The sequence below is a fragment of the Agelaius tricolor genome, unplaced genomic scaffold, assembly GCF_023055355.1.
Source record: "Agelaius tricolor isolate 1412-34295 unplaced genomic scaffold, bAgeTri1.0.p SCAF_15, whole genome shotgun sequence".
NCBI lineage: Eukaryota > Metazoa > Chordata > Aves > Passeriformes > Icteridae > Agelaius > Agelaius tricolor.
The window spans coordinates 1,149,306-1,293,484 of record NW_027269275.1 but is presented as its reverse complement, the minus strand read 5'-3'; the positions used below and the strand labels follow the sequence as shown (position 1 = coordinate 1,293,484).

The 144,179-nt window shown below is 42.7% G+C and overlaps 1 protein-coding gene across 2 annotated transcripts; it reads left to right on the top strand.

The window, feature by feature from the left end:
* Positions 1-31,594: 31,594 nt before the first annotated feature.
* CDH11 (cadherin 11) lies at positions 31,595-115,423 on the top strand. Of its 2 annotated transcripts, XM_071440184.1 has the most exons (14): positions 31,595-32,028; positions 32,332-32,474; positions 73,054-73,175; positions 94,447-94,842; positions 96,683-96,977; positions 97,732-97,851; positions 98,236-98,403; positions 100,616-100,803; positions 102,267-102,520; positions 103,719-103,855; positions 104,053-104,174; positions 105,120-105,237; positions 110,923-111,174; positions 112,443-115,423. In XM_071440184.1, exons 4-14 carry the CDS (start codon positions 94,615-94,617, stop codon positions 112,937-112,939), a joined length of 2,379 nt encoding a protein of 792 aa, XP_071296285.1. In that variant the 5' UTR covers positions 31,595-32,028; positions 32,332-32,474; positions 73,054-73,175; positions 94,447-94,614; the 3' UTR covers positions 112,940-115,423. The 2 variants fall into 2 exon arrangements, with proteins under 2 accessions (XP_071296285.1, XP_071296286.1); XM_071440185.1 differs by lacking the exons at positions 31,595-32,028; positions 32,332-32,474 and adding an exon at positions 45,194-45,819.
* The last annotated feature ends 28,756 nt before the right edge of the window (positions 115,424-144,179 follow it).

The window sequence follows — 144,179 nt, the reverse complement described above, 5'->3', positions numbered from 1 at the left end:
TAAAATGACAGATCCATTCAAAGACATGATCCTGAGAGTTTTACTTACCCATTAGCTAAAATAAATACACATTTCCTTCTCATTTCCATGGCCAGCAAAGTAAAGACCCACAATTGCATATTGCTAAAATGCTACGTTTTTCAGCTTTTTGGAGGGGAAACTCTTTCTAATATACAGATTCCTCAGAATGTGTGTGATATTTAAAGAGAAAATGTTAACTAAATTCTTGCAAGAGCTTTCAACAGGATTTCTATGAGGAAAAAGAAGCCAAAACCCCAATAATTTGAAAGGGTATTTCAGTAAAGATGGGGGTAATAAATTTTTTTTAAGTAGAGTCATTCTAGTTATTTTCTCCCAAGCCATCACCAAAATCCCACCAAAGCAGAGGAGTTAAAATTATATTAATCTCCATGAAGACACAGGGACTGCATGCACATTTAGATGGCTGTGGTCTGTTTATTCAGGTCTTAAGAACCACAGAAAATTGAGTTTGCAATGGGGCAGGCAGCGTGTGTGGGTGGAGAGTGGATGGGAGTGAAAGGCGAAGTGGGAGAGCGCTGGTTGCATTATAAATGTTTCAGCAGGAGGTATTTGGAATGGCTCCCTCACTCCCATGTTGTGAAGTCAGGAGGGAGTTCTGCTGCATCCCAAATGAGTGCTAATGAAACCTTTATTCTCAGCACCATCGTGGATTCTGCATATGCTACATATGAGGTGGGAAAAACTCGAATTAAAATTGAGGGAGAGGGGGAACATGCGAGAGAGAGGCAGAAAGGGTTTATCAGCATGAGGTTGGGAGGGGGTGCCTTAGTCACAAAAGCAAAGCTGAATTTACTAGTTCACATTTTTTTCTCTCTCTCTGAGCCCTCAGTCTTGGCACTCACTGGAGAACAGGGGCTTATGGGCACAGGCTGCAAAAATAGTCTCAAAAATCTATTTTAAAACTCCTTTTCATCTTTCAATAAATACTTTTTTTGACAATATATGAGATGGCTCAGGGTACAAAAGTCTTACCAGCACTTGTTTGGAGTTTTCTGCATTTCTCACCCCTAATTTTACAGTCTTTTGAGACTTTTGAACTTTCATATCTGAGCCTTGGCCTTTAATCAAGCCAATGGAAATAAAAACCTCCTTCTAAGAAGGAATTCTTCCTTCTCCACCTTCCCTTCTCCACCACTAAACACTTTTTCCCTCTCCCTGGATGTACCATTTGCTCCTCCCTCCCCAAGGCCCAGCACCTGGACACTGTGCAGTTCTGGGATGGTGAGTTTGGGGTTGTATTCCTGGGGTGATCCAAGGCTGCAGGGGCTCTCCCAGGTTCATGGAATGCTCCTGGAGCTATTGCAGCTCATTTGGTAAAAAACACAAAGATTTCTGCCTTTCCAAGGTCAGCACAATTTCCAGTCATGCTGCCTTACAAATCAATAAGTATTTAAATACTTTCAAAAACAGCCTAAATCCATCGTTGTGAATCATTTGCCTGGTTTAATGATAGAGCCACATGCACGGTACCATCCTGATGTACCTGCCTGTCTTCACCTTTGCTTTGGGAGATATTAGTGCACCCCTCTCCCTCTGTCTGTGTCATTCTGTTTGACCTGTCTGTGGCTGTAGGAGCAGAACAAACAGCAGCACTGGGAGCTTTTAATGCAGTGGCTGAATTCTGATTTTCCTACTAGAAATAGGCAGAAACAGTCTTTAATAAAGGTGACCTTAGTTACACTTCAAGATAGGCAGTTCCAGAGGGAGGGAGAGGACACCGAAGTATGAAGGGTTTGTGGTATTAGTAACAGGAAAAGCAGTGCAAGTGTTTTATTCCTCATTAAGGTCATCTGGTCATTATGTTCTTGCATCTATTGACTTGGAGCCTTGGAAGGAGAAAATCTTTCAGATTCCACAGGGAGGGGTCAGGTGGCATGGAGGAGGATTTTTCCTCCCATGCCTTCTCCCTTTCCTGACCTGATGCTTTCTCTCAGCAGGAGCAATTCCTCACCTGGCTTTCTCCTGTGTGCCCTATGAAATGTGGGCTCTAATTACACACCCTGCACCCCTCCCAAACCATTTTTTACCTACAACGGAAAAATAAAAAGCAGATAGTAGGTCCAGAAGATTTGTGCCTATACCCAAAAAAGCTTCACCTTTTTTTTTTTTCCATTACGGCTGTTTTTCTTGAATATATTTTCTCTGATACATGGATAACAGGGAGAAAAAAAAGTTCAAATAATGGAAAAAGAAATGGAAACTATTCTTGCCATAAATCTTCCTTTTTCTCTATTTACTGGAACAAAAAATTGGCTGGGATTTGAAATGTAGTGTGTATATGTGTATTTGTGTGCCTCTGAACCTCCCTTTCCAATGTAAGTAGTGACATTTTCCTAATTTCAGTTTATATAAAAAAGGCTTTGCATGACTTTGATTTTCATAACATGAAGGTCAAACAATTCAGAATAGAAACAATAATATTCTTTAGAAATTGACCCATGAAAATGTATTTAAGTTGGGTCTGGAAAACTGCCCTTCAAAGCTCCTTCCCAAGTAAACTTGCAATGACATTTCAAAAACAGAACGTGGGCACCAGTAGCTGTTTTTGGATTGTTTCTACTAATTTGGACACCACACACAAAATACCTGTTACACAAATCAAAGTCCAGTAATTTACTATCCAGGTACCTGATCTTGTAACAGCCAACATGCTGAGAAACATTTGAGGATATTCAGCTCAGCCTTATGTACGTTCTCTATTGCTTTTTCTATTACTTTGATTGCTGATCTTACTTCCCAAGGCCTTTAACAATGAGAGAGATAAAGCTGCTGCCCTGTTAAGGCACAAGGCATTGAAATATCAGAGTAATTTGATGTCAAAGGGGTCATTCAGTTAAGAATTAATGTTTCATCATGGTTTTATATCATTTTTTTATTATTGTTTGTCATAAAGAAGCAAAGCGTGGTATTACCTAGCTGGACTCAAGTGTTTGGGAATGTCCTGCCTGTGTGGATGCAACACCTGTGTCTGCTGCAGTGACCTGGACAGGAAGGATGGTGGCACTGGAAAATCATGGGGCTGCAGTGTGGGGGCTCAGCTTTGGCTTTATCTCTGCCAGGCCCCAGGAATGAGGGTGAGCACAGCTCATCCTCGTGTTGCAGAGCAGCTCAGGGTGCTCAGGAGCCACAGCACAGCTGGGGAGCTGCCCCCAAAGCTCTCCTGAGGTCTGGCAAGGGCCTCAGGACAAGTGGGGCAAGTTCACCCTCAGCTTTCTTTGAATGTTTAAAATCATTGGTATTATATTATAGGCGTGGGTGAGAGGGGAATGGGGCTGGATAGAAAATGGGAAAGAAATGTCTTTAATTAACCTTCTTTGGATGTTCTTTTGCCTTTGTCTTGAGCTATCTTCTCTGTTGTAGAGTATTACCTGAGTATATAAATATAAAGAATACTTTCTGAATATGTTAAATAAAGTGTTGGGAGCATGCAAATGCCCACAGTGATGGAGATCTGGTGAGGGATAAAAATCCCCATTTTTGACAGGCTGTGCAAGGGTGTGGAAGGGCTCACATGCAGAGAAAGCTCTGTGCTGACAGCACAGGGAACCCAGAACACCCAATTCCTGGGGGAATTTTGCTTCATGGCAAAGTGGTTTTGCCTAGTACTGGCCTAGTGATTCTGTGTGTGCAGTGCCTGAATCCTGGGGAGGAATTACCTGGCATCAGCTCTCATTAGTGATTATCTTCCTGCTGCATGCTAGATAAAAATTCAAAAGCTCTGTCGAATATCTGGTGGATTGTTATTTAATATATATGTATGTATGTATTTAAAAGCAAAATGTAGCTGTGGGTGAATCCATGAGTCCACTGGTCCTACAAAGACATATCCATGTCCATACCACCCCACAGCTGTCAACGTTTCATTTTAACATTTTGGGAGTCATTTCACCATGAATCTCTTCTATTTGTTGCCCTTTGGATTGGGTTCTTTAAATACAGATCTGACTAAATTTCCTTTTTATTTTTTCCCCCTCTGCATTTCTAAATGTTTTCAGGCTGAAAACATTATGCCATGATTTCTAGAGGAAATACCATGTATTGATCCGGAGTCATGTGGTCTGTTGTAGCTGACATTGTTTTATTGCCTGGGTTTAATGGTTTTTATTGGTTAAAGCTTTTAGTCTCAAGGCCCAGCAGTTACAAGGGAGCAGTGAGTGTCTTGTGGCTGTAGGAAGGGTATTAACCTGTCTGCTTTAACTGCCAGCTCATTCCTCTGGAGGCATCATGTTTGTCAGATCATTTTTCAGCTGTGCCACACAGGCCTGAGAGTGATATTCATTCTCTCTGTAACAAGTTCTTTAATTAATTTATAGATGGGACACTGAGGAGTTCCATGTTGCTGCTTACTATTGTTATTACTTTTAAAATAAATTTTGGTTAAATCTTCATTTTGCCAATGTTTAGTTTTTTTCATGGGAGGGTTTGTTCTGCATTGGATAAAATCTTGTTATGAAGAAGCTCTGAGGGTTACAGGGCTCTGCTCTGGTTTAGGTGTGAGCACAGCAGGACCGGAGGGATGGTAGGAGCCAGTGGAATTTCTGTTGTTGTTACTACCAGCTCAGCTTCCAGTTGCTTTCAAGACTCCTTGGGACCAAGGCAATCCCACTGTTATCCCATGGTTTGTGTGAAGGTGGATTGTGAGGAGACCTCAAACTTTCCAAGGTTCCAGTTTCCCAAATTTGGGACTGCTCAGCCTGGAGAAGAGACGGTTGCATGGAGACCTCACACCACCTTCCAGAAGGAAATTGGAGAGGGACTTCTCATCAGGAATTGGAGTGACAGAACAAGGGGGAATGGTTTCACACTGAGGGCAAGGCTAGATGAGATTTTGGGAAGGAATTGTTCCTGACAGGGTGGGCAGGCCCTGGCACAGGGTGCCCAGAGCAGCTGGGGCTGCCCCTGCATCCCTGGCAGTGCCCAAGGCCAGGTTGGACACTGGGGCTGGGAGCAGCCTGGGACAGTGGAAGGTGTCCCTGTCATGGCAGGAGAGGAATGGGATGAGCTTTAAGGTCCCTCCCAACCCAAACCACTCTGTGATCCTATCCTCAGGTAATTTTTCCTCTCCTCCAGAGCTGAAGCTCCTCATTCCTGGCTCTGTCCCTCAGAGCTGGGTCCCCATTGCACAGAAGGAAACCCCTGGAGCCCCAGCTGTGATGGAACCCCTGAAGATCCAGCCCTAGGAGGAGCCAAGGGCAGCTCCTGTGCCTGGAAAACATTGCAGAGGTGAAAAGCAGGGAAGGATTTTTTCATCTTTAGTTTTCTGCCTCCTTGTAGCTCCTGTCAGTCACCTTTATCAGCCCAGGGTATTTATAAGGCACATATCACCTCAGGATCTAAACCACATAGGCCTCCCGTGGAAGACTGCCTAGATAAAACAACTTTGTGCAATAATGAACTGACAACTGCAGGGTGTCCTCCAACGGGAATTCACTTGGGACAACGAATACATCCCACAGCATTTAACTGCTAATATATAAACCCAATTGTAAATATTTATACTCTACACTATAACAGAGACTTTTGGCACATTGTCCATAAAATCTTGATATTTTCAGACAAACAGAATTTAATTTTCATGTATTTCATGCAACTATATTTTTAATCAGTTTTCTACTGAATTTTGTGCTGAACTGCAGCAGGAGTAAAGTAAATATTAATGAAAATACATTTGAAATAGTATTTTAATTATTAAGATGTGCTGAAACATTATATGTACAGAAATATTCACGGCTAAATCCTAAACTAATACTGCAAGATAAATTTCCAGAGCCTCAATTAGCAGATGACCAGTGGAAGAATGATAGGTTTGGGAGAGTAAATGTTTTCCTGTAGGTATGAGGTGTGATGGGTAGAAGCATTTTTGAGAATGTTGCTGGGGTATCTCTGAAATGTTGCTTTCTGCAGCACTGAAATTCATCACCAGAATTCTATTGCTCTTTTACTTAACTTGAATTACAGGGAGAAGTATTTCAATTTATCTCTAGTAAAATACCTGGCAATCATTATAGTGGAAACTGGAATTATTCAGAAGATGGAGGTTGCTTTAAGAGGAATATGGTTTGCGTAAATTAAAGAATTCTTATCACATTCTAGTGAAAATGCTTAAAAACCCCTTAAATGTGCATGCTTTAACCAGAGGGTTCTGGCTCATAGCCCTTAATTGTGCTCAAAGCTTTTCCTAGAAGTGCTGAACTCTGGATTGATGTATCTGTAGTGAATATACAAATAAGAAATAATTGCAATTTATTTAGCTAGAATCTAGAATATAAGAGAATTGAAAACAAGTTAGAGATTTCCTGGGTTTGCTGTTACTAGAAAAGCAAAAACTGTGGGGCTTGGAGGAGGTTTTTAGTTGCTTACATTGAGTCCATTTCAGATATTTGGGTGTTCTGAAGGTAAAAATACTGCCAGTCTCCTGAGAGAACTTCAATTTATCCTATCTCATGAGCTCTAAATCTGAAAAGGTGACAAAAATGGCTGTTTCAATGAGTTCTTTCATAGTGTCATGCCAGCCCTAAAATCGAGAGCATATATTACACATGCACCATGCTCTGAGCAAGTAGGAAACATGTTCTGATCCCAGAAAAAAGTTCAATATTTTTCATCTGGAGTTGGTTCACTGTCAGCAAAAAAAAACCAAAACAAAAACAAAAACCCAACCATGGATGCAGTTGTGTATTTATGAGCAAGTTTTATCTCTAAACAGATTTGTAACTAAAAACAGAAATATCTTTTTATGGGAGACAGCTGGTTGGGAGATTAAAGAAACCCAACAAGGGAGGGGAGTTCAAATTAACAAACATTCCTAGACAAGGAATGCCTGTAAGCATTAGCAAGCTTTTAGCTTGCGACTTAAAACATATCTAATCTCATCCATGGGCCTGCACTGATGGCTTCCACTTGGTCATTTGCTGATAAAGAAACCTTTGAAAAGCCTGGGTGGAGCCATAACTCTTGGATGTCTTTAAGTATCAGACAGACCTCGAAAATCTGTGTCACCCTAAAAATTTCCAATTATGCCATGAGTGTCAAGGAGTTAAACCTCAGAGAGCTTTGCTGGTAGTTTTTGTTGGGACACACTTCTCTGAGTCTTCAGCAGCCTCCCTGAAAACTTCCAGATCCTGGTGCGGAGCATTGTCACCAGAGATGGTTTTTTTCCAAGGGAAAATAGAATGGTCTCCCTGAAGAGCCAAATACCTGAAGATGGGCAGGCAGGAAGCAGCTTGTCCACAGTGTGTAAATCAGAATGTCACGTCAGTAACTGAACCCTCTTTTTGTCACAGGAAACTGTGCAGGACAATGTGTGTGATGCTCCTGTTGGTACCAAGGTGCCTCCTGGGACTGGAGCTCCTCAGCACATTTTTGATGGGATGCAGAAAGGCAGCTCTGCAAAATAAGGCCATTGTTCTGTGCAGAGAGGTTTGAATAGCCAGACCTTGAGTGATTTGACAAATCTCGTTGAACTTTTCTCAGAAAGTATACAGTAATGTGTCAGTTATAAATAGTTGGAGTATGCCTGTGCATATTGTATTCTGTCTTTGCTTGTTTAAATATTATTATTGGGAATGCTGCCAGTTTCTAACAGAACTATTGCTTGTTTTTAAATCAGTATTGTTACATTTGGAATTGTGTTCTTCCTTCAGTCTGGTTGGTTTTTATATGATTTTTCAAGTTCGTCTTATAAGGGCACATCTTCTGCTGGAGGAATCCAGCTCAGATTTACTGTCTTCCAATTGCACCAGAACAGTCTTATCTATGCTCAGAAAATTCCCAGAAATATTTAGGCCAAGGAGAGAACCAAAGTACCAGCTTACTTAATACCAACTGCTTTGAAGCCTTTTTTTTTTAATATTATTTTTTAAGCTTTACCCAATGCATGACTGTGTTTTTGTGCTCTATCTCATAAATATCCCCTAAAAATTGAAGGGTGGAAAATCCTGTTCTCAGTGCAGTTAGTTAAGTCCAAGTTTCCCAGTACCCATATTTTCACCTCTTCTGCTTGACTTGTTTACAAACCCCAAGTTTGCTCTGAAAGATTGAAGAGAAAAAGGGAGATTATAATTAACTATGATAATTAATAAGTGTATAAAAGGAGCAAGGATGGGACTTTTTATGTCACAGGGAAGAACTTGGAGAAAAATTTGAAGGAAATTTGTATTTGTGCTTGACCCCAGCTCCCTCAAAGAGCTCCTGGGTACTGATATTTGGCCACATAATGTGGCTCAGTGCAGGGGACGCAGGTGGAGATGAAGAGAAATGAGTTGAGCTACTCAGTTCCCTGATTTCTTGTCTGTGTTTCTCTTCTCTGATGTTATTTCACCTGCTCCACTCAGATTCCAGGTGCTACATAGAGGATAATTTATGTCTGACATCCATATTTCTCAGCAGAGATCTCTTTGAAGACTTGCAAATCAAATCTTTCTAAAAAATATTCAAACTAATTTGGGTGTTGTCCTCACCACAAATAGGCTCTGGGCCATTTCTGGTTATTGCCTTTTGGATAGAACAATAAACTCGATGAATGATGAAAAACAGATGAATTAAAATTTAAAGGGGAAGGATTGTAAAATCCTTAAAATGTGTTTTAGAGAATCAGAGATCCAGTGGAGAGTTTTTGTTTGTTTCCATTGGGGTATTTTAAGTGAGCAATTAAGAAATGTTTAGCTACTTAGATATATTTTAAAGATATTTTGTTCCCTACAGGATTGGGACTTAAACATTTTAGGGGTTAAATATGGAATTTTAGAGCTTTTCTATTTGCTTTTTAAAGTGGATTGAGTGCAGGTGCCTGTAGCAATTTATGCTTTCACCTTCCTAGTTGCAATTATGTACATACATTACCAAATCAGAATCCTGCCTCTGAAAATCTGTTTCTTTCAGTGCTTTGGGAGAGTATCATCAGTTTAGATCTTTCTCACACATGTTCCTGATTATATCCTAAAGAGGAAACACTTTTCAAATTCATAAGTTAAAAAAAAAGGAAACTGTATCTGATTCTTGAACCCAATAAAGTAACATGAGAATCATTCTATTTTGACTGGAATTCTTCCTTCATTATGTGCAATTCTAATCTAGAACACATTTTTATTACCCTCAAAGTGACATTCTTTCAGCATGTGCTCGGGTGGAGAGCTACAAAAAGATTTAAATACATCCTGACGGCACAAACTTTTTTTACATAAAAATAGTATTGGTGATTATCTATTCCATATATTTATGCTGGGAATTTTGCCCAGTTTTCCAGCCATAAAAATTGGGGTGGAAGGGATCCATGCATTGTTTGATGCATTTTTCTTCTGTACAAAGATATTCACTGGATGTTTAGAAATTCAATTTGTTGGTATGGTGGTTTTTTCTGGGTTTTGTTTTGTTGATTTGATTTCTTTCATTTGTATTTATGCCACATTAAGTAATTTTGGCGAGTCACATCTTAGAGATTTCTGTAGACAGCACATAAATCCTGGTTTTATTAATTCTAAGAGCTCACCTTGAATGCATTCTGGTGCATTCTTTTGTCCAGAAATAAAGTGATTTTGGATTGGAAAAAAGTCAAAATGGGTTATTTTTCATAAAAATACATAAACTATACCTTTCCTTTGAGCAGCATTCACTTTTGCAGTGTGAATGGCCTCTGACTGACTACTCCAGACCATTCACCCCCTTTGTTAGTATATTCATATTGAAAATATCAGCCATAATATCATAAGGGAGCATATGTATTTAAACATATTGTATATATGTTTAAATACATATTACAAAAATATATGTATTTATATTGTATATATAATATAAAAATATATGTGTTTATTTAAAAAAAAATCAATAGATCTCTTTTGCCCTCCATTTTCTTCTCCATTAAAAAAAAAGAAAAAAGAAAATCCATTGAAAAACAATAAAAAAGGTGAGCAATGGACCACATGAAGGAAATTCCTCCTGCAATACAGGCCTTTATGAAGATGTGCATGTATATAGAGCTCAGAGAGCAAGTAAATAAAAGTGTTTTTAATTTCAGGATTGGCTGGAACCATTAGATTATCTGTTTGACCTTTTCTGTGCAATAACTCTTGCCCTTTTCCTTTTCTGTGCTGGGCCCATGATATGAGGGAGGCAACAGCGCTTGAACAAGAGCAGCACCTCGATGGGAGAAGATGAAGGTTCCTTTGCTTAATTACTGCTGTGTTCAATTAGCCAGCACAAACCCATGCCTGGTTGGGATTTGTCTGATTTCAGCATGGTTTGTGCCAGGTGTGTTTAGGATTTCCCCAGGAAAGTTTTCTGTCTGTGAGTTCACCGTGTTTGCCAGAGAATTTACACTGTAAAAACCAGCATTGTCCCGTCCCAGCCTCCAGTTCTCACTGGAAGTCCCCGTTGTCACTGTGGCATGAAGAACAGTTGGTTGGTGCAGCTCTAGTTACAAACCAGCCCTTAAATTCCAGTGTTTCCCTGTCTTTGTGCAGGGGCTGGTCAGGATAAAGCTTCCCAAGTCACCTCTTTGTGCTGTCTCATCTTCTGGGGCTCACACCATTTTCAGCAAGCACAATCAGTTTAATTTAATTTAATTTCCTAATAGCATTCCTGTGAGTGAAATTCATGGATTTCCTTAAAATGAAGAGCCAGCAGAAAGATTTGTATTTAATTTCAGTTTGATTTCTCTGCAGCTTGTTTTAAATGGTAATGTTAATATCTTTAATGCTTTCCAGCGTTTTTGCTGGTACTTTCTTAGTAGCCATAATACTTAGAGTTATTAATTCTGTTAAGGTGATGTTTATGCTCTGCAGAACTGAAATCATAAAAGTCCCTGGTAATAGGTAATATAATAGGATATCCGGAATTACAACAAACCTGAGTAGTAGGAGTGTTATTTTTTAATTTAAGCTTGTACTTGTTCCCCTCTTTGGCAGGGCCACATCAGCACCAGTGTTCTGGTACATTTGTGTCACCCATCAGTGAGAAGCCCAAGGACTTTTATGAAATTCTTATTTATTTGTTGAAGGATACAGTGGACTGAAGGGTTGCTGTTATGCAACCAGGTCTAGAGTTCTGCACAAATCCAAAATAAGTCTTTGCCAGGAAGATGGAATTAAGCTGGGGATCTCACTGCCTGGCACTTAAGTGTTTTTCAGATTTTGGGAAATAATTAGCACCAATAGAAAGCAACTCAAATAGCAGAGAATATAGCTTTATCATGCTGGAAATATTAAGAAGAAAACCACCTGAGATTAATACCAAAAGCAAGAAGATTATAGAGTACACTATAAAATTATTGCTGCTGCTCAATGGTTACTTTAATGATGAGCTGAAGGTTAAATAAGAGTAGTAGTAAAGTGGAAAGAAGGAAAAGAAGCTGAGACAAGGATGAAAAAATAAAGTGGAATTATTTTATTGATAGTCTGGATCAGTTTTATTCCCCAGGAGACTTTATGAGATATCCTGTCATTGTCCATGATTATCTCTTGCCACAGGAACAGCTTTTTCTCTCCTCTCACAGCCAGCTCTGCACCTACAACATGCAATCCAACTTATTTCTCTGTCATATTCTTCATTTGAGGCATAACAACATGGAAACATTTCCTTTTTTCACAGCATTTCCATTGCTGTCGTTCCCAGTGAATTTTCCCTGATAGAAGCACTGTCCTGTCCAGCAGAAGTCCCAGGTGTGTAACCTGTGGATGGTTTGGGGTTGGGTTGGTCCATGCTCTGTATTGTGGTGAACAAGCCAACACAGCACGTCACAGATGGAGTCAGGCTGACAGGAGATTTTAATCAGAATGTCTAAACCAAACATTCTTTCACTGGATGTTTGAGTGTGTTCTGGTGGATATTTTAGTCTTTATAAATCCCTTAGTGCTGTTCAAGTTTGAGAGGTTTTTGGCTTCCTCTGGGGAGTCTGTGCTAAGACTTTAATGAGTACAAACCCTCAAGATGCTGTAGAAGGTTTGAATCATGACTTGTGGGGCTGTTTATTCTCATAACAAGTCCTTTTATACAAGAGAATTCAGAGGAGGAAAGTGGCCATGGCACAGCTTTTCCAGCTCCACAGGCTGTGTGTAATTCAGGTCCCAGCATGGCCTGGCCAGAATGATGGAGGAAAAATGGAATTCTCTAACCCTGGATAAATGACTTAAGCTTATCTGGTTTGGAATAAGTATTTCAGCTGAAATGGGATTGACATTTTAAGGTGAAGATCAGTTCCTTCTGTATTCTTGAAGCGGGAAGATCAGGTGGAAAAGCCAAAACAGAGCCCAGTATCCCCACCTTTTGTGCTATGGAGAGATCAGTAAAGGTTAGAACAAAAGGAGTAATGGCTGTGTAAGAATTTATCCCAAAATCCTGTGAAACACTGACAGAAAAAAAAAAAAAAAAAGCTAGAAGGATCTGGTGTTTCTGCATTCCACACCCCATTACCTTTATTGTCCACAGAGGGAAAACCAGCACCGACATGATTGTGTGATTTACTAATGTAGATCATTAATTCTGCTGGCCTTAACCTATTGAAATATTTGACTTCAAACATTAGCCAAACATACTGTTCAAAGCATCTGTGGGGGAAAGCCCAGCCAGTTCTCCTGCCAGAAGAGGTTGGAGTGTGAGACCGCTGGGTAGAGACTGACGGGATGGAGTTACTCCTGCTCCACAGGCCCCCAAAACCTTCTCCAATGAGCCACCAAGAGTGAACTCTAGCCAGTGTTTTCTGAGACAAAGGAGCAATTTCAGCCACTCAGTTAGGGCTCTAAAGGTAGAGGAAGAGCTCCAAATCTTCCACGTGCTGCATATTTCCATGGCTGCAATGTGTACAGCTGGGAATAGATCTTCCTGCAAACTTCTGTTGGCTGAGTGAGGATGATACCTAATAATCAAGCAGAAAGTGCATTCTGATGTGTTTAATTTAACAGTAAATAAAAACCCTAGTTTAAAAGCAAACTTTTCTGTTTCAAAGTGATAGTGTCAGGTGAACCAGAACAGAACAGGCCCTGGGAGTCCTTAAACAATATTTTCTGTATCTCCAGATGGTTGTGCTAAATGATACAAATAAGCACGTTAACCTGCTCACTAAGTCATTACTGACAGGATGCTGCAATGATTAAACACTGAACTGGGCTCTCGTGTTTTGCTTTTGCAAATCCAGTGAGTTTTGGTGCAATTTACGCAGAATATTCTGGGGGAATTTTTTTCTTACTTGAGGTTTGAGTTGGGTGATTTTGCTTTGTATTTGAAGTGTTCTACCTGAAATATTATTCTTTCATCTAACAGGAAGACGAGGCCTAGTTACAGTGCCTTGGAAAATTGCCTACTTTTAAGATGAATGGCAATTAGCACCTTTTTGTTTCAGGATTTTTGTAATATCTGTCTTCTTTCACCTTTGTATATTGCCTTGTAGCTATTATTCTCTGCTGTTTTTTACGGTATTTGATGTCTTACCTAAGTTTCTTCTCTTTTGTGAATCAAACATCAAGTGTTTATGGTTTCTGTAGGTCACTTCAATGTTATATTCACACTGGATTCTTTCAGGCAGTCTGGGCTTTGAACAGAAGCAGCAATATGCAGCTTCCCCCTCTACCTTTCCTTTCACTTTATATTGTTTTCTTGGGCTTCCTGGACAATGTTTCAGATGAAGTTTTATTGGAAGATCAACACTTATTTACTGAATACACTGATTTTTTATAATCACATTGTGAACTGGAGACAGAAAAGGATCAACATAGAAAGGACCAGAACATTTCTCTTTGCCAGGGGGAAAAATGCAAATTAGTTCAGTGGTGACTTGAAGAACAGCAGCACATAAGAGAAATTGTTTTCTGAACCAGGAGAATGATCCAAATGAATAGTCAGGGAGAGCAAATGGTGCTCTAAATCACATTATTTTCCCTGTGAACCCTGTGGCCCTTCCATAGAGAGCTGGTTGTCTGCAAGCCAAGAACCCACTGCTGGTTCTTATTCCCAGGTATGAGGATGGGAATTAGAAGCAGTTGGCACCTCTGGAAGAACTTCCCAACAGTGGTGGTGTGGTCTGCTCTGATCCTGAGCCACTGAGTGTGTCCCAGGTGTTGTGCCCTGGTCTCGTGGGAGGGGAGCAGAGTTTGCACTGCAGGGCTGGAGATGGATCTGTTCCCTTTTTTGCCCTCATTCGAGGGAGGCAGGGAGGCATCGATAGATTTGAGGCATGTTTAAATTCTGCATTGTCTTTGGGAATCATGTTTAGAAAGCTTCAGCCCTGTGCTTTCCTGTAGCAGACCCTTCAGCAGAGGCAGACTGTGGCAGAGAGGTGCACGTCTGCGGTGTGGAGCTGTGGAACTGAATGACCCCAGGAGCACAATCCTTGATTTCCTCTGTCTGAGGGCTTTAGCACTGTGATCACCACTTAGCAGACAGGATTAGCACCGTGCTGATCATCCCTCAGCACGATGAGCAGCTGAGTTTGTTCTGAGTTTGCTCTGCTGGCCGGGTGGGGTCAGGAGGAAGAGCAGCCCCCCACCCTTTGTTCACGCTCATGTGTCCTTTGATGTCCTGAAACCATCCTCTGCTGAGACATGAGAATGCTGATCATTATTTCCCAAGCCATCAGAAAAAAGCAAAGGGAAAGGAACTGCTCCCAAACTACTCTGCTAGTCTATTAAATGAACAAACATGTTGGTTTCCAGTGTGCTCTTATGGAAAGCTCCTCTGTATAACTGATATGTTGTTTCCACAAAGAATTACTGACACCTTGAACGTTATCAAGGCAAAATGAACCCATCATTCCTTAGAGGAATTTACATCAAAATTAAGCTCTTCCACCCCCCTATTGTAAGTAATACAGTGATCTACTCTTTCTACTCCCTTGGTTTTTTAAGCCCTTTTTAAAGAGTTGTATAATACAATACACTTGATTTAAATAAACTGTTTCTTGATAAAAACAAGGAGCCTGGCAGAGCTGTTCTGTAATTGAGGGGTGTCAGAAATAATGGGCAGAATATTCTGCACATGAAAACTGGCACAACTCCATTAACTTCAAAACTGCTCTGTGAGTTAACAGCAGAATTGACAGCCAGAGGTGTAGTTTGGGCCAGACCCCGTATGTGACTGGTCAGCTGCAGAAGTTTGCAGACTGGTTTGGGTTTAACTGGAGAAAGACAAGGATAGCTTGATCCTCTCCAAGCAGGAACAAATTCCTTCAGCAGCAATCAATAAAAGTTACTTTTTTTCCAGGAAATTTCCAAAATCTTTAATAGACGTATTTTCTCTCTGCCCCAAAACTGTAACAAACAAATGCAAAGCAATTCAAGAGAGAAACAAAACAGAAAGGAGAAATTAATTATAATTTATAAATGTATTCACTTGTTGAATATTCTAATGAACAAAAGCAGGAATTTAATTTCAGGGCAATTCCGCTAAGGTGTGTTGCCAAACAGCACCTATGGAAAGAAAGTAACATCCTTCAGATCGTGGTTTAAGATCAGTAAAAAATGTAACCTTTTAACCACTGATGTCATTTGCTTACTTACAGCTAAGTGGGTAAAAGTGACAGATTACAGCACGGCATAGCTGAACCTTGCAAAGAATCATTAATATTTCATCATCAGAAACAGCAGTGGCAAAAAGCAGAGCCTGGGCTCATGGGGGCTCCTGCAAAGCTTCCCACAGATTCCTCTGCCTGGGCAGATGCTGGCTGTGGAAATCCTGCTGCTGTGTCACAGGGGATGAGTTGGTGTTGATGTATGGAGCCACAATCTCTCCTTCAATAGCAGCACAGCCCTGTTATTTTAATGATACAGATGTCAAAGTGAGCCTGTGTTGCTGCCTAGATTGGCAAAAAAAAAAAAAAATCCCTAATCCTCAGCTAATACTGAAGAAATTTTGAAGGTATTCAGTGTAGCTGTGAAGTTAAACTATTACTGTATTCAGGGGGATGTTAAAATAAAAAAAGATAATATAATAATAAATTAAAAAGAAATTAACTTTCGCTTTTGCATATTATGCATTTGTATTTTTTTTTTTTGCACTCTCTGTGTAGTATTCTTTAGAACAGCATTTGCATGAACTCAGAAGAGGCAGATGATTTGCCCACTGTCCTGGATGAGAGGAGCTCTGGAATTGTCTGCCAGTGTCCTGCAGGAGAGGAGCTCCAGAGCTGGAGCTGCTGCCCACAGAGCCGGATGCTGAATTGATGCTGCACCCTGCTAAGCTCTAATTCAGATCCAGCTCTCTGGGTAGCAGTCTTGGGGCTGGGAGTGAAGGGTTTATTCCTGACAGTTTCCCTCCATGGAGACAGGTTTGGATCTGATGGCAGCAGCAGTTTCCCCCAGGACTAAGTGAGGATTAAAATCCCAAATGAATTGCTGTGGAAAGTGCCCATTCCTGAGCCACCATGTCCCATGGCAATGATGACATCCCTCTGGATCCTCGTGGTGGTGCTTTGGCACCTTTCATCTCAGGCTTTCAAAGCGTTTTACAAAGGTGATGAATCACACCTCGTGTGAAGGGGATGAATGACAAGTCTCATTAGAACTGCCTTGTTTTTGAGGCAAATTTTTAGCATTTTTGTTTCATGGAGTTATGGCATTTTGTTTGTTAATGTGGCAGTGCATAAGTTCTTAATCCATTGGCAAGCCTGTAGATTCATTAGATGTAATTTAATTTAAATTAGTCATTCTTCCCTTTCCTTGATGTGGATCATCATTCTGGAGATTAAAATGGCTGGGAATCTGATTAGACTTGCAAGTTTTCTTTCCTCTTGCCACTGCTAATATTCTAAAATATTTCAAAAAATACTTTGGAAACATTTACTTCTCTGGACAAAAAGTCTTCATCTTTAGAAAAAAGATGTGTGACTCTTAGAGTTACAGAACTACAGAATGGTTTGGGTTTGAAAGGGAACTTAAAGCTCATCCCATTCCACCCCTGCCATGGCAGGGACACCTTCCACTGTCCCAGGCTGCTCCCAGCCCCAGTGTCCAACCTGGCCTTGGGCACTGCCAGGGATCCAGGGGCCGCCCCAGCTGCTCTGGGCACCCTGTGCCAGGGCCTGCCCACCCTCCCAGGGAACAATTCCTTCCAAATATTCCATATAAACTTCCCCTCTTTCAGTCGCTCTTCCATGCACTGAGATGTCTCTTCCCAGATCTCAGCCACCATCAGCACACCCAGGTCAGCCCCGGATTTAATGGCTGTCCTAGGTTTTGCCCAGGAAATTTCTAATTCTGTCATTGGGGAAAGCTCTATTTTTAACAAATGAATCAATTCTTTTTTTTCTGAGTGCAGCTCATGGATACTACAAACCAATGCAGTGGTTTTGTTTTCTGTGGAAGAACCATACTGGGTAGTTGGGAACAACACTCAAATTTTCCTCTTATTTTTACACATTTCTCTACTTTGCTTATTAGATAGCATTTTATAAACACGGATTACCTAACGCCCTCTCTTTGCCATCTGGATGCACAGGTTCTCAAAGAGAACCTGCACTTTCAAAGACTTGGGTTGCAATACAGGATTTTGACCTTCAATGAGTTTTTCTGTTAATTCCATCCCAAAAATGCACAATGGAGTGATGACCTCGTTATCTTGAACATGGAACTGCTTTTGATAGACCCTCACGTTGCCATCTTCATCAGTCCTCAGATGCCTTGTAATCTGCACCATGAATAGGGTGACATTGGTGCTCAGTCTTGATAGATCTTTATAAATGTTTGGTTTTACACATTTTAGCTGCTGCCTTTCCACATATCATTGCCTTTTACTTGCTTAATATGTATAGAGATAGGTAAAAATAGGCCGTTCTTTTTTTATTCTGGGAGTATGTCAATTATAAAAATATATTTATATACTGGGTACATTAACATGAGAACCTATCCATAAGATCCTGGGGAACAAAGGTCATGGAAATACATTTTTATCAAACCAGTGAATTTCATAATTTACAAGTTCAGTGGAATATTTCTGTGCATGTCATTATCATATTACTTGTTACCAACATTTATACATGTTCCCATAAACCTTATTTAAACTGAGAACTGTTTTTTCCACTTTGGTCACTCGATGAAACAATTTAAACATTTTTTTCTGTTTGAAATGAAACTCCCAAAATGTATTTACAGTTGAACTAGATGTTTTAATGTGCTCAAAGACAGTTTGAAACATTTAGGTTTGAGAAATTTAGTTACATTTTGTTTTGATTTACATTTATAAATAACATTTTCACACATTTTGTTTAAAATATATTAAAACAATGCTTTGACTTGTCTAAAATGTTTCCCTTCTCCATTTGTCTCAATTCCATTTGCACACTGGATTTAATGTCAATTTATCAATAATTTGTTGCCAAAATTTCAGTTTAATATTTTGACTAGCAACAAAGAAAACAAGTAAATCCATTATGGAATTGAAAAATTTAAACAGAGGCTGAGAAAAGCACATGCAAATTCAGGCCCAAATTGCACAAGGCACTGAATACTTTGTGCTGAAAAGAAACATCCCTGTGTTAATTGGGGTTTTAATTGGAAAAGCTGAAGAGGAATGCTTTGAGAGGTGAGACACTGGGTGCCACGAGGGCTGTTGGATTTGGGACAGGGAGGTGAAATGCATGGAGGCCGTGGACACCCCTGGAAGTAATGCAGAAATAATGACATTTAATGGATTACTCAGGAATGTCATGTGGGACAGGCTCCAGTACCTGCCATACTCTGGTTAGGATTTTTATTATAACAAATGAAAAATTCCTTTTTCTATTTCCTAGTGGCAGATTTGTTTCTAGAGAATTAAGCTATATTGGCATCTGAATACTTTCTTTGATCTTTTACAGCAGGCTCTGCCCCTTTTTTGTCTGATTTCATGCTGTAATTGCTCTGGGCAATAAAATTAAACTATTTTATTTGTATGTGTATTTCAGTTCCATTTTATTCCAGAAAAAGCCCTACATAATTGAATAAAATTTGAACTAGGTCACTGTTGCATCATAAAACACAAACAGTAAAAAAATCACTTGTAAATTAGAGAAGATGCTTTCTTTAAGGATTTTCCTCAGACAAATTTAAGGCCAGTAGGATTCAGGGACTTCTTCAAATTAGCCCATTATATAATGTTTCATGTTTAATGTATCATGTCTGTAATGTAGTTTAGATTATTTAAAATTATTCTCTTGGTATCTTTAAAATCTGCATACTTTAGTTACTACAGCACATCTCTGAAGAGGATGATTTACAGTGCTTGATTTTCAGGGTTAAAGCTACAAAAAATTTTGTATGTCTGCTTTGTGTGTGTTTTATTCAATTCTTTGGTGTTCAGAACCATTACAGCTGGGCTCAGAAAGCCTCTGTAGATCTTTTTAACTTGATTTCTGGGCAGTTTGTACATGGGTGCATAAGGAAATTTAAAGGGCACGCGATGCTCAGAACTGCACATATAGTTTGAGAGTGAAGCATTAATTTCTTCTTATATCTCTTTCCCAAAGATCAGCACCAAACCAGGCTTCATTCTTTGTTTATCAGTTCTTTGAGGTTCTCATTTATTCAGGAAAATTTATCAACTGAGCATATGACTTTTAAAGTATGAGAAGATGGATATGGTGTCCTCTTATGGCAGATGAGAAATTAATTTGAGTGAAATGAAACTCATCCTCTGTTTCAAGAATTACAGATTGGATTGTTGCACTCTTGCTGATGCTCTGAGAGCTCCCTGCAAATTGCACCTGGAGAGACCCAAGAGCACAGGTTCCAGACAAAAATTAGTTTTTCCATTAAATTCTGTAGAAATCCTGTTTAATGAATGAAGGAAAAGCTAGATAAGGCATCAAGGTTGAAATCAACACTCAGACATGGAAATGCTGAATATTAGTCTTGTGCCTGGGAAAAAGCAAAACAACCCAGACCAAAGTATTTTAAAGTTTTCTGAGTTCTTTCAGCACAAGTCTGTCTTGAACAGAAGACAGGCAGCTGAATGATATCAAAATCTGATATCTATGCCTTAAACCTAGACTCAAATTTTTACTGAATAAGTGACCAGAGCATAAATCCATCCAATATCTGAATAGAATTAATCCAGGAATGCCCCTGTGCAGCCAGAAATGCTCTCAGATCTCCCTTCCCTCACAGCCTCCCTTGTTCTGTTACACTCTTCCAGGATGTTCAGCTCCTCTGCCAACTTCCAGATCCTTAAAACAGGTTCATTTGGCAGCTGCAAATGCTCTTATCAACAACTGCATTTGAAATTTATCCAACTCTCAGACAGTTGTAAAATCTTGCAAATTGAAAATCCTCAGATCTCCTGGGAAATCGCTGTTTAAGATCATGTTTAATCTCCTTTTAATATCCTCTCAGCAGTTTGATCCTGATCCTACAGTGATGTAAATTCAAAGTAACTGTCCTGAAGTCAATGTAAAATCAAAGTAAGCCAATAGTGTTATTTTGGATTTATGGCATGAGAATAGAATCTGGCATGGCCTCCTTATGTTTTAGTTCCTTGAGGGAGCAAGTGGGAAAGTTTCTGAATCGTGTGCTCTTGTTTCTTCATCTTTACCTGCCAAAAGGTTTGTTTTCTTTTTTTGAGCTTGACCTGAAGACTTGTGACATCAATAAGTAATGAATCATGTTCTCTAATGTGGTGGTTTCAGTTCGAAACCGGGCAGAAACACCAATTTCACGTAGTTGGCTTCAGACCCTCCGTAGCTCCATCTCCAGAATCCCAGTGGTCAGCCTCAAGTACTCCCAGGCACCTTCTGCCAAAGGCTCCAGGACGAGCCATGGTTCCCAGCTGCAGAGTAGAGCACGTTCTTTACCTCTGGTCCCGTCCTGACTGGGCCAAAGGCAACTGCATGAGCCATCTCCTGCTTGACCTGGGCAAAGGCTTGTTGCTGCTCAGGGCCCCAGTGGAAAGTGTTCTTCTTGCGGGTGACCAGGTAAAGAGGGCTCACCATCTGACTGTACTCAGGAATGTGCATCCTCCAAAAGCCTATGGCACCTAGGAAAGCTTGTGTCTCCTTCTTGCTGGAATGAACACAACGTCTTCGGTGGAGACATTGCTGTGATTTTATTGATGACCTCAGTGGGAATCTGACGCCGTCCATCTTGCCACTTCACTCTCAGGAACTGGATCTCTTGAGCAGGTCTCTTGACTTTGCTCTTCTTGATGGTGAAGCCAGCTTCTAGCAGAATCCTGATGATCCTCTCTCCTTTCTCAAACACTTCCATTGCCATGTTCCCCCACACAATGATGTCATCGATATACTGTAGGTGTTCTGAAGCCTCATCCTTTTCCAGTGCAGCCTGGATCAGTCCATGGCAGATGGTGGGGCTGTGCTTCCACCCCTGGGGCAGTCGGTTCCAGGTATACTGAACGCCTCTCCAGGTGAAAGCAAACTGAGGCCTGCATTCTACTGCCAGAGGAAAGGAGAAAAATGCATTGGCAATGTCTATCGTGGCGTACCACCTCGCTGCCTTGGACTCCAGCTCATACTGGAGTTCCAGCATGTCCAGCACAGCAGCGCTCAGTGGTGGAGTCACTTCATTCAATGCATGATAGTCCACTGTCAATCTCCATTCTCCATCAGACTTATGCACAGGCCAGATGGGGCTGTTGAAGGGTGAGTGGGTCTTGCTGACCACCCCTTGGCTCTCCAGCTCACGGATCATTTTGTGGATGGGGATCACAGCATCTCAATTCGTTCAGTACTGCCAGCGGTGCACTGTCGAGGTGGCAATCGGCACTTGTTACTCTGCCACCTTCAGAAGTCCTACTGCAGATGGGTTCTCTGATAATCCAGGCAAGGTGTTCAACTGCTTAATGCCCTCTGTCTCCACAGCAGCTATTCCAAATGCCCATGTGAGTCCCTTTGGGTATTTGAAATACCCACTTCAGAGGAAGTCTATGCCCAGACTGCACGGGGCCTCTGGGCCAGTCACAATAGGATATTTCTTCCACTCATTTCCAGTCAGGCTCACCTCAGCTTCCAACAGTGTCAACTGCTGTGATCCTCCTGTCACACCAGCAATAGAAACAGGTTCTGCCCCCACATGTCTCGATGGGGTTGCCGTGCACTGTGCACCAGTGTCGACAAAGGCCTTATATTTTTGTGGATGTGCCAGGCCAACAAATCCACACGGTCCAGAAAACACGATTTTCCCTAGCCTCTACCTGGCTAGAGGCAGGGCCCCTCTAAGCCTGGTTATCCTTCTTTCCCTTGAATATATATCTTGGATGTTCCTTCAAGGGGATCGGACATATCATCATTATCATCATCATCATCATCATACCCGGCAGTTTGGCTACGGGCAACTGGAGCTGCTTTCCTTTTGGTGGAACTTCCTCTCCAAGCTCTATCTTCCTTCAATTCACACACCCATTGTGCCAGAGCAGCAGCAGGTTTTCCATCCCATCTCCTCATGTTTTCTCCATAATCATACAGGAAGAACCACAGCTCAGCTCATGGGGTGTACCTTCTCTCACCCTACTTTGCTCTCAGAACCAGTCTTAAAGGTGCAAAACTTATTTCTGGGCTAAACAGACAAATGGGGATACAAGCATCACAAGTCACCCCAGGACATCTAACTTCTTTGCCTCATTTCTTTTGCCTCTTTATTTTGCAATTCTCATATAGAGTCTTTTTCAATTACCTTTTAAACAGAACAGATGCTGAAATGGTACGGGGACAGTATTAATTTAATTGCATGAATAACGGCAATGAAAGAAAATTAATCTCTCTTTTCACTGCATGATCAGGAGGTTCAAACATTCAGGCATATTTTTCTAACCTTAGTTTTGTTGGACAATTGTAACCATCATTATTACTAATTTTAATATTACAATTAAAAGTCAAAAATGTCACAAGATCCAGGTTTAAATGTATAAACATGTGTTCCTGGGAACACAGGGGTGTTATTTATCAATATTGTATTTAAATTCTGTTTCTGGTATTCTTGAGTCAAACTTTCCAATGCTATGTTCTACCACAAGTAGTGCAGTCCAATTAGATCTTCAAAATAATGCCAAGGTGCATTATCAAACTAAAAAGGAAAACATGTAGGCCTATAATATAGTTCTGTGTACTTTATCATGACACCATAAAAATCATAGAGTGGTAAAGTGGTTTGGGCTTGAGGGACCATAAATCCCACCCAGTGCCACCCCTGCCATGGCAGGGACACCTTCCACTGTGCCAGGCTGCTCCCAGCCCCAGTGTCCAACCTGGCCTTGGGCACTGCCAGGGATCCAGGGGCAGCCCCAGCTGCTCTGGGCACCCTGTGCCAGGCCCTGCCCACCCTGCCAGGGAACAATTCCTCATTGCCAAGATCCCACCCAGCCCTGCCCTCTGGCACTGGCAGCCATTCCCTGGCTCCTGTCCCTCCAGCCCTTGGCAATTGTCTCTCTCCATCTCTCCTGCAGCTCCTTCAGGCCCTGCAAGGCCACCCTGAGCTCAGCCCAAAGCTTCTCCTGTGCAGGTGAACAATGCCAGCTGTGCCAGCCTTTCCTCCCAGCAGAGCTGCTCCATCCCTCTGCTCATCCTGGTGCCTCCTCTGGGCTCTCTGCAGCAGCTCCAGGTCCTGGCTGTGCTGGTCCCAGGGCTGGGGCAGCTCTGCAGGTGGGGTCTCACCTGAGGGAGCAGAGAGGCAGAATCCCCTCCCTGCTGCCCACACCAGGCTCAGCCCAGGGCATGCTGCCAGTCCATGACTTCATTGCACAAGTCCAGATGGGACTACGCTGATATAACTGACTTTTAAAAGCTTAGGAAAGTAGGCACTGGCTCATTTTAACATCTTGTGGGTATGGACTTGAAATTGGGCCAGTATCTGGGTCCCTTCAGGACAGGTCTCAGTGCCTGGTGTGGAGCACTGAGCAGGCAGCAATGGCAGAGAGCATCCACTGGATCCTGAAAAGCTGCAGGAGGCCACCCCTCTCCAAGATGCTTGGGAAAGCTACGAAGAGTCACAGAAATCAATACATCCCTAAAGCTGAAGCAACTACAGAGAACCTCTCAGAGGTTTCTGCATGGGAGAGCATTGCAGGTGCTGCTTTCCATGGAAATGAGTTCATCTAGATGCTAAACAGTTTAGTGAGGGCTCCTTGCACATTCCTACACAGCAACGGTGGAAAATGGAGAAAGATGAGGCTTTCTCTGAGTAGGTCTTATGGAAATGAAAGCATTTTCCATGGATTAAGGGCTCTGCAGATCCAGAACATGTGTAATTTTTTCCAATTTCTCTTTCCTAGGAAAGAGCCATTCAGCTGTGTTAAATTGTATGAAATGCTTCTGTGAAGCATTGCTTTGTGTTGTATAACCTGAACAGAGGCAGAAGAGGCCTAGTCCATGTGCAAATTCCCATTTGTTTCTTTTTTAAATACATAGGTTTGCTTCCTTTGTTGATTAAATTAGGAGGAAGGGCGCATTGGATTCTCAGATGGAATGTGTTTGTCTCCTGGTTGCATTTGACAATGTGGCAGTACTTTGGGCATGTTTTTCACGATTTCTTAGCACCCATAATATTTCGCTTGGAAAAAACCCTGACATTGTTTGATGCATTAAGCATCTGTGTTAATCTACCTCCTGATTTTGAAAAATGGAAAGCAAACAGCAACACATCTCCACTGTGGAATTGACAGAAGATTTGTAGGTTGGTTTTTTTGGTTTTTTTTCTTAAAACCTAAAAAACATCACCACCTATAAGGAAAAAATAACCAAAATCAGCAAAGGACAAGCAACAGAAAGGCATTCTCATGATTTCTTATAGATGCCCAAAGGACACCATGTTTTTCCACAGAAGCTTGTTGGATATCTATCTGGGTGAGAATTAAAGGCAAATAGATGGCTGAGCTTCCTGTCTGTTATTTTCAGGCTCAATCATCTCTTCTCTGAGTGGGATTTATGACCCCTGACTTGCTTGTACATGAAACTAAAAATGGTATTCAATATTTCATTTATATTATTGGAAAATAGAAAAAAAACCCAGCAGACTCTTCAAATAATTATCTGGGCTCAAGCAAAATGATACCATATTATACACAGGATTTTAAAAAGATTGCACTGTGTGATCAATGAGATTTTAAACCCTGTGGCAGATTTATAGTAAAGAGGTGCCATTTCATTTTTTTTTTAACAAGTTTAATAACCGAGATTGTTTTCTTGTTTTATGATTGATTATTGTGTGAATCATCTGATGTTTTCAGTTGTGACTCATCTGACAAACTCCAAAGTCTGTTATATTTTTATCTCCTGATAAAATCAATAATAAAGAATTATAATCTTGGGGACTTTAAATAGTGAAGTGAACATATTTCTTTTTATAACTTTTTTACTCCATTAAAGCGACCATGTTTTTTCCAATAGCAGATAGATGTGAAAGCAGTGACAGCACGTGATTTATGGATAAAACTTTATAATTTTGCCATTATTTTGCTAGTCTATGCACAATTTATAGCTGTTTACTGAACTCAAGAGTGGTTGGTCTCTTGGATCATGGCTGTTCATATACAGATGTGAAAATGCCTTTGATTATGGCCTTGTGTGGAGAGATAAGTAGCTCCCAGCTCCTGGTGCCTGGAATAGTGAGGGGACATGGACAGAAATCACCAGGAACAATCTGAAATACTCGATGCCTCGCTGGGCGAGATTGACTATCTCAAGCTGTGGGCATTCAATGAAGAAAGATCTTTGTGCTAGATAAGCATGACTGCCTGGTGTCCCTCAGCACAGGGGGCTGAGCAGGGAGATTACAGGGACAGCACTCTCCTTTAAATCTTTCTGAGCACAGCCAGGGCTGTTCACAAACTGATGGTTGGTGTGCCCAATACACACAGAAACAATATTCCCAGCAGAAGTACATGCTAACAAATCGAACGTGATTTCTCCAGACAAAACAAGAAAATGGACCAAAAAAACCCAAAAAACATTGTGAAGATTATCTATTTTTTCTTAGATTTTGGAAGAAATAGTCAATCATTAATTGTACAGCACATCCTGCACCAAATAACTGACATTCAGACCTGGAATGAAAAGACATGATTATTAGCAGCTATTTAGCTGTGCTATGTCTTACTGTCAGATGTGTGTACAAGCTGTGCATGCTCTCTAGGAAGATGCAGTGATTTTTTTTAGACTTGTTTCCTAACAAGATAAATTAATAAGCTATCAGTTGACTACATTAGAGGAATATATTCAGAGGTGTTATCCTGCTTGGCAGCCTGTGCAGGCAGTGCCTTACACATGGTTGGAATCACAGAACCATGGAATTTTGGAATATCCTGGGTTGGAAGGGACTCACAAGGATCATTTGTCCCTCCATTGCTGACTCAGATCCACCTGGCCATCCACCAGGACCCCCAGGTCCCTTCTCATGGCTTCTCCCCAGCCTCTCTTTCCCAGCCTGTCCCATATTGTGTGTTCATACACATTAAAAAATGCATTTCTTTCTTTTAATGCACAGCGTCAGAAATAAATGAGCCTCAAGTTCCTCACTAAATAATGCCTTCTCTAAATGAGAAATTTAATTTTAGTATCTGTGTTTCTAAAGAACTTATTAGCAGAAGACATTTATAGGTTAAAAAGTTTATGAGGTCGGTCTGACTCACCCATGCAAGCCTTTTTTCCCCTTGGATTCTTTGTGCTGTAATTTTTGGATACTGGGTTGAAGCTATAAATAGTTCACAGTTGTGAATCTACACTGGTCAGCAGACCCTTTAGTATAGAGCATTTTTGAATTACTGCCCTTACAAATAATGTTCTCTGTGATAATCTACTTCAGTGTGGTCAAAATCACCCAGCTGGGGCTTGATCCCTTCGTGGGCCAAGTGTGTAACTCAAGGCAACCAAAAGTGTCCCAGTGCTTCTGAAACCTCCAGGCTTGAGAGATCCTCAGGACAAAAAAGCTGACCAGCCCAGTCCTGCCTGGCCTTCACTGCCTCTCAGCAGAGCTGAGGAAATGGGATGATGGCCAGAATGCTGCTGCATTCACAACAGTCACATACCACATCATAAAACTGCATAAAATAGGGTCAAAAGATTCAGAGGATTTTATGAGGGTAAGATGATCTCAAAGCTCAGTGACAGCAATGTTTCAGTGTCCATGCATTGCCAAACATCCTCAGATTTTATAAAACAAAGGCATGAGGGGAACTCTCCCACTAAAGCCTTAACACAAACAGACCCAGCTTTATAAGGTCTCTGAACACTGGAGAAAAATGAGCTGTTTTCTACTGCAGCCTAAATGAAACTGGACTCCATTCTGCTGTCTTCTGTGGGCAGGAAGGTGCTGGTCCTGTGGCCTGAGCCTGGATGCCTGGGTTTGGCTGACAGGAGGGGTTTCCATCTCCATGAAGAGCTGTTCCACTTGGGATAGGTGTTTCCAGCTGACGGTTTATCAGTGTAGCCTGCGGCCTTGCAAAATGCTCCATGTGCACGTCTGAAATTTAAAACCGCCCCCAAATCCTCTCTCTATGATTGTACTATTTCCATCGTTCAGTTTGTTTTTACTGTGATCCTCTTCCCACTTCAAAATTTCCTTTTCCCTACAGGTTTCAGTGCTTCAAGTTTAACCCCCGAAAAATGTTTGCATTGCTAACTTTGTGGAGATTCTGTATCAGTTGTTTTGTGTACATTTGTTTTAACCTCAATGGTTTTGCCTTTGTTTTAACCTTTTTCAAGTAAACAAGGAAGACATTTGTTATTGGAAGAAATGGCTTTAGGTAGCAGCTGCTTTGAGCAGTTTATTATTTATGGTGTAAAAGCCTTGCTTCCTCACCACAAGGAAAACACTTTTGTTAGTTATACTCTTTTTACACACTTGTCTTCTCACTGGGCTGGCTTTGTGACTTTAATTAGTTTTCCCTTTTTTGGCATTATTAAGAACAAGGTTTTTTTCTCTCCTTCAATCCTGGTCACCTTTCATGTTTCCACATAGGATTTAAATTGTGCTTTGATTCATTAGCAAAATGACACTGAAATTGAAGGACACTTTGAACAAAAACTTTGTTCTGGTTTTGTGGAATATCCTTTCCTATAGACCTCTGCTTTTCCTGCTCCTTCCTGTGCTCCCAGCTCCTGCAGATAGCAATATGCTACTCATGTGCCTCTTAAATCTCTAATATTTTCCAGGTGAGAAGAAAAGTGAAGGAAATTACAGGTCTGTTAAAGGGAGCTGAGAGAGAAGAACGTGTGTTGGCAAAGCCAAACAGGCCTAGGGGGGCTGCAGAAAACAGGGTCAAAGAGATGGAAAACGTTTCTCCTTTCCTATTCCCTGTGTAAATGTGCTCATGCTGCTGAGTAAATGGGGTACTGATAAATTCTTTTGAGTTGCTAAAGGCTTTTTGCAGTTCAGTTCCTGAAGTTCACAGTTCAAGCTTTTCCATGCACCCCAAAGCAAATGTCCAACTTAAACTTGCAGCTTTCTTACCCTTATTTATAAACTTACAGTTTCCTCGAACAAAAATTCTATTAGCAGAAGTGCATGTATCCCTTTAAATGCTTAGAAAACAAAGCAGCCAGCTTATCTTCAAACAAAAAATGGGTTAATTTACCCAGCAATAAGCATAATTTTAAAAAAACCCTTCAGATTCTGTAAACCCACAGTAGAAAAGAAACCTTTTTTTTTTTTTTTGGTTTCACAGATTTGTTATCACAGATGTTCTTAACCTAAATATATGGATATGCAAAAACAATACTGTTTAAAATATGTATAAACTTCCTTTATTTATGTCTGACACTGATTTTATTCTGACTCCAGGTTTCAAGCAGCTGGAAATGCTAACTGCAGGGCTCAGTGTGCTCCCCTGCTGCTCCCCATGCCTTCCTTGGCAGCAGGAGAGCTCAGCCTGGTTTTTGGGGGTGCATCTAACATTTTGTGAAGACAGCTGACAATTATATTTAGAAAGATTTCCCAGCAGTGAATGTGACACTGAGTTTAGCTTGGTTCAATGTGCCATTCATAGAGGAACCACCGGCCCAGGGCTATGAAGGTGGGGAGTCACAAAAGGCAGAAATGGGGAGTGGCAAATCCACTTTTCCCTGTCTCCATGTGTGCTGGGAATATCAAGGTGTGGCCTGGGCAGGCTGTGAACTCACAAACACTGGCAGAAATCCGTAGGAAAGCTCTGCAGCCACTCCAGGCTGCCGTTCCTCCCTGCCCACGCCTCCTTTGTGTGAGCTGCTGTCATTCCCTGTGCAATGCTCTCCTGGAAAGATGGCATGGCATGGTGGTTTGGAGCTGCTGGAATGGGAACTGCAGTGGCTGAAGGGAATATTCCAAATGTCGCCATTTATCAGCATCATGGGATGATTTCGGTTTGTGCACTTCTTCTTTTTTGTGCCCAACAGAAAAAACAGGTCCTGCCTCTTCTCCTCCAGCTGGCAGATGGCTGTAGGTAGGATTTTAGTGAGGAGGTTGTCTTTGGGATACAGAGAGGCATATCCAGCTAAAGGCCTGTCCCAGTCCGAGGGACTGTTTATTGACATTGACTGGACTTTTTCTACAGACAGCCTCTTAGAGATTCAATTTTAAAATGGTTTAAGATAGGTGAAATTAATTCCACAGTGGTTATTCAGGTAATCAGCCTTGGGACTTAGCCAGAGGTACAAATACAGATTCCAGCAGGAGTTTTCCTTCAATTTTGTTTGCAGATAAGGACCATCCATCCATAGATCCTATGGGAAGATGAACAAATGAGAAAAATAATAGTAGAATCTGATTAGTTTATGCTGAGACTTCAATGCAGAAGGAAGGGAAGATACGAGGCTCTCTCCAGATCAGATGTTACTGCACTCATTTGTTAACGTGCGTCCTTGAATGGAATTAATGAAACCTTTCATTATAGATCAATATGCTCTTTGACTAGAGAATATTATGGGTACCTATTGTATATGCTTAATTAGATTGAAATTGCTTTCACATTTCCTTTATATTCAAAAAATCTGATCTCAGCAGTTTAAAAAAGGGAATTACAGAAGTCATCCCCTCTGCCATGTGCTGGAATCAGCAAGAGAAGGGGAAAAGGGAAAAGCTCCTCCGCCAGCTCTCAGGTCTCAGCTTGGTGTCAGTTATGGAAGAGCTCACTTGGACTGCCCTGTGCCCATGACAAAACCAAATGGTAATTCTTTACCATCACCAGGAGATTGACTGGTGTCCATTGAAGGCAACATGTTTGGACTGGGTCTATAAAATCAATTTGGGGACATACTTGTATTTTCTGTCCAAAACCAATTTCTTGACAAGACTGTTGTCAAATTAATGCGCACCACCCTCCTTCCTCATCCACATCTCCCTAAAGACATTCTCAAACAATCCTTTGCATGTTTCATTTCTTGATGGCCTTTTATTGCTCCTTGAATTCTCTCTCAAAACCCAGTCTTAGAATGTGTTATCTTAGTCCCATAGCCCTATTCCTACAAAAATAAAGCCCTTAGACCTTCAGTACTATTCACTCTGCTGTGCTGTTACCTCGTGCTTTCAGCTCAATCCCTGGGGTGTTTCTGTGTTTGCTCAGGGCTGTCCCAACCGGGGCCCTTGTTTCTCACCCTCATGGCCCCTGGGGCTGTGTCCGTGCTCCAGCCTCATCCTCCATGCTCATGCACACCCAGGCCTGTCCCTGGGCCTTTCTGAGCTCAAATGGCAACTCTCAACCATGCTCTGAAGCACTTTGTGTCCTTAATTCTCCAATCCCTGCTCTGCAGCCAGAAGGCTCTTGCTGCTTGCCCCAGGCTTCCATGGGCTGGGTTGGGGTTATTTACCCTGGAGAAAAGGAGGCTTCCTCTCCTTAGAGCTCTCTACAATTCCCTGACAGGAGGCCGTGGCCTTTCAAGTAACAAGAAATGGGACAAGGGAAAATGGCCTCAGGCTGCACCAAGGGAGGTTTAGATCGGCTATTAGAGAAAATTTCTTCACTGAAAGGTTTGTCCAGGGAAGTGGTGACTCAAAGACTTGCAGATGTGGCACTTGGGGACAGGGTTTAGTGGTAGATTTGGCAGTGGTGGGAGAGCAGTTGGACTTGATGATCTTACAGGGCTTTTCCAACCTAAACAATTTTATGACTTAGTGTTCCACTGTGCTACGTTCAGTGTCCCTCAGCCTCCTAAGGATGCATTGTTTATCAGCTTTCCTCCTTTCAAATTCTTTGTTTGTACAGTGGCAGCTTTTCTGCCAATTTTTTTTCCCCCTTTTGCCTGGAGTTATTGGCAGAGCTAATTAACCACAGAATATAAAAGCCTTGTTCTCCATGGCCGGGTGGTGCTGTGCCAGAGCAGAACCACTGCTGCCTTGGGGAACGAAGAGAGGGATGGGCTGCCTGAGGATGGGCAGAATGTCTTCACAAAGAGGTACCAGGTTTATTCCAGCAGTGAATGCAGCTCTCATCCTGGAGGAGCCACGTGTTGCATCCTTCCTTGCCCTGCTCCACAGCCGCATGGGTGGCACGGGCTGTGCTCACAGGCTGGCACGGGTGGGGCACGCTGGATGCTCGTGGATCAGAGGGGATTTGCAAGCTCACCTGTGCCAGTGTGGGCGTGGGGGGAGGGCTGTGAGCTGCCTGTGGGTGTGGATGGGTGCACGGGCTCGGGGTGCTGCTCCCTGCGAGCTCAGCCACACCCGGGAATCACTGCAGGTGAGGAGAACGGGGAGTGGGAGAGGGGCAGCCATGGGGCAGGCCTGGTTGAGAAGGGTCCCCCCTCCAGATCCAGGCTTGGCCTCAGCCTCTGGCTGTGAGCTGTAGGAGACCAAGATTTTTCCACATGCAGAAATGCTTGAGGAACTTTTTTTTTGTCTTTTTTTTTTTTTTTGGTCTTTTTTTTATTCCTGGACAAATGTCTTCTCCTGACAGGAAACATGACTGGATTGAGTATAAAATGCTGGCGCTGTCCCTGCCCACCCGAGCCCCGTGTCCGCGTCCCCACACGCGGAGCTCCGGCGGCCGGGGGTGGCCCTGGGCAGCGCGCAGAGAGGCGACAGCGAGGGGACACAGGGACAGGGCAGCAGCCGCGGCATGGGCGGGGGTCCCCGGCCCCCCGCAGCCCTGCCCGTGGGTGCCCGCGTGACCGAGAGGGTGCGGAACGGCCCGTGGGGAGGGGACACCCTCGGGGGCAGGGACGGGCTGCCCTGGGCTCCTTCCCCGCTGCTCGGCGCCTCCAGCCCCCGCCGGTCCCCGCGGGCAGCAGCGGAGCGGGGCCCTGCGGGAGGGCAGGGCCGGGGGCTGCGCTCCCCCTGGGCTGGGGGAAGGGACAGGAAAATCGAGACGAAGCAACAGCCTCCAGCTTTTCCCTTCCTCTAATCTTGCTTCACTCCCCTTGCTCCCTCTCCCTCCCTCTCCCCTTTCCCCTCCCTCCCTCTTTCTAATTCCTGCCACTAGCTCGGAGCCTCATTCAGCAGCCGCTGCCGCTGGAGTGTAATAGGCTGAAGATGCTGCCGAGCTCGCTCCGCGGCCACTTGTGAATGGGACTTGCCCGGTGTCCCCGCTCCGCAGGCGGCCGAGGGACGCGGCCAGCCCCGCAGGTGAGCGGGGGAGCGGCGGGGGCAGAGCGGGGAGCGGGGCAGCCCCGCCGGGGAAGGCACCGCGCGGGGAAGGGCAGGGAAGCGGCGGGGCTGAGCGTGTGGGCAGCTCGGAAAGGAACGGAACGGAACGGAACGGGGGGATGGATGCTCCGGGCCCCCGAAGTTGGCGGCGCCGGGCAGGTGTGCGGAGCCGAGCGGGGCCGGGCGCGGTGCGGGCGCTGCGGCGGCCGCGGGGCCCCGGGGCGCGCTCGGCTCTCCGGAGGGAGAAGGAAAACGCTCTGGCAGACGCTGCTTTATTTCTTTTTTTTTTTCCTCCCTTCAGTTCTTGCTCGGGGGCGGGGAGGGGGAGGGAGAGCGTTTGGACGTTTTAAAATGTTCCTCCGGAGAAGCAGATGCCGAAAGCCCCGAACTGAAATTTTTTTACTTGCGCCGTAGCTCCCAGGCACGAAATGGATATGCAGGAATTAGGAGTGCATAAAATGAAGGATATTCTAGCCAGAATGAAAAAGGCAAAGACTTTGATTTATACCCTTTCTCTCCTCCCCCCCCCCCCTTTATTTATTTATTGAATTATTTTGCTGGCTTTCAAATGCATTACTATTCACAAGGTACCAAAATGGTATCTGTCTCTAACACGGGCTAGTCCAAAAAGCATTAGACTCCTGGGTGATGCATGCATAAGCACATCCCCAAGGAAGGTAAAATAGATCAGGCTGCGGGTCCCCATAAATACCATTAAGTTCAGAATAAAAGTGCTTCCTGTGCAGCCCTTCGGGAGCACATATAGCAGTCTGACATCATGATACAAGTGCCTTCACCTCCTATAGAAGTCCCCCTTTATTGTCTACTTTTTAAATATTCATTTGGTGAGGAGAGAACCAGTATATGCTGGGAGAGCTTCTTTGTACCGCTGCTACAGAGTGGCTGTGTAACACAGTATTTACCTACCCAGATATCTGTGACAAAGGAACCTCTTTAGCAAATGAGGTCACTAATTCAGAAATTGGCCCTTTATGAGGAGAATGCTCACTTCTTTTTCACGTTCCAATTACTAGCAAGTCTCTAGGAAAGACTTTCTTCCTGTTGATTTGTGATGGTGATACGATAAGGTTTTCACAGACTCCGTGCCTCTCTATGAAGAAATTCAATGTTTTGAATTATTTAATAATGGAACTGTTGAATAAGAGAGGCAGTGCGGGCTCAGGGGCAGGGAAGCACGCATTCAGGCGCTGCTGCATGTCCGTCTCCTTCCCCCCCTTGCTCTTCCGTCTGCCTCGGTGTTTCCAAAGTCTGTGTGGTTCTCTAGGTAAATACTTTGTTCTCCTTTTCCACGCTGGCTAAGGAATCCCAATGAATAAATTGCCTTTCAGTGCAGGAGTCCTGCAATAATTAACGTGACATCAGCCTCAGCCAGGTCTGTCCGCCGAGGTTTGGAACACAAATCGATGCTTGTGCTCGGTCCTTGGGCTGGCTTTATAGACAGAGATGTGTGAGTCCATGGCAGGGGAACTGCAGATGTTTGCTCGGGAGCAGCAGATCCCTGGCAGGGCTGCACGGTTCCCGTGGCCAGGAGAGGGGCAGGGAGAGCAGGGGAAATGGGGAGCAGGAGGTCTGGTCTGAGCTTCGTGCCTCAACACACCAGGCGTTCTTGGAGCAGGTTTCTGAGTCTAGAAAAGTCTGCGCTCTAGAAAACAGAAGTTCCTGGCTGCAATTCAAAAGCAGTTCTCCTGCCTCTTGCAGACGAACAAAATAAAGTTACAGGACTAAGAACAAGATATTCAGTAAAGGAATTGGAAATCCTTTAGGAAAATTTTACCTAAAGGACATCTTTCTTTGGCATGCTCTTGTTCTTAGGCCCTGAAATAGGATTTTTTTTTTCACCTCAGCCTTGCACATCAGAGAATGAGCATGGACAGACAATGCTATTTATAGGTTTCTCCACATCAGCTTTAACTTTACTACAATTGTAAGTGTTGCCTGTCCAAAGAAATCAGTAGGAACTAGATTACTTCATTAGCAGAAATGCTGCTACGATAGGGCATGCCAGGGGATAAGTCATTGCAATTTATCAGCAGCAGTTTCAGAGGAAAATATGTATAGAAATGGTTGATTGAGAGATAGGGCAGCTAAATTAATCTTTCTTCTGCATAAAAATATGGAGAAAATGCAAAGATTGGAGTGATTTCTGTGATTTATCTGATAAAATGATTTAAAGTGTATAATGTGATTTCAGCTTCAATTAATATGCAATTCTGACAACATCTGACATATTTAATTTAGTGTAAGAAACATATGTGAAGTTCAGAGTTACAGTAGACTGAGACTAGCATTCTTATTTTCTGCAACTGCCCTAACATAACAGCATAACTTGACAAACAAATCTTTGAGTGATGAGAATTCCATAATAGAAGCTATTTGTATCTCAGACATCAAAGAAATTTCAGATAATCTCACACCTAAAATTGGCATATCTTCTTTTTGGTGAACCCCCTAACTGAATTTTGAAGCCATTTTGTGAGCTGGATGTTTAGCAAAATATCTTCAGTGTGTGAGAAGCAGACGTCTCATCTGGAATCAATTAATTTGAAACAGTTTAGCAACATACTTCCTGGACTTTGTGTGTGCGTCTGAGTTTTTCTACCAGCATTTTAAGCTAAAATCTCTGTACAATTTCCTATGCTATAACCATTTTAATGTTTTTAATAGCACTTCAGCTTTCATTGTTTCTTTGTTGGGACCAATCCAAGGCCAGGGGACAGAAATGACATGGTGGCCATTGATTTAAATGGAGATTGGGTCGGGGGCTTTGTCTGGGTGAACTAAGAGGACTTTATGGTCATTTTATGCCATCTGTATCTCTGTACATCTCTGTACGTTATCTCTTACCCGTCGAGGAGCACTGTACCCCTCTGCTTTGATACATGCTGGACATCGAGTAAAACCCTTTTATAGTATTTTAGGAGCAAATGTGGCGGCCCCTACGTGTCGGGTTTTGACGCTGAGGACTCCGACCGTGAGGGGTCCGCGATCCCCGCGCAGGGAGGGCTCGGATCGCTCCGGCCGCTCCGCGGGCGGGCGCCAGGGGGCAGTGCTGCGCCTTCCGAGCCGCTCCGAGCCGGGATGGACCCTCCGCGTGTGCCCGGGGCTGCTCCCGCACCGGGAATGTCCCGCGGGATGCGGGGCCGGACCCTCCGCGTGTGCCCGGGGCTGCTCCCGCACCGGGAATGTCCCGCGGGATGCGGGGATGGACCCTCCGTGTGTGCCCGGGGCTGTGCCTGCTTCTGCTCCCGCACCGGGAATGTCCCGCGGGATGCGGGGCCGGACCCTCCGTGTGTTCCCGGTTCTGTTCCCGGTTCTGTTCCCGGGGCTGTTCCCGGTTCTGTTCCCGGTTCTGCTCCCGCACCGGGAATATCCCGCGGGATGCGGGGCCGGACCCTCCGCGTGTTCCCGGTTCTGTTCCCGGTTCTGTTCCCGCACCAGGAATGTCCCGCGGGATGCGGGGATGGACCCTCCGCGTGTGCCCGGGGCTGCTCCCGCACCGGGGATGTCCCGCGGGATGCGGGGCCGGACTCTCCGCGTGTTCCCGGTTCTGTTCCCGCACCGGGAATGTCCCGCGAGATGCGGGGCCGGACTCTCCGCGTGTTCCCGGTTCTGTTCCCGCACCGGGAATGTCCCGCGAGATGCGGGGCCGGACCCTCCGCGTGTTCCCGGTTCTGTTCCCGGTTCTGTTCCCGGTTCTGTTCCCGCACCGGGAATGTCCTGCGGGATGCGGGGCCGGACCCTCCGTGTGTTCCCGGTTCTGTTCCCGCACCGGGAATGTCCTGCGGGATGCGGGGCCGGACCCTCCGTGTGTTCCCGGTTCTGTTCCCGCACCGGGAGCGTCCCGCGGGATGCGGGGATGGACCCTCTGCGTGTGCCCGGGGCTGTTCCCGGTTCTGTTCCCGCACCGGGAGCGTCCCGCGGGGTCATGGCCGCGCTCCCCGGGCTTTCACAGCTCTCCAGCCGCTGACCGCCTCAGCTGCGGCCGCGCGGCCCCGTCTTGGCTCTGGCGGAGGAGTTTTGGGATGCTGGAAGTGCCGCTTGTCGGCAGACAAGCTGACTCTACAGCTGGAGGCGGGACGTGGAATACGAGCGCGGGCCCCTCTCGGGAGGGTTTTTGCTGCTCTCTCGTCCCTTTTCAAAGGCAGGGTCGGTTCATACCATGTCAAGAGTTCAAAAGTGGAAAAAATGGTACAGCAAAACAAGATGTATTTCTTTTAGAGATGTTATCAGGTTTGAGAGATCTTATAAAGAAATCCTTGATAGGAGAAAAAATAATAATAAAAAAAAAGACATATTAAGCCAAATTGGACTAGTTTTATCATTCACATCCAGGTCAGTGGAGCTTACAGCTGAAGGCCTGAGAAAAGCAAATTGGTCCAAATCATTTCCATATATCCTCCAGCACCCAGATGTTACTACCCACAGAATCACAGAATGGTTTGGGTTGAAAGGGTCATTAAAGCTCATTTCCTTCTACCCCCTGCCATAGGGAGGGACACCTTACACTGTCCCAGGCTGCTCCAAAACCCATCCATGCTGGATGTTAACCAGCAGGGACATACATTATCATATAGATTTGGAATGGTTGCAGGCATGGAAAGAGGCTTATTCCAGCTGCCTTCTTCTGATGCTCTTCTAAACGTCCCCTTTGGGTTGTTCCTACAAACTGGACCTTTGATTTGACTCAGACCAACTACATTGCTTTGTGGAAGAAGGATATACCATAAATACCCGTACAGAACTCTACAAAATCGCAGGACATCCACTAGATGCAGCCAGAGAAGTTCATTAATGCACCTAATCCAAATTCTTGCCTACAACAAAGCCAGGCAGTGCCATGATAGCTGTACAGCTTTCTGTCAGTGGCCTGAGAGAGACTATTAATTAAGAATTATCTTGGAGAAACAACCCTTGGTGAGAGCATCAGTGGCTCCTGCACAGGAGGGCACATTTCCTGTCAGGAGCCCTCTCAGTGCCCGTCCTCTGTGCTGCAGGGCCGGGAACAGCCCTTCAGCTGCTCCTTGTGCTCAGGCTGGCAGGGAAACTTCAGCTGCCAGTGCTGCTCAAGGCCCTCCCGGGAACATCCCGCACGGCAGGGACAGCAGCAGCGGGGACAGGGACAGGAGCAGGGACAGCAGAGGGGACAGGGACAGCAGCAGGCACAGCAACGGGGATAGGGACAGGAGCAGGGACAGGGACAGCAGCAGCGGGGACAGTAACAGGGACAGCAGCCGGGACAGCAGCAGCAGCAGTGGGGACAGCAGCAGGGACAGGGACAGCAGCAGCGGGGACAGTAACAGGGACAGCAGCAGGGACAGCAGTGGGGACAGGGACAGCAGCAGCAGGGACAGCAGCAAGGACAGGGACAGCAGCAGGGACAGGGACAGCAGCAGGGACAGCAGCAGCAGCAGTGGGGACAGCAGCAGGGACAGCAGCAGCAGCAGGGACAGGGACAGCAGCAGCAGGGACAGCAGCAGGGACAGCAGCAGCAGCAGTGGGGACAGCAGCAGCAGCAGGGACAGGGACAGCAGCAGGGACAGGGACAGCAGCAGCAGGGACAGGGACAGCAGCAGCAGGGACAGCAGCAGCAGGGACAGAAACAGCAGCAGCAGGGACAGGGACAGCAGCAGGGACAGGAACAGCAGCAGCAGGGACAGCAGCAGGGACAGCAGCAGCAGGGACAGCAGCAGCAGGGACAGGGACAGCAGCAGGGACAGGGACAGCAGCGGTGCCTCCCTGGCCAGCAGGAATTCAGGCGGGCGTGTGGAGCTCAGCCGTGCCGCTGAGCAGAGCCCGGGCCACGGTGACATTCGGGCTCTTCCCTCACGGCTGGGGTGCGGCGGTGCCTCCCAGGCATCCCCGTCCCACCGAGCTCTGCTGGCTCCACCAGCCATAACTGAGCTCCTCGGTTTTGAAGTGCTGGCTTAAGCGAATTCTAAGGAGGTTTTGTGTGTGTGGTTGGTTGTTTTTTCCCTCCAAAGTTTGGCAATGAGTGAGAGCCCTCTCCCTTCTGAATCAGCAAGAGTTCATCAGAATTCTTAATTGGAATGCAATGGCAGGCAGAGTTGGAGTAGTAGAAATCAATGTAAATGGATTAAAAGAAAAGGACCAAGTTACCGAATGTAAAACAGGAGCCATGATTTTCCAGAGTGATTGGTGAGCAGTGCAGCAAGAGGTTTCCAAATACAATTCATTATTATAATGATGTGTAATTGTTCATCAACAGGTAGACTATAGCCACATTATAGATACACTAACAGAAATTATGGAGCATGATAATGCAGACAAAATGGACAGGACTTTGATATATGAATATCAGCTGTAGGAAATGCCTGTCTTAGACAGTAATTGGTAATTGCAATTAAGGTTTGATTCAATGGTGTTGGTGCAGCCTGACACTGTCGCCCTGAGCCCTGGGTGATACTGTGAGGACACCAGCCCATGCTGGGAAATATTGAAGAGATGAGCAGGAGGAATTTTATTCAAAAACCCTTGAAAACAGAGTTTTTGTGTTTGGGAGCTGCAGAGCACTGAGCGTTTAACTCCCCTGTCTTTGTATGGTGCACCTGGTGCAGGTTTTTGTGCCCTATGAGCAAGCTCAGCTTGGCTCAGCCTGGCTGGGTCAGGTTTGTCCCTGGATCCTGTCCTCCAAACCCAGAGGAGCAGTAAATCAGTGCTGTGCCCTCTCACAGCCTGCTCCCTCCCACGTGAGCCCCTAATCACAGTCTGTGCTAGCCTGGGAAGCCAAATCCCATTGAAGGGCTGCTGCTTCTGCCCCACATCTTAGTGCTCCTCCTTTTACAAGAGATATTCCAAGGGAGAGAGTCACGCTTAAGGTTAAACTGCTGCCATATAAACTCTGGTTCAACATAATTTTGATCCCAGTGAGGTTGCTGATATATACTTTTAAATAAAATCAAACTTCAGAAACACATTAATTGGTCTCAGTGGTTAAGTTAAATAGTTAAATACATGCATACATATCATTCTGCCAAGGCTAAGTCATTAGTTCAGTGGAAAGCAGAAATGATGGCTCTATTGGAATCAGGAGACTAAACCCTATTTCCATTAATGCTAACTGTTTTATTAATACATGCATGTGTCAGCATTAAGTAATAAATTTAAATGGTCTGCCCCTTCTTGATTTAAAGTAATTATCTCACTGATCTTGGCTGCTGAGTGAATAACTCTTGTTACTCCTTTCATCTTTTATAAACTAAGGTTTATTGGTTTTTGGTTTTGGTGGGTTTTTTTGTTTGGTTTGGTAGGAAAACAAAAGAAATAGAGTGTGTGCAAAGTTGGCTGGCATTTGAACCATTTATAGAGGAAAACTTTGATGGAAGCAACAGGTAAAAATTGCAACCTTCATATTGCTCAAGGAAAATGCTATTCAAAAAGTTTATCCCTAATTTTTTGACACAGTTTAATTTGATAAAGAGAGTCCTGAGGCAAATACAGGACTTTGAATGGCATTTGGAAATTAAGAAATGTCTCATTAGAATAGAAAACAGTTTTAATGTTGGATTCAATCTCACCCTCCTCAGAGCAGTGCTCCCTTCAGAGACCTGACCACACACTGGTGCAGTTAAGGATTTCTCAGCATCACTCAGCTCATGGCAGATCATTCAAGACAAGGTTTTAGTGCATTTCTTGCTTTCAGGGCTCTTCCTGTTCAGGCAGGAATGGCTGTGAGCTGTTTTCCAGGAAGGAGCAATATTTGAGCAGCTGAATGCTGCCAGGTTAATTCAGCACTGATCAAACCCCTCCGTTCCATATTGCATGAGCCACAGGGATCAGCAGCTTGGTGGAACTGAGAATCACTCCAACATTTATCCAGTGCACACAGAGAACAGACTTTTTTATGATAATTGCTCCTTCCTATTCCCTTTCAGGATATTTTTCTTGCAATTGAAATTCCAGAGATCTTCGATATTTCACATTAGTGAAAAGTCACTGTTCATTCACAGTTTCAAACCCAATTTCTCCAGACGTAAGAGGTTCCAAAATTTTGAAAAGCAGCTGAATAATTTTACTTGGGGCTCTGATTCAAATAGAAAATTTTGTCCAGTGCTGATTGTTGCCTTTTTATTTGTTACTGTTCCAATTATAGCTGGTATAGCTGGGAGAATATGGCTGATTAGTATGCATTTCAGTTCTTTTTAGCACGGTGGCAATTTCCATAGCATTTCTCTTTCTACAGCAAGAAGAAAACAGAGCAGGCAGTGGCATTTGCATGCAAACAATTTGTCATTTACATACAAAAGGGCTGATTAGGTAGCAATACAAGTGGCTGTAGGTCAGACAGCCTGTAGGTCATAATTGCTTTTTCTGTCCTTAAAATTATGAATTTTGTAATATTTATATGAAAAAATTATAGTAATAAATTCATTATGTTCATGTTTCAAGTACTGAGTTACAAATCCTCTTGGAGATCTCTAGTTTTCCGTGGTGCTTTGGCTACAGCCCTGTAAGTGACACTGGTTTTAGCTGATCCCTTACTCGGTGCTTCCCAACCCAGTGCTGCAGGTCACAGCCACTGGCCGGGACACACAAAGCTGATTTGGAGCATTCACAGCTAATTGGGGCACCTGCATGCCCTGGCTCACAAGGACCCACTCACAGCAGCTGAGGCTGATGTCTCTGTGCCCTTGGAGTCCTGCCTGTGCTCCTGGCCTTGGCTTGGGGTCTCTCAGGCTCCTGCACCTTCAGCTGGAGTTCACTCACCTTGCTGAGGTGTGGATGAGATTCCTTGCCCCTCTGTTTGTCAGATTCTGCTCTCCCCGTGCAGCTCCAAATCTAATATTCAGTGAACATTTCACCCCCAGACTTTCCCACTTTGCAATGCAAACTTTGCCCTGCTGTAACCTCACCTTTAGCAGGTACAGCAGCCTCTTCTGACCTTTCTTTTTTAATTTTCATATTTCTCCTTGACTCAGCCAGCTCCATTTGTGTTCAAAAGTGGAGACATTCTTCTCAGCTTCCTTGGGTCAGGCTTATCCAACATTTGCCCTCTCCTCTGACTCTTCCTACTCCCTGAATTGAGCAAGGTTTCCACATCCAGCCTGCAGGGCAATCACACTCCTCACTACGAGCTTGGAGCTGATGTCCAGTGACCTTCTGCTGACATTATTTCACTTTTTGGATCCAACAGCAAAAGCTCATTTGTCTGTGTATTTTTATCAGTAGATATCAAAGTGCTGGGAGCAGCTAAAATTTAGTCTTGGTGCATTCAATTACTTCAATAATTATTTACTTCATGACTAAGAAAACCCCACATTGAAAAGAGGCAAGAGTGTGATCTGAGAAATACCTGAGCACTCTCCTGAGAGAGGAAGTGGGAACCAGCCCTGCTGCCTCACCAAAGAAGTGCAATATGCAGCTGTCACATGGAACTAGGACATGATGAACTCCTTGGAAAAGGTAGCACGAGGATTCACTCCAGGCTGCAGTGATGTGCTGTCATTGTGGAGCATCACAAATTACCAAGTGGCTGCTGGCTTGGGCTTTAAAGAAGCAGTCAAAACACATGAGGAAAATCAAAAGTCAAAAGTAAAATTGCTGATTTTTTTTCCTCATGGCATGGACTTGACATTGAGTTCCACCTTATTGTGCCCTTCAGTATGGATTTGTACTTTTGGAAGGCACTGGGAATATCCACCTTGGTTAATACATGCTCAGAATTTTGTTATAGTGGTTAGCAGCCTTTTAACAATATTTTTATGAGTGGGCGAGTTTAAGCTGTTTATCTGATGTCTGCACCTCCTGGTTAAATTCAGACTGGTGAACCTGATCTAAAGCAGAGAAGTGCTGCTGGAGTCCGTGGGGTTATTCAGTGACCCTGGGATTACTGAGCAGCACCCTTGATGTGGCATTTCAGGGAGTTTTGGTGGTTACGCTGAGTTTGTTTGAGTTTAGATGGAGTTGTGCATCCCGGGGCTCAGCCAGGTCTTGGAATGTGTTAGGAATGCACTCAATGCTCCATCAAATGGATGAAATTGCACTAATACATGTTTAATTATCCAATCAAGTTGAAATTAGTTGGGCTGAAATAACCAATTCTGCAGAGGAAGTGCCAGCTCTCAGATCTACCAAGATTTGCAGTTGCTCGTTGTCCTGACCTTGGCGTTTTCAGGATGAGCTGCAAGTCAGGGAGGGTGCATTTCTGCCTTCCAGGCATCCTGAGGGCTCCTACCAGACTGTGCAGTGTCCCCCATCACTGAGGGACTGGGTGCAATTCTGTATTTTGATCACAGAGCTGTGAAATCCTGCTTGTAACTATCCCCACAAGCAGTCTGGGGAACAGCTCAGCCTTTAAGGTATTTCCCTTCAGAAATGAGCAACCAGCAAGTCATTTCTTGGAAGTTGTACATTATAGGAGAGCTACCAAAACTCAGGACTTTTAATTTCTATTTGCTTTTTTCTGCCCAAAATTTACAGAAGGTCATTGATACTTTATTAAGAAAATAATGTAAATTAAATTAGTCGTGTCTACAAAAGACTTTTCCATTGGTATTTAGTCATTTTGCCTACTGGAGGAGAGAAGGAGAATGTTTTTGCCTAGAGGCATCTCCCATCTGGAAATCACATCCATTTTTACTAGAAATGAAATAATTAAAAATAAACCGGAGTAAAGCTTATGTTTTAACTGTTTCCACGTTCTTTAAAACATACTGTATTTAACCCGTAATTGCCTTGGGCATTTTATTACTCTGAGCTAATGAATGCTAATTGCTTGTTGAATTGGAGATCAGCAGCTCCTCCTTTAATGCTTTTCACTGGTGTTACCAGGAGTGTTGGCTCAAACAGGAAGGTTTCCCATTTCTCATGTTAGTTCTATGTACAGCTCCTTTGGCTTTATGGAAAATGCATAAAATTGTGCGTACATTGACTCCTTTTCTCATTCTTATTAGTTCATTATACACATTTCCCCTCCAGGCTTTACAGGAGGCCCCAAGTTTTATTTTCCAATAAATCAAAAACATCCCAACTTTTTAAGAACTTATCAAGCATCCTAAAGTAAATACATGAATTTCCATCTACATCCTCATGCCCCAAAATAATTTGCCTCTTATCTGGGGAAAGGCAGGCATGCTCGTTATGCTTTTTGCAGGCTGTATCCTGTGAATTGAGATGTCACTCTGCATGACAGGGATCCTTTCCCCAGCTGTGCTGTGAAGGACAGATGCCTTTCTGCCGTGAAAGACCAGAAAAGTCCTGTTGCAGAACTGTTTTTGTCACATCTCAGTAGTCTGGTGAGGTCATTTCCATCATCCATGCAACTGCTGCTAAAATTAGGGATGTATCCATGGCTGTTTTGTTGGAGCTGTGTAGGAAACTGAGAGATTTCTATATATTAATTATGCCTTCTAATTATGTCCTTTTAGTAACCTCCTCATGTCCCAAAAGAATCTTAGAATGAATGAAGGGGAGCCTAACTCCTCATTTATGTGGAGGAATTCTCTCAGTAATCATATTCAGAATGGCAATCAGCTGAGAACACAGTGTCTGCATTGACTAGTTTCTGCTTTTCTGCAGGCAGTACCACCAGGGCTGTGACTTGGTCATGGCACAGATGAATTCATCCAGGTGCCTGTATTTGAGGAGAGGGAAGGCTTAGATCTACTTGATTTTCCTGTTTGAGGAGTGTTCTTTCACCTGACTAGAGGAGTCTGTGCCCACTCCCATTTCTTTTGGGGGGAATTGTTGAGAAGCATGGATGTGATGAAATCTCTTGTATAACCAAGGCAAGCCCCTTTGCTTCTCAGCAGCATTTTTATGTCTCAGCGCCATTCCATCCAAAGAGCAGCTCCCAAAAAATGCTTTTAACACAGGTTGACTTGACTGGGAAATAATTTCAGCTTGTTTAAAGATGAGCATCCCATCCAGTCTGGTACAGGGATCCTCCTGGACCTGCCATGCCTCCTGTGCTCCTTCTGGAGCAGCAGTGCCAAATGATGCTGTGGGGCTCACTTGGCAGTGCCAGAACACCGCTGCAGTCAGCTGCTGGTGCCAAAGGGGTTAAACCCCGTGCGGGCCAGTTATCCGTGTGGAGCTGCAAACAGCCTCCATCGACATCAAAAAGGGACTGAGCGACTCCTTGATCAAAGCTCAGGTAATTGAATTATTTGCCTTCATGAATCAAGGGGTCCTTGAACAAGCTCGGGATGCTGGATATTAGAATATGGGAAATTTATTGTTGCACTCCTTCTAATGTTCCAACATCAAAGAGAGCCTGTTCCTATAAACAAAGCAGTGGGAAGTCAAAGAATTCAAGTAAAAGCTAATGTGGAGAGACTCAGTTTTCTAACGTCTTTGTAAGCTGGAAATTAAGATGATTCCTGTGGGGTGAGATATTTACCGCTGTGATTCTTTGTGTCTGTTTTATGTAAGGAAACATCTGTCCCGCGCAGAAATGCTCAGCTCCCGCTCCCGCACAGCCGCTTGGTTGCTGTTGTTGTCCCCGTTCCTCAGTTTTGGGCGATGTTTCGCAGTTTGGGTTGCGAGTCTCTGTGTGCCGATCTCTGAGTGGCTCTCTGACCGCGTCACGCTTTGAGATTCTAATTAGCACATCGCAATTAGCGCGGACAGCCGCGTGCGGGGGCGGCGGCTCCCGCGGCGTGCCGGCCAAGAGCAGGATAAATGCCGGGATAAATTCTGGGATAAATTCAGGGATAAATTCCGGGAGGGAGCGGAGCTGGCCCGGGGCTCCCGGAGCCGCTCCCGGCGGTAGCGATCGCTCCCAGTCGATGAGGCGGGAATGGGCCGGCATTTCTGAACCCCAGATCGCTCCCAGTCGGTGAGGCCGGAATGGGCCGGCATTTCTGAACCCCAGATCGCTCCCAGTCGGTGAGGCCGGAATGGGCCGGCATTTCTGAACCCCAGACCGTTCCCAGTCGATGAGGCCGGAATGGGCCGGCATTTCTGAACCCCAGATCGCTCCCAGTCGATGAGGCCGGAATGGGCCGGCATTTCTGAACCCCAGATCGCTCCCAGTCGGTGAGGCCGGAATGGGCCGGCATTTCTGAACCCCAGAACGCTCCCAGTCGGTGAGGCCGGAATGGGCCGGCATTTCTGAACCCCCGCCGAGCAGAGGAGCGTGTGCTGCCCCCACAATGGATCCTCCGCCCGCAAAACTAAATGTCGCTTTATTTCTGGGAGAGATGAACTCCTTTGTATCTTTCCCTTCTCTTTTCATTTTAACGCTCTCTTTTCTCGCTCTGCCGCGTTTTCTTTCGCAGCTGGGGCCTGACCCCTGTTGTTTCCTTGTTCATGGAGCACACATAAAATACTAGAATTTCCTCTGGTAAGTGCCAGCCTCGGTGTGTGTGTTGTGTGTTTATGTGCTACGTCATTTCTGCATAAAGGCTCTCTCCTTGCCTGTGCTGCCCTGGTTTTGGATGCGCTTTTGGATGCGTTTTATTCACAACCTGCACCAGTCCTGTGTGTGAAGCTGCTGCTGAAGGCAGCGAGATGTCTCTGTGCTTCCTCATGGCTCAGCAGGAGCCAAAATAAATTAGTGGGAGACAAATCAGCAGAGAGAGGAAAATTGCAGTCACTACGTGCAGTGACAAATGTTTCTGAGAATGATAAAAAAGTAGTCTAAATAGAAAATAAAACAGTGGTTCATTCCACCTGCTCGTATTTACCTGTGTGATAAGAGCCGCAAATTTCTAATGATGCAGATCCTTTTGCAAATGAAATTTTTTTCTTTAAAAATGCGATGGAAATATTTTAGAGGAAGGGCTGCAAAATGCAAAGTATGATTAATAAGCTGTTTAATTATTTCATTCAACACAGTAAATAATTAAGATAGCAATGCAGTATTCTGCAGCTTGCTGGTGAGGAGCTCTGCAGAGAATTTTGTATAAAATGGTGAGAGGATGCTTGGAGAGATGTTCCTCTGCTTGGTGTAAAGGTGCAACCTTCACCTATTGATTAACTGTAGAACAGCTCTATCTAACAGCTCTGTGCATATCAGTTCCCTGCAGATCACAGAATTTAATCAACTGAGCTCCATTCTAGTGACATTCCAAATTCCTACAACAGAACACAGGCAACTGTTATTGGAAGAATGTTTCGTTGGAAACTTTTAAAACCATTGGGTCCCATTTTTCGGTTTCTTTAATTTGGACAGGGAACTTTTAAGCCTGAAAGACTTAATTTAATTTCCATGAACTAAACATGGTCAGTTTATTACCAGGTGAAAATCCTATTCCTTATTTTCTGAGAAGTCAGCCATAGAAAGACGGTTGTTTTACTCAAGGGGAAGTTGTTTGGTTAGGATTTCCAGTAGCATCCAAGACAGCCAGGCAGGATTGCCATAAAGTTTTCCAGGCCAGGTTGGATGGGATTTGGAGCAACCGGATCTTGTGGAAGGTGTCCCTGCTTGTGGCAGGGGGTGATTTTTAGGATCCTTTCCATCCCAAACCATTCCATGATCCTGTTTGAGAACACTCACCCTCCTGGGTGTCTGTCACAGAGTTCCTGGTGCCAGCAGGGGTTTCTGGCAGCCCTAGTGTGTGTCCCAGGGCTCAGAGGCTCCGTGGGCAGTGGATGATGCAGTGGCAGAGCTCATGGTCATGGCACTACCAGAGGAGGAGGAATTGATTAGCAATAACACACTTCATTAACACTGCACTTTCTCAATCATTGTAATTGTGGCTCTTCCCCTAAAACATCAAGTGGATCAGGTTTTGTTTCAACCAAATCAATCTAATGTGTTAGAATTTACATAATTTCCTCTCATTTCGTTTATGGAGCAGCAGGAATTTTAATTTGCATTGTCTGTATAGTCTATAATCAAAGTGTTAAGAGCACAAGGTTTATTCATTATGTATGGCATGTGGTGACAAATTTGCATAATGGGCCACATCTTGCTGAAATGTTCCTTCTTTCCCCACGCCCACCTTGGCAATTTTGCTTATAAGTGATTTTCTATAAACCTGGTAATTCAATTACACAAGACTTTGAGTCCCTTGGAATATTTAGTGGGGATAAGTATCCCTATAAAAATTAAAAAGTGGATAAAATATCATACTGAAAGATGAGAAGGGCTAAGGGAAATCCTTGAAAACTGGGCTGTGTTTCCTGATTTAGGGAGAAAGCTGATATAAGCCCATTGTTGCTGTAGAGTGAAGGTGAATATTCAGAGGATGAATAGAAAGGTGCCTTTATGTTTGTTTCATGGCAACTCCTACACAGACTCCTTCCCATGAAAATTTCAGGTCTAAGTTAGGGACTAAAAAGCTATTAAGGTGCTGCAAATGAAAACCTCCATCATAGACTTTTGTCTGCCAAGGCCAACATTTGCTTTATGAAAATGAAGTGCTTAGCACAATTTAATTTTTTTAATAGAAGATTATTATATTTTAGTACATAGAGAAAAAAATGTAGGAGCTAAAAATATTATATAAATGAGGAATGTAATGCATCCTTTGGTTTGGATACCCAGGCCCTTCATGGAGCATCTCAGAGCATAAGAATTCTCATTTAGATCTTCAGTTGGTGAGTTTTGGATGTGGAACAGTTTCATTCTCCCTTTTGCTGCCTGAGGATAGTCAGACTAAAATGTAGGAATTTCTGTTTATTTCTATTTTATCCAGCTATCTCACAATCCAACAGTATAAACAGTATCTTCTATGTGCTAACATGAACAGAAATTCAGGTAGTACAAGATTTATCTACCTTTGATCAAAGCAGAGCTCCTGACAGAAATGCAGAACATCTTTAGATGTTGACAGCCATGCTCTTTCTAAGAGTACATGGACAGGTGTTTCAGTTCTTTTAGGAAACATTCATACAGATAATTTTGTTAAACGCATCCTTAAATCCCTCATCTGAGGTGAAGAGTTTAAAACTCCCAAAGTGCATTGTATTATTTTAGCTAAGAAAAGGGGCTGTGGGTGTCGTTCATGCATGGTGACTTGTGTTTGCAAGTTATGTAAGGAGAGGAGCAGACACAAATCTGACATTTGAATCATGAATCTTTCAATCTCTGCTTGAAACTGCAGTGAAACTTTGACAAGGCTGTTGGCACCCAAAGTCTGCCAAAAGGCTTTTAAACAGAGTTCTGTCGCTGTGGATGCAACAACTGCAGACAGGAAAAGGAGAGGGAGCACTCTGAGTTCACACTACCAAAGTTTTAAGAATAATGCCTAGAGAGAGGTTGCTCAGTTGGTTAAGAGAGGTGCAAAAGACGAATGTAAAGCCACTTCGCTTTGAGAGGAAGAAAATCCCAGCAAAGGGAAGGCTCATTTTGCACTGGGTTCACCACTAAAAGGTCCTATTAAGGTGATTAAGCTGTAACGCTCTCAAGCCCTAACAGTGGTCACTTTTTTCTCCAGCTTCTCACAGAAGTTGCTGTATGTGCTGTACAGTCTTTGAAAATGCCATCTCTTCTCTCCAGCTCCTCTGGCAAGACCTCTCTTGCCTACTTTCCATCTTTTTACTTGCTTACTTATTTTCCTACCATTTCTCCATGTCCATTAAATGCTGTTGAAAAAAATCTGAGAGGATCTCCCAAGGTTTACAGAGAGAGACGCATAGAAGGGGCAAGTCAGTCTTGGGTGTCTCTTTGCCCAGCCTGTTCTCAGAGATAACCCATGGGTGCTCAGGATTCACTTCCTTAGAGTGCTCCTGGATGAGCTTCAGAGGTGGGGGTGAGGGAATGTGTACAGTTTTTTTTTAATTGTGTCCCCCACCCCCCTCATACCCATTGTGGGCAGCTGCAGGCACCCCAGGCTGATCCTGGGAGCCTTGCAGAATATTCTTGTCAGATTGAAATCTCTCTTGGACCACACCAGGTTCTGGAATCTGCTCAAGCATCAGCACATCTTGCTGGTGATTAAGCACCAGCTGAAAAAACACCCAAAAATGAGAATATCCCCAGAGCTCCTGCTGGCCACCAGCAGGGAGCCAGCCGGTCCAGCTGAGAATTGCTGTTCCCAAAAGGCCAAGGAAAACGCTGAAATATAGGAAGGGGCATATATTAGGGGCAATACCAGTTCATCCCATCCAAGGATATGCCCTCTCTGCATGGCTGCATGGAGCTGCAGCTGGAGGCTGGGGGAACCAGGAGCAGCTCTGCATTTGGATTAAGACAGGGAATTAAACCTGGGGGAACCAGGAGCAGCCCTGTATTTGTACTAAGACAGGGAATTAAACCAGTCAGGTCAGCTTGGGTAATCTCAGTCTGCAGCAGCACCTCTGAACTGGCTCTGTCCTCTTTCTAGGGGAATCAGAGCTGCTGAAATCTGAACAGTGCACTCAGCCTGCTACTGCCATGAGAATAAAATGCAATAGTCAGGGCAATATATCTTAACCCAGCTCAGCAGCTCCTGGCTGCTGCAGGTGCTATCGCTCCCAGCCTGCTCCCTGCAATTTCAGATACAGTTTTTCTTGTCCGTGGCTTCAGCAGCTGTCATGTAGATCAGGCTCCAGCCCAAATCTCTGTCTGTGGCACTCTTAGTGAATAAGAAAAATGTGTTTTACAACTCAGTGTGAGAGATGAAAGCCAAATCAGATAAAGTTAAAATGCTTTACAAGTTTAGCAAGTTGTCTCTTGAAATGGCTACAGAACTTGGGCAGCCACTAAAACAAAATGTACATGAATCATTTGAAATAGCAGCTATTTATTGTAAATGCTGTTATGTACAATTAAACAGACCACTTTTATTTTTGTAGAAGGCTATAGCTAATCCAATCAGAGAAGTGCCTAGATTAGGGTAATTAAAACACCAACTGTGCCTCCTTTCTAACCCGGGGCATAGTTTGGCACCCAGGCAGGAGAACGAGGGGATGCCTCACCTTTGACTCTGATGTTGTGCTTTGGACAAGACCTAGGCAGGCTTGGGTCACTCAATGGGGTTGTTTTTCAATTTGTACTCTTCTTCTTTTGGAACATGGAATGGGATTTTTTTTAATGGTATCATCCAGGGCTTTTACATTACAAATATGTTCCTCTTCCAGAATCTGTCCTTGATTTCTCAAGCTCTATTTTTATGGCACTTCAGGTTTTCCATCTTCTAGTGCACATCTGGAGCTTCCTATACTCAAACCTGTCTGCTGCTTACCTGTGATGGTGTTTCAGGAGCTGCACCTTTTCCATGTCCTTCTTTGTCTGCCTGAGTCGAAGTCTAGAAATTCCTGGTGTTCCTTTTTTATTCAGTAGTGCATAGAGGCAATTTTTTTGATAATTTACATGATAACATAGAAGTGAAAGTAGAACCCCCTTGTCTTAAGTGCCATTATTTATAGGGTACTTTGAAACTCTTAAAAATATTGGAATTGATAGCTTCCAAAGGAAATAGATCTGGTGCAAATAGAAAAATATTCCACTAATGGTTCTTTCTCTCCTTGATCCTGTTTCAATCCAGGGACTATACCAAAAAAAAAAACAAAAAAAAAAAAAAACCACCAAAAAAAAACCACCAAAAAAAAAAAAAACCCAGTGGGCTTAGACCTATTAAAACCTATTTAATAGGTTTTTGGAAACTTAGTTTTAAATCAGTGAAAGATCAGCAATATGACACTACCAGCTCGAGAGGAAAAATGAGATGTCTTGTACCTGAAATAAGTGCTACAAGTCTTTGTGAGGCAATGGCTGTATTTTTCCCCTGCCTGATTAGATTTTATAAATATCCTGCCTTGTTCAGGTGTGTTCTCATCTGCCCATCAGCAGTGCAGGGCTGTGCTCCCCTCGCAGCTGACAGGCAGCCAGCAGCTGTTAATGACAGCTCTGGGATTTTTGGCACCTTTTTTACACCGCTCTGACTCCGTGCTCACAGGGTAATTATCTCTCGGCTCAGCCCTGTGGCACTGAGCACAGCGTGTGCATCACTGCTCCTTCCAGAAATTTCCCAAGAATTTCTTGTGATTTGAGGGGAAAAGGACCCTTCACTTCATATATGATTCATGCAGGGGCATTACCAATACCAGTTCCTTGTTTCTCTTTTCTGAAATACTTTCAGTGAATTTTGGGCAGGTTACAGCATTGGGATGGGGATGATAAGCAACTTTGTATATTCTCAGATATCAAAGGAATCCCAGCACATACTTGTTTGGAAGGCATCAGAACTTTTGAGGATGGTTAGTAGGGTTAAATGCAGGTAAAGACAGAGATCATGGAGGTGTTGCACCTAGAGCCTTTGTTTCATGTAAGGTTTGACCCTGCAGGAAGCTCTTTATGGGCTCCATCCTAAGAGCTGAAATGTAAAATAGACTGAGCAGTGCCAGAGGCAAGAAGAACATGGATCCTCTTTGCTCCATATGCCCTTTCTCAGATGAAAGACAGATACAAAATTCATTCTTATTTATAAATTTTCACCCCAATGTTGCTTCATCTCCCACCTTTTCAGTGCCTGGATCTTTTATCCTATGTCTCTACTGCCCATTTTTCAATATCCTCACACCATGGATTCCCTTTTCACATTCTTGATTTCCTTCAGCTCCATGAGATTCTTCCTGCTGACCTGGCTCAGGTCTGAGGGTTCACAGTGCCACATACAGTGGATTCCCAACCTCAGTTCAGGGTTTCCAGGACACTTAATACAGGGATCCACAGGGATCCTCCTTTTGTGGTTGGGTTTGTATCCTTCCTTTCTTCCTTCCTCCCTCCCTCCCTCCCTTCCTTCCTCCCTCCCTTCCCTCCCTTTTCTTCTTCCCTTCCTTTTCCTTCCTTCCTTTCTTTTTTCCTTGCTCTCTCTCTCCCTCCCATAATTCTAATTATTTCAAGCATGATTACATACTTAAACATTTTGAGAGTAGTAAATGTTGTGCAAAACACTAAACCAGCCAGTTTAAATCCTCAGAACCAAACAGTGTCAGCGGCTTTTGAAGAGGCCGTGGTTTGCCCAAGGCAGTGAGTGAGGAGTGTTGGATTTCTCCTGCCACAGCCCTCAGGTGGCACCAGCCCAAGAGCTCCTCAGAGGAGTTTCTCTGAGGAATGATCAAAATGAAGCTGTCACAGCCCCCCAGCTCAGCTGCACAAGATTTCATTGCCTGAACCTGCACTGACCCCTCCAAACCAGGTTATTCCTCAGCCCCACCCCAAACAACATCCTGAGTCAGTTGCTCCTTGTAAAGTCACTTGGAGGAAACACCACTGGAATGGGGGCCTTTGAGTGAAGGAACACCAAAACTTTTCTTAAAAGATTCTGGTAAATGAAAATAGTGGAATTCGTTTTTTATAATCATCCTGTTCAGATTTATTTGCCATCTTTTGGATCAGAGAAGGCAAATTCTATTTACAATGTTTTTTCTGTATAAAATATCCGTTGTGCCCTTTCAAATTAAATATTGCATGTTTGTTCAATTCCCACAGAGGCTGGGAAAACCAAGGCATGTATATTGGACCTCTAGTGAAATCCATAGTCTTGTCTTTACAGTTTAAGAATAAATTTTGTAAAAATTCCTCAAAGTGTATCAGTTCACAAGATGTTCCCTTTATTTCATTTGTTCTTTTCCTACTACTTCAATATGACTATTTCAGTTCTGATTACTTGTTTCTTCATTTTAAACAGAGGAAATGGAACAATTTTATTCCTGTAGTAAAATGTTCCTTGAGGAGGTGTGAGAGTACCACAGAATGAGACAAAATTCAGATAAAACTCTGCAATAATATCTCAAGGAACCATTAAGGTTTTCAAAAGAAAGAACATTAAATTAATACAGGATAGTTATTTCTTTCAAGTATTTTCTTCAGATACTACAGTATAGAATTGCAATATTTATTTTTCTTATTCTTGAACTGTTATTATTTTCTCCAGGTTCTTTTAGGATAATGTTGTCAGGTATCTATTTTGCTCATAAATCCAATAGTTGCATCCTTTATGCAGAAAAGAAAGGACATTTACTACCTTGAAGTGATGGTTTCTCAGATGCTAAAACAGGCAAAAATCATAAAGCGACAGACTTGCTGTAATTTTAGCTACTTATTTCCTGGAAGAAAAAAAACTTGAATTTTTAATTCAGAAGAAAATTAATTCCATCCCTTAGTATTCTTAGTAAATGACTCATGTAACAGTTTTCAGGCACCAGCAAATCTGTCTTCGGGTAAGACACAAGATTGAACTTCAGAGGAACTGCTGACACCCACATGGTGTCAGTTGGACTCAGTTGACACTACTTGCCAAATTTATTTCTTTGTCTGCCTCTTGTTTCTCTGTAGGAGAATATGTGGATATCTTGGAAGGCGCACGGAGCATGGAAATGTGCGTGCAGTTGGTGGGAGAGCCTTTGCTTTGTGTAACAGCAGTAGTAGCTCTGTTCAGAGGGATGGGAACAGAGAAAATCCACTAGCACAGACCCATGGAGCTGTGGAATAGAGGTGGACTTCACAGGTCAGAGGTCTGAGATGATTCCTGTTTTTAACATTACTATTTGTAATTAGTTTTAGGTCAGGACAGTGGCAGGAAACAGAATTTTCTTCAAATGGAGACATTATCTCCTAAAGAAATGTACTCTCACCACACTGTCTGCTCCAAGTGTGGAGTATTTTGTGGTTCAAACTTTAAAAAGAAAAAAAAAATTCTCATGAAGAAGATATGTTTTGGGTCCTGTTCTGCAGCAGAAAGTGTTTGCTGATAGAGTTCTGCCAGGATAGCTGTATCAACAACACTCCTTATTTTAAGCACAGCATGTGCTGGCAAAGAAATGCTTTTATCGGCTCATGGATAAAACTCATACGGCAGAAAGGACTTGGGTTCTGCCAGATGAAAAACTTCTCAGGTTTTTGTCTTACACTGTCAGGAGGGGCTGAGGCAGCTCTGATGTAGGCTGAACCCAAATTTTCAGGGAGCCAGAGAAAGTGAGACATTGCTAATTTAGACATCTCTAAAGTTTCTGCTATTTTTTAGACATTATTTCTAGAGTCGCAATTTTAAAGAAACACTGTTATCACCAACACAGAGAGGTGTCAGTGCAAGGGATTTAAGGTCTTGTAAAATCTGACAGAAAAGATTGATAGACTATATGGTTAATGTCACATTTGCTAATCTAGAGACATCTGAGTAAAAACTGTAGGTTTTCTTCCTACCACTGTGGATTCCTTTAGTGACTTGTTTTATGGCCTTTATCCAGGCCATTCATCTCTTTACACCATCCCAGGTGGCTGTGCCCATCTCTTGGAATAGGTTTGCACATGGTTTTAGAAATCTAGAGGCTTTAGGGAGATAGGTCCTTCTGTCAAGGCAGGAAGAGTTTCCAGTCTAAGTAATCTAAAATGGATAAAGACTTTTCTTACATAAAAGCTGTGTGCTAACCTAAAAGCTTGTGGATGTTACAGTGACCAGCAGTGTCCTTCAGTTCAGAACCTTCAGGAGCTGTATCTCACTAGCTCCATCATTTTAAATTAGCAAAATTAAGCACTTCATAGCTTGAAAACTCCGCTAATTGCTGGTGAACAATGTGTCATTCATGCACCGTGTGCGACAATCCTCAGGGCAAAGCACCATTTCCATTTTCCTCTGTATAAGCTCCTACGTGCAGAACATACTTACTCCAGGCCTGTGGTGTTTTTCTGAAAACAGGACTGTTTATGGAGAGGTAGGACAAAAATAACTACAGAAAGTTCTCAAACCTCTCTCCCAGGTGTGTGTCTGGGTCTGCCCATAGCAGTTACATGAGGATACTGCTGCACCCTCTGGCTTCTCACCCACCAAGAAATTTCCCAGCAGTGGCTCTAGAGCCTCTCTCAGCTGTGCAGAAAGCTCTTCATTATTGCTGATAGCTGAGGGATCTGCCAGGCTTCTTTCAGACTCAGCTGCCTGGCTTTTCTTTAGGTCAGAGCTCTGGCTGGTGCTGTGGGTTGAGACAGGCTCGAGCTGCTGAGCAAGGATGAGACACCAAGGCAGATGTTCTAGGGGAAAAAAGATGCAAGGGATGGGAGATACAAATGTAAGGAGCATTCCTTTCCATTGGAGCCTTTGAGGGGCTATTTCCCTTTCAGCATTTTTGGTTTAATAACAATGAAACTGTGAGTTTATACTGGGGGGATGGAGTACAAATACAGGGTAAGGATCAGCTGACACCAATCATTTCTTTGCTGGTAGGTTGAGAAAAGTGCTAGATAAACATATAAATAACATCCTCGTATATTGTATATATTACTGTATAGTATATATAGTAATACATACTCTTATGGCAATATTGTCTTTACCATGATTTTCTGTTCTGTTTGTTCTTTCTCCAAAAGTTACATTTAATGAAAATGCACTGCAGTTTTGGTTTCTACTCTCTGTATATAGGAGAGAGTTCTGACGCAATGTTTTATATTCCATTTCCTTTCCTGCTCTGTATTTCATAGACTGCTTTGGATTTTATTAGTTGTTGTCACCTTCTCTACATACAAAAGGCACGTGAATTAAGCAAAATGTGTTCTTTGGTTTTGGGATTTAGGACTTAGGAAGTGAGTTAGGTCAACACAAAAGAGTTACCAGTGCAGATGCACAGAAGATACTTAAGGCTGTGAAAAATAAAAGAACATGAAAATTTTAAGGCATTTAAAACTTGCTGAGTTAGGGATGAAAGGCCTAGGCACAGCAGCTGTACTGAGGAGATCCTGGAAATGGCATTTTGGCCATCCAGAAAAAGCTGTGCTCTTCCTAAAGACCTGTGAGCCCCATCCTGCCTTCCCTCCAGCTGGAGCTGGTTCATCCTGAGCCCTGCTTAAACTGGGAGCAGTTACAGGGTGTTTCACCTCCAGCTAAAAATCTGACCTAAAACTGGTACTGAAAACGTATTTAATGCAAGGCAAGAAAAAAGTTAACATCATTTTATTGAATTGCCGTTCTTCCTTCCCAAGAACAGGAAGAATTTACTCTTTAACTGTGTGTTGTTCATTTGGAGAGGTGCTAAATGGTGATGAAGGAGGATGGAGTGCTTGCTAAATACTGCAGAGATACTCCAATAGCAGCCTGAGCTTCTGCTCACATCTTACCAGGAGTGCAGAATAATATACCAGCATGGCTTCAGCTCTTAATAATTCTTCTGATGAGCTGAACTTGTGCTCAGATTGTCTCCTCTTCCCTAATTTTGTGGATCTAAAATCTGAGTATAAATCAGAAGTCACCTGGTTGCCTCTCATGATGTTTGTTATTTCAGTGCAGCAAAGCCATTTATATTGTTGAATAATAAAAGTAATGCTAGAGATAATATATCTTATTAGGCTTCATATCAATGGACGTAATCTTGACCAAACCTGTATTTCAGCCCAAGTGGGGAGAGTTACAAAACCTCACAGTGTTGTTTGTCATTGAGACAGCCATCATGTTTGCTAATTGGAGCTAATGATTGCTGTAAATTGGGATACAATTAGTTTGGATTTGACAGCAGAACTGTTGGGTGTTCAACTGGATGGAGCTAATGAGAAATTCTAACTGTGATTATTATGGTTTATCCAAACAGATGCTCCTACCTTGCCATAAAATCATGGTCATGCATTCTCCTTTCCTCAGAATTCATGTGTTAAAATTAAACATGTGGATGTGACAGGGAATGGCTCCCAGTGCCAGAGGGCAGGGCTGGATGGGATCTTGGCAATGAGGAATTGTTCCCTGGCAGGGTGGGCAGGCCCTGGCAGCTGTGGCTGCCCCTGGATCCCTGGCAGTGCCCAAGGCCAGGTTGGACACTGGGGCTGGGAGCAGCCTGGGACAGTGGAAGATGTCCCTGTCATGGCAGGGGTCGCACTGGGTGGGCTTTAACCTACCCTCCAGCCCAAACCATTCAGTGATTCTATGACTCTAAGAAAAATATGCTGATTTGGTGTAATTAAGAACATACAGTAATTTTTTTTAGATTATTTTAATAGCATTACTTAATTTATTACAAGAATTCATCTAGTAAAGGTCATCCCGCTTTTCCATTTGCGGTATTTTCATGCAATAATTACATGCTGACATAGTAATTGAAAATTAGTTAATCTCAGTGAGGATTTGTGTATGTGATCAACTTTTCTCACCTCACTTGACTATTTGCACAAGGTCACTGACATACATTGTTAGTGAAATTGTGTTTATTTGGGGTTTTTCTGTGAGCTCTTTGGTGCATTTTGAGCTGGGTTGATGTGATGTACAAGTGATGTGTGACAACCTTCAGTTTCCTAAATAGATGTGTAGTTCTTGGAGTTTGGATCCTGACAGGAATATTAGCAATGACAACTTGAAAGGCTGCTGTGAGTAGTTACACAAAATATGCTGTTTCAGCAAATGCACTTGATAATATGGATTCAGGGAAGCATTTGCTTCCTGGAGGACCTGAAAGTATGTGAATTTGATCAAAATGTTTTAATCTGAAATGAATATTTATAGTGTTTTGAGAATATTTGCACGGCTTTTAAAATGGCTCATGAGTGCATCAGACTACTTTCATTTTCTTACCATGGAAAAAGAATTAATTACGTGGGGCAAGCAGTTAAATAGAGACAAACTTTGCTCTCAGGGGGTCGGAGTGAGGTTCTCATCACAGCTGATGGCTGAAATGGTATCCAGGAGTCCAAGGCACAGCTGCTCATCTCTGTAAGGCAGAGCAGTGAAATCCATGGTTCTGCTTTTAGTCATAAAATCACAGAATCATTAAGTTTGGAAAAGTCCTTTAAGATCATCAAGCTCAACCAGGACCACCACCATGTTCACCACTCTGAGAAAACCCTCAGCATCCCAGCAGAAACTGCCACTCCTGTAAGGTCCCCCACTCAGCCTTGCTGTTCCATGCTCACAGTTATTTTTACATTTGTTTGTGTTGTCTCCAGATCCAGAAATGAATCCATCTCTTTTTTTCCTACTTAAAAATGTCAATGGACTCAAGAATCTAACAAGCCTTTTTTCCATAACAATAGGGAACTTAAAATGCTTACATTGTTTCCCTCACCCAGAGACGAAAATGAACTTGTGGGTCTTGCCTTCTGTCATGAAGTTGAGAAAATGTGGTTTTAACACCAAGTGCTTGTAGAAAAAATTCATTATAAACATTTCCTAACAATTCCCAGCTTTTGATTAAAGCTGTCCACCCTTGCCATTAAGGATCAGAAAGTTTGCAGCTAAGCCTTCCTGATGGGTTTTTAATGCACAAAACTTATTTTTAACCTTTTATTTATTTGTTGCAAGCTGATGCTTTCAGCTCTCTGATGCCATTTTCTCCCTGATATCTGAATGAGTCATAAGGTGCCTTTTGTTCATTGTTTTGTTGTTTTTCCTGTGTTGCTGATACATCTTTTGATCTACCTGGCTCACAAATTCTTAAGCTTGGAATTCAACTGCAAGATAAGCACTGCAGCCTTAGACTGTTTTCACCTTTTAATTTTTATTTACTTAATCATATAGCATTTAATTAATTAATAATTAATACTTTCCAGTTATTTCCATCAAGGTCGCCAGATTCTTCATACCCTTCAATATCTTCCGTAGTCAGGGCCTTCCATCATTGTCCAATTCAGCTTTTAATTTCAAATCTCTCCCAAGTTTTAATATTTGTTATGTGGTGACCAAAAATCAGTGGGTTTTTGATTTTGTTTCCTCTGGAGTTACTGGAACTTTCTTAGAGTAACTTTCATTTTCCTGGTTGTGATCACTACTGATAAATGGATTCTGAAATTCAGCTTTTACCTTCCCTTAATGCCTCATGCATTTTATTATTGAAGAGTTTAGAATAAAAGGTAATTTTGGATAAAGGTTAAATGTAAGCAGGTAACTTTCAGGAAATGTCAACTTAATTTTAGCAAGATTATATAAACTTTTTTTTGCAAAGTTTTAGAAGATGGGATGTGCTCTGTTTCTTAAGGGCTGCACAATCTCCAGCGTTTTGGACAGTGACCCCTCTAACCAAATTTGGGTGATAGTTTGGTTGAGACTGTGAAAGTTGGATAAAGGTAACTTCCCTTGAAGTTTTATTCACATCATTTTTATGTCCACACAAAATTGTAATGACAGACATTTCTCCTCTGACTTATTTTAAATTTCAGAATGTTTGATGGTTTTCCAGCCTATAATTGAGTTAAAATAAGACCTATAAGGAACTTCCCTTCATCTGACTGACAGCACAGGTGATGCACCTAGACCCTGCCTGCCGCCAGCTGATGAACCCCCAAGGAAATTCTGCCTCTCTTTTTTGAACTTTCTCATCCAGAGGTTTTATTTACTTGTACAATTTACTTGTTAAAATTAGACATTTTTGCTGTTCTCTCATAATTCCTATAAAATTTCTGCATCCATCTCAGTCATTCATACATTATTTTCTTATAAATTTTTCCAGCAAAGTAATCTTGGGTTCCTTCTGAGGCTCCAACATGTTGTTCAAAACCAGAGGCCTTTGTCTCCTCCTGGTTCATGTTAGTTCATGTGCTCGAGTAGATGTTAATTAACAGAACATTTTATAAGAGCATAATTTCTGGATCCACCCTTTATTTTACAAACCATGTCTGCTCTACAGCTTGGGAAAAAAAATAAACAGAGAGTGGCTCTTGCATCCTTGTTTCCTGTGCAAGATCTTCCTCTCCAGCTGCTTAAAGTGCTCATTTTAAATATTGTGCTATACAATTTACAGACAAGATTGTGGAAGGGAAAAGAGTGGCAGGAGCTCTTTTGGCTGTGAGCTGTAACCACAGAATCCCAGAATGGGTTGGGATAATAAATCCCACCCAGTGCCACCCCTGCCATGGCAGGGACACCTTCCACTGTCCCAGGCTGCTCCCAGCCCCAGTGTCCAACCTGGCCTTGGGCACTGCCAGGGATCCAGGGGCAGCCCCAGCTGCTCTGGGCACCCTGTGCCAGGGCCTGCCCACCCTGCCAGGGAGGAAGGGAAGAATTTCTCTCCCATATCTGCTCTAACCCTGCTCTCCTTGAGCTTTGTGTTGCAGGAAACCAGCAGTGAAGGAAAAAGAGGCTCTACCTTGCCTTTGGTCCTTCCCTGCCCTGCAGCTGGGTCAGGTGTGCTCCCAGTGTGGTTTTGAGGAAGTTTAATATTGTGCTGCCCTTTTTACATTATTTGAGACAAACCTCAGCTCAGCTCCTGATGTGCAATGTATTTCTTTTACCAGCCAGACCTAACGAGTGTCAGCCAGGGAGCTGCTGTGCCTTTGCTCGCAGCTGACTGACAGCAATGGCAGCTGAAGAACAAGACAAAGCCTTGCAAATCTCATTTTTCTGCCTTGCAAATGCATATGTACGGCCACTGAAACATGCTGAAAACCCAGCTAATTTCATCATGTGGTTCAAAATACAAAGGTTCCATGTCCTTTAAGTGTGGGCAATAAGCTTCATTTTAGTGCTCAAATTATCTCTTCTTTTCTCCCCCTCCTTATATCTAAATACATATCAAATCTGTTTGATCAGATCAAGGTATTATTTGTGTGGAAGGCAGTAGAAAACATTGTGAAGTATCACAGTATTTCTCAATACCAGCTCAGTGGCTAAGCTGCTATTGCTTTAAAAATATAATGTGAAAACTATAATGAGAAAAAGTTTGGATTTGGGCCAAAAAATTTAAAACCTTTATGGTAGATTAAACTGTTTTGCAACTAAATACTGCTTTTCTCCGAAACAACCCATTCCCTCACACAGCTAAATACTGCCATATGTTTAAATTCTTGCAGGCCTCCTAAGGCTGACCCAGAAGAAATGTCAACAAATGTTTGTGAGTCCTTGTGGCCTTGTAACATTTCCTTTAAAAAGTGAAGAATGGAACAGCAGGAGCTGTAACACTCCCCCAGAACAGACATATGAAGGCATATGGCTGACATGGGAGCCTGCTGGCTCTTCCAAGATTGCTGGCTTCATTTTTAAGGATCCTTTTTTTTTTAATTCCTCAAGACAGCTAAACTTGTCTCTCTGTTTGGTGAGTTGCTCTGTTCTGCTCAGAGCTGAGTTTGGGATGCCTGGGGTCCTGTACAGCCCCTGCTGTGCCATGAGAGAGCCCACAGGTTGTTCCTAAAAGTGGCAGATGGGGAAATCCAGGGAGGGTGAGATGTGGTGGCTCTGAGCTGGGGATGTCCCAAAGGATCTTCAGGCAGCTCTGTACACAGGAGCTTGGGTAGCTGGGAAGGTTTTCTCTGTAGAGCATTAACCCAGTGCTGGCTCTGGTTTTGACAATTAAAATAAATTACATTTGCTGAACAGTGCTGAATAATTGCACTTTCATTGCAGATGTGGGTTTATTACTTCTTAACTATAGGGTTTGAGTTTGCTGATATAGGGGGAGATCTTCAAATGTACAGGATCTCATGTTTTTTCCAAGTCAAAATGATTTATTTGTACAAAGGCATTGGACTGCCAATAGAATTTGTGCTCAAAAAAATCTTTGATGCCTCGGATCACTTTTCTTCTTCCCTGTAAATGTCCTTTCCTCCAACTATTATTTTTAATTAATTGAAATATTCCTGTGCTGTTCTGAAGTAACTCCAGCCCTGGAAATCTCAATGGCACAAAGCAACCAGAAGGGTAAAAACCAGGTCCACAGCTCAGCTTCTGGCTGCCTGTGCTTCATCTCCCTGATAATGTGCATTTTCCTCTCTGTTCCTAAGGCACCTGGGAACATCTGTGTCCTTAAGTCCAGCTCTGGAGGTTTTTGTGTCTCAGAGGCTACTCCAGGCCAGCTGGGTGAAATTGTGGATTATCACAAAGAGAAGGAAGAGCAGTGACTGTGCCTTGGGTACTCATCCAGATTTCTTTCTTCATCTTTCTGATGAAACACCAGATCTTACTCTCCAAGTTATGACTTTTGGTCACTTTTGTCTCAGTCCATTGTACCAGATTTGTGGATGTGCAGTGTTTTAGACTCTGAAACCTTGACCTTTTGAGTTACAGCAGTGGATGTTTCTCAATACCACAAGATGTTTCTTCACAAAATATTTTGGAAGGTAATTTATGTAATTGCTCATAAAATTATACTGTCTTGATGTGGGGACTGGTGAGGTTTGTTTTCTCCAATGTGGCTGGGGCAGTTTCTGTGCCCTGAAAGATAAGAACATAAACCCAGCCTTTGAGTAAAATGCAAACTATAAAAGAAAAAATCCAACATTTAGTGGACTTTCTGTGGTTTTTTCCTCATGCTCTTTTTTTTTTTCTGGGCACTGCCGTTACAGTAATAAGAAAACAATTATGTAAAAACAATGAACATCTTGCATGAGATTGACAGAATGAATAACTAGATTTCTTTTTTTGAAAGGGAGTGGGGAAGCTTATTATTGGCGTTTGGAACCTCTCAAATGAATTTTGTGAAGTGTTCAGCCACAATTTAGCATGCAGAATGCTGTCTGTTAGAAAGGGCTGCAGTGTAATTATCATTTCTGTGACTGGAGCACCAGGAAGGTGTTGAAGCTGAGTTGTCCACACTCTCAGGTAAACTCAGGGGGCTTGTTTCCCTGTAACTCCGGTTGACACTATCTGAAAATGAAATAACAGGTTTGTTTAGCCATGTTGAGCTGTCAAGTACTCATAAGTCTCACAAACTCGAAGCTGATAGCACAGACATGAGTGTGTGTTTACGTTCTCCAAGTGGAGAGCTCACCAAATTGAACATTAAGTGTGCAGACAGCTTCAGTTTGGCTCAGTTCCACAGCACACATATGGAAAAAGGTTGGCTCCCTGAAGAAATAATTATATGGCCATCTCATTCTGGGTTTAGAGCATCTCGGCGTTGGCTGTGAGAGTGAATTCCCTCCCCTTCCCGGCCGCTCCCAGAGCCAGGCGTTAATTGCTGTCTCCAGCTCCTGGCGCTGAGGAGCAGAGCCCGTGTTGACAAAGCCTGCTGTTGGCAGATGGCACCTGAGCCCAGCCCCGTGCTTGTCCCCGTGCCAGGGCTGGATCAGCAGCCCTGTGCCCCTGTGCCCGGGCACACCGTGCTGAGCATGCTGGTGCAGCTTCAGCTCAAACTGCAGCTCGGGCAGGAAGAGCTCACATCTGCCAGCAGCGCCCTGTGGAGACACTCCCAGCAAAGCTGCCCAAGGCCACCCAGAAGGCTTCAGTTATGGCCTGGAACATTCTTCCACCCCTGTCCAATTCAGCTGAAAAGGAAAAATGTTACTGCTGTGTGAGAATTATTGCACTTATCTATTTTAGACAAGCCTTTGGCAAACAGGCTTTTCTGTGCTATTGCTTTTGGGGAGAGTCACATTTCTGCAGAGCTGGTAAAGTGACTCCATTATTATAAAGTTATCTTTGATTTTTATTAGTAATTAGAATCATGGAATCATAAAATTATTTAGCCTGGAAAAGCCCTCCCAGCCCATGGAGTCCCAGCTGTGCCCATGCCCACCCTGTCCCCAGCCCAGAGCCCTGAGTGCCACCTCCAGCCCTTCCTGGGACACTCCAGGGATGGGCACTGCAACCCCCCCTGGGCAGTTCCTGAGCCCCCTTTCCATGGGGAAATTCCTGCAGTGCCCACCCTGAGCTGCCCTGGCCCAGCCTGAGGCCGTTCCCTCTGCTCCTGTCCCTGTGCCCTGGAGCACAGCCCGACCCCCCCGGCTGTGCCCTCCTGGCAGGAGCTGTGCAGAGCCACAAGGGCCCCCTGAGCCTCCTTTGCTCCAGGCTCAGCCCCTGCCCAGCTCCCACGGAGGTTATTTCCATGCAGTCTTCCTTTTTCTCTAAGGATGTTAACACCGGGCACTCCTTGCTCAATCCCAAATAAAAGCCATTGAAACTTAGGGAGAAGCTGTGCTTCTGAAATCTGGTGCAACAGTGGACACAGGTTCTCAGCATCTGGCCAGTGAGGGTTTGTTGCTTTGTTAGTGTTGTTTTTGTTAGGGTTTTTTTTGTCTTTGTTTTGTTTTGTTTTTTTAATGATCCTTTTATTTTCCTAAATATATCCTCTTGCTGGTTGAATATAAGTTTACCACATGATTGCCAGTGGTACCTTGGAGCTCATTTATTGTTATTTAAAGAACTGCCTACAGCACCTAGGACTATCTTCACCAGGCAATATCACTGACAGATACCAGCAGGAATTTTTCCCTAATTGTGCAGTTTCTCTGGAATAACAGAGCACTTGCACTGTTATTGTTTGGTTGTGTGTATTTCTACTTCACAACCATTGTTTGTAAGCAACCTCCTAATGCACTTGCTTGTAGCTTGTTATAATTACACCACAGAAAATTAAAGCTTTGGGCGGCATAATGAAGAGCAGACAAATGTTAAATATTAATATTGTCAACTATTCTGGTTCATTTTGGCTGTGAACTTTGGTGTTATGAACATGTCATTACCTGCTGCAGCTGAAATACAGATATGTGCTCAAGTTACAGCTCCAAGAACAGATGGGAAGGCAGGTTAGCAAATAACAAAGTAACTCCATAAAAAATATTAGTGTATTGTAATTTCTGGAGTGATATCCTGAAATGATAGGTGGTGGAAAATCATGTCATCCTTGCTATAAATATTGCTGAAATTCTGCAAAACTCTATTAGCTGTGAGTAAGAACTGCATAGCAGGCATCAAGAAATGCTCCTAGTCCTTTCTCATCTCCCAAGTTCTTACTCACTGAGTATTTAGCTCTGTTTTTAATGGATATTTCTTAATTTTAATAGATATTTTTTAAAAATTATATACATATATATAATATACATAAAGATATATACGTGTGTATATAATATATATATACAAATAAATGATATTATTACAGTATCAAAATATCAGTTGCTCAGTATTGTTCAGTCCTGAAAACTGAAATTACCAGTTGAAGAAGATTTGGGGGTTGTTTTCCTTTTTGAATCAGTGATGTTTATCTTGTCTGTCTGCACTTCTTTAGGCTTTCTTTTGTCCACACTTAAAGACTGCTTCATGGACAAATTAATGTGCTTGACATTGCCTTGTCCTTGATTGAGAAGCCAAGTGTGTAATGTCCTTTGAGGAAACACAAAAGGAAATAAGGAAAAGCCAGTGAGGAAGGACAGAGACAGAATGGCTTCTGGGTGACCTAAAATGAATTTACAATCCATTTTCCCTTCCTGCCACCCTCCCCAGATCTAGACAAGCTGTGACCTCTGGGAGTCTGGGAGGAGAATGGAATAGGAATAGGCAAAGGGATATATTTGGTCCAGAAATAAGACTGAATGAAACTTTTTTAAAAGCCTTACAAATGTTTGAAGAGTCATTGCAGGGTTTGCAATAGGGTCCCCAGAATGAATAATGAATCTTCCTGGGCTGACAGAGATATTCAGTGAGTTGAATGAGGCTCACAGAAATTCAGAAACATCAGATCTCTGGGGTGGCTTTGAACAACTCCTCTTTTCTTTATTTATTAATAAAAGGAAGAAGGTAGGAAAAAATGTCCCTGAGACCAAAGAATTCTGTCTCTCTTGAGTCTCTTGGACAGACTCTGAGCTATTCTCCTTTATGGTATCTCTGATGTCCCAGAATTATTCTTCCTTGGGTGTCTCTAGTGGACCTGGAACCAGCAGGATGATTTTGTAGAACATTTATATAAAGATTTTTCCAAAGGTTAGTTGAATTTATTTTCTGTGCTGAGTGTCCCCTACAGCTTGACTAATGGGGGCATTCAGCATATACTTCAGTGGCTCTCAATTTTTAGGTTTTCTTTTCAGATCACTAGAAGAGATTGATAAAAGAGAGCAGAAGAAAGCCAGAGGAAAGAAATAGAGAACAGCCTTCTGAAAGATAATATAAATAGAGCACCAAATGCTAGTGAAGACAGCCTCTGGTATGGATTTGCTCTAGAGGAAGGATCTGGCCATTCATGTTTAGTGGAAGAAAAGCACCAAAGAATAGGAAAATGGCAAGGGGAGGATGCAAACCAGAAAAAAGCCCCCAAAACTGTAGGGTAAATTTGCCATAAAAATCTTTCAGTGCTGACAAGCTCCCAGTCCGTGGTGTCTGACATCTGCTGCCAGTGGAAGCTGAGCTCCAGTGTGACTCAGAAGGCTTCAGAGCAGCTCTGTGTGCCTGCTGCACTGGCAGGAACTGATTTGGTATGCTCTGCATGTAGAATTTGCTTTTCCAAGAGAGAATATATACGAGCCTTTTACTGGTAGCGGCTCAAGAACAAAGGTTTGAGATAATCTGCTAGACAACGGAAATAAAAAGTCAAGTTTTTAGAGTACAAATGAAGTGCTTTTCCCACATGTAGGTAATTTGAATTATATGGAGTGTGTTACATAGAAATATTTATTTAAGCATGAAAAACTTGTATAATTTTTAATTCATATTTATTTACATGCATATACATCTATATAAGTGTGTATGCACAAAAAGTCTGTAGCTGCTTGCTGTGGATCCAAAATGCTTCCAAATTTAGATTTTAGAGGAAGCTCAGGGAAGTTGGAAACATTGAAACAGAGGGCTTGATTTATGATATTTAAAATGACAGAACACACCTGCCTGCAGGCCTCCCAATCCACTTGTATTCCTGGTACCTGGGTAGGACGGGGCTGCAGCAGCATGAGGATAATTAATACAGACTTCCCCCTCCAGGGCCCATCGTTTGCCTCCAGGCCCTTGTGACCCAAAAGCAAGAAAAAGCTGATAAAGTCATATTGTATGGGTGAGCACAGGACTGGGCACTCATGTGATTTGCAGAGGGATTTTGGAGGGAGGTTAATTTGTTCCTTGTGAGCCCACATGAACCTTTTCTGTCCTGCTGGGTAATTTGGCCTCAGATGGGTGAGATTTGGGCTTTAGTCTGCAGACTGTTAACATCCTGCAAAGCACTGAGATGTGGTTTTGTCTCTCACAAGAGCACACAGCTACTCTGCTCCTAAGCTTCCTTTCTGCCTGGTTTGTGCTCTCCCAGCTGGGTGTTGGGGTGCTGGGTTTGGCAGAGCTGCTCTGCTCTTCTGGCTCCCTGTCTGTGCCACAGCAGTGTGGGTGGACAAGGGTTGGGAGCACCAGGGGAAATGTTTGGGCAGAGTATGAAGTCAGAATAGTTCATAAGAAAGCAAATCAGGCTGTTAACCTGCTTAGAACAGAACCTTGTTTGGGTGAAACCTTCTCTGCAGCTCTCACGTTTTGTCCTGCACAAGGCATCCCCCTCGAGTGGAGAGGAGCTTTCCTCCTGCACAAAGGTACAGGACTGTACAACATTTGAGCCAAATTCTGGTTTTGATCCTCATTTTATGTCAGGCTTCTTGGGTTGGGAACAGCTCCTCCAGGCTGAGCCCTGTGTGTGCACACAGGCATTAGCTCTGCCCTGCCTCGGCAGCAGAAGGCAGCAGAACCATCTCAGGTGCTGCAGGGTTCTGTGGTACAGGGACAGTGTGTGCTCCTGTCCCTGCTGCTCAGGAGTGAGCACAGGGCAGGGAAAACACCCCCAGCTCTGAAATCAGAGTTATTTACCCTGGCCTGCCAACAGACCTGTCACTGGGGTGTGTGGGGAAGGCAGGTTATCCAAATTGCTCTCTGTCCTTTCTGCTGTAGTTCTTGCTCTTTGCTTTGTACCTTTGCACCTGACCATATTTCAGCACAAAATGGGAACCCTTACATGTCCATGTGCACACAGAGACCTTAGTGCTGCTGGTGTCAGCTGTAGACATTAATTGACAGCCTTAATAACCTAAATGAGCTTTGAATTTGGAGCTGCTTTCAGCGGTGCAGTTGGACCAGGTGTCCTGCAAAGCCCCTTCCCATCCCTAGGCTGCTCTGTTGGTTGCTAACTGTGGGATTCCCATTGCTTGGCTCAGCTGCCTGGAATCAGAGGGAAAAACAGTTTCTCCTGCAAGGTGATTCCAAGCATGAGCTTATTTACTTGCTAAGATAATGGCTAGCACAGGAGCAATTTTTACACAGCCAAGGAAAATCATCTTCGACAAGGCCCCCAGATCCAAGTTCTCCAGAAGGGTTAAATAATCCCTGTTGTACACTGAGACTTAAACTCCAGTGCAGATCCATTTTTTTATACCTAAACAGAGATTACTCTATATAAAAATGTGGTGTGGTGCTGTGGTGTGTATTAGGGCCTAGAATAAAACTCAGAGAGCTGACAGGAAGCAGATTTTGTTGAAACTCTGTTCCTGAAATGCAAATTGCAGAAATAATCATAATAATTTCATGTAAATTATATTTATACAGATGATCCAGCTTCAGGAGAAAGGGGAGTTTGGGTAGTGCATAGCACAGAGCAGCAAACACCAAAAAACAGCATCGGGGAAGTCAAGTGTAAACTTTATTTTAAGACAGAACTTATACCTACATCTTTAGAACAGCTAATTATTCAGTGAGGAGAGAAGTGAGAGAAGAAATGGGGAAGCTCTGCACCCAAACAGCAGAGATCCTCAGCTGGCATGTGGGAGCTCTGAGTTTTATATGGATTATGCATTTTTCAGAGGTGAAATGTTTTATAGTGTGCCTTTGCTCACTTTCAGTAATGGCTCCAAGGTTAAGTGACATGTGGCAGGGCCAGACTGCAAATTCATGATAGAACCATGGAAAGTTCACATATTCCTAAACCTTTGTGATTGTGAGCTCAAACCTGCATAATTTTTATTTTAAATTACATTAGCTTCCTTTCTTTTTTTTTTTATTTGACCATTATTGATGTTGTTTATTGCATACATTCTGAATATTTAATACGAGTAATCTGTTTCATAGGTCATGAATACTTGCATTTTTTGTAGGCTTGTAATAATTAATCACAGGGGGGAAAAAGCCCTTGAGCCACTCAGTACATTGGCCTGGGCTGTGTAAAAACTTTGTCCCTATATTGGATTTGAATAAGTAGTTTATGATCAATAATTGAGTCAAGAAGTTTTGACTTCTCCAGGTTTTAATTCAGCCATGCAGATGTCTCTGGCACTTTGAATATGATCAGCACTCTTTGCTTAAGCAATAATTTAGATTATTAGGGTTTTTCTTTAATCATTGTGTGTGGTGTCAGTTGTGTTTCCATAGGCACTTCTCCAGCAAATTGTAATCAAATAACTATTTATGTGGAAACCTGAGGCAATGGAGTTCTGACTGTGTTAGAAATGCTTTTTGAAGTGTCATATTTATGGAATATTTTAGTCTCTTTCAGTCAGTTCTGTGATATTTACCAGAATTTTCATTGGGCTTGAAAAGAGTTGCAAAAATCTGGCACCATTTCATTTCAGAAACTCATCCCTGATGCTTTTGGATTTCTCTGTAAGTGGGACCTAAACATATGTAGTTAGAAATCCACAGTTTAAATCCTTTTGTGACCATGAGCAATTTGTCTCTATTTCATTAAACTCTCAGATATGCTCCCAAGTTTATTTCTGGAACTGCTCTCCTGGAAATATTTAATTTTAGGGGTACAGTGGATGCCATTTTTCTCCAATTTGAGATTGTTGTGGATTTCTAATATTTTTCATCTCTTTTGATAAGAGTAATGTACCTGGGTGTTTTTTAGAGGGACAAATGTGTGTGCAGTGTATCAGGAAAAGAGAGAAAGAAAATAAACAGAGCTTTGGGGTTGTTTTGGGTTTCCTCGGCATAAATCTCGTATTTTGCGTGCACCTCGATTGTATTGGTTTATTCACTTTGCCAAACGGCCCACAAAGCTGTGAATATTTATTTAGTGCTGTTCCTAATCGTTTTTCTAATAGGGAATTATTTGGGTACAATGAAAGACATTTGTAAATGAAGCAGATAAGCGCTTTGGCAGACAAGGAGTGTTTTGTCCAGCACAAGAATTCTATTGTCCACTGCTTTAGTTGTCAAGTGCCTGGGGAGCCCAGGATTTATGATGATGTTACAATGGCCCTTTCAGAGGGGACTCTAAGAAGCTGTGAGATTCCGTTCCTCTGCTTTTCAGACTCCCAAATCTTTTTGTGGTGCGAGGACAATGCCGGATTCAGCTGCTGCCCGGGCCGCTCTGCCATCGGCATTGTGCAGTAATTTCCCCGGGGACAATGGGCCGGGCTCTGCCCCGCTCCCGGCCGCCTTTCCGAGCGGCTCCGCCTGGCACTCGGCATCCCCCAGCCCTGAGCCGCGGCTTCTGTCGCCCCAAAAACCCTTGTCAGGCCGTGTGCTTTAAAGAGACACTGTGGCAAATCTCTTTGGAGCATTGCAACTGTTTAATGGATTTTTTTTTTTTTTTTTTAAGTTTTCTTGTAATTGTAATTGGACTTTGAAACAGCCTTCTGTAAATACAGCAGTTGGGGGCCCTTGGCTTTTTGCCCTTTTGTAAGCGTTATAAAGTTATTAGAACTCCTGAAGGCATATTCAGCTGCAGAGGAAATAGGAAAATAAAAATATTATACAGTAAGTAATAGGCATCTGATCAATGAAATGGTAATAGGAAGTAAATAGGTATCTGACACCTAAATATCAATTACTCAAACTGTTCTGTCTACAATCACAAGGATGGAAATAGTCTCAAACTATATTTTTAATGAAAATTGACATCTGGAGGAGTTTCTCCTTGCTCGATGTTAATATGAAGATTTATTTACTTCTAATAATGGTTAATACTACAAAAAGTATCAGTTTGTAACCCCTGATATTTGTTGAAATGCAGTGTGACTGCAGAATAGAGGCTGTGATTGGCAGTGAAATGATCATTTGCCATTTATTATCTTTTATTCTTTAAGATGCTTGCAGCCCAGCCCACTCTGCGGTTCCATGATTGGTGCCTTTGCTGGTGGCCAGGTCGATGCGGTCAATGGAGCTGCAGGTCAGGTGGGGACTGGCAGTAGCTGTTATCAAATCTCTGAGGCTTTTAAAGACAAAAGAGCTTAAAAAATTGGATGGTAGGGATATTTAAGAGGATATTTTGAGAAGTCCTTATCCAAGCAAATTCAAATGCCTCGGGCATAAAGGAGTCTTGAGCTGCAAAGTCATCCATAAAGATGTTGTTTCCTGTAAAGATATTGAACAAATTCTCAAAATGAGGGAGTTTATTCAGTTTCAGTCATTCATATGAATTGGGAATTAGTTCAAAAGGGTCCTTTATTAAAAAAAATACCTGCAAAATGAATATATTTCAAAGTGCCATAGGTACTTCATAGCATGAATGTGTGGAGTACTTTTACCAACCAAGTGCTTTTATATTAGTGGCTCAGTCATCACACAAATCATCACTTCACAGAGCTTAACCTTAGCAAAATGCACTGTCTAGGAATGTGCTTTTATGGCACGTGTATCCCAAATTTTTAAAAAAACCTCAATGTATTTGCAGTCGTGAGGGGCCACAGAAGCCACATGAATTTATTTCTTCTTTGGTGGAGCAAGAGTGAAATATGTTTGTGCAATACTGAATATAAAATAGCCAATCAATGCCTGTTTCCTTTTCAACACTTGTGCTGGGAACTCTGAAATTCCACCTGTGCTGCTGAACTGTTTTTTTGCAATTAAAACTTGATAGGTTTAACAGGGGTGAAGAGTGGGTATAAAATGAAGGATTGATATGGATGAGGTGTCGTCAACAATTAAACACTACAGAAAATTACTGACTTGGATCTATCAGCCCAAATTACAGAGGCTATTTCTTAATAATTAAATAATTAGTTCTAGACATTTTCAGTTAATACATTTGGAGGTACTAGGGAATCTAGCCTGGTTTCCTTGGCTGGAATGGATCTTAGTCCTAGAATTCAGTTAGGGCTGTTTAAGTGTCTATCAGGGTCTCAAATGAACCTCAGGAATGCAGTGTCTGTACCAGTAGGTAACAACAGATCACACTGAGTATTTCCTTTGCATTCAGTCACATTAATTATATTTTATCTATATTTTACTTGTGTGGGGACATTGTCAGAAACACCTGGGATGATGAGGTGTGAAATGATGAGGTGTGAGGATGACTGCTCCGGGAAATTGTGACCATCCTTAATGTACCAATTTAAATTCAAGACTTGTCATGAGAAATGATTCAGCAGGTTTCTTCTTTGTTCCTGCTCCCTTTGTCCAGACTGACTCAACTTCCTGCTCTATTTATGAAAGAATTGTAACCACTGAAACAGCTGGAGATGAACTTCTTACAGGCAGAGGCGCCTCTTACTTGTTCGGGGGGTTTTTGGGTTTGTGATTTTTTGGGGGTTTTTTTTGTTTGTTTTTTTTTTTTTTCTTGTCTTCTCTTATGTATTTTTTCACTACTCTAGTGGCAGTTCCACTTCCTAAAATAATCTTCTCCCTTTTCCATCATAATGATAAACCCACTAATTTTCTAATATGCCTTTAGAGCACTTAGAAATGTTCAAAGCACGTCTTGCTGGTTAATGGCATCTGCAGCTGTTCCTTTTTTCACTACAGTGTGTCTTGTCTGGGATAACATTGCCAGAACAGATTTTTTCCATAGATAACATAAAAGAGATGTGAAAGAATTTTGATATGGCCTCAAGCATTTTAGTTATGGGAACATTGTAGCAAAAATGAGTCTTAAATATTCCAGGTTGGACTGGGCTGGGGTGGTGGGAGGTGTCCCTGCCCATGGCATGGGTGGCACTGGGTTATCTTTAAGGCCCTTTCCTAACCTGGACTTCTGTAATTCTAGATAAACGCTATTTATTAATTATAAGTAGTATTTAATTGCTTGTCTTTAGACTCTCTTTAGGCTGCTGTGGTAGTTTATAGGCCAGGCTTCAGTTCCCTTTTTTATGGTCCCACCAATAGTTTGGATTTCAAACGTCGTTTTTCCTTCTTTGCAGCCAGAGCTGAAGTAGTGGCTGAGTGGCAGCAGAGGGCTGACAGGTGTCACAGCTCCTGAGGTGGCATTTCAGATGTGTGGAATATGCTACATCAACTGGCAGCAGGTTTCCAGTGGGTGAAGGTAAGTCCTGCGTCCAGCCCTGTGATCTCCTGAGGGATGTCAGGGATCCATGGCTGGGGCCTTGTTTCTGTAGTGTCTCCAATGTTTGTGCAGCATAGGGAACATTTCTGCAAGCACTGATCCCTCAGAGAGTTTAACCAGAGCTCCTGATAGCTGTCAGCTGTAGGACACAGACCATCCTTCTACCTCTGTACAGCACAGTTTGATAAGGGACATGTTTTGAATCCCTTTTGTTGAATTTCTTGTTTTAAACATCAGAGTATCACTTGAAAACTCACAGCAGTGGAACACTGAAGAACAGGAATGTAAGAATTGTTCTGATATTTAGGTTTACAGCTGGAAGTGATCAGTCAAACAGGTTTATACCTTCCTTATTCTAGTGAGTGATTAATTCCACATTTGGACTCTTTCTCTGATATTTTGTGCAATACTATTGAGCTCATTATAACTGCTCAGACTTGGGTTAGGAAAGTAACTTCATGGTGACCCTTAGGCTTCAGAGAAGGTGGAAAGTGTGGAAGTGTAGAGTTTAGGAAACTAGATGTAAAACTAGTTGGATCTGCTGCTCTGATGCCTTTAATTTTTCAAATCCTCTGTGACTTTCAGTTGTGCTGTTGCTGCAATTCCACAGAGGTGAGAATTGCTCACTTAGAGGAGTGTCCATTGTTTGTTTCTAAGTTTAACACAGAAACAGATTAGGTGTAACAGGCGGTAAATATCTAAACACTGTCATTTATACAGAATCAAAGGCACGAGCTCGCCTGAATCGTGTGGGATAAAAAGTACAGTGCCAGGATATAAAAGTTCTTTGTCTTGCTGACTCATTCACACTTTCTACATTCAATTCACTCAGGTCCTGCTTGACAGATGCTTAATTTCTGTGAAAATCCCTCAAATGACAATTATCGTATTTCTGGCAGCCAAATGGACCAACACTTCAACATCCTCGTGAGCAGCTCTATGGGACGTGTGTGTGCTGTCCTCAGATTTGGGGAGGGGACAGCAGCAGCCAGGCTGAGTGACACCAGCAGCACTGGGCTGAATTAACTCCTGAGCAATGACAGAGCTCAGCATGGCAGATTCTGGTCCTGTCTGAACACAAAAGCCACATTTTGCAAACAGTGCTCAGCTGTTGTTCAAATCCAGTTTCTTGACAGAACGATTCTAAAGAGGGCTTGGTTTGAGGACGTGCTGACTAGGTTTCAAATTCATTCCTGGGTATCAAGAAGACATTGAGAAAATATCTGAAATTAGTTCTGCATGTCTCTGCTCCATGCACAGTTACATGAATTTTCTCACCACAGTTTTGTCTCTCTTGGCATTTTCTAATATCTCAGTTCATGGTTTAGTTCAGGCCCCTTTCTACTCCACTTGTTCTTCACTTAAGAGCTACTTCCAAACAGACTTAATTTTTAGAAATTAAAGGACTGTGAGGAATAGGCTTAAAGGAAAACAGCCCATCACTCTCACTAGTGTGTGAGATAAGTGAATTTTAACTGGGTCCCTACCCAAGTTTTATCTGACAAAGTGTTGTCTTTTTTTTTCATGAACTTCTTTGCATTTCAGAGTTAAAGCAAATAATTTGTGAAAGAAAGCTTCCTGCAGAGAGACTGTGGGATGTTCCCTCTGCTTGGAGTGTGAAGTGTCTCCCTGCAAATGAGGAGGAACAAGAGCTGCTTTTGTTGATTATCATGTAAACCTGTGACTCCATATGCTTCCTAAATTCTCTTCCCTTCTTTTGAAGGATCTTTCTTAAATTACTTCCAGCTGTGCCTATTCAGGAATGCAAATTTCCTGTTACAGTATCTGGATAATGACAAGAGTTGAGAAGGTAAAATATTCATGCTTAACTATTGTTCATGGAACAAAGAGCAGCGGGGCAGAGAGCAAGGCCCTGCTGAGCTGCTGGGGGCTGTGACACAGCCTTGGCTCAGTCACTGCAGAAGGTGACCAGGGAGCTACAGGAACTGGGAATATCCTGACTGGACATTTTCTTCCTGTGCTGCATGGATTTTCTATACTGAATTGCAAGAGAGATTGAGGATAAGCACAACAAATACACTTCCCTATGATTTTATATTATCCTGTAAAGCATCCCACAGGAATAAAGGGTCCTCAGGACCCCAAAGAAGAATACTCTCATAGAATCATAAAATCAGGGAATCCCAGAATGAGTTGGGCTGGGACCTTAAAGCCCACCCAGTGCCACCCCTGCCATGGCAGGGACACCTTCCACTGTGCCAGGCTGCTCCCAGCCCCAGTGTCCAACCTGGCCTTGGGCACTGCCAGGGATCCAGGGGCAGCCCCAGCTGCTCTGGGCACCCTGTGCCAGGGCCTGCCCACCCTGCCAGGGAACAATTCCTCATTGCCAATACCTGACTGAATTTCCCCCTGTCATTGTGAAGCCCTTGCCCCTGGCACTGCAGCTCCTGGTGCAGAGCCCCTCTCCAGCCCCTCTCTCTCCCTGCAGCCCCCTCAGATCCTGGAAGGCTGTGATGAGTTCCTCAGATGGGATGAGAAATTGAAGTTCACTTCCTAAATCTATAAATTAGTGCTGTATAATGCGTACTTTGCCTCTTTCATATGTAATATTTCATTCTTATCTAGAAAGACCATAATGGGAAAACCAGGCTGTTCACAATGCACAGAGGACATCCTGGAATGAAATTCCTCTATAGTTTTGTTTTTGCACAGATGGCACGTGGAAAGAAAATTAATTTTCCTTTGGAATCCCTGTTCTGCATGTTGAACCCAGCCTACAAGTCAGAGCAGTGTTCCCCCTCCAGCTGCCTTTTATCCTGTCTCACATCTTCACTTCGCTTCTCTACAAATATCCACTTCTGTAGGTTTTTAAAACCTGAATTTTGAATTCTCAGTGTCAGCCCACAGAACACTCAGTGTACCTGCAGGATTAGCTTGTTACATGTATTTTAGGATGGATATTAGTAATCTAAATGAAATAGGCTCACATGTGAGGGCAAAAGCTTTGATTTTAGTAGGATGACACTCCAAAGTACAGGGAATCTCCAGTTGGCTCTTAAAGAAATGCCTGAGAGTGAACTGTTAAGAAGAGTAAGTGTCATTTCACATAGTCTGTGCAATGAGATGGAGTCTGAATTTATTACTTCTGCCTTTTTGGTTCTCTTCAAGTCCTTGCTTGAGCTGAAAAACCTTTGGAAACATTGTTAGGATAATTATAAGACCTAATCTGGTCAAACAGATATGAAAGAAGAATGCTTATTTTGTTAGAAATCACAATGGCTTCAAAGACATCAAGTGGGGAAATACATTGTCACTGTCCTGTCTCTTATGGTCTCAGTACTTACTAACATGGACATTTCAGGTTTTCCTATCTACTTTTTAATAGAAAGTTATTTCCATGTTGCCTTGAAAGAATCTTCAATGTAGAAGAATGGTGAAATGAGTGATTTGTTTTTGGAAACAATGAACATGTACCTCAGCTGAAATTCAGCTTTTTGTGGCAAAAAAGTTTGTTCCTGGTTGAATCCTGAAACAACTGAGTCATCAGAGACTCATCCCTGCATTTTCCAGCTTTCTGGGGCATCCCAGCCATGTCTGGGCTGCAGGGTGGAGCTCTGGAGCAGGATCTGGAGCAGCCTGGCTGGGCTAAGGAATGGGAAACTCCAAAATCCCCCCCAGGATGAGATTCCCTAAGGAATTTGCACTGCAGAGGCTGCAGAGATTGGCCAGCAGAGGAGAAAGGCCATTAAAAGATTGATCCATTGACTGAAAAACTCCCCAAAACTCCAATCATTTCTGGGTCAAAATAACCTCAGATACTTGGAAATTGTGCTCCAATAAAATTAACTGGCAAAATTTCCACAGTTGCTTCAAAGGGGAAAAGTGGGAATTAAAAGTGAAATCGGAGTCTTTCTGAATCAATTTTAATGGGAATTTGTGGATAAAACTGTTGTCAGCTTTAACAATAAATACATAAATAGACAGTGTGTATATATACACACATGTATACCTATATACATATATCTCTGTGCATATATATATCTATATATCTATGTGTGTATATACATATACATATATATATTTAGATATAGTTGCTCACTTTGTATTTTAATAGTGATGGTGAGGAGGAGAATAATAGCATATTTAAAATCTATACTATAGTGTCCCCAAGAAAAAATACACATAGCCAGGGCTAGAAAAATAAACCCAAGAGAAGAGTAAATAGCATGCCTTTCACATATATATTGCATATGAAAAGATGGCTGTGCACTCAGCCTTTCAAGGTTTCACATGCAATAAAAACTATTTGAATTCTGCTCAGATGTTAGTTTGCTGTCTCAAAAATTGACGTATTCTGTATGCCATAAAATAAATCACAATTTAGTGTATTTAATTCTTTTGAGGTGTTTAACCCAGCCAATTACTACGTTGTTAGTCACAGTTGAAGAAAAACTTAAAAATGTATCTTGCAGGAACACTTGCTGATATAACTATGCAGCAGATGCAGTTTCTGTGGCTTTCCTCATCTGTATAAACACTAATAAAGACACACAAGTAGTGATTGGTAAAATCTAATGTAATGCAAAGGTTTTTCCCTCTCCAGTCCTGACAACCTGCATTTGCAAGCGCTCAGTTACTTTTATTTTAAAATGGCTTTTCAATTACATTCTGCTGCTGTAGGGGAAAGCTTTTTGACAAAGGCATGACATAAACCATTTCTATTGCAGCTCCATCATAGCTTCCACAGCTAAACTAGACTGGACAGTTCATTAAAAAGAAAAATTAATAGTACAAGGTTGTAGGGAAACAATAACAGATTATGACTGGCCTGTGGCAGCCCACTGAATTCATGTAGTGGGAAAAAAAATGATTCCCTTGTCTCATAAATGAAGGTTTGTTCCAAGGTTTTAGGTGAAGTCTCTCCTGTTCTTTTACAGGAAAAAGCTGTCCAGCTTCTGGTCTGTAAAAGCAATTCTTGTAATCACTGCAGGAGAATAATGTGGATTTTTTGGGATAGAAAGCACCCATTTGATAATCATTGAATATATAATAATAAACATAATATCAAAGAGAATGGCATAGAATACAACATACTAAACAGATACCTTAAAGCAAAAAAGTAACTCTCTCAGGGCTGGTCAGGGGGAGGAGGGACAAAATGAAAATGGAGTCAGGACTTGATCGTATTTTTATTTATCTAACGTAGTAACTACTGTAGACCAGGCTAAATTTGCTGAGTTCAGTGTGCCAAAGCCAAAGTGTTTGTGATTCCATAGCAGTTCTTTCAGGTCTGCTGCTGCTACCTATGTAGCATCATGTGTGATTTCTCTCTTGCTTGAGGCTGTTCTTAAACTTGGTTTAACTTGTTCTCTGACTTGGTGCAACCAACTCCTAAAGCCTCCCTCTAGATGGGAGTGCATATTTTCCCCAATTTCCTCAGGGTTCTGTGGCTCAAATTTTCTGTATAATTCTGGTATGTGTGGCAAGCAGACAGACTCAGACTTTAATGCTGTAATCCGAGTTTCATTATATTGGTGCCATAAATTCCTGTCTCAGAAGATATTTCAAAGAATATGGGCTCTGGGATGCATTACCCGTTTCTTTTGGCCAGTAGCCACAGCCTCCTAATGAATTCAATGGGATAATGGGAGAGGCCAGGAAAGGGGAAGTCTGAGCCAACATACCATTTGGAATCAAAAGCAGGACTGACCCTGAAGGGTATTTTCTGGTTCTGTTTATGAACACAATCTTCTTTTAGAAACAACAGCCTAAAATACTGAATATTCATGGTCATGGGGTCTGACCCCCTGTACTTTTGCAGCTTTTTCCCTTCTTTTACAGGAGAACTTGGCCATTTGGCCTCCAACTCTCCCATCTCTCCCCCAAAACAGAAAGCAGGTTACAGAACCTGCACAGCCTGGCCACTGTCAGAGGCCTCCTGGCCATCCTGGCTGGGGTTCGTGCCATCAGCTGCATTTTGTGAACCTGAAGGGTTGTCACTGAAGCAAAAATAACCAACCAAGCCAAAGGCTCTGCCTTGACCTCCTGAGCTGTTCTCATGCTTTCTTACTGCAGGCAGCATGTGTGACTTGCAGCACGCTGGGTAGAAGATATTCCTTATTTATTCCAGAAAACGTGCTCACACAAAGATTTAGCACTCACTAATGAGCTGTTCATCCCAAGGCTGGGAGCCAGCTGCAGCCTTCACTGCTCTGCTGGCCTGTTCATGAGCCCAAAGGTGCCAGCTGTGTCTCCTGTCCCCCTCTGCCATGTGTGAGGCCCAGGAGAGAACAGCCCCATCCCAGGAACAGGCTCACCCCAAGGACAGTTCAACAGAGACTGTGCTGTGCTCTCTCCCAGTAAAGCCCCTGACCCACTGGTTATCACCCCTCTGCTGCTCCCAGCCTTAGCAGAATGACACAACCAAAGTTGTGTGTCCAACAAATGGAATGACCACTTTTCTCCTTGTTGGTTTGTAGTAATTTAAATTGTTTTATATTTAACAAATACAGAGATAATTAATTGTTTAAGTGGGAAAACTTCCCAGCAAAGAATAGAATGGTAATGACTTTTTAACAGCTGTCAAAACCACTCTCCCAAGCAGGGGCTGGTGCTCTCTTGGGTTAGGGTTATCCAGGTTCCCTCTGTTTCCTCTGCTCACACAGTGCTGACACATTGCCCTTTGTCCAGCTGAGTGCTTTGCCTCTGAGCAGTTGTGGAGTTACATCCAGGTCTCAGTGCAGGGTCCTTGAAGTGTCCACCAGTTTAATCTGCTGCAGCTTGTTGAGCTCATCTAACCCAAAAGAACAGAAATTGAAAGCCAAGAATGTTCTGTTGGCCTAAATTCAAAGAGTCTAACCAGAGAATTATCAGTTCTGCCACACTGAGCTCTTATACAAGTTATGTACAGTTAAAAGTGATGCAGAGGAGCCTCCCAGTCCCTGCCTTTTCCTGATGGAAAGTAACCATCAGCTGCCTCAGGCAGAGGTATTGAGGCATTGGGGGTGGGACCTTATCCCAGAGAACTCAGGGATGGATCCTTCTCCCTGGACCCAGAGCCATTGTTCTGTTTCTAACACATTATTTTTCCAGAGTCACTGTTAAATTTGCAAACCTGCTCCTCAGGCTGCACTTTCCCTGGGCTCTGTAGGGCTCATGGCAGCCTGTGTTGCTGTGAAAGGTGATTTTCTGGGTGTTGAACAGCATCCTCTGCTCCCTGTGCTGCCTCTGAGCTTTGTGCAGCTCCCAGGCTGCAGTGATTCCACAGCTGAGCTCTGGGGAGCAGTTTCCAGCCCCATCATCCTCCAATTTTCAGATCTCCTCTCTCCTCCTGTGCTGTTTCCTGATCCATACACAGCTGCACAAGTAGTTTGCTGTGTATGGACCAGTGCATTATTATTTTTACTCTTTCATTTCAAACATACACATAAACCCACAGTGTTACAGCAGAGTCATCCTGAGTGAAGCAATAAACCCAAGCAAATCAGGCAATGGCCCTTTGGTCCTTAAATAACTTCTTACAGCCAAATAAATTAACCAAACTCAAGGCCTGGGCAGGCCAAAAGTGGTGCTGATGCTGCCTAAGAATCCAGCTGGGTCCTGCTGCCTGTGCTGGCAGCTCACTCCAGCTTGGGCATGTCACAAGCAACGGTGACACTGTCCTAAGGGCTTACAAGGCACTGAAATTTTAACACGTTCACATTAACATGTGGAAAATTATGTTTTACACTATTTATTTAAGCTCCATTATTAAATAAGCATTTAGTAAACATTCCTATTGGCAATCTCATTGTTACACCATCATTCGGGTCACGTATCATGGTTGGGTTTAGTTCAAGCTGTGTTTACAAACATAATTCAAGTGCCTGTGCATGACCTCTGTAATTATTTTTCCTGCTTATAATATGGATTTGCCATTCCTTGGGTCTGATTCTAAACTCACTTGCTGAAGCTTAAGCCAGAAGGGGTTCACAAAATTTGCATGAAGAGTTCAAAAAAAAAAATAAAATACCATGTTAAGTTTTTTATAGCAATGTTTACCCTGTCAGCCATCCATTGGAACAAGAAATATGTCTGTCTGCTCAGAAAGATGTTCCCTGTTCTTGGATGAATCCCCAGATCCAGTTTCTCCAGCTGGTGCCTGTCTGGTGCTTTATTCCCTCTGACCACTGGATTTCCAGGAAGTTATTTCTTATTGTCCTTTTGCTCACCCTTGTGAGTTTTTAAGTTGAAAACGCTGTCTTTGGGTCTTCAGTGTGATGAGAAAGTAGAGGTTTAGCTTGCAGACAAGTACTGGCTCACTGTCCTTGGGTGGGATATGGTAAAGATCCATAAAGAAATTCAGATACTGATCCGTGTGGGTTATCCTTATGCAATATTATCTCATATACCAGAGAGATTTAAAGGAAAAGGAGGATGGGTGTTTCAGCATCACACATAAAGGAAAACATAGCCAAGGAATTAAAAGAAAAGCTTTAAATGGAAAGCTCCATGTTCTTTGCAATGTGAACAATAGTAGCAAGCACCAGAATTTAAATTCCTTGAAATCTGAAGTACCAGACTGAGCCAGAGAACAAGGTGAGAGTTAGCTAAGTTTGTTCTGAAATCAGTGCTGCTTATCAGATGAATGCCAAATCCCCACAAATAAAAGGGAATCCCTAGCAAAGGTAAAAGAATTTATTCTGGGGAAAAAAAACAAACTCAAAAACTCATGAGATGCCCGACATGCTACACCTAGCATATTTAGCCTGACTTGGAGCCAAAGCCAAAGTACAGCTGGAACATAAAGTTACACATTTGGAAACTCTGTGGAGCTGTGAAAGCCTCGTTTGCCTCTGTCAGGGCAGGTCAAATTCCCAGAGAGGGAGGCACTGGAGCTGATGGATGGCCACACACACAGAACCTCCCCAGCTGCAGCAGCCCAGTGTCCAAGGGCTCCGACATGATGGATTAAGGGACTGCTCCATTCTGTGCCCTCCTCTGCATCATCAGTCCTGGACTCTCCATCCCCTTCATCTTGTTCACCATCCACTTGCTTTAACACCGCAATTTGGCCTCCCAGTTCTCACCAGCCCTCTTGGGCTTAATACATAGAATTGAAAAGCTTTCTATTGACACAACTTCCATTTTCTTTCCCTCTGCACTCCCAGGACTGTCAGCAGTCATTTTAGCTTGGTGCTTACTTCAGCTGGGAAGTTGACATTTCCTTTAAAAAAGCTAAAAAGGTCCAAAGTTTTTAAGTATTCCATCCTTCTTCCAATAAATGTAGCAAGCACCAGTGTTTCTAGAAAGATTATGTTTGGTGACAGACTCTCTCATCTCTCTTTAACCTAATAGTTCCTTTTCCAGAAAAAAAAAAACCCAACATAATTACTCCAAGAGCAATTTATTTAATTACTGTTATGGGAGACTTCAAAGGAAATTGGTTGGATTGAAATAGTGATATCACCCTGGCAACATTTTGAAAAGAACATTTTGGTAGAAAATATGCTGAATGTAAGGGCATGTTTAATGTGGAGGAAAAAAAAGCCTAATCCTGTTCTGGTGAATGAAGCTTTCAGTATTTTTATGTGTATATTTGTACATGCATGGCATTTTTTTAATTATAGGGTTTTTGATTTATATCACTTCTATAAATGTAAATTTTTCCCTTCTACTTGCCTCATATTGAGGTCATTTCATCAAAAAATTAAACTGTTCTTGATCCAGCAGTCCCACCAATCGTAAGATTTTCCTCTTTCTTTTTCCCAAACTCATTTTTAAGGGCACTTCAGGCATTTTCATTAATGAGAAAATTGTTATTGATGTGGAAGGTGAAGCTTTACCTGCCTGGACATAGGTTCATTCCCACTCAGTACTTCCATAACCTCCTGTTGGTTACAGAAGACATTGCTGGTGCAGAAATGAGGTTGGTGTTCCAGCACCTGCAGGTACACCCCCCCAGACCTGGTTATTGCACTCTTGAGGCCAAGGCTTGCCCTTGGCACCAGAGTAAGTGTGACAAAAGGTATTTATAGCCTCAAAACCCCTAATGCACTTCCAAAACACATCTAATGAAGTTGATTCATCGATTCAGCTATGAATATCACTAAGCTAATTTTTTAAATGCCCATTTTTGGGCATTTTCCCACGACAAACTCTGTGAAATATCAGTTCAGGTATTTAAAATTTGCCTTTTCTGCATGGTAACAATGACACCAAACATCATTCCAGCTAATGCAAGGCACTGCCTTAAATCTGTCATTGCTACTGGTTCTGTCACAGGAACAGATTTGAAATGTTTTGCCACCATCATCTGTAATTATAGGTCAGAAATAGTGCCAAGCCAGGTCTGGGATGTGTTTGTGGTTCATGTGATCAGTTAGAAAGATGTGATGAACAGGTTTAACTCAGAATGAGTTATGCTAATGAAAAATATGCTGAATCATTTGCCCTTTTTTTTAATGGATCAGTTGAATGAAAATCAAATTTTAATTACAAGCTGACACCAGTTTGTCTTTTTTGTGCTATTATTGTATTTATTTATATGCTTAGCATCTCATTGCATCATCCTAGCACCTGTTGCTGGATTTTTGGGTTTGCAATAAAAGGTTATTATGCCTTAGTTCTTACAGCCTGTGAACCCTAAAAATCCATATAATTCCTCTCATTTGTGCTCAGAGCAGATCAGGAAGCCAAAAGGAAGATGTTTTAATGAAGATGGTGTTTTCTTTGTGTTTGTGTACTTGGGAGTTTCTTAGGTTAAATGGAAATATTCTATGGTGACTAATTACAGCAAGGCATCTCAGAAAAGAGTCATGCAAACATTGTTTTAATTATAATCTTGTGATTTAATAGGTTGCAAATAATAATAGAAATGTGAAGATTTGATCTTTTCAGCTGTAGCCTCCCATTAGGTATTTAAACAGTGATGGTCTCCTTTATTAGTGCCACTGAGGCTGCTTTGGGAGTGTGTTTGAATATTCTGAGGTTGTTATCTCATACTTTTGAGCCAAAATTGGTCTCCTCACAGACAATCTCTGCCCAGGCAAAAATTAATTATTGATTCAATTTTTCATTCAGAAGTCTCAAAGTGGCTTTTATGCTCTTTATGTAAGAAATCTGCACTAAACTGGAATAGTTAAGCAAGCTATCAAAAGAAGAACCTTCCATGGGCAGTGCTGAAGGATCTGAGCTCTTCCTTCTGCAGCTCCAAGAAAGCTGGGGACAGGAGAAGGCTTTTGGTTGTTAATTCAGCTCTCACCCTTCTCTTTTTAGCAAATGTATTTGTAAAGGGAACTCTCAGTAATTCCCTAACTCGTCGAGTTTTAGAAAGATAAATGTTCCAGGGCCTGTAATGTGAACCTCTCTAAGGAGGGGAAGTCTTTCATCAGGAACTTTCCTGCGTGAGGGAGACCAAACTGAAGGGGACAAGGGGATTGAGGAGTCCGGTAGGATTAAATTCAAAGGGGAAGAATGTTTTGTAGAGGAACACACTGGCCACACAAAGACCACCCAGCATGCTTTAGTAGTCTGGCTTTTGGGCAGCACTGCTGAAGCTGCCTCTGGAAATGAAGCTGTAAGTGCAGAACCACAGACTGAATTCAGATTTCTGCTCCTGAGGGGGCTGCCAGCCTTTCAGCAAGAGGTTATGGATCTGAGCAGAAATGGACTGCTGGCTGGAATTCTGTCTGCCTTGGTTTGGGAGCTCAATAGACCTGCCTGCAATCATTAGTTTTTGATAGGTTTTCACCCTTTAATCTTGACTTTCTGTCTCATTTCTGGCACAAACCAAAGAGATTATCAGCCACAGCACAAATGCTATTCAGATATGCATACATATCAATTCTTAGGGGGAAAAATATTCAGGGTTGGCTTGGCATGTAAATACAGCATTAGTAGTTGCAAGTAAGTTGACTTTAGTTGTCATTTGTGTCCTCCTCAGGCTGTCATTGATAGCCACTTACATAATAACAAAATGACTTGAGATGAGCATGGGCTTGGCTGCAGCCTTGCTGGCCTTGGAGCATCCACAGAATTATGAGAATTCTAGTTTGTCTGAGAAGCACAAGAACACAATTACTATTTAAAATAAACTCTACCAAAAGCTTAGTCATTACTTGAAATTACTCTATCAATCACCATGTTCTTTAATAAGACTGCCTTTCTTATGCTGGTTGTGTTCCTGTAGAGTTTATGCTTAAAACCAGACAGCCTCTGTCACATTTATCTTAAGTGGATCTCCCCAGGGCAGCAAGTAAATGTAAAACTCTGTTTACAGCCATTTTTCATTTCCCAAGCCTTTTAATATCACTCTCTCAGGCTTATTTCTGTGTCATTCACTCCATAATGTACTAAGTTGTCTTCCTGCTTTCCCCTGCTTTATATGAGGTACAGACAAGAGGCAATCTCACCCTTCCCCAACAAGCACAAATTAAATCAAAGCTTGGGGAAAATGCCCTCCTTCCATGATGAATTCAGAGGTGGATGCTGACAGATAGCACATCACACTGTTCAGGGGGTTATTTCTCTTCCTCTTCTCTGCACAATGACTTCTGTTTTCAAAGAGCCATCATTTTCTGGCTTTGTCTATGGTTTTGTAATGCTGAGTCTCAATGCTGCTACAGGAAAAGGTGGCTACATTTCAAAAACTCTTCTTTGGAGCAGGTGGGGATTATTGGCTTTAAACATCTCAGTAATCCAATACAGTGCTATAAAACATAATTTAAAAATGCAAAGGATTAAGTTTTCCTTTCATAGGATTCTACAGAACTCAGAATAGGATTCTACAAAACTTGCTTAGCATTTTTGAAGCGACTTCTATTGTCAAGATGCAAATCACCAGTTCTGTAAAGATTCCACTTCTGTATTTAGTACATACAAATCTTGCCATGACCTAGAATTCCTCTGTGGTAGGATACCTCTAGAATCTTGGCTGTTTGCTCACCAAATATAAAGTTATGTATAAAGTTATATATACACTTATCTCTGTAGAACTGCAGCCTCAAATTCTAGTTCTTTACATTGCAGGGTAAAGCACTCCCATGCAAAACACAGAACTTGAACTGGGGGAGTGTGAGGTTCTCATTATTCAGTGCAATAACTAAGAGATTTTTTTTTCCCCCAAGTATCTTTAAATATGAAGAATTTCCTTTTCTGGACTAAATACTTTTGTCTCATAAGACTAATTATGTTCTGTGAATGGCACAGAAAACTTCATATTCATTTGCATTCAGTTGAGGGGTTTTTGCTGTTCTCTCCAATGAGGCCTGGAATGTGCTCCAGCAAGAGAGACCCAGAGCTGCAGAGGGGCTCACAGGGAGTAACTGCTGCTGGTCTGCTTTGGGATCACACACTGGGAAAAATGAAATTTACCTGCTACATATACAGCAGGAATGTATAGAGATCAGAGCTCTTGTCATCTAACAAAACATTTTACATGAGACCAGTGCACATTGGCTTTTATTAAAAAATTCCAGAATGGTTTTGGCTGGAAGAGACCTTAAATCCCACCCAGTGCCACCCCTGCCATGGCAGGGACACCTCCCACTGTCCCAGGCTGCTCCCAGCCCCAGTGTCCAACCTGGCCTTGGGCGCTGCCAGGGATCCAGGGGCAGCCCCAGCTGCTCTGGGCACCCTGTGCCAGGGCCTGCCCACCCTGCCAGGGAACATTTTTTTTCCTAATATCTGCTCTAAATCTTCCCTCTATCAGTTGTCCTGTCATTCCATGCTCCTGGTGCCTGATTCCCAGCACACACAGATGTACATGACCAGACTCTGGGGCTGCTTACAGGCATGATGCACAGGGAGTCCTTCAGTTTTTAATTCTCCTATTTCACACTTGGTGAGTGAGGGCCATGGTGCTGGCACTGAGAGGGAACTGTGCTGGTGCTGTGTCCCAGTGCTGCCCTGGGAGAAGGGGTTCATTTCAGGAACCAAAACTCCATTTCCCAGTGGGATGATTTCCTGACTGGAAATACACAGGAAGCCCTAAACTGCTGGGGTACAGCTGAAAGCTGATGTTGTCTCATCTCCCAGTTCAGCTGTCCTTTTAAAGGAAGCCTTGCAAATTTTGACACAGCAGTGTTGCACCTCCCTAAATTCTGCTTAAGGGTAAATTCAGGCTGCTTTCTAGTTGCAGTTCTAGTTTCTAGTTGCAGAAAGATGCAATAATCCTCATTTGAGTCTTGTCCAAATTTAGCACAGCTGGAATTTAAAATTTCAGCTGTTTTCAGGACTAAAGGGTTTATTTGAAGAACTGGCTTTGCCATATGTGTCATGCAACTGGATGTGCTGCAAAGTAGATCTTGATATCATTATGTTATTTTGTGTAAATAAAACGAGGGGCCCTCTTTTGCACAAGTTTGTCATGAGTCCAAGCTAAAAACTAGTCAAAGATTGGTCTGATAATGCAGAACAGTTTAAAATCAAAAATTAATGGAGAGAATTAAGTTAAATGTGCAAGGTATTGATTCCTGGTGGTTTTTCTTGCTTCACGAACAATAAGGAAGAGGCTATCAATTTACTTTATTATGCTATTTTCTTGAAATGACTCAAGGAAGAGAACAACATTTTGTCAAAGAGGAAAAAAATAAATGTTAAATGTGGGAGACTGACTGGTTAGGGCTGAATAGCTTTCTGCAACAATAACTTTTATCCTTCAAAAATATTTTCTTATTAATATGCACCAATTTTCTTAAAAATTGGTAAGCATCAAGGGTTTGCATGTTGAAATCCGCAATAGGATAAAGATCCATGGCAGGCTGAGCTCCTCCCACGCTCATCGATGCACAGGAGAATGAAACCCTTGTGCGCAGAACTCTTCCACATCCCTCACCTCGTGTGTTTCATTAAAACTCCCAAAGTTACCTTTGTGATATGCCCTAAAGATTAGGCAATGTGATGATTCTTGGATCTGGAGAGGTGCTCCCCACCTGCTTTCCATGGGAGCTGCTCCTTTCCCACAGCCCAGGGATATTGCACAGTCCAGGGAAGGGACTCACTGCAGAGCACTGAGGTTAAACCATGCAGGGGAGCCGGGGCTGCTCAGAACAGCCCCTCTGCCAGAGGCAGGAATCTGTCCAGCTTCTGGGGAGCTTTGCAGCTCCAGATCCCATGGGGACGTCCCTGCCCAGCTGGGGACATCACCTGGACACTGCAAGCCCCTCCCTGCCTCCCAGGCCTCCTCCAGCTGAGCCCCACCTCCACCTCTCTGCCCAAAACTCAGGCACTCTGAACTCCAGAACTAATATGATCCAATATTTATTCTCTCATTAAAAAGCTATTCATTTCCTTGTCTGATGATAAAATTATGGTAGAATAAATCCTTCATCTTTTCAGCTAATTCTAATTACAGCTAAAATCTCATTTAGACTGGGAGTTTGCTATGTTTACTTGATACTTTTGCAAAACATTTCAGAACATAATCATCCATTATTATATTGCAACACTGTGATCTTGGCTGCCTTCTGCCAAGTGTATCCCTGAGAACAATTGCTATTTTAATGCATCATCCAGAAGTTATGGTCTAGACAAATCAGAAAAAATTGTTTAGTCTATTATAATTTGGCATATGGTCATTTAATAGCATACAGGAAATCATCATGAACGCTGGGGATTATTGTTGCTATAAAAATAATGAAAGGAATTTAAAGTTGGCTAGACTTCACTTCCGCCACTGCTCTTGTCATTGAAATCATCTCTGCTGCCTCTTCATTTTTCACTGTTGGTATCTTGGAGCAGTCATTCAGATCTGTGTGAAGCTATGGAGAACACACTGACTTTGCAGAGTGGCTGCTTGTAATATGGTTTCCACATGGACATGGATATATTATTTTTCAGGTGTTGTGTTCTTGATTGAATTCTCAAATGAACAGCATATTTCCATTAGGAATATTGATGGGTGTTATTTTCTAGCAGTCAAAGAACAGACTTTTCTTATGTTAAAATTGAAACTGGTGAGGTTTGCATTAACTACAAGCACACAGCACAGCCACGCTGTCTGTGCAGCTAGAAATGCCCAGCAGGCCTGTTCTCACAATTGTTTAGGGACACATTTTATTTCCATGCAGACATTTGGTATACACCTCCCCATGCAGGCTGTTTTTTAGTGTGTGGACTAGACTTTTAAAATATTTCTCTGTCCTGTATGCACCCAATGATATTCAGGGATTTCACTGCACTCATGTGCATTGCTAATGAGATTGGGCCTTGTGTGGTGGCTGGCTAACTCTTGTTCACTCTTTACCCCTGATAACACTGTTATTCAATACCAAAATTGCCAACATTCATCTGTATACAGTTCAAAGATATTAATGGGATTCCTGCTTTTGAGTGCAGGTCCCTCTTGGTTCAGCCAGAGCAGTCTGAGACTTCCTCCCCAGGGGCAGCTCTGAGCTCTGCTCAGGCCAGGGGCAGCACCCAGGAGTGGCTGGAGCTGGGCCAGGGCAGGCTCAGGCTGCAGAGCAGGGCAAGGTTCTGCTTCCCCCAGAGGGTTCTGGGCACTGCCCAGGCTGCCCAGGGAATGGGCACAGCCCCGAGGCTGCCGGAGCTCCAGGAGCCTTTGGGCACCAGGCATGGACAGGGGGGATTGTTGGGGGTCTGGGCAGGGCCAGGGGCTGCATCCATCATCCTGGGGGGATTGTTGGGGGTCTGGGCAGGGCCAGGGGCTGCATCCATCATCCTGGGGGGATTGTTGGGGGTCTGGGCAGGGCCAGGGGCTGCATCCACCATCCTGGGGGGATTGTTGGGGGTCTGGGCAGGGCCAGGGGCTGGACTGGATGATCCCTGTGGGTCCCGTCCCACTCAGGATAATGTATGTTTCCATGAAACTTGTGATCAACTATGCTCAATGAAGTGGGAAACAGCCTTTCTTACAGATTTGTTAGGAAAATTTGGGATTTCAAAATGATACCTTGCACAATTCTGAATAATAATGTAAAAAAAATCAGGACGTTTGTCAATTAACCTGAGCCAGCAGTTGAGCACCACACAGGCACTGCTCACTCCCTGCTACTCCCCAGGGGTGGGGCAGGGATTTGGGAGAGTAAAAGTGAGAACACCCATGGGTTGAGATAAACACACTTTAATAGGACAGAAAAGGAAGGAAATAGTGATAACAGCAAGGAAAGAATTTGAATATACAAAACAAGTGATGCACACTGCAGTTGCTCACCACTCACAGACTTCTGCCCAGCCAGCTCCTGAGAGACACTTGGCCAGCTCCCCTCAGTTTATGTGCTGAGCACAGTGGAATGGTCTGGAATATCCCTCTGGCCTGGCTGGGTCAGTTATCCCAGCTGTGTCCACTCCCTGCTCTTGGTGTCTCCCATGCATCCTGCTGAAAGCTGAAAAGTCCTTGACTCAGAGCAGAGCACAGCTCAGCACCAGCTCCAACTTCAGTGTTATCAACATCATTCTCCTCCTTAAATCCAAAGCACACCACTGGAGCAGCTTCCAGGAGGAAGGTTAACTCTATCCCAGTGTTGCAGTTTGGTCAGCTGCCCACTGAGACTGGCTTTGCTGCAGTTAAGGATTATAACCTATGGGCAGAGATACCCAAAGGTCTGAAAGGTGTGACTTTTAAAAAAGGCTGCAACCTTTCATGGCAAATCAGTCTGACAAATCTGTGCAGTGCCTGAATCCAAGTGCTGCACACAGAATTTTCAGGAGCTTGCTGGAGCAGCAGCCCAGCAGCTGCAACAATTGCCATCCTCACATTTGTATTCCAAAGTCTCAGTCTTATGAGGTATTTTTCCCCAAGAGAAAAAGGAATTGCTTTATAAATTGTTTAGCTGTTTTTCCATGTTTTCTGCTTGAAGTAGAAGGAAACTGTAGGCTTTCAGCAGCTGAATTAATGTTGAAATGTTTGAAATGTTTTAAGTAGATTGTTTGGAAAATAAAGGAAGGAAAAAAGAGATTTTGGAGGGTTTTTGGGGGGTTTTTTTGGTTGTTTTTTTTTTTTTTTTTTTTTTTGGTAAAAGCTACTGCTTCATTTCTTAATGAAGTTTATTTTAGCTTTAACTTAAGAACATCTTGTGCACCTAATCTTTTAGAATACAAGTAGTTTATGAAAATCCAGACTGTAGCTGATTTGAATTTAAGTGATTTCACAGCCTTCAGTGGGAGCCTGTTGATTTATGCTATTTTAGGTTTTCTGGGGATAGGAGTCAGAGGTTTTACTGCTGGAGTGAACACAATGTGAGTGAGCAGAGCATGAACTCCAGGAGGGGAGAAGGGGCATGAGGAGGCCAGGGACACATTCTTGCAGCTCCAGCTTTCCCGGCAGCCTGTCTTACCTGGGGGTCACTGCCTGCAGAGCCAGCTTGGGACTGCTGCTGGCACAGAGCCCTTGGCCTTTATAACCCAAAGCAGAAGCAATTGCACCAAATTGCACAACCCAAGGGACTTGTTTGTAGCCCAAGAGGAACCTGGCTCAGCCAGAACCCCCTGCCCAGAGTGTGGCCAGCAGGGAGGGAATTCTGCCCCTCAGGTGAGACCCCACCTGCAGAGCTGCCCCAGCCCTGGGCCCAGCACAGCCAGGACCTGGAGCTGCTGTAGAGAGCCCAGAGGAGGCACCAGGATGAGCAGAGGGATGGGGCAGCTCTGCTGGGAGGAAAGGCTGGCACAGCTGCCATTGTTCACCTGCACAGGAGAAGCTTTGGGCTGAGCTCAGGGTGGCCTTGCAGGGCCTGAAGGAGCTGCAGGAGAGATGGAGAGAGACAATTGCCAAGGGCTGGAGGGACAGGAGCCCGGGAATGGCTGCCAGTGCCAGAGGGCAGGGCTGGATGGGATCTTGGCAATGAGGAATTGTTCCCTGGCAGGGTGGGCAGGCCCTGGCACAGGGTGCCCAGAGCAGCTGGGGCTGCCCCTGGATCCCTGGCAGTGCCCAAGGCCAGGTTGGACACTGGGGCTGGGAGCAGCCTGGGACAGTGGAAGGTGTCCCTGCCATGGCAGGGGTGGCACTGGGTGGGATTTATGGTCCATTCCAGCCCAAACCATGCTGAGTTTCTGGGATTCTCTGAAGTGGTGGATGAGAGAGAATAGTTTTCTTTAGCTTGAAGACATGGAGCCTTATTACTTCATCTCTGGACATGTAGAGGATAAAACAAAAGATAATAAAGAATTTTTGCTTTAAATCCTTGTTAGTAAATAAGCATGGATCTGTGATTAACATTTTGTTTCCAGCACTTCACACTTGAATAGCTGATAATAAGCAGCTTGGCTCTGCCATTCTGGTTAAGCAGCTTTAAAAAGTGTTTACTGGTTTACATAACAGCATTGAGGAGTTGGGGAAGAGTGGCGGGATTTGTTTATTTATCTCAGTAGCTGATATCATTCTGTGATGCTAATGATGAATGACTGTCAGTGAGTTTAATTTTCAAATGCACCCCAAGTCTATTAACATAAGAAGTTTACTTACAGCTTTTAGGTTGGGTTTTTGTTTTTTGGGTTTTTTTTTTTTTCACAGCAGGTTTAGAGATGCACAGCTGTCCAGGAATATCTTCCTGTTCCATGTTTGGAGTATGGAAGTTCTTTATAACATTCCAGGAACCCAATCCCATCTAACTACTGCATATGAGTGATCCCTACAGCACAAATCCCATCCTTTTCTATCCCTATGCAAAGCTGGGTGCAAAACAAACATCCAAATTAGGTGAAATCTCAGTTTTCACACCATTTAAGCCTTTCATTGTTTTTACCCCTCAGCAAGATGGAGACATGAAATGGAGACATGAAACCACAGACCTAATGTTCCACACTTCACACACATACATTGTGTCAAAATAGAAGCATTTTCCTGAGCAAAATCATAGGGATTGTTTTCCTTTTTATGTCTTCCATGCTGGTGTGAGTAATGTGTAATGTATCATCATGTAACAATAGGAAAATGCCAAATGGATACACCAAATCTATTTAATAAATATGCTTGGGAAAGCCAGACTATATTTGCATCTATGTGTGAGAATGTAATTTCATTCATTATGCTGGAGTTAGTTTGGTGCTGTAATTTCAGTTTTCAGTAAAACAAAATTGAAAGCTGATCTTTTTTGAGGAATAAACCAATATATTTCATTCCTTATTCATGAACCCCTGTCAGCCAATGTATTTTTATGTAACTGTAAAAGGAATGTGGAAGGAGAACATGACTGCTTAGGATGTGAGAAAGACAACCCCAAATGAGGGGGTTTGGGACTAGAGAGATGTTTGTCTGTGGCTGGAGTTACAGAATGTGCTTAGCTTCAAGCTTTTGCCTATATTCACATTTTCTCTGCTGAAAATACCATTAAGATCTTCTACTTCGCATTTAAAAATCATTCTGTTTTACAGTTGATGGTGGTACATATTATATATTTGCCTGTACAAATATAACATCAAGATTTTTATCAGTATCTTGCAGAAGAGTAAAGTGAATCATACCAAAAACTAAACCAAACATTTTAGGGACCTTGTAAAATTTCTTGCAGTGTAAAGATTTAAGGAGAATATGTTGGAAACCCCAGGGATAAGTGGAATTGGCCTTTGTGATGGATTGAGGGCTGCTTAGTTCAGGTTTCACTGTATAATGCAATTTCTTCCTCAAATATTAAATCTGACCTAGTGTTTTAAGAAGTACTAGAAATAGGAGATCAATGTAATCCTAGTAATTTGACACCCAGGGAAAGTAGAAATAAATAGTTAAATCAATTGTTATCAAAAATATCTGAATGCATCCCACTGGCAATCAGGGCTGCTGGTGCCTTGATCCTCAGAGGTGCTTCCAGGGTCCAAATCCAAACTGCAGCCCCTTGGAGGTCTGCCAGCCCCTGCTCCTGCCCAGAAACACCAGGGGTGGTTACATTCAGCATAAGGATGTGTTGATCATGCAAGGGCTGGTGGAGAAATATTGCATTCCTGATAAGTCTTGGGATCTCCCTTGTATCTGGACCTCTGCCTTAGCAGCTTATATCAAAGGCTTATATCTAAGCTCCAAAGAGGGATTAGGTCTAAATTAGGTATTTCTACAGTTACCTTGCATCTTGGGCTAAATCTATTTGAAAAGATCATGAGAAAATATGATTCCCTGTCTATCTTTCAACTTCCAGCTACTGAGTGGCCAAAGAAGCCAGCCAGGAGATTCTGCAATGTGGCAGCTGCATGCAGCAAAACATCAAATCTGCTCATTACTCAGGATTTCATCAGCATTGATGTATTTATTTTAATCTTCTTATCTTGATATTTACCAAGGAAGTCCTAGTTTTGTTTTGCTAAATAAAAAACCCTACTAGATCCTCAAAGAATTGATGATTTTTTCCATTTTCCCTCCTTCCAGGAACTGAGCTGGGAAGCTGCAGAGCATTAAGGTGATGTGTTTAATGCGTGGCGGCGTCCTATGTGCACAAGGGTTGGTCTGAAACTCCTCAGTGGCCCCAGACTTCCTGACTTCCAAGGTGGAAGGGGTGGAATCTCGGATACTCCTGTGCCTACACTCTAACCAAAAATGAAGGAGGAGCGCTGTGTGCAGGCCGCGCTGCTGTGCCTGGGGGTGCTGTGCTGCAGCCAGGGGCTGGCTGCGGAGCGCCCCAGCCGCGCCCGGCCCTCGCTGCACGGGCACCGCGACAAGGGCAAGGAGGGACAAGTCCTGCACCGCTCCAAGAGAGGCTGGGTGTGGAACCAGTTCTTTGTCATAGAGGAGTACACGGGACCAGATCCTGTGCTCGTAGGAAGGGTAAGAAACAATTCCTTTTTCAGCCATTCATTAATATTCTTCATTTTTATTATTTTTGAGGTGGTTTTGGGGGGGTTTTCTTGGTGGGATTTTTTGTTTGTTTGTTTTTTGCTGTTGCCTTTGTGCTGTATAAGCTGCTTCTTCATTTTCTGGTAAGTTTAGATGCTAAGCAAAATACTACCTAGGTCAATACATATATTTCCATTGACCTCAGCAGTCCCTGAATGAAGGTATGCAGGCTGTTACTCAGCAAGAACCACACCAACAACTTGAGCAAAAATATGTCTCAAGAATATCATTCTCAGGTCTTTAAAAACAGCAATTAAAAATTGAATGTCTGACCCAGCAACTGAGTAAAATAGGTATCTTTTTATCCTCTCATTTTCAAATTATCAGTAAAATGAAATATATTGAGGGCCATGTATAGAGGAAGGTAAATATCTGTGTGTACATGTATATGTACACACATCCTGGACTGTTTTTTATTCTGCTACTGTCTAACACAGGTAAAATATAAACAGGTAAATAAACCAGTATATTTGCTAGTTTCTAAATGAGCAGCAGAATGGTGTTGACTTAACCACAGCACAAAAGGAGTGGAGAAACAGGATCAATGTCAGCAAATACCATGCTGGATATTCTGGTTTAAAATGGTGCAATTTGTAGCTGTCAATATAAAATCAATAAATCTGTAATTTGGCTCAATGTTTCCCTCATTCATCAAACTGAAATGTGCACTGGTTTTGGAATTAAGAATGTTTCGTAAGCATTTGTTATCTCTTTTATATTAGAGAGGGCGTAATTAAAAACTAGTTGGCAATCACAGAATCACACAGAATCCCAGAATGACTGAGGCTGGACAAGCCCTCCCAGCCCATGGAGTCCCAGCTGTGCCCGATGCCCACCCTGTCCCCAGCCCAGAGCCCTGAGTGCCACCTCCAGCCCTTCCTGGGACACCTCCAGGGATGGGGACTGCAAACCCCCCTGGGCAGTTCCTGAGCCCCCTTTCCATGGGGAAATTCCTGCAGTGCCCACCCTGAGCTGCCCTGGCCCAGCCTGAGGCCGTTCCCTCTGCTCCTGTCCCTGTTCCCTGGAGCACAGCCCGGCCCCCTGGCTGTGCCCTCCTGGCAGGAGCTGTGCAGAGCCACAAGGGCCCCTGAGCCTCCTTTGCTCCAGGCTGAGCCCCTGCCCAGCTCCCTCAGCCTCTCCTGGGGCTCCAGCCCCTTCCCAGCTCTGTTCCCTTCCCTGGACACCCCCAGCCCCTCCAGGTCCTTCCTGAATGGGGAGGCCCAGAACTGGACACAGCCCCGCGTGTGGCCTCAGCAGTGTCCCCAGTGCATGGGACAGTCACTGCCCTGGTTCTGCTGGCCACATTGTACTTCCTACAAGCCAGGGTGCCCTTGGCCTTCTTGCACACCTGGGTGCAGCTGGACTCATTCATTTATCACTCAACTCATCCCATTTGTTATTTAACAGCATTTTACATGCAACCCAGTAGAACATGGTTCACTGAAGTGTACAAAAGCTTTGTAAAAATTACTCCTCCTACCAACTTCATGCGAATAAAGAACCTGCTATAAGCATCTTTTTGTGTATTTTCTTCCTTAAATCTAAAATTTTGGGGTTAGAAGAACCCTGTACTTGGCAGGAGGCATGTCTGGGCTGGCACTGCCCTGGATGCAGGGTACCCGTGGTCACAGTGTGTCCCTGAGTGTGGATTATTGCCTGATGGAAGCCACAATTCTTGAAAACTGTGAAATGATAGCAATTCTTTGTTTTATAAGCACATCCAGGAAATGTGTGCCCCCTTGTTAAGGTATGTCTGTTTCTCCTTTTGTAGCTTCATTCAGATATTGATTCTGGAGATGGAAACATTAAATACATTCTCTCAGGTGAAGGAGCAGGAATCATTTTTGTTATTGATGACAAATCAGGGAACATCCATGCAACCAAGACACTGGATCGGGAGGAGAGAGCTCAGTACACCCTGACAGCTCAGGCTGTGGACAGGAACACAAACAGACCTTTGGAACCGCCTTCTGAATTCATTGTCAAAGTTCAAGACATAAACGACAACCCGCCCGAGTTTCTCCATGAAAACTACCATGCCAATGTGCCCGAGAGATCAAATGTAGGTGAGTACTCAGAAGGGCACTGCCCTTGTGGAAGGTGCTGCACTGTCAGGATATCTTGACTTTATTTCATTCCTATTGTCAAGGATTCGGGCAAGTAAAATTTACTTTCATGTTCAGCCAGTCATTCACTTGATGTATTTAATCTGCTGCCCAAAACAAACCCTGCACAGCTCCTAACTGGGAGACGGTCCTAGAATAGAACTATTTTTCCTCCTAGGAAGGAGCAGAAGAGTCCCCTGGAATTTATGGAGTGTGAATCCTCTGGGGTAAACACAAAGATCATTCCTTTGGCAGAGCTGTGTAATAAAGCTGGGAAGTTACTGCCTCACCAACTATTCCATTTTCATCTCCTGTTTGAGCTTGTGTCTGTCTCAGAGATTTCTACAGGAATGATTTGTCTGAAACTTACTGAGAAAAATGTAAAGGAAAACTCTATTGTTTGGCTGTCTAACGACAAAAGCAATATAAGGCTTAAACTACTGAGGGGAAAAACCATAACGGTGCAGGGTGACTGCTGACTTTTATATCTTCACTGGTTAGAACATTAATCCACATCACAGCTGGTGACAGATCTTCTTGGATCATACAAGTATATTTTGTCATGTAGAAATTGTAAAGTAATTTTGATTTTCATTTACCAAACATGGAAATAAAATATTTTAGGAATACCTCTGCTGTGTGACTGAAAGCATCTCTGCATGGTCCTTCCAGACGTGCTCTGACTCTCCCTCCTGTGTTTGCTCTCCATTTTTAGGTACATCAGTTATTCAGGTAACAGCTTCAGATGCTGATGACCCTACCTATGGGAACAGTGCCAAATTGGTTTACAGTATCCTTGAAGGTCAGCCCTACTTCTCAGTGGAGGCTCAAACAGGTATTGTTAAACAGTTTCTTTGAGTGGCACCTCATGACCAGAGTGCATCAAAGTGAACTGAATGTACTGGCTGGGCACAGCTGCTGCTGTGTCTGAGCACATCTTCCTGCTCTGCTGCAGGCTGGTCTCCTGCATTTGCTGGAGCCCCTGCACCAGAAATCTGATGCTGTTTCTGGGTGTTCTGGAAAGGCTGTTTCTGTGCTCAGCTGTAATTCTGCAGGCCTGTCCTCTGTGTGGAATATTAGGGCTGCTTTCCTCACAGCAATGCTCAGGGAAAGCAGAACCTCCACCATCACTGAAAATACTGCTGTGTTTAATGCACTCCAAATGCAGCAGCCAGGTTTTCATTAAATCTGTGTTTACCACTTTTCTTTGTGCCTGCAGGAATCATCCGAACTGCCCTTCCCAACATGGACAGAGAAGCCAAGGAGGAGTACCACGTGGTGATACAGGCCAAGGACATGGGAGGACACATGGGAGGCCTCTCAGGGACAACCAAAGTGACAATTACGCTTACAGATGTCAATGACAACCCACCAAAGTTCCCACAGAGTGAGTACCAACACAATCCTTCTCCCATCTCCTACCAGGACCCATGTTTGTGAAGTATCAGACACACCCAAGGCTTGAAGGGGCAATAACTGATGGATTATTGCACCACATGTGAATAAAGAAGTTGTGGCTGGTAAAATATGGAACTTTAGTGTCTGGAATATTTGCTTTGTGTTGCAAAGTGAGACATTTTTAGGGCCAGCATTGAATTGCAAAGATTCCTGACCCTACACTTCATTTTTGAAGCTACCGGGCCATGCTATGTAACTTGCTTGAGCAGAGAGACCTATGTATATATTCTTCAAGACTCATAGTTACCATGACAAAACAAACTAAATTTTGCACAATTACATTTTTAAATTGTTGAAGTGTATTAATGGAGGTCAAATACAGCAATTTTTTTATACCTGAGCAATTTATTTTTCACATATAAAATTAATCAGGGCTGACATTACCAGACTCAGCCTTCACAGCTGGGTGGAAGTACATTAATGGGCCCACACATCTGTTCTGCAGCTCATCTCTGCGTGGGTTTGGGGTTTTTTGAGTGCAGTGCAGACTCACTCAAAGCTGTCTCAGCCCACCGTGTTTCTCCTCTGAGCAGCACTTCTGACCCCGATGTGTCCTGGCCATGGCCATCCCTCTAACAGCTCAAAAAGCTCTTCTTCCAGTGCTGCAGCTCCCTGACTTCTCATGCAAGAGCTGAATGCAAAAATCTGTGTCAGCATGATTTACCCTTCAAAAAGAAAAGGATTAAATAATAAAAAATCAGGTTTTATGTACCTTACAAACAAGCCTTTTCCCTCCACATCATAACCTGGGACACCAGGATACAAAATTTTGTTAACTCCATCAAATTATGGATTTTTTTATATGAATTCAAGCCCCTTCACTGAGTGTTTTGCAAGAACATGCTAAATTATCAGAAACGCCCAAAAGCAGTTCCTCTACTTAATCATTCATCCCCAGGTTAAATCTGATTTGGGAATGTTTTGTAACTCAGAACCAGGGTTTAGCTGTCTGTATAAACAGCCAAATGACTGATATTTTCATTCTTATTTTCCTTTTTTCTGTTGTTTGGGGGTTTTTTTTGTTTTTTTTTTTTTTTTTTTTTTAATGTTCATTGCTCAAGCTGTTAATGAGTTATATGCTTATATTTTGGGTTCTTTGTGACTGGAGTTAATGACCTATTTCAATGACATGTGGCAATTGTTTTTATGGGTAATGAGCCAAGTCCCTGCCTGGTGTAAGTCTCCTAATGTTCCTAGGGTGCCCATGAAGCAAAGAAGAGCAATTACAAAGGGGAATAAATTAGATTATTTTATTTCATCATCCTCCTTTTTTTTTCTCCCCAATTTATTACTGTTGATGATGTGGCAGAAAATGCTGACATAGATTTATCTATTTAGGATCAGGTTATGTTATCTGAATTCTGGAAGTGGATGGAAAGTTCTGGAATCAGTAGTGCCTAAAGGACAACTGTTGGAGCCCAGGAACAGTGTTGCTCTTCTCTGGTGTCCCTGAATAGCCAGGGAAACACCTGTGGGATGTTTGGGGATGGTTTTCCTGTTGGAGCTTGCCATGGGAAAGCCATTTTTTCTTTGGCATGAAATCACATACAAATTGGTGCATACTCTCTGTGGTGTGAAATTTTAATAATCATTGTTGCTCTACATTCACACTCCAAATTCAAGCCATAGAAAGCAGCAGATTTACACTTTAGCCAGCACAGCAGACAGGATTTATCCAGTTCACTGTATCTAATTTATGGCTCTTGAATGAATGGGCAGAAATGAGAAACAGAGATGAAGGTTTTACCATGAGTCATGTGAGAGAGTTTTCCTTCCATTTTTGTAATAACATCTCTGCTATCCATGGTAACCTTGATGCCACAACAATTGCTGCATTCTGGGTGCCTGGTTGTCCTTTTAAGCCCCTCCCTGAGCAGAGGGATAACAGGGAGGAGGTCATGTTCTACACGTTATCCATGTGGGTTAAGGTTTCACAGCTGACTTGCTGCTCAAAGCTCTTCAGAACAGAACAGAACACAACACAACACAACACAACACAACATTCCTTCACAGGGGTGACAATGCCAAAAATCGCTGTGTTGTGTTTATTGGAACTCCCAAGTTCAAAGAGTAAACACCCAAGTGGGGAGCACCTGCTCACTCGGGGCACACGCCTGTTCTCCCTGTTCTCCCTGGCCCAGGTGTGTACCAGATGTCGGTGTCGGAGGCAGCTGTCCCAGGAGAGGAAGTGGGGAGAGTGAAGGCCAAAGATCCTGACATTGGGGAGAATGGCTTGGTGGCTTACAGCATCATCGATGGAGATGGCATGGATATGTTTGAAATCACCACAGATTATGAGACTCAGGAAGGGGTTGTGAAGCTTAAGAAGGTGAGTGATGCCTACTGCTATGTAATGTTTTTTGCTGACAGAATATTTGGTAATAATGGATTACCACCTAAGCTAAAATATTACTAAATGCAAATTTCACTTAATTAATTTTTCAAGGTGTGATTAACTCTTAATATTCCATTTCCCCATTAGCTGAATTGGAATGGAAGAAAATAACCAAGAAGAGTTACATAAATACTGTACAGTGGATTAATTGCACAAACTAAATGAATTCATAATAAAAAGTCACGGTAAAATACGATGCCATCAGCTTCATTGTTAATGAAGTTTTGCCTAGTGCTGATAAGTAGCAGACATTCACTGTTGCTTTATGTTCAGTCTGAAAAGCCTCATACCCTATAGTTTGAATTCTTCAGCTGTGCATTGTCCACAATAGTGTTCTGAAGGAGTCACAGGCTATGGGAAAAGCAGCAGAGGGGATTTCACACACAGCCCGTCAGCGGGAGCTTTGAAAGCATTATCAAATTAATTTTAAATTGCAAATTACAGAACATAAATTTTACTATTATGGAAGCATCATCATTTTGCCCTTTGTATCTTTGAGCTATTTATCTCCCTTGAAGATAATCAGAAATCAAAGGAGAAGGCCTGGTCAACTTCTGGTCAACCCTGCCCTGCCCTTTAGGGCAGACCATCAGGAAGGGACCCAGAGTCTCCTCTGCTCAAAACTGCCCTGGTTTGATTTCTGTCTCTGTTCTAGAGGTGGGAGTGGATTTTTTGTGTGTTTTGAAATGTGGGTGAGCTATCACTCCACTCTACTGGTGTTAACATACTTTGTGAATTGTGATCGGCACCTGTGTGATCATTTTGAGGTGCAACCCCGCAGCCGCTTCGTGCCAATGCAGGTACAGAGGTGCTGTGGCTTTGATCAGGCTCCCGAAAGGACTATGGGGCATTATTCTACCTCCCCTTTGGAAAGTGTTATGAGTTCTGTGCTGGAAAGAACTACAGGAATGAAAGCACTCCAAACCATCCTTGTATTTTCTCCACTACCTAAATAATTTAACTCATCAGTATGCTATCTCATGGTGCACCCAGGAGCACTTGAAACCACATCCACATGGAATGCCTGCCAACCTGGATAAAGCCAGGCCTCTTGTGGGAGCCCCTTTCCCATCCCTTGCACTTTTGTGCTGCCTAGAAGTCTGGATGGAGACAAAATTCACATTTCCAGTATAGATGATTTCCTGAGTGATACAGCAAGCAAAGAGCAAGACCAAGACTCTGTGGTGATATTTTGAGTGCCTTTCTATGCTGCTCCATACATAGAATGTAGCTCCTTCCATTTGAGTCTTTATGTTTTTAAATACACACATTTCAGTCCAAGCTCGTTGACAGACGCTCACCTTTGTTTGATGTCATTGAACACTAGGGCACTGCCTGCTGCTCTTACAGCCTGGTTTCCCTGACTCTGGAATGCACTGTCCTCTTGTTTCTCACAGACCTTAGATTATGAAACCAAAAAGTCCTACAGCCTGAAGGTGGAGGCAGCCAATGTCCACATTGACCCCAAGTTCATCAGCAATGGGCCCTTCAAGGACACGGTGACAGTGAAAATAGCAGTGGAAGATGCTGATGAGCCACCAGTGTTTTTGAAGCCAAGTTACATTTTTGAAGTACAGGAGAATGCAGCATCTGGTACTGTGGTTGGAAAAGTACATGCCAAAGATCCGGATGCTGCCAACAGTGCTATAAGGTTTGCTGGATTTCCTCTTTCCTTCTGATCATTAGCTGTGGAATTGTTAGGCAAGTTCTGAAGACAGTGTGACAGATCTACAGACATCCAGAATATTGAAAGTTTAACCATCCAGCATTGTTTATGTGCCTGTTCCACAAGCTGCCAGTTTCTCAAAGGCTGTATCATACTATAACTATGTCTAATTCAAATATACTTAAGGGCATCTTTGGTAGACTCTATTCTAAATTAAATTTTCCACAAATATCTTGTGCTGTTATCACAGCATGGATTTTTCTCATCATATCAAAGTCTAAGATGTAGATTAGGGATTGGGCTGGGTAATTGTTAAGTGTTAATTATTAAAGACAAGTCTACACAGACCCCTTCTTTCTGCAGTTATGTTGGATCATCTTGGAATCACAGACTCATGGAATGGTTTGCGCTGGAAGGACCTTAAGGTTCATCCATTTCCACCCCCTGCCATGGGCAGGGACACCTTCCACTGTCCCAGGCTGCTCCAAGCCCCAATGTCCAGCCTGGCCTTGGGCACTGCCAGGGATCCAGGGGCAGCCCCAGCTGCTCTGGACACCCTGTGCCAGGGCCTGCCCACCCTCATAGTAAAGAATTCTTATATTATAATAGCTTTCTATTAATTTAATTTTATTTGTCATGTTCTCAGTGTAACTTAAATTATGAAGACCTCTTTTGTGGGTATACTTAAAATTTCAAAGAATTTTAATGTGAAGTTATGAAAGTCAGAGTTGTGTAAAGCTGTACAAATGTGCAGAGAGTGGATAATATCTGATAAATTGGTAGGATCAATTATTATTCCAAGTAAACCAAAGATTGGAAGACTTAAAAAATCATCAAGTTTAATATGAAACAGAAGAGAAAAAATATCTCAGTAGATATTTTTATCATATTTTATAAGAGAGGAAAATAAAGAATATATCAGAGCTTTGATATAGAGACTTCAAAGACCAGCATTTTCACTTATTACAAACATTCTGATGTACTGTTTTTCTAAATGTAGAAACCAACCAGGTCATTCTCCTTTTAAAAGAACACATATTGTCCTTTTGAAAATGATGTTGAGGACAACAATAGGTGTACTACTTACAATTATTTAGAAATTATAACTATATAGAACAAATCTGGATGCATGAAACTCCTAAGTCCTTCTTTTCTCTAATTACTGGCTTTCAATCTTCTTTAGATATTCAATTGATCGACACACCGACCTTGAAAGATATTTTGTTATTAATGCAGAAGATGGCAATATCAAGACAATAAAGACTTTGGATAGGGAAGAAATGGCTTGGCATAATATCTCTGTCTTTGCAGTTGAAGTCCGTGAGTATTTCACTGAGGTGTTTGAGAATCAGTGGTACGAATCTGTAATCCTCCAATTGTCTCAGTTTGATAAACTGCAAGAAATCTCAGCAGAATTACATCAGCATATTTGATCTTTCCTTGGATGCAGCTGGGAATTTGTTTGTTTTGAGGGGTTTTCCTGTTTCTGTCTCATCTCAGTTTTGCCTCTCCCACAGATAAACAGCACCAGGAAGCCAAAGTTCCCGTTGCAATCAAGGTCGTTGACGTCAATGACAACGCTCCCAAGTTTGCAGCTGCCTATGAAGCCTTCGTGTGTGAGAATGCCCGAAGCAACCAGGTATGGTCTGCCCAGCACCTCCTGTGCCCAGCACTTTCCTCTGCCCACCACCCTCCCCTGCCCCACCTTCCCTGTGCCCACCACCTTCCTCTGCCCACTGCTTTGTGCCTACCATCTTCCTGTTCCAGCTATCTTCCCGTTCCTACCACCTTCCTGTGCCCAACACCTTCACTGTTCCCACCACCTTCCTTGTTCCCCCCACCTCCCTGCACACACAGCTCTTCCCTCAGGCATTAGCCCAGGTTTGTCCTGTCAGCTCCAATGAGAGGGAATAAATGAACATTTGTTTTGAGGTTTTGACCAGAAAGCCTTGAGCACCCAGAAAGGCACTTTATTTCTGAACTGCTATCAGCAGTTATCCAGTGCTTTGTGTATGGAGTGGGATTGGTGTTGGCTGGAAGTACCCACCAGCACAGGGCCAGTGGAGCTGGGGGCAGCTTTCCCAGTTGTGAGACTGGTTTGGATATTACAGAAATGGTCAGTGTCTTATGGGAAGAATCGCAGTGCAGTGCCTGTAGAGTCTAGCCAACAATTTGTTCCTGGCAGTCTGTGACAAGAGGGGTTAGGATCATAGAGAAATTCAGTTCTGCACATGATCTGTGCCTCTGCAGTCAGTGTAGAAGCTTAAGAGAGACTTTCTCAGCTGCTGAGTTTTCTGCAGAGTTTTATTTAATCTGTTGTGTTACTATTAACACATATTTGTGTATAAGAATGTTGAAGATGTGTGCTTTTACAGCTGTAATTCTGGGGTGGTTAATGCAATAGTAATTAAAGATTGCCTGTTGTAGTTTGGAGTCAGCTCTGTGTTTCTAATTGCTTATATTTGAATTTGAGGGGGATTCTGCTATTTTACAATTCTTACTCAAGGGCTGTCTCAGAATGCTGTCTGTATGTGATGTACCCAGAGAAGGAGCTGTTTGTTTACGGAGTGCTTTTCTTTTACAGCAATTTATTACAATTAGTGCTGATGATAAGGATGACTCGGCCAATGGACCAAGATTTATCTTCAGTTTACCACCTGAAATTATTCATAATCCAAATTTTACACTCAGAGACAACAGAGGTTTGTGTGAAGATTACCACTCTACCAGAATCCAAAGAAATGACAAAGTAGAACTAATGGCCAGTGTCATGTCATGTAACAGCATTGTCATTAACTTTGGCAGAGTGTCTTTCTCCAAGATTTAGGGGAGGAAAGCAAAAGCATACAGCTGAGATACAAGGATGTTATTGGGAAAATGGGATGTTTGTTAACTCACTTTAATTTTCTTGAATACATATTATAAATTACATAATAATACCCAACAGGAAGAATCCACTGCCATTTTATCTCCCAGGAAGAGGATAAAAACACTGCCAAACACTCAGTAAATGGAATTGGCAGATCTCCTTGAATTAGACAAACCTAAAATTAGCTGAGACAGCATAAATTATTAGGCTGCTTGTATTTGTTCACCACTGTGCCTGCCAGCTTTTGTAAATTATGGATCACGAGAGGCATGGGCTAGATTCCCAATGGAATCAAATCACTGCCCAGTGCAGGAAATGAATCGGGGATTTGTGCTGTGGAACATACCTGCACTGGCTGTCTCAGGATCTGCATATCCTGATCCCTTTGCCAGTTTCATATTCACAGAATAAAGTAGAGCTTTGCATTCAGATTGATGGCAAGATGTAAGAAATTTGTAAGCAAAAATCGTCAGGCCTGGGTGAGTGTCAAAATTCAATCGATCACAATATAATAACATCAGTAACCTGAACTTGCCAGAGGCTGAGGGAGCCAGAGGAAGTGGTCAAACTGAAAAAAAAAAAAAGACAGGTTTGGCCATTATATGTATTTATTCAATTTATTTAATTATATTCTGATTCTTTTTTTTTCATTTTCAAATGCTCATTTTTTATTTCCCTTCACAGGGCCAAACCTGTTTCAGCTTCTAAAGAATTTGTTTTGATTAGCAAGCTTCAATGTTTGAAGGAAACTTGACTGTTTTCTGAAAAGTAAAACTTGGTTGAACTGGCTTAAATAATGAATCCAAGAGTGCCAGAAATGCAAAAGGCAACACAATCCAGATACATGATTTCAGTAAAAACTGCTCTGTTGAGGCACACTTTACATCTCTCTCCTCATCTGAAGGGAGTGTAATTATCATCAGAGTTCCCAAACAAAATCTCTGTTATTCCTGACTGATCAAAGTAACACTGTTGCCTGGTGCTTGACACTTGTACATACTTAAGCAATTCATAAAGGAGCCAGTGCAGGGCATATATTTATTCTCTTTAAAGTAGTAAAACACAAGTTTTGAAAAATTCATGGGTGTATTTTTAGAAAGGAGTAAATAAGCATGTATTCTTTGCTTGAGGCCCGGAGGCCAAGTCTTGCTATAAAATACATTTTATGGTCACCACATCAAACTGAAATTAGATTAGATTTTACAATCTAGCAGAGGAAGCACAGCTCAGAGTGGAGATACTCTGAATGGTATTATGGTTTCTGAGTCCAGCCAATCCCACTCATCCTTCATTTCCATATGCAGCAAAATTTGTTTCTGACAAAATTAACTCAGATAGAATGTGTTGTAGTTGAAATTATGATGTCAGTTTAATGTAAGGCTTCTACCTGACAATAATGCAAAAGGTTATTTCAAGAAGATAGTATTAAGGGATTGAATCTTCCCATATAATTTTCTTTTTAGGAAATGAATAGTCTGAGGAAATTCATTCATTTCCATCCTTTCTTTCCCTTATTTTCAATCCTCAGTGCTATTATGTTATTATTTACATATTCTTGTGAGTTTTTTATAGTAAGTTATACTAGAACAAAGTAAAAAAGTTAAAATTCTGTGTACTCCCATATGAAAAAACTTCTTAGGGAGAATGTGTTACCATTTGCAAGTCAAATAATGTCCATGGTCATTCAAAGTTGTTTTTTCAGTTATAAGTCAGAGTATTCTATAAGCCATGCCACAGCTTTCAGAGGGAATTGCTACTTTCAGAGAAAAATGGCTTTATTAACTGTGGAGAACAGTTAATGAAAACTCCAGTGTTTGGGCCTATTACAGAACTTTAAAGTGCATACAGTCTCATAATTATCATTTAATAGAGTTTCTTTTTACCAGCTCCTGAAAGTAATCACATATTGCAGTAATCCAAAAAAGCATAATCACGTTCTACATCCTATTAATAGCCCACTGTGTTACCAAGTCTTCAGCTGAGCCCATCTCCCATAGAAAACATGAGATAATGGCTTGGCCCACGCTGGGATAAAACACAGAATTACTTTTGCACTGTTTCCTTATATTATAGCTCATAAACAAACAGCGCTGTCTGCCCGGGCTCTGCTCAGTTCCGCTCCCACTGAATTCAGGCCTTCAAAACAGCAGCAGAGGCTCGTGGCACTTCACAGGAGAGAGGCAGATTTTGAGTGAATGGATTTCCTGCTTTTGACCCTGCTGGGTCCTGTGCTGAGATGCCCTTCCCTTGGGCTCCCTCAGCACGGCATTACTGGAATGGCTGCAGTCCCAAATTCACAAGTTAGAGCTTTACAGAGCCTGAAATTAAACTTGTGAGCCCCCGAAAATCAGTGACTAGAGTCCGCTTTTTAAATTCAAACATGTGCTTCACACTTTTTCAACAAGAAAAGTTTGAAACACACAATCAAGTCACAGGATTTTGTCATGGATTATCCACAGTGATTGCCACTCCTGGTAAAGTAAGGATTTTAGACTGCTTGACCCCTGAAATTGTTTCATTTTCTGGCTGAATCAGCACTCACACTTGATATAGGTGATAAAGTTCACACTGCAGTCAGCTCCTGTAATCTAGAATCCTCCTTACACAATCTATGTGTTAACAAGCCCCAAAAACTAAGCTACATTTGCCTATGCACACAGGAAAAATTGGAAATCATCAATAAGATCACCAGAGAAAAAGACAAAAATCAAAGGTCAGGGAGATCAGTATAAGTATCACCAAAAAATAATGCAATTTTAGCTTCTAATTGTGAAGATTTCGTGGAGAGCACAGGGAATCTTCACTTGCAGCATCTCTGGATATTGGACAGCCAAGGCAATAATAGCTGGAAAAATGTGATATATTTTGGGAATGGCCTTGAGATGACTGTTCTTTTCCTTCCTGTGTTAACCCCCATTGTGTTAATTAGGACTGACAGTCAAGTAGCTCCCATATGTTTTAAGTAATAGTTTTAAGCTGGTATTGACATTTAACTTCTGTTGGCTTAAAAAATGCCATTTTACCAGGATTATAGTTCTACTCCTGGGCCTTGAAAATAATAAAAAAGCAAGGATGAGAATATTAGCTAGGATTATATGTTATCTTTTATCTAGGCAAGAAAGGGGTTTTTTTCCTATAATGGATATTATGTTTCTTCTAAATGTGAGAAGTGAACATAAACAGTAAAAGTTTAAAAAATGACCTTTTGGGCTTGATGTATTGTAGTCCTTTTTAAACTTTAGTCAGGCATGTTGATTGGATTTTTCTTTTTAAAAATTTATGTTAAACCAAAAATTGCTTCCCATTAAAACAGATAAATCAGCCATTGGATCAAAATCAGTTTTGTTTAGTGTAAGTGACTGCAGTGGACCAGGCCAGTCTGCATAACAGCTAAATAATTTGCCATCCTTTTCTTATTTTAAATTAGGAATACTATTTCAGCCAACAAAAGGTAAGAAAAATAAAATATATGATAAAAAAATGCATAGCCAAAGACTATATATACTAATATATGGTATTGTCATTCCTTACACATTGCCTTGGCAGCCTCGAGGCAGCTGTAGCTCAGCTCCCCTGTTATTAGTTCAAGTTAGCTGATAAGTTAATAGATATTAGATGTTGCATTCCTATTTGTACCAAATTGTTACGAGCCCGTTCAAGTCCTAAAATAAGGCTTTTGTTATGCAGACATTGATATCACCAAGGTCCCGTAAAAAATTGTGCCTCAAAGTTTAGATGGTGCATGTAAACATTCAGGAGATTAGGAGGACTCTGAGGGAGACAAAAGACACCTCCAACAGCCACAAGTAATAAACAATCAGATCTTTATCAGCCTCTCTGTCCTTAGCAAATGTGACATTGTGCAAAGGAGAAGTTAACAAGCTAACAAGCTCCTTTCTACCCAGTTGTTGTTTTTGTGAGACTCAACACCAAAAAGCAACAGTTGTGTCAAGCCCAGGTGGCCATTCAGGGCACCAGGGGTGCGGCAGGACAGGGGGCAGATTTGGGGGATGGATTCATTTGCTGTGTAACAAACAGCTCCTACCTTAAATATTCATCCTTTCTGGTGAAGTTCCTGGGAGAGTCAAGCAGTGCAATCCTCCTCATCCCATAGACTGACCAAATTTGGGGGCAGTTTCAGACCTTATCCTACATCAGGGGCACTGCCTGCTAGGGTGGTTAATGCAAGGCAAGAACACTTCGCTTCAGGTATAATTTATTCACAGATTTTCATGGAAATCACAGTGATTAGATCATTAGGAGAGGTTTTATGGTTTGCGTTATTAAATTCTGGGATTTATGCTGACTCTTCAACAGGAAAACGATTAATCTGCAGAAGCCTGAGGCAGCAGTAAAGTAGGTACCTTTGGAGGTGAACAGCCCTCCCTCAGAAGATAAAAGAACTGCTCTTTTTCCCCTCCCTTTCTGTTACACAGTGAAAAATAAAGAACATGGAATAAATCTTCAATATAAACTGGCTTTTGAAGGTCTGAAAACCATAGATGTGATTGCTTCCCTTTATTTACTTTGGGATGTTTACAACTGTTACAAACTTTGGTTTAGGCTGAGCTGAGAGACAGAGGAGGGGCACAACAAGGGAGCCCTGTTGGTGTTCCACTGAGAGCAGGAAGCACAGGCTGCCTCAGCCCAGAGTGTCATCTCACACTGTCCCCTTTCCAAGGCTCTAGCCAGAGGAAGTATGCAGGACCATCCAAAATGTCCTGCACCATGGCAGGTCACCTCTCGTGAGGGCAATGGGAATAGAGTTACAGAAATACTGCCAGGAGTTGGACTCATGGATCCCTGTGGGTCCCTTCCAACTCAGAGCATTTTTGAGTCTGTGATTTAACTCTTCCTCACATCCACGATTCAAAATGTGACCAGACATACTGTGCATGTATGATCAAGCTCCCTGAATTACAGCTTTGGAAGTTTGGGTGAAAACCAGATTCTGATAAAGCTGTTACCTTCAGCATTTCTTGCTGAAAAAACAGGGTTCAAATTTGCTCATACACAGCAAATATTGGCTTTCATTATGGTGGGAGTCTCATTATCAGAACCCATTTGGGGACAGCATCTACCACACTTTTGGATGTGACTCCAAGAACACATAAGGGAGATACGGGTTTTACCCCTCTATTGAAAGCTTTAATTCTGGAGAGACAGTAAAACCAGATCAGACAGCAATAAGAAGGTCCAGCCATTTGGGTAGTTGAAAAAATATTGTGAATTTCTCAGAAAGTTACAGATACTAATAGGTGCTATCAGACAGAGATTATCTGTGTTGCTTGTGTTAATTAAAGAATTAAAGCTGAGTGTGGTGCTATATGAATTAAATACAATCTGTAATTGCTCTTAGGTCATTACAAAGGCAGCACTTTCTACTGGTTTATTGTAGAAATGACGCTAAAGCCCCAGAAAATTGAGAGCCTTTGCAGCGAGATAATTTCCTTTTCAATATTGGCTAAGAGGATGACTATGGAAGAATTAACAATGATCCTCTCTCTTCTTCAACCAGATAACACAGCGAGTGTTCTGGTCAGACGGGAAGGGTTCAGTCGGCAGAAGCAGGATTTGTACCTCCTCCCCATCGTCATCAGCGACGGCGGCGTGCCCCCGCTGAGCAGCACCAACACGCTGAGCATCCGCGTGTGCGGCTGCGACGGCAGCGGCTCCCTGCTGTCCTGCAACGCCGAGGCCTACGTGCTCAACGCGGGGCTCAGCACCGGCGCCCTCATCGCCATCCTGGCCTGCATCGTCATTCTCCTAGGTGAAAAATGCTCCGTCCATGCTGCTTCTCTGGGCTTGTGTTAAAAAAGTAATCCTGCCCTCTGCTCTAGGATGGAGAAATGAATCTGAATTTTTTAGCTTTTATTTTTATAGGGATTGCTGATCTGCCTGGCTGTGAAAGGCTTTGGGGTGAGCTCAGGGTGGCCTTGCAGGGCCTGAAGGAGCTGCAGAAAAGATGGAGAGAGACAATTGCCAAGGGCTGGAGGGACAGGAGCCAGGGAATGGCTCCCACTGCCAGAGGGCAGGGATAGATGGGATATTGGGAATTAGGAATTGTTCCCTGGCAGTGCCCAAGGCCAGGTTAGACACTGGGGCTTGGAGCAGCCTGGCACAGTGAAAGGTGTCCCTGCCATGGCACAGGGTGGCACTGTGTGGGCTTTATGGTCTCTTCCATCCTAAACCATTTTGGGCTTCTGTGATATCTTCAATAGCAAACACCAATGAATTTGTGTAGATGTGCTCAGAGAGTGTCCTGCCGTGGCCTAATGCCAGCTAATCAGGGACACTGCTTAAAGGAGGTCATGACATACAGTTCCAAGTTTTGTGATCTTCCCTGGATGACAAGTTCCTTATTGAGGTCATCCAGGATTAATGGCCCCTGACAGCTATTTCCCTGTGTTGTATTGTGTTGTGTTGAAACCGGATGAGTGGCTTGGAAGACCTGCTTTTAAGAAAGTGCTGCAAAATGTTTCCTGATTATTTGGAAAAAAATTACACAATATTTTCTAATTTCCCTGCAATATTTTGTAGTGTTTCTTTTTTTAAAATGTATTTTATTTTATAGAAATTTGAAGTGAGAATGCATGACATACATGTCTTTGAAGGTGTTGCTTAAAAAAATTCCATTTTAATGGAAATGACACACTGGAACTAGAGTTAAGCTTTGGGCATACAGGAGAGGATAAAGATTTATCTTTGTTTTGTTGCAGATATTTATGTGCTTGGGCTACTCAAAGGCAGTGTCACAGTATTCTGCAGCACTTGAGGCCCCACAAACACTTCCCTTGAATTAGTGTTGCAGTAATGAGCAATTAGTAAGAGCACTGGCATGCAGCTCAGACAGAAAGCCTCAGATCAGTATGTTTAGTTCTGTGTACAAACATCTCTGCTTTTACCTAGCAAGGAGCACTAAAAATGCAGAAGTTTGCAACAATCCAGCAGAAAAGCCGAGGGCTCGGGGATGCAATAATTACTTACAAAGGCGTTGCTGTTTGACAGTGCAGTCTAACCCATGTTTTGTTTTCCCAGTCATCGTGGTGCTGTTTGTAACCCTGAAGAGGCAGAAGAAAGAGCCCCTGATCGTGTTTGAGGAGGAAGACGTGCGGGAGAACATCATCACGTACGATGACGAGGGCGGGGGCGAGGAGGACACGGAGGCGTTTGACATCGCCACGCTGCAGAACCCCGACGGCATCAACGGCTTCATCCCGCGCAAGGACATCAAGCCCGAGTACCAGTACCTGCCCAGGCCGGGGCTGCGGCCTGCGCCCAACAGCGTGGACGTGGATGATTTCATCAACAGCAGGATACAGGAGGCTGACAACGACCCCACTGCCCCTCCCTATGACTCCATCCAGATCTATGGCTACGAGGGCAGGGGCTCCGTGGCTGGGTCCCTCAGCTCCTTGGAGTCAGCAACAACAGATTCTGACTTGGACTACGACTATCTACAAAACTGGGGACCTCGATTTAAGAAACTTGCAGACTTGTATGGCTCCAAAGACACTTTTGATGATGATTCTTAACAATAAAGTTTAAGATTTGGCCTTAAGAACTGTGTCCGAAGTTCTGAAGAATCCAGAGGAAATGTAAGCAGGTATTTTTTTAAAAATCAAGAAAAATCTCGTTTAAACATTTAAGTTTGACAGAGAGGATTCCTTTGATAAAAAAGGACATGAAAGTGGTAAATACTGTGAAGTACCTTTTCCTACAAAAGGCAAATCTGGAAGCTGGCTGCCAGCTTCACTGAAGGAAAAAACCCACTTAAGATATGCGAAATATTTAAATGAAGGAAAATGCTAAAAGCAAACCTACAAATAAGGGAAATCTTTTACGTGTTATGAACATCTAAATCTTTTATTTCAAAGAAGCTTCCACAAATTAGAAAAGATAACAGTTCTGAGCTGTAATTTCGCCTTAAACTATGGACACTCTATATGGTAGTGCATTTTTAAACTTGAAATATATAATATTCAGCCAGCTTAAACCCATATGATGTATGTACAGTACAATGTACAATTATTATGTCTCTTGAGCATCAAACTTGTTACTGCTGATTCTTGTAAATCTTTTTGCTTATTCTTTCATCTTAAACTAATACGTGCCAGATATAAAAACTCTGTCTTGTTCGGTGGGAGGCACCCTATTTCTATGTCATTTTTAATGTATCTATTTGTACAATTTTAAAATTCTTATTTTAGTATACATACAAATATCAGTATTCTGACATGTAAGAAATGTTACAGCATCACACTTATATTTTATGAACATTGTACTGTTGCTTTAATATGTGCTTCAATATAAGAAGCAAACTTTGAAATAAACTGATTCTTTTTTAATTCTTGTTCTGGTTATTAAGCATATAAGGAAAAACATAGTGTTTCTAATGTCCCATTTATAGTTCTGACTAATTTACTACAATTGTGACCTTTTAATAGCCTTATTTATTATGTGTTTGTAGTTGGTTTGTTGCCTTGTTAAGTGATTATTTAAAAATCAAGTACATTTTACAAATGTTTTTTAGATTAAAACAAATGTAACGTCTGGTGAACATTTTGTACCCTCTCTATCTACAGCTTGTGGCTGCTCCCAGAACACAGTAAGAATCATCATATAGTACTACTGTGTTTTATGGATTAAATTAAGTGTAATATTTTTCAATATTTCCCATGTACTAGCATTTATCTTATATCTTAGAGATTCCCGAGGCTTCAGGAGTGACTTTTTGGGTGGACGGGAGTACTCTGTGCTTACACTTTACTCCAGCCTTGTGAGTTTCCGTATCTGTGCTGAGCTTCTGCAGGTTCTAGAGACTGAAATCTGACCCAGTTTAGCTGTGACTTCCCTAAGGACTCTTCCACCTGAATTACCTTACCTGAGTAGTAATTAAGATTCCAGTACTTAATTCCTATTTTTCCTTTGGCTTTTTTTTTTCTTTTTTTTTTTGGGGGGGGGGGGGGGGGGGGGCGTGGTTTGTTTGGTTTTCTTTTTCTTCTAATTTCCAGTAGAATAGCATCATCTGCAGATAGGGAAACATTTTAATTTGTGATGACAGAAATACAGAATGTTTTCAGAATTGTTCTTTGTAATGCATGTTTTAATCAAAAAAGGGATCTATAACTTTTTTTTTTCTTTTAAGTATTAGTTCAGAGGAAGCATGGGATTGGGGTGTGTTCTGCACATCAACATCTTCTGCATCTGTGTACAGCTGTACCTCTGCTGAATTTAATATAGTTGGCTGTTTAGGGTCAGAGATCAGCAGCTGCAATATGGGAAGAGGCAATAAATAAAAATTATCTACATTTTTCTACATTTGTTTTACAGACCCTGTCCTTCATTTGCAGTCAGGTACTAAACTGCTTGATCTGAGAGGAAATCTGATTTGTTGGTGTGTTGCTTTTCTGAAGACCCCCCATATATGTAGTTAGATTAAAATTTAACTCCTCAAAATGATGACTGATGTTTCAGCTCTACATCCCTAACATATTCACTTGTCCCATTATATCCCTATGTTTTATAAGGCAGAGTTTGCTAAATTAGCAGATTTGCTCTACAATGTTTATTGTAATATTTCACTTTATTATAGCTGTATGCATTCTATATAATTCTATAGCATATTATTAACTTGGTTCAAATTTCTTTGGTTGCTGATTTTTCTGTTTATAATCCAAAGAATATTTTGCTAGATTTGCACATTTCTCCATTATAAATTTAAATAAACATTAAAAAAAAAGAGAAAGTAAATGAGTATCACTTTGAAAATTAACAAATTGAAATAAAGTAAAAAAAAAGGTAATTTGTAGGACTCCATCCTCATTGATGCTATCTGGATTTATTTCACTTTTGAGCAAGTTTTAGAATTAATAACTGCATTTTCTACATTTTTATGTTTAATTTTTAAGAAGGACATTGTCAACTACATTTTTTAATAGTTTCAAATGCTTTGAGTTCTAGTCTCTATTGTTTGTAGCACTCTCGTAGATGCTTGGAAATAAATTTTCTTTCCCTGCTGGTTTTGTCCTTTTTCATTTGATTGTTTTTCCCCTTCCCAGTGAACGTGCAATTATGATAGTGCTTTTTTAAGTTATGCTTGCTAATCTCAGCCAAGGCCAGCTCTGAAATGCTGGGAATTGTCTTCACCCTGGACTGTCGGCAGCGCCTTGGACGAGCAGCGTGTTCTGGCACCACGACAGGACATTGCTTTGCGTTGAACTTCACCGCGGCACTCGCGGGAGCCTCGGGTCTTTAATCTGAGCTTGGTAAAACCCAGCCCAGCACGGCGGCTCCGGGTTAGTCCTGACACACCCAAGGCTGCTGTGGGCCCTGGGCTGTTGCAGCATTTCCAAAGATCCAAGGCACCTGGGAAAGGATTCACCCACTCCAGTTATTTTAGCGCAGTGGCACTGCCTTCCCCAAGGATGGAGCCTCACATCCATGGAAGACAACTGAAAAGTTAATTACAACCTCAGTGGGTCTGGAGAAAACCCTGACCACAAGGAGGATCACCATGGCTGAGCCAGGTAAGGCAGGGGACGGTGGCAAGTGAAGGTGGTGCTTTGGCCAGTTTTGCCTCTTGCAAGTCTTGCCTGAGGATCATTTGAGGGGCTACAACAACGCCCCTCCAAACGCCATCAGCAACAGACAACCTGACCAGAGGGATTTTGTAGTGAACTGAGCGAATCCTGAGCTGCAGCTGGCAGAACTGCTCAGCTCCTGGTCTAGCTGGGTATCACCAGGAGAGCAGGAGGCTGAGGTGCCACGGTGTCTCTGCAGTGTTTGGAACACTGTTCCTTCTGCTGGCAAGAAGCAATTAGGGAAGCAAGTGCAGGGCTGGTTGCTAAGGGAGCTCTCCCAACTTGCACTGACAGGGAAGGGGAGGGTTTGTTTGGGAATTCTCAGATCTCCTCTGCCGTGTTCCTGCCACCATGTCAAGCAGTCTTTGATACCGTGTTAAGGGATACAAGCTTGCAAGCTCACCACCAGCATTTCTGTGATCTCGGGTGAGATCCTGCCCCAGAGACTGCTACAACTCAGATGAGAAAAGCTTTTTAAAGAGCTTATAGGTTCTGTTGGCTCCATGTTGTTGACTGACTGGCAAAATAAAATGCTGAAGCTTATCGTGTTGCTGCTGGTAAGCTCAGAGGTAAAGAGAACAGTAGGAATTTAAATAAGGCTCACAAAGGGACAATCTTAGGGACCCAAAAGTGTGAAAGTCTTGTACGTCTTCCCCATCTAACTGCATTGTCAGAATTACTTTTGTAATGAAAGAGTCAGTAAGCAAAAATCCAGGTAGGACTTGTGCAAGTTTTCCCTTTGGTCTTTGCTCTAAATATTGAGCTACTGTAACCAAAACTGATTAATTGGCATCAGAATCACATTCCGTATCAAGGGGGAAAAAAGAAAAAGAAAAGGAAAAAGAAAAAGAGAAAAAGAAAAGGAAAAAGAAAAAGAAAGAAAAAGAAGAAAGAAAAAGAAAGAAAAAGATGAGAGAGAGAAAAGCAAAAGAAATGGCTTGGGAAAGGGACACTTTTCAGGGAGTGAGCTGCAGGTCTCTGGAGCTCCTATTATTGTTTCACTCTTATAGCTTAAGACTGGGGATCAACCATCTTGTTCCAGTTCCATTCCCTGCATGCAAGTGCCCAAGTTTTCCATTATTTATTGTCATTGGTCTCTGTGTTTGATAAGAAAGGTCCTTTCAAACCTGACTTAGCTGGACTGGCTACAAGTACCCAAGCCATAGAACAATTTTAGCCCACTCCAGTTCATGAATTCATCGTAATTTGAAAAACATTTTTCTTGTATTTCTGCATCTTGGGCATTGCCTGCTCACCAACTCTAGATCTCTGTACTCCCTCCCTTAATGAGCTGCACATCCCACATCCACAGTGGGTGTCCTGCCCTGTCCCACAGAGCAGGGGCAGAAGCTGCAGTAGCCCTGCCAAGGGAACTTCATGTGTGTGCACACACAGGGGACTCTGCTGATGCCCCAGACCGCCTCCTCCTGCTGGGGCCATGTGCATGTAAGGGACAGCTCCTGATCCATGGCTGGGGGCTGGTCTGCGGAGGGTACAGAGCACTTCATGCTTCCCCGGGGAAAGAAAACAAGAGAGAAAGAGGAGAGAAAGAGAGACTTGTTTGGACTGTGAGTGGCTCTCAGAACTCCTTCCAGGTCAGGCAAAGGTCTTTCTCAAGAGTCTTTCAGACTTCCCAGTGAACCCGGTTTGTGTTTTATAAATAAATATTACCCAGGGCAGGGAATTGAACCTGAGATTTTCAAAGTCCTTGTGAGTTCTCTTAACTGTCAAACTCAAAACCTGATACTTCCCCTCCCCCCCCCCCCTTTTTGTTTTCTGTACTTGTTTAGTCCATTTGCAGTGTTCATAACTGCATAGAGAAGAGCAACAGCTGATACACCAATCAAGTTTATGGGTAAAGTGTGCCATGGCTGGGGGAAAACTGCTCTGTAGTGGCAAATTTATAGCTGATGGTGATGGGGAAACAATTATTGTCTTCTACCCCATGCTGCCAGGAAATGGAATAGCCAGCCACATCTCTTGTTTTCTGCATTTCTTCTTCCTTTTGTAAAATCAGGAGCAATACCTGATATACCTGATAGCAATTGCTCAGCTATCTAAGCCAAGAGAAGACTTCATCCTGAGTCCTCTTTGCTATGGCTGTTTGGCAGACTCTTGTTCAAAGGGGTGCTCTTTTAAAATAAAACAAAATAAAAGCTTAAAAGTTTGGCTTTTAGCAACTTTAAAACTAGAAATATAAAAATAATCCCAAAAAACTTACCCTGTAGGTTTTTTAAGAATTCAATTTTAATTTAATTTTAGGGCATGCCTTGCATTTTTGGTGGTTAGTGAAAGAGTCTTGGATTTTGTGACTGCTTTGGACTGAGGTTGCTGATTGCTTTCCCTTTTTGTTCTACTTCCAAACAAGGGAAAAACATGTTTATTTTAACTGAACAAATCCATATGCTGTTGTCCAGACCTAGCTGCAAGTGAAGGCTTTGTTTTGTTGTTGTTGTCTTCTTTTCCAATCTAAATCATTCCATGAGTCCATGACTCATTGCATTTGCTGCCAAGGCAAATTTCCTGCAGTTCTGTCTCCAGCAGGACTTGCAGACAAGTCCTCTCTCTTGCTGAATATGAAGATCTTCTGTATTGTTCTGTGTGATACATGAGGGCTTAAGGGGCTGAGGGTGGGTTTTTGGTTGTCCTTGGTGATGTATGGGGGGCTTTAGGGGCTGAGGTTGGGGTTTCGGGTTGTTCTCTGTGATATATGAGTGCTTTAGGGGGCTGGGAGGTGGATTTTTCCACCAGTGTTTTGGAGCTATGAGGCTTTTACTTCCACAATTACAAAATTGGCTTTCATGCTGTGCTCAGTGCCCTGTCTCTGGGTGGTAAGGAGCAGTTTTTCAGGGAGTAATAAACTCCCTCCTGCTTGGCAGGGCATCTCTAGAAAGGCCCATTGTTCTCCTGCTGCCAACACTGCCCTTCCTTGTAGGAGCCCATTCTCCCTGCTGCAGCCCCAGATCACATTTTCCTTCTTCTTATTAGCACACTGGAGAAAGTAATCATTAATCAAATGCAAGCACATTTAGCAAAGTTCAATGTGTATGAAAAATTTATGTCAACCTTTAGGCTCTATGACAGTCCCAAGGCTTCACTTAATAAGTTCCATAATGACTTACTGTTAATGGACAATTCACATTATCTCTTTGAGGTCTGCTGGGCCTTTCAGGAACATTTTCTGTTATTGATTCTAGACCTGCTGTACGTTGGCCAGACATAGAAACAAAACAATTGTTTACATTCTTTGCTTTCTAAAATGGAAAGCTGGATGCCTTTAAGTGTAAAACCCCAGAGAACATGGTTTGCTCTCCTGTTATGTGTCTCTAGCACAGAATGAATGAAAGAGTAGCTGTTTTGGGGGGCTGGCAGAAGCCCTGGGAAATGACTGGAAATTTGATAAATCTTGTCCATTGATTTAGCAGAAATCTACGCTTCAAAGGCTGTCCTCAGCCAGCCATCCTTCACCCTTGCTAAGAGTCTTAAAGGAGCTCAGGTACTGAATGGCCCCCAAGTTCTGCAGTTTTGTTCACTAATGAATCATAGTTAATCTCAGACATTTAATTTCTATCAGAGTTTTATCTGCGTAAAAAACCTTGGAAAGTCTCCTGACATCTAAGAACTGCCCACTTCTGTGGCTTTATACAATTCTCCAGCAAATGTTTTCCACTAAGCACAGTCTCTCAGGATTGCTCAGTCCTCATAATTGTATCATTTTGTAGAGCCTGGGTCCTGTGTACATGCTCTGGCACAGTGTTTACTACTGTGAGTAAATGGTAGCACTCAGGACAGTCAGTGTAATGAGCTAGCACTGCTGGAATCCAAGTGCTCCCACTCTCCTTGAGGCTGCTGTGTCACATTGTGTTTAAACATCAGAAAATGAAGCAATATGGACACTCTGTGTGCCCACCCAGGCTGCCACTGCGCTGCAGACTACTCTGGAGTGCCTGGTGTCATGAGCCATTCCTTTCATGAGGAAATCCCTCCAATAACACCTAAGTCCTCCACTAAGAACAGGTAGAAAGGCAGATTTTGTTCCCATGGCCACCCAAAGAGAGCTGACTATTTCACTCACCTAAGTAAAAATACACAAGTGTAGTAAGAATAAAAACAAAAACAAATAAAGACATAGGAGCTGCTTTTCAATATTTTGAAAAAGAAAGAAAGAAATCAGCAGAAATTTGCTGTATTGAGAGCCACTGTAAATCTCCAGCAGGGTCAGCCTTGACTGTCCAGCCACTGTATCAAAGTATCACAGAATGACTGGGGTTGAAGGGGCCTTGAGGACAATCCCATTCCCATCCCATGCCGTGGCCAGGGACACATTTCACTAGACCAGGGCTCAGAGCCCTTGCCCAGCCTGGCCTTGGGCACTTCCAGCACACAGATCAAAACAGAATCGCTTTTTTTTTCTTGCTGCCCTCGCCTTTCCTATGCCACCTCCAAGTGAGAGCTGGAAGGCCAGCACCCTCCCACAAGACACAGAGCCACTCTACAGAGCACAGAGATACCCTACAGAGCACAGAGCCACCCTACAGAGCACAGAGATACCCTACAGAGCACAGAGCCACCCTACAGAGCACAGAGATACCCTACAGAGCACAGAGCCATCCTACAGAGCACAGAGATACCCTACAGAGCACAGAGATACCCTACAGAGCACAGAGATACCCTACAGAGCACAGAGCCATCCTACAGAGCACAGAGATACCCTACAGAGCACAGAGATACCCTACACGAGACACAGAGCCATCCTACAGATCACAGAGATACCCTACAGAGCACAGAGCCATCCTACAGAGCACAGAGCCATCCTACAGAGCACAGAGATACCCTACAGAGCACAGAGATACCCTACAGAGCACAGAGCCATCCTACAGAGCACAGAGATACCCTACAGAGCACAGAGCCATCCTACAGAGCACAGAGCCATCCTCCAGAGCACAGAGCCACCCTACAGAGCACAGAGATACCCTACAGAGCACAGAGATACCCTACAGATCACAGAGATACCCTACAGAGCACAGAGATACCCTACAGAGCACAGAGCCATCCTACAGAGCACAGAGCCACCCTACAGAGCACAGAGATACCCTACAGAGCACAGAGCCATCCTCCAGAGCACAGAGCCACCCTACAGAGCACAGAGCCACCCTACAGAGCACAGAGCCACCCTACAGAGCACAGAGATACCCTACAGAGCACAGAGATATCCTACAGAGCACAGAGCCATCCTACAGAGCACAGAGATACCCTACAGAGCACAGAGCCATCCTCCAGAGCACAGAGCCATCCTACAGAGCACAGAGATACCCTACAGAGCACAGAGCCATCCTACAGAGCACAGAGCCACCCTACAGAGCACAGAGCCATCCTACAGAGCACAGAGCCATCCTACAGAGCACAGAGATACCCTACAGAGCACAGAGCCATCCTACAGAGCACAGAGCCATCCTACAGAGCACAGAGATACCCTACAGAGCACAGAGCCATCCTACAGAGCACAGAGCCACCCTACAGAGCACAGAGATACCCTACAGAGCACAGAGCCACCCTACAGAGCACAGAGCCACCCTACAGAGCACAGAGATACCCTACAGAGCACAGAGATACCCTACAGAGCACAGAGCCATCCTACAGAGCACAGAGATACCCTACAGAGCACAGAGCCATCCTCCAGAGCACAGAGCCATCCTACAGAGCACAGAGATACCCTACAGAGCACAGAGATACCCTACAGAGCACAGAGCCATCCTACAGAGCACAGAGCCACCCTACAGAGCACAGAGCCACCCTACAGAGCACAGAGCCATCCTACAGAGCACAGAGCCATCCTACAGAGCACAGAGATACCCTACAGAGCACAGAGATACCCTACAGAGCACAGAGCCATCCTACAGAGCACAGAGCCATCCTACAGAGCACAGAGATACCCTACAGAGCACAGAGCCATCCTACAGAGCACAGAGATACCCTACAGAGCACAGAGCCATCCTACAGAGCACAGAGCCACCCTCCAGAGCACAGAGCCATCCTACAGAGCACAGAGATACCCTACAGAGCACAGAGCCGCCCTCCAGAGCACAGAGATACCCTACAGATCACAGAGATACCCTACAGAGCACAGAGATATCCTAGAGAGCAAACAGCCACAACAACACCAAAATAATGGACATGGGGCATGGCTTGTGCTGTGCCCAATGGCTCATTGTAAAATCCCCTAAATTAAATCCACTATGTGCCTTTTGCATCAGCAGCTTCATGTTCCTGATGCTGGACCAGTGGCTGGGTGAGGGAGAAGTGGACAAGCACCTTCAGAAATCTGCTGGCTGCTTTTCAAGTGAGATCACAGTGTTCACAAGCTATTTACCGACAAACTCTTTAAAGAATTAAAAGCTGTGCATAACCCTGAATATTCCAAGGAGATTATTGCTGGCAAAGTGCTCTCAGCCATAGCAGATAATCAGAAACTTTAGCAAAAAAACCCTTTGCTATTAACTCTGACTCAAAATAAAAAGGGCATCTGTACTTGACTGTCATAAAAAAACTAGTGCAAAATGTCTGCATGGTAATAACAGAGACCACAGTTTTAATGAGAGTTGGGGAAAAAGAAAGAGTAGAATTTCTGTCTGTTTATTTGCCCTTGGTGGATTATGAGATGAAATGAAAGTCCCTGCTTTTTTTAGCATGGAGGTCAGAGTGGAGTCGTGCTAATAAAAGAGCATTAGACTCCCAGTGTACCTATAAAACTCAGAGCCTAAACCAACCCTTCCCATGCAATGTAGGAAGCCAGATGCCAGCAATTCACTGCAGACATGGCCCCTTCCCACCACACGTTCCAGAGGTGAGCCAGACCCAGGAGCAGTCGGCTGCTCTGTTTGTTGGTGCTGTGGGGGTTGCTGGAATCGTCTGTCTCCACCAGCCCAGGCTATTTCCTTTCCTGTGACCTCCCTCACACCTCGCAGGTGTCATCATCCTCTGCTCCCAGTTTGTGCTGGGTGCACACTCTGAGGGCAGCATTAATGAAATATCCCTGGGAGCCACAAGCTGGAACAGCCACTGATGGATGAGAGATGCAGGGCTCCCTGCCCAGTGGATGGGACCCCTGGGCTGCCCTGGCAGCAGTGGAGGCGAGCCAATGCAGAGCTGCATCTTCCAAGAGAATGATGTGCTGTGACCACACCACCAAAACCACCACCTTGCAGCCAGAAAAAACATTTTTTCATTTGAGGAATCAGGAAAGAGTGGGATAGAAGCATTTCTAAGGAAGGGAGCCTGCCTGAAAATACCAGACTGCAGGGGAAGTAGGAGGAGCTCACCTTCAACCATCCTGGTCTCTCTGAGCTTTACTCTTTGTCTTGAAAATTCTTTCAGAGAAGAGCGTGAGAAGAAAAGATTCAGGCAAAGTGCTTTTGGTCTGATTGGCTCAATGTCCTATGGGGCAAGAAATCAAAGCCAACAAGATAATCTGAGTATGTGTGAGGGAGTGAGAGGGACTCAGGCCTCGATGCTCACCTCAGCCACCACTTTGATTGCATGGCCATGATGGAGACCCAGCTCCAGAGCACAGCCCAGGGGACACACAGCCATGGGCAGTAGATTGGCTTCTCTGCCACAGGGAAGGGCTGCTCTACACCCTGGTGAGTGGGACCAGCTCCATTGACAGGCCCTGCAGGTCTGTTCAGGGTGCAACATTTGAAAGAATCCAGGTCCCTGCTGACTTCAAATATCACCTTGCAGCTCTTAAAATCCCTTTCTCTCATGAGCCCATTGATCTTTAAGAGTGACAGACCCCTGAAAACTTTCATCCCCTCTCTACTGTGTTCCTTCCCAACCCTCTTGTGCTCCAGGGCTCCCCATGGGCTCAGCACATCACTGCTGTCTGAGAAGAGAGTCAGGCAGGTTGGAAAACCAAAAGCAGGATAAATCTTTCCAGTCCTTCCTTCCGGAAAGCTTCCATGCCCAAAATGAAATGACAGGGAAGCAGTGTCCAGCTGGAAGAAGGCTCTTGCTCCTAATTGGCCAAATTCAGAGTTATTTATCTGGCAAAGAGTTTCCATCTCTCTCAGAAACTTCAAAATTAGTCTATCAGGTTGAATCCCATCATCATTTAAATTCAGAAGACTGCAACGTTTGTGGTGTTTTCTTAGCTCTGAGTTCTGACACATGAGCCCTTCCTCTCCTCCAGACTCTCCAAGCAAAACCCAATGTACTTGTTTTGCTCTACTAACACTACTCACAACAAAGCTTACATGCTCCATTTGTCTGGGGTTTTTTGTTGTTGTTTTTCCAGAAAGATGGTGTTTTCTTCCTTGATCTCTTAGAGTCCATTTAAAATGTGTTCTGTTTGCCACCCTGAGCAATCTATTAATATCCCTGCCACAAAATCCACAACTCAATGTATTCTCTCCCTTAAGAAAGTTTAATTTGTTTCAGGTAAAGATCAGTGTTGTCATAAAGGAGCAGAATATCACCCTCACCAGTTTAATGAATAAACAGGGTAAATGCTAAATCATTGCTCAATTCTGCAAGTCCCTCTAGTTCACTTGCAGGAGCTGCAAGGAGCATGGGGATTGTCGGTGAGGGCAAAGTTCCTGAAGTTTAGGACCCTTATCCACGAGAAATATGGTCAGAAGAACCACTGGAGTTACTCTAGGGAGAAAGGTGGCCATATGCAAATTTAATGCAGAATGGCCTCGCCCTGCCAAGGAAAAGAGAAAGAAAACCACAGAGGGTTTTAGGGGCTGCCAGTGCATATTATTCAACTTGCATTAACTCTCTTAACAACAAGCCAGAGAATTGAATTTGGATTCTTGCTGCAAAGCTAAACTGCAGCCCATCTGTTTTCCATCCCAGACAATGGATAGGCCAAAATTTACACAACAAAATAGTGCCTAGGATTTGAAGGTTTGAATAGCATTCACCTCAAAACCTGGTGTGCCTTCGCTGCATCAGGGCTGTATTTTAGGGGAGATCTTTGTGTTCAGGCTTCTCCTGGCTGTATTTGAACACTGCCTGAGATGATTCAGGAGTTCTGCTCAACAAACGGGTGTTGTGATCCAAGGCCCATCTGGCTTGTTTTGGAGTGTGTAAAGGTCAGTGCTTCTGTTAATACAACTCGTACAAATACTTCCCTGCCATCTGACGACGTTCCTCCTTATTCAGATTGGCAGCCATTCCCCTCCCCCCACAATCTGGAATCTCCTCCCAACGTGGGCTGTTGAAGTGGGGATGATCACAGTTTTAAAATCAAAGGTTGAGTGCTTCTGTTGAGTTATACTTGGAAGCGACCATGTTCTGTACAGTGAGAACATCCCATATGGAAAGGACATATGTGTTGGAGACAATAATACATAAATAGTGAATACAATTTTATATAACCCTTACATTCTTATGGCTCTTACATTTAATTCTCTAATGAGACAGGTGAAATAGATGACTTCAATACTGATATTTAGGTCCATCTGTTGAAAGCTTACACAATAAATAGGGAGTTTTAAAGACAGATTTAGCTGTACATAATTTTTCAAACAATTGCACTGATATAACTTGAAAACCCTGTTGGGCTGTCCTTACACAATACTGGAGCTAGCACTGAAACCTCACACTAAGATCTGCCTTGAACAGACACACATACAAACAAACATCCAGAATTTGTCAAATATAAACTATTTAGACTATTTTTTCCTGGTTTTGTTCAAAGAACACCAAGTTTTGGAGAAATAAAGCAGGAGAAAAGTTTCAATGTAAAGGTAGCACTGAGATGAAGAGAATCCTGGCAATAGTTTTGTTATGGAATGTCAGCATTGCTCAGGGGCTGAGCTGTGGGGGCTGGCAGGATCCTGGATAACCACGTCCGTTCATCACTGATCCTGCCCTAAGAAAACCCATCCCAGTGTAGAAGATGTCTAAGCCTGGGCGGGGAGGAGGGGAATAGAACTCAGTTTACAGATGGTCAGTGAAGACCTGTTAGCACTTGGCAGCCAAATTCTCTCAGGAGTCTGGGCAGACAATTTTCCCATCCTGCCCCTGTCCTCCCCAGGCTCATCATCAGCCCCCACAGAGGAGCCTGAGCACTGAGCTGTCTGTTTAAAGTAGGAAAGGGGCAACATAATTACATTTCTGCTTATTTGAAAGGAGATTAAATAGGGGGTTTGCCTAAGAAGTTATAGTCATTTTATGAACTTGCATTACCAGTTTCAGAAGTCAGGGAACAGTGATGATGCATTTCATGCTCACATTAAGTTAGCTGCAATATTTTTTTCCTCATCATCACCATACTGCTTCACAGAGCTTTGGGAAATATTTGTTTTCCCTGTAATGACTAAAACTAGTTTTGTTGAAAAAAAAAAAATTCTTCTAATTTTTCATCTCTCTGGGTTTTTTTCTTTTTTTCATTTTTGTGTCAGTAAATACAAAACACTGACATTGCCTGGTGAGAACCTTTTGGGGAGGAAATCTGGGGATATACTTCATTCACGTAACATATGTTCCCTGGAAATTAATCACCTATAGATGAAGAACCTAATGGTTTGTGGTCATGCAGTATTAAGGCACATTAAGCACTAAAATGGAGCTGCCTTTTTTCCAGCACTACTCTGAAAACCAACAAGCCTCAGAAAAGAAATCCACATTCTTATTCTACGCTTTTTCATATATCTGATTAAAAATTAGCTGAGTGCTTTAACTGAACCATTTAAAAAACTTCAAAGCTCTTTGGTGCCTAGCGGAGGCTTCAAAAGACCCTAAATATGGTGTCCTTTTTTCCCAAAGCATTTCCTGAGATCCTCCCTGTATAAGGATCTGTGTTCCATGAACCTTTCTGAAAGTTTCCATCTTCTTGTGAAACGAAGCAGTTTTGTATTTGCTTGCTTGTTTGTTTTTTGTCAAAATAGTCCAAAATGCTGTGAAATAAACTGGGTGAAAAAAAATCCTACAGTGAATTCCAATGGCCAAAGGCCAGGCTATTCTTTAATAGTAGTTTAACTAGTAGTTTAACTATTAATAGTATTTAATAAAATATATATATATATAAAATAAACTATTTAATAGTAGTTTAACACTGCAGCATGGGAATTTTTTAATCAGGATGACCAAATTGAACTGCACTCAGGAATGAGAGTACTTCTCACCCACCAAGTGATTCCTCAATCAACAATTATGCAGCTTTACAGCCCTGAGAAACAAAAAAAAATCTGACTTCTTCCTAAGCTTACAGACTGACTTACCTAGAAAACCCTTCGGTGATTTTTTCATAGCAATCTTATTACAACCATTATGGACACAGTCAGGCCCTTACACAAGTCTAGTGGGGATTTTCACACTGTCCAAAAATCAAAAAGCAAATTTCTATAGGTTCCCTCTACCAACCATTAGAAAAGCTATGGGGGAGGGCTGCAAAGAGCCTTCTTGCACCCTCCTCCTCAGCTCTCAGTGTGCCAGCTCTTATCCAGCCTTCTTCTGCATCACTGAATATTTATCAATTAATTAATTTATTTATCTGCAATTGAGTTTCACACTGGCTGGTTTAACAAATAGGAATGGTAAAGCAATAAGCAAATGAACTAAATATGAGAATTTCCTTGAAGCCACCCGAGCTGGATGCAACATTTTACTCACTGTGATGATGACCCTTCATTCTTACCACATCTTCAGAGCCCTGCAGGGAGGAGCTGGCACTCAGAGATGCACAGAATTCCTGTGGCCCTCAGAGCAGGCATGGCTGAATCTGCAAGTCATCTTGTGCATTATCTGTACATCTTTCCCTTTAAGAATATTCAGACATTCTCTGAGATTCCTTCCACAGATCATTTCCATGTAAAAAATTTGCTCTTTTTTTTTTTATTTAATGTAAATTGACTCACTCTGACACATGTGCACAGAACTTCAGGTTTCCAACAGATTACTGTATCTTTTGGCAGCCTTCAACTATTAAACTGCTTGTGTTTTTATAGGATAGACTAATGGTTTTGATAGCCCTTAAACATTGCTCCTATAGCAACTGCTGAATTCTTGGGGTACTCCAAAGGAGGAGGAATTTAAACATCAACAGTGAAAATTAACCTGTTAAAGTTTGAATTTGTGTGGAGAGACAGAGAGAGGGGAGGGAGGAGGGGAGGGAGGGAGGGAGGGAGGAAGGAAGGAAGGAAGGAAGGAAGGAAGGAAGGAAGGAAGGAAGGAAGGAAGGAAGGAAGGAAGGAAGGAAGGAAGGAAGGAAGGAAGGAAGGAAGGAAGGAAGGAAGGAAGGAAGGAAGGAAGGAAGGAAGGAAATAGAGCTTACCAAAAAATTTGTTATCTAAGTCTTTGTTGATCATGACTGCCATAACAGAGTCTCCAAATACCAACTTCTCTTCCCTGCCCTCACATTCTGACGCAGCTGCAGGACTGGTCCTGGCCTCTCTTGAACACCACCAGACTGAACATCTTTGTGGATTTGTCTTCAGCTTTCTCAATCTCTTTCTTTCTTTTTTTTTTCTTTCTTTCTTTCTTTCTTTATTTCTTTTTCTTTCTTTCTTTCTTTCTTTCTTTCTTTCTTTCTTTCTTTCTTTCTTTCCTTTCTTTCTTTCTTTCGAGGCTGCAGAGAAAAGGAAAACTGACTCTAAAGGCTCTTTAAAAAAAGACCCTACATTTATAATTTTTTAAAACTAAGTGTTTTCAGCTTAGCAGTTTAGTAGGTCTGACTCACTGCTTTTATCTCTTGGGGATGGCAGTTTGGGAAGCAGATTTCATTACAATAAAAGAACAGGTGCCATTCTTATTCTTAACTTTTTTTTTTATATCACTGCATAACATACATCTGTCTCACTGCTACTACACAAAACACAAGCCCTGAGGACTATTTACTGATCATTCTGCACTATTTTTCATAAGAGCAGGACTGTTCCCCTGTTCTGGTCTAACTCTAATTAATGGAATGATAGCATCACTGTAACATTGTGCAATTCCTATTTTAAATAATGTTCAGTGTGTACCGCTGCCCTTTTCTGTCAAAGTATTTCTGTGTGCTTTGGCACAGAGATATCTGCATTTCTATATCTTCTACCAATTTTACCAAGGTTTTATAAGGCCTAATGAATAGAAAATGCTTTGAAAAGCTGTAGATAAAAGGCAATTTTGAAGGCAGTCATTAGTAGTAAATACCTTAATCAAAATTTCTCTTGCTAATCCTCTCTGCTCTGGCTGCGCAGGCAGTGCTGACAGACCATTCCTCCAAGGTTATTCTGATCCCACCTCACAGACAAGCACCCTGAAAGTCACTTATATTCACAACCCTGCTGGCACCAGTATCACACAGCTCAGTTTAAATTATGCCACCTCAACACCATAGAGCAATAGATAAAAGAAAAAAATACATGGACATTCTGTGAGTCCCACCATTAAAACTAATATTGTGTAACTGGAAATGAACTGCTTCAATTAATGGGAATATATGGCTTCATTTTGTAGGCACAGCCTTTCCATTTGAAAGCTTGCTGGCATATGGGTTCCCACTGGTGCTGTAATTACACCGTGCCTAAAAGTCATCATTAGTTTAAAACGTGGACGTGCAATATATATATATATGTATATATATGCATCTATAATGACCATTCTTGGTTACAAGGGCTTTTCTTTCAGCACCAGTTCCAATGGCTCTCTCCAATGGTTCACTGCGTTCCCAGTTCTGCCGTGGCTCCTCCAAGGGCCAATTCCAGGCTGACATCACCTGGGGGTTGCAGGGTACAATGCCCCTCTCTAAAGGACACTGTGGCTGTAAGACAGTGCAGCATTATTGTTCCTGGGGTCCCAGGACATGTCAAAGCTCTGCACCCCAGAGAATGTTTAACACACTGAATAATTGGGGTTTCGACAAATGAGGTGCTGGTGGTAGCCTGGGGAGAGTGCCCGTCAGAGAAGCAAGAGGGAAAACTGCTCTCTGAGCACCTAACTGTGCTAAGTTACCAAAATTTGCATTTCCAAGGTCATTTTTAACAGTCATTCTAGTGAGAGATGCTCATACAGTGCTGTGGCACTGGGAGCTTCTGACTGAGTTTGATCAGGAGGTTGTCCATGTCACCTCCAGATTAAGTTTTTGCCTTGCTTTTTGTCTCAGTCTCTCTGCAGGCCTCTCAAAGTCCCTGGGCCAGACCCGAGTCGGCAGATACTGGGGGAGTAGCCCCAACACGGCCGACAGCGGGGAGACACTCTCTGTGCCCCGAGGGTGCTGAGGGCACTCAGGCTGGTTGCCTTCGCTGCAGCAGAGACAGCAGAGACATCGGTAGAAGAGAAGGGGCCGACTCCCAGCAGGGGATATTCCAAGGTTTTATTAAGAGTCCCGAAGGAGCTCCTGCACCTCAGGGGGCCTCCTGCCGAGAGCCCCGGGGGATGTCCCAAGGTTACATTTAAAGGGAGGTGGAAACCAAAAGTAGATAACATTGTACCAACCAATAGGTATCTCTGGGGGATGGGTGCTGGGGGGACAGACATACAAAACAGCGTATGGGGCAGGACTTGGGGGGCTGACCCCTGGCCTCTGGCTAATCACTCGATGACTTGGACCGAAACTTCTGGATAGGGGGGATGGGATGCTGAGTGATTGACAGAGAGCCAGGGTGGGGGTTTGGGGATGATCTCATCCCGGGAGAGGGATAACACAAGTAAAGGGAGGGGGGTACAGTCTGGGATAAACCATTTGGGAAAAATATGGGAATACAAAACAAACTGCTTCAAAGTATTACAAAATATAAAAACGCACTACAACAGCTTTTCATTAATTAAAAAAAAAAAAAGGTAAGTTTGTAAGAACAATATTTTTAAAGTTTGGGGGATGGACAAGCATGTATTTGAAGCCTTTACTTTGATCTGCACTGAACACTTCATTTTGTATTTCAGTATTTCAACAACACTTTTGTACAGTTCAAAGGGAGTTTACCTGAATTTGAAATAAACTTCCAAATGAAATCTTATGCAAATAGGAGCAGGGAAATATGTTTAAAAATTGTCAAAAAAACCCCTTTGATTTTTGTAAAGCATTGTGTTTGTCTTTTTGGGGAGCCATGGATACTTTGATGAAAGCAATATGCGATGGGAAAATGGCCATCAATGTCAAGAGTCTGTATTTGTCACACAGCTCCAGTAATCTGTATTTTGGTTGTGCATCTGACAACTGTGGGTCTTGCAGATCCTCTAAGAATTTTGTTTCCTCAGACAACCACTTCAACTCTGAGTACAGACCCCCACACCCAGCCACATTTCCAAAGGGGCACCAGAGAGGCACCAATATTACTCAGATCAGAGCAATGGAGTTGGGACTATTTATTTTCCCTCACCATCCTACCAAATACCTATGAAAGACGAGGAGATCTTAAAACATTAAAACATTTGGGCCTGATGTCAGTAAAGATGGAAATAATCTTTTTATTGAGCTACACAAGGTCTCAGGAAGGTCTCTTTCCTATCACCTATTATGTATGAAATTATTTATACCAGTCATTTTTATGTTTTCTCTTCTCAGGCAACTTCTATTTGGTGAGCAAAGCACAAGAGCAAGCATTTTCCTGTGCTACAATGATGCCTGGTGGTGTCACCAAAACTGTGGGGAAAACAAAAACTCTCCAAAAACATTTTTAGAGTTAGAAAATCAATTTTTAGTGTTAGGCATTACTTTATTCTAGCCAGAATGTTGTTCTGGCTAGGACGTGCAACAGAAATACTTTAATCCACACATAGCCCACATTGTGCAGAGAAAATCATTCCATGATACATGATTTTTACCATATTTTTCACATATTTTATACAGTCAAAATCCATAGAAATTCATTGGTCTTAAGTTGCGCAGTTCTCATTATTTGGTTTCCTATTGCATATGGATCCTCTGATGCTGATTAGGTCCTCTTTCTTCTCTCTGTTTCCCAGACCATTTTTCTCTCTTGTTCAACCATGGCAGCGATGTTTGGAGTTGATGGTTATTGATGGTTGTTATCTTTTGCTGTATGAGATGTTCAGGTCATCAGACCTCACCTGGTGGAACAGTCCTCTGAAAAGAAACCTCAATTCCCTTCCCACGGCACAAAGGTGAGCAAAACTGACAAAAGTTACTTAAGAAGCTTTTAAACTTTGCATCAATTCCAGCAACGATTGTCACACACAGCCGCCAGCACAGCTCACTGTGCATCCCACAGAGCTCTCTGGGCCTCGCCTGCAAGTGGCTGTGGGACTGGGAATGTTCCTGGCTCATTCTCTCTGAGCAGTATTTACCCTGGGTTAGCTCAGTCTGGGACGTGCCCTCGGTTCCCTGAGCCGCAGGAACCCTCCTCTGCTTTCCAGTGATCTCTTTTCAGTCGGGTGCTGCTGTTTGCTTTGGTGCACATCTCCCTAAACCTTCACCCAGCCCAGGTGCTGCTGTTTGCTTTGGTGCACGGCTCCCTAAACCTTCACCCAGTCCCTCTAACCCTTCACCCAGTCCCTCTAAACCTTCACCCAGTCCCTCTAACCCTTCACCCAGTCCCTCTAACCGTTCACCCAGTCCCTCTAAACCTTCACCCAGTCCCCCACCGCTCGCTCCGAGCGCTGTCCCAGCCCACGCAGCCCTCCCAAGAGCACCATCCCAGCAGGGCCCTCCAGCACAGTCACCCACACCTCTTTCCCTGACCCACACACTCCCTGCTCCCAGCCTGCCTGGGCTGGGGATGCTCTCACACCAGCACAGCACAATCAAGATCCATTTGACCAGATTTCACCCGGTACAGCCAAGTACAATCCCCTCGGCCAGTCATTAGGCTGTGTTAATTATGGCAATCAGCCTACTCAGTCTGACCTAATTATAAATAATTAGCTTATCCCTTTATTTCCAAACGTCCTCCCTAGTGAGACGGTACTTTTAAGATTTTTAAACTAGCAAAAGTCCCCTCACAGAGTTGCTTTTCTTTTTCTTTAATGTCAAGGTATAACAGCCTTGACATTAAAGGCCCAAGTCCATGAGAAAGGCATGGCCAGATCTCACAGACCTGGGGGTGAAGGAGGTGCCTTCTCTTCCTTGAGGAATTACAAACCTTCATTCTTAAGCTACTTCACTGTTGTAGGGCATTTAGTGGGATTTTTAAAAATATCTATAGGCACCAAAATTCTCACTTGCCCAATAAAAATATCTCTTTAATGCCTTTTTAAAAATCTTGTGCTTTTGGATTAGAATGCTGCCTCTCAGAAGTGAGCAGGGCACAAATTTTAGTGCCCACTTATGCCCAGCAGCAAATAAGATCATTGTACCCTTTGCACATAATTTGACACCAAAATGTTAAAAATTATTTTCTTACCATGAAAAAGTGCAATATTTTTATTTTTGCTGCTTTGTCTCCAATTAGAAATAACTAATCCTCACCAGAAAGACCAACTCCATATGAAACTGTGTTGCTTCCCAAGTTTATGTTTTGCTGCTGTCATTTAGGAAATGAGTACTGCACACATGGGTGGTGTGGGATCTCTCAGGACTCATACACTTGTAAGAAGTGGATGATGTGTCCTTGCAGCCTCAAAATGTCACTACAAATGACTCTTCCAATAAAAGCTCCTTGAGAACCTTTCTAAACCCTTCTTCCTGACCCAAAGAAACCATTTTTCCTTGAGTTCCTGGAGGTGATTTTCACTTGTGGCCATACCTCCATGTCAAGCAGGATATCCCTGACATTTTTGTCATTTTTCTGCAGTTCTCCCTCCATGGCCACCAGTTAATAGAGGCTCCTATGGAAGAAAGCACCCCTGGGTTTTTAGGCAGTGCCCACCCACATCTGGGAGATGTTGTAGGTATTCCCCTCTCGAGACTCCATGCCAGGCTCAACTTTATATTGTCATGCCCTGAAGGACCTCTTCCCCTTACTTTTCCCACTAACAGTGATGCACTTGGACCCATTCAGTGATGTCAGCCTACGATCACTATGAAATAATTCCCATTCCAAGGATTTGTGCTCCTGGCTCATTCACACTAATGCAAAGTACTCCCAAACGTGTCAAAATTTCCTACTTTGAATACTAAGTCAAAGCTCATTAAAGCCAATTTATTTTTCCCCTCCAATGACTCCCAGGTTCTATGAATCAACCCCTATTTACAGAATTCTCCTAAGACTGCCTCATGCCTTACCTTGCAAATGTCATTTGCAAAGTAAAGCCACCTTTATTTCCATGCAGGGCATTTACAGATAGTTAGATCTGTAAATAACAAAGCTCCCTGGCTGGTCAGGAAGGCAACCTGTGGGATGGCATTTTACTCCAGAAAAGTATTTCAGTGACTTCAAGTGGAAACTCACTGAAAAAACCCCTACTTGTTCTGTACCAGAAATTCTAAGCACAGGCTGAGAAAACGATAAAGTTACTCTAAAACGCAATTTTTCAGTTTTGTGGAGCATGTGTTTCTGGACTCTTCACATGGCATGGCACTGGAATACATGGATGACTGAGCAATGCAAATTCCTGCACTCTGTTCTGCTTTACATGGAAGAAATGTCCCTGAGACACAGAAACTGCCTGGCTACAGTAGATGTTTTGTGCCAATTATCACAAATAGCTCACATTTGCAGAACAAGCTGCTCTAACCAACTATCTGAATTTTCCTGTACCCCTGAGTGTGAGCATTATTTTAACTAAATACTGGACTGTTAGATGTACTGGATGTATTGGTGATACTGCTGGGATAGAGAAATGAGCTTTGATCAGAATGGGAAATTATAGAATCATAGCATGGGTTGGGTTGGAAGGGACTTAAAACTCACCTCATTCCACTCCCTGCCAAGAGCAGGGACACCTTCCACTGTCCCAGGCTGCTCCCAGCCCCAGTGTCCAACCAGGCTGCTCTGGGCACCCTGTGCCAGGGCCTGCCCACCCTGCCAGGGAACAATTCCTGATTCCCAAGATCCCATCCAGCCCTGCCCTCTGGCACTGGGAGCCATTCCCTGGCTCCTGTCACTGCAGTTCCTGAGGAATTGTCCCTCTCTGGGTTCCTGCAGCCCCTCAGAGCCTGGAAGGAGCTGTGAGCTCTCCACACAACCTTCTCCTGTCCAGGCTGAGCAGCCCCAGCTCTCCCAGCCTGACTCCACAGGGGAGCTCTCCAGTCCCCTCAGCACCTCTGAGGCCTCACCTGGACTCTCTCCAACAGTTCCATGTCCTTCTTATGTTCGGACACCAGAACTGTTCACAGGTGGCACCACCCCAGCCCAGGTGGAATCTCAGGATAGCAGAGTAAAGGGGGAGAATCCCCTCCCTCACCTGCTGTCCAAAGTACGGTGTATTTTGGTAGCAAAACTAATAAATAAACAAAACCCTCCTGATACGAGCCCTCTGTTATGGATGATAAATTAAACTATACTTTATAAAAAAAACCCCAAAACTTGACACACTTTAAGCTTCCTTTCTCTGTGGATTCTTGTTATTGCCTTTTTTCTAACCCTCTCACATCATCTGTCTTGTCTCTTGTTTTTGCCTGAGTACTACAAAATGCTCCTTCACTGTCTGGCTCCCCTTTGCAGCCCATTATCCTGCCCCAGAGGGAGCTGCTGCCTTTCTCCTGCTCCTTGCAGGAATTCCTGCATGCTGCCAACCTTTGCCTGCCTTGCACAAAGCTCTGCTCTTGGGCTGTCTCTCATCTCTCTGATCCAGGCAGAGGTGTCCGAGAGTCCCAGGGAGCCAATAATCAACAGCCCCCCTGTGCCAGCAGCTCCTCAGAAGCTCTCTGAGTAACTGGAGTGCTTTTGGAGGTCTGCAGCAAATAGCACAAGAAGCTTTTACCACCAGTATCTTTCATAGATCCTCTAAGCTGATTGATGGTAATACTGAGAATTAAATATTTATGGCTTAGGGGCATGGGGAAGTTTTGAAATACATATTTTAAATCTGTATGAGAGGAGCAATGTCAAGGCATGTCAGAAGATTCACACAGTGGTTGGAGAAGGAGTTCTGTCTCCATTCTCTGCTGTTTCCTTCCTTCTTCATTTCTTCCCCATTCTTCCATTATTTAAATCAAGAACACCTTCAGGAAGCTGAAAACAATGGTAGATAAAAATCCCAAAAAGGAGAAATGGAAAACAGAAGATGTCTTAAGCTTTTTGTCTATTTAATCATTAGAAATAAAGAAACAACCTGTCACGTTTCACATTGCTGAAGGTAACCCAAGGCAAGGACCATATATACATCACAATAATGAATGATTTACTATGGCCATATTATCCAGGGCCATGATCTCATGCTCTCCTCCTCTTCCCACAACAAATGGAAGTTCCCACCATATCTGCTACCTTGTGGCTGGAAGATCCATAGATGTAAATGGACAAACATCCATTAGCAAATCAATCCTGCCCCATTCCATCAGCAGGCATCCTCTACTCTGCAAGTGTTGAAGGAAGTTTTAGCCTCATACCTTTAAAAACTCCCATCAGCTCCTTATGGCATTTGGCAGGTTAATGCATTTTAGGATTTTCAGCCAAGCAGGCCAATTTCAGTGTTCTGAACTGCATTTTGGTACAGATACTGCCTTCCATCCTTAACAGGCCAAATTCTCCTATTAATGTTCATTCTGTTTACCTTAATGACAGCAAAGAAATACTTGACAAGGTTAAAGTGTGTTTCATTCCCTCAGAAGATTAGTGACATTTCTATAATCTAAAATGCGAAGTCCTCTATTGCAGTCCTGTCCCGCGGCCACTGGAGCTGACGGGTCCCGGCCAGCCGCTCCCAGAGTGACCGCTGGAGAGCACAAATCCCGCCACTCCCAGGTCCTCTGCGAGAACCCCGAGCAGTGGCTCCGTCTGCGGCATGGTGACGCAGGCAAGAGCAGGACTGCGAAGCACTGAGAGGAAGTGGCGGAAGGAAGGAAGTGGCGGAAGGAAGGAAGTGGCGGAAGGAAGGAAGGAAGTGGCGGAAGGAAGTGGCGGAAGGAAGTGGCGGAAGGAAGTGGCGGAAGGAAGTGGCGGAAGGAAGTGGCGGAAGGAAGGAAGGAAGTGGCGGAAGGAAGGAAGGAAGGAAGGAAGGAAGGAAGGAAGGAAGGAAGGAAGGAAGGAAGGAAGGAAGGAAGTGGCAGAAGGAAGGAAGGAAGTGGCGGAAGGAAGTGGCGGAAGGAAGTGGCGGAAGGAAGTGGCGGAAGTGGCGGAAGTGACGGAAGGAAGGAAGGAAGGAAGGAAGGAAGGAAGGAAGGAAGGAAGGAAGGAAGGAAGGGAGGGAGGGAGGGAGGGAGGGAGGGAGTGGACACATGTTTGGATACCAAGGTGCTTTATTTGACTCAGGTGGGGCCAGTAACGGTGTCAGGGAAAAACCGTTTGGGAGGCACTTATAAAGGGGAGGGTGTAACCGGGACACGAGGGACCAATGAACAAAACCCAGGGGAGGAGTGAGGGACACACAGAACCAATAGGAAGGGCCCAGGGGAGGGAAAAGGCTCAGCGGACAAATCATATGTTAGGTAAGGGAAGATTGACGTAGAAATTTCTAGAAAGGAAAGGGGGTTGGTTACAATGAGGGACAGGTAACTGGTGGAAGGAACGAACGATTATGAGGGAGAACATGGGGGGAACCGAGGGTCAAACCAAATTCTTAACTTATAAAAAATAACCAACTTTACAATAAACCCATACAGGACACACAATGCTACACTCTATATCCCAGATATGAAACCTGACAGCATAATTTTTTATTCCCATTCTAAGCACCAATTTGCATGGGTGAGCATTCTCAGGATTAGTTGCATAGTTCAAAAATGTCCAGGGCTTCTTTAGGATTAACAGACTGAAGAAAGAAGATGTTTTTAAATTAAACTGCTGGGGTTTAAGGAATGTTTCCTCAATGGGTCATCACAACCTTTTTTCCTGACTGAATGGATTTTTCTAAACCACACTGTATTGAGAAAGTCTTTTCATGTCAGCTAAAAATACAAAGCATTTGGCTGCATGATCTACATAAATCAAACAAGAAAACACTGTTGAAAACACAAATTATCTTCTGTTCAGGCCAGCATAAAGCCTGTGCCCTACATGAGTGCTCCTGGCAGCTCTTCAGAAAGGGTGATTTCACCTATAATTATGAATTTAGAACCAAAATACCAAGCATATTAATTGATTGCTTCCATTGGTACCATCAATATTCTTGTCCACCCCTTTCTTGATCTGAGATAAAACTTCAAAAAGTGAACTCAGGAAACAAAACAACAGTGTCTGAACTGAGGTCTGGTGGCACCTGGGACCTCTGAAAAGACAATGTACAACTGAGCCATTAACTAAATTCAGTTCCCCCCCCTTGCACTCCAGAGCATGGTTGCTTTGAATGCAGCACACCCCCTACTACTGGGGTTCAAACTGCATTTCCCTCCATAGCCTTTGATCTTCCTATAAAAGAAATCTGAACAGGCTTTCTGCATAACCAAGAAATCATTTTGCAGTTCTGAGTTCTCCATCCCCAGTGTCCCTGCAGGGCCTGCTGGGTCTAATTTCTGATCAGTGGAGCTCTCCTTTTCCAGCATTTCAGACATTTTTGGACATTGTTTTGGAAGAAGGTTTCCAGCACTTGCTTATCTACAGAATGATCTGCCCATCAGGCACCAGCAGCAGCTCCTTGAGAGATCTCCATCTTTTCAGGAAGGGTAACTAGTAGGACCAGTTTAACCATGACAAGTAAAGAGAGCATTTTCTGAGCTATTCCTGGTTTGGGTGAGGTCTTTTTTTAACATCAACATTCCACCAGGGAAGTCTGGTTTTAATATAGGCAGATAGACAACATAAACATAACAACAACAAGGAGAGCGGCCCCAGATTTATCATCATGTGAACACAGTCAGGTTCCATGGTTAGACAGTCAGCAGGACATTTAAAACTGGAATTTGAGCATTACATTTTATGGGCCTGGGCCTGAGACTAGAGAATTGTGACCCATGTCCCTGGGAGCCCAATATCAGGAGTCAGACCCCCCTCTTTGTGTGTTGAGATCCACAATGAAGCTGATCTCCAGAGCTGACAGAACCAGAGGGAAATGGAGACAAAAGGGAATGCAAGACTTTGGCTGGTATTGGGAAATCTGAGGTGCAAAGGGACATGCACAGGATCACACATCAGCAGGTGACAAGGACAGACGTCCTATATCCTGCTCTTCTAGCTCTGCAAATAAATTCCATTAAAATATTAATTCAGAATTCAGGTTGCATATATTGCCAATGCTCGTGCCCATCAAGTCCTGTTGGGGTCTACAGATCCCAGCATTTTCCAATCAATGTTTCAAGGTGGTCAGCATGTGCCTACCTTTATTTTTCTTTTTTTTTCTTTTTTTTTCTTTTTTTTTTTTTTTTCTATTTCCTACTACAATCAATTTTTCAAAACCAAGACCAAAAAAAAGTATAAGCATAAATCAGAGACTTCCTGATTTGTGGTCAATCATATATCAATACTGAAATCTAATTAAGTCTTACAAATAAAAGAACAGATGGCTAACTAAGCAAATTCTTCAATCAGAAATGGTAATGAACATGCTTATCTAGTATATTCAGAGATTGAATAGGATATCTGATGTCACATTACTTTAGAAGAAAATTCCAGCTAAAATTTTCCATCAGGTTCAAATATTCTCACATAATATTATCATTCTCAAAATATTTAGCTATTTACTACAGGATTCATAAATTCAGATATGTGCCTTGAATTACATCTAATAGGAAATTTTGAGGTTCTCTGTGGTTACTATTTCCTATAGAACTTAATCAGAGATGAGATTAAGGGGAGTTCAATAACCTCTGCAGCTGATTTTCAGGTCCTGCTTTGAAGCAGCCAGGGTCAGGTTTTAAGTCACAAACATCAGTTTTGTCACTGATGAGTGACTTGAATCAAGTCAAGTCTTAAACCCATGAGAATTAAGATGATCTGGGTTTAGGGCCACATGTTTACTGAGAACTGTATAAGCTGTATAAGCTTTTAGCTGAGAGTTTTGATATTCACCCTGCATCCTAAATCAGGAACTGAGTTCTTCTGTCCAGACAGGTCCCACGTGGAGCTCAGAGCAATGATGGGCTGTCGCAGACATCTTTTCACTAAAAATCCTTTCTTTAGGATTTTTCCTTCTGAGAAGCTGAGGCCTCAGAGACAGAATGCCAACAATGGTTATCTGCTGCTATGGAATGCAACAGGTGGATCTGTGATTGGCCCATCTTGGATGTTTATAATTAATGGCCAATCAAGGGCCGAGCTATCTCAGACAGAGTCCAAGATAGCTGCCTTTGTTATCATTCTTTTCTTTTCTATTCTTAGCTTAGTTAGCATCTGAGGAAACCTTTTCCTTCCTTTTCTTTTTATTATAGTTATAATGTAATATATATATATTATAAAATAATAAATCAAGCCTTCTGAACATGGAGTCAACATTCTTGTCTCTTGCCTCATCCAAGAACCCCTGTGAACACGGTCACAATGGGCTCAGACCAGTGGATGACCACAGTCCTGGGTACTTTCAGTCTGAAACAAGATGGAGGGGATTAAATGCAGCCTGAACTCTCTGCTGCAAGCTCTGCCTTCCAATCTAATCACAGTTACCATGGGTTAATGCTCAGATCCATTTCTAACTGGGTCTTCTTCAGCTCATATTTGTATTCCAGCTCTGCAGCCCCTGTTCCATGAAGTCTGGGGAGCTGTGGATGAATTCGGGATAATGCAGTCAAGAGTGGGATGAGTTCTCTTCCATCCCATATCCTGCTGTAATGAAAACCAAACTGTCCATGCACACAAAACTCCCTGAATTCTGTAAAGTTTGGAAGAGAACCCTGTGATTTTGGCCTATATACTCAGAAAATATATACTCATGGCTTTGTGGTTGTTGCAGACATGAAGACAAATTATTATTACTTTTTGTTTAGGTTCAGAGAACATAAGGATATTTTCTTGACTAAGAACAACATGCTCTTTCCCCTTGTAAATAGAATCTGTGTCTTCCATTTATTGAAAAATCCAGAGGAAAAGGTCCTGTAACACTGAGGCTGTGATGGTTTCTATGAATTAATGTTAAATTTGGTAAGATCTGCTTTAAAAATCACTGTTTGCATGTACTAGAGCATTACTTGTGTTTCTGGTGATTGAAGAGGAATGCCTACACAATCCTCATAGATGTTCAAAGTTAATAAACATTTTCCACCAACTATATTTCCTCAGCAACTCCCTGTCTTTTAATTGCACTATTTCTTTTGATTGCACTGATATTTTCCATTAGTTTCTAAATGGAGCAGATGTTTTTCTATCAGTTTGGGATTTTTCCTACCCAAATATTGACTTTTCTTTTCAATTTTGTATCTTATGCTCAGGGCTGGCAAACCTTTAAGAAGCAGCTATTCCTTCCTCATGGCACCAATGTTCTTCCAGCCTGATGCTGTTTCATTCCCAGAAAAATCTGTCACTGTGGAATTGCAAAGGGATTTGATAATTAAAGTATAAACTGTTTTTCTTTACAAAAATGTATGATTTCTGTTGTTCAGGCCTGAAGTGTAAATCAGCATAACTGATTTCAAGAGAGAGATGTTAACACTTACTAGGCTTTACCTTCTTCAGGTTTTTTTAATGCTTTTTCTTAAGCAGCAGGAAATGAATATTCATTATACTGATATTTATATTTGTTAAGAGACTGTTATACAAAGTTTTTTCCTGGGCAAATATCAGAGATTCATCCCAATCATATATTTTTTTAATCTCTCCTAAATCCAATCCCAATCCATACCACAGATTTGTTTTTCTATCACAGTTTTCCATTTAAGGGAACTATACTGTACCTATCCTTCCATCACCTATTGACAGAAAAAAGAAATAAAGTCCTGATAAATTACTCCATAATGAATTATTCTTTTGCTTGAACCAGACAGAGTGAAATCTTACATTTTCTATAGAAAAGGAGAAACTGCAGTGTACCTAAGACGCCCAGACTCATTTAAAACTGAGTATGTGTTCTCTTTTTAAAGAATTTCTCTCAAAAGGTTCCTTCTGAATTTAGTACCAATTGTTTTTACTTTATAGTGGACAAACAATTTTAAAATAAAATATCAAAAGTACACCATTTAAAAACTATTCATCTGCATAAGAAAAGAAAGATGTTAGAACAGAGCAAGACTATATCCAAATGAAATTATCAGTGTTCTCAGTGAAAGATAATGAGATGATTTTGTAAGTGTTCTCAGCATTCTCAAAAAAAACTGTGTTATTGACGACTTGTATTTGGATAAAGACATTTAAACTTCACAAGCTTGAAGTAATTTATTTTCTTCTCTGAGTCTTTGCCATTCCTATTACCTGTCTCCACATTATGTTAATCACAACTGCTTTTGCACATTATAATTTTCAATTACACTTCAATTTTCTAAATTCATAAATTGTTCTGGTCAAATGTAAGGCTCTAAAGGTGTGCAAAAATGCTGGATCAGAAAACTGGATTATAATGAATTGTTTTAATAAAATACCTTCTCTTTCATTAGAGATATTATGTGTCTGAATGCTCAAGGTGAACAGGAGGTCAGGCCACGAAAAACTGCTGAAAGCAGCTTTTTTAAAAGTCAGTGCATTCTAAGAAGTGATGATAAGTATGTGAGAGGATTCCAATCTGATCCTCACAATTGTTAAACCCAGGAGATAAAATCCCTGTGTTTTATCTAAAGTTGCAAATGATTCATTAGCCACAGGAAAAAAATCAAATACAAGGCAGAGATGGGAAGAGGAACGAAGTTTACTTTAGATTTTTATTGTTCATAAGATGTTATCTACAGGGACAAAGGTGAACATTTTCCTACAAACATGAATTTAATTTCTTCCAAATGCATAAAGGCTTCTGCAGTGAATATTTGGTGGCCTGCAGTCCCATGTTATTGACTGTATACCAGGTTTTCTTTAAATTTTATGTACTAAACTTATTCCTCTGACAAGTGTTTAGAGTTCACTATTTTATACATGCAGAGAAAAGTTAATGAGAGTTTAATTTTAAATATTTGTCTTAAAAAAACACATACAGACATCTGGTGGTTTTTTAGTGAAAGGCTCACAAAAAAGGCTTTATTTATTAGGGCAAAAGTTATGAATGTGAACTCTATGGTGCTGTTCATTAAAAATATTTTATGTACGTATATTCAGGAGATTCTAATAATTGCAGTACAATGCAATTGTACTTGGGTACCTTGAGCTCACATCCATAAATCTGGATGGAAACTGGGGCTGGAGAGTACCTTGTGGTTCCAGTTGAGAGGGAAGGAAACAAAGGAGGAACTTGGCGAGGAAAGCAGAAAAGTGGTGTTGAACAGACAGTCTGGATGGTTCATCAGCCAAGATAATCTCCTTAGTATTCAGATGTGAGAAAGTGAGAAAGCAGCCAGATGTTTGGGCAGAAAAAGGAGCCAAAGGCTATGGATGCACAGAGATTTACAGGTTTCTCCCTCCCAGTGCTGAGAGGATGTAACAATGCAGCTATTTTATATTCTCTTGCATTCTCAGTAGTGCAGCCTCAGCCTGAACTGTGTTATTGCAGGAGGTGGTGGAGTTTGAGCCTTCCCAAAACCACAGTTTCTTCAAAGAACATCCACATAATGGATTACATGGCCAAACACACATCTGTATGAGCACTGATTTCTGGGCACTTCAGGGATATTCCCAACAAAGTTCAGCAGAGGAAGAACAAGTGATGGATTTTATTTGATTTCCAAGCTGATTCATTCTTTAAATTTTGGAGGTAATAGACAAACAGATCTGATTCCTGTAATGTAGGGATGCTCGCAAAGGAATCCTTATCTGGGCAAAAGAGTTCAGGTACTTTTCCTTGATCCCTTCTCCTTAAACCCTGTCTGCAGACATCCATAGCCAAAGCATTCCTTGGATTGCCGTTCCTCTGTTCTGCATGCAAACTCCTGTAACAGAGCTGTCCCCAGTGCTCCTAAGGCTGTGTCCTAATGCTTTCCACACTCACATTTCTTTCATGATGAGTGTCTCAAAGTGAGCAAAGCTTTGGAATGATGTGAGCAGCTCAACTGGGAAAGAGATAAAAATATGAGAAGCATCCTGAGCAGGGAGTACTTTTATTTTAATTCCAAATTTCACACTACACTTCATATAGATATATACTGTTTATCATAGTTGCACTACCAATACATTAATCTTTCTTTTCTATTGCCAATATTAGGCTTCTATATTAATTTAAATGAATGTTACATCTTGTTGATTAGTTTGTGCATCAAGATAAA

Bases quoted from the DNA above. Each gene is read 5' to 3' on its own strand.
- CDH11 (XM_071440184.1), top strand. From the start codon at position 94,615: ATGAAGGAGGAGCGCTGTGTGCAGGCCGCGCTGCTGTGCCTGGGGGTG. The intron at 94,843-96,682 runs GTAAGAAACAAT...CTCCTTTTGTAG, and splicing joins ATCCTGTGCTCGTAGGAAGG to CTTCATTCAGATATTGATTC. The intron at 104,175-105,119 runs GTATGGTCTGCC...TTTCTTTTACAG, and splicing joins AGAATGCCCGAAGCAACCAG to CAATTTATTACAATTAGTGC.